This window comes from Siniperca chuatsi, linkage group LG13 (genome assembly GCF_020085105.1).
Source record: "Siniperca chuatsi isolate FFG_IHB_CAS linkage group LG13, ASM2008510v1, whole genome shotgun sequence".
NCBI lineage: Eukaryota > Metazoa > Chordata > Actinopteri > Centrarchiformes > Sinipercidae > Siniperca > Siniperca chuatsi.
In genome coordinates this window covers 9,302,966-9,424,478 of record NC_058054.1, presented here as the reverse complement: position 1 = coordinate 9,424,478, position 121,513 = coordinate 9,302,966, and the positions used below count along the sequence as shown (strand labels likewise).

The following is a 121,513-nucleotide window of genomic DNA, read 5'->3' as shown; positions in this document are numbered from 1 at the left end:
TTAAATGTAGTGCAGTCGAAGTATAAAGGGGTATAAAATGGAAGTACTCAAGTAAAGTACAAGTACCTCAGAATTGTACTTAAGTACAGTACTAAAGTACATTTACTCTAAATGTACTTTCCACCACTAATCAAGACACTGTGTGCTGTATGTAGCATCATCATTTAATACAAAACCCCAGAGAGGGAAACAATCGCCTTCTGCAACAGGTACAGTCAAAAAAAGTTTAAAAAGTACTAATTGTGCTGACGATCTGCGCAAACACAGGACAACTGAGCTCAGATCCGCATGACAGACATATCACCTCTCATCAAGCTGTCATGTCCACCACCACCAGTAAACTCTGTCAGAGCAGAGGTTTGAGGTGTGAGGTTTCCACATCCTGATCCCTGATCTGTGCTGTGTGTTCAGTGGAAAGTGCGTCACACGGCAGTAGTCCAGTAAGGCCGGAGAGGAAGTGTGTTTTTAGTGGCAGCGGAGTGGTCAGCCTGATGTCTGAACTCCTGATCGCTGATTCTGACCTCTGTGCAGCCGTCCAGCTCTGCTCTGCTACTAGTGAAAGTGCTATCATTTCCCCTGTTACTCTGCCAGCTTTAATGCTTTATAATGCTCCAAAGTTTGGATTTAACGAACTTCCCTTTCTTCTGAGTAGTTATAGTCTTGCTTAAAGGAATAGTTCGGCATCTCTTATTTACTTTCTTGCTCAGAGTTAGATGAAAGGGTCGATACCACTCTCATGCCTGTGTTCAATATGAAAATACAGCTGCTGATTTCATGTTTACACTATCTCTTATTCAAGGTTTGTATCAGGACAAAACTTTAGAAAGACAAAAAAGTTAGATTTGTTCCTGTAACCCAAATATCGAAATTACTCCACTTTATTTTTTCATTTACTTAACTTTTACTTAAAATATTACAGACCAAACATTACTGACTCAAACTCACACCTCAATGGAAGCTTGTCATATTTTCAGCCTAGCTTGTTCATCCATTATTTGCACACACTTAATTAAATGTAATGATGCAACCAGACCTGATTAACAGGTGATTTATGACAGAACTCTATAAAGACTTTCAACTCTATACCTGGTGAATTCAAATGTCAGCCAGACAGAACTTAAAAAAATTGCACTTGAGTATCCTGAAATCATGTAAAACTGCACATAGTGTGCTCTGCTCTGTGACATGCAGCAAAGGGATGAGAAAGGCAAAAACAAAAGCTGTAGTTGGCAAGTCTGGTGTTTTCCTGGAGGGAGTGCTCACTAATTCGTATGACGTTTAAGAGACAGGTTTGTATTTCATTCTGATCCGTCACTTCCTGTGGAGAAGTGTACGTAGAGAATTTCTTTTGGGCAAACTGGGGCGAGCGTACTGGGGCGAGCGTACAGGACCTCACATCTGATGGGTGGGACACTCTTTTGACTGCAGCAGCCCACATGAAAACATTTCTCAGTGGTTTCAGTTAAAGAGATTTGTAAGAAGTTCATAAAGAAGTGGTACTTAATTGATCCCTGTAGGGAAATTCTCCTTTTGCTTGCCCTCTCTACAGAGAGGTCAGGGGTCAAAAATAGGACAAACACCTTGGAGCTTGTAGGGATTCAGTGTCCTCCTCAGATTCTTGACCCCGTGTCCTTTTTAGTCAAAGCATCGTCTCCCAGCCTGCAGCCCAATGTGAGCTGCCCATTTGATTTTTCCTGCAGAAGAGGAACCACAGAAACAAGTGTTGAATGTGGATGAGCAACATTTCTACAGAAGCCTCTGAAAATTTCTTTCCCTGAAGTGACATTTTCACAATAGTTTTATCATTGGGCAACCCGTGTGTCATTTCACAATTGTAGTGTGGTTGCTGCAAACTTATCTGTACAGTTAAGTGACAAAGTTATCAGCAAGTTGTCAAGTTGTTAACAAGTCATGAAGTTGTTGACATGTTCTTGCAGGAGTGACAGTAACACTCTTTTAAATATTCTGTTTTGTTAATGCATTTGTTCTTACAAAAACTCTCATGAATAACTTTAACAGTAAGAATTTTAACTTTTTTCTTTGAGATTTTCCTTTTTCTTTTGTCTTGCAATTTTTATTTTGTAATACAACATCAGTTCTGTACATCAGAAAATAAAGATACAGCCTATTTACAAACACAGTTTCCTAATCCCACCACACCCAAACACAGAAACATGAGGGCTCAGCCAAAATACTAAGTGGCTGTCTTAGAAATAAAGAAAAAAAGGGTACAAAAGAGGCAACACAATTCTGATAAACATTGATTTCTTACATGGAAATCAATGTGCCTCCACCTCATCGTTTCACTTAAGCATTTATAAAAGAACTATACACGAAATATACACTTGAGTCCAGTCCTTCAGTGGTTGTGGAAAAGCAGATAACACCTTACAGTCTCCTAAAATATTTAATATTTTATATAAAAAGTTTTGGACAGAATACAAACTGCACACCTATGACGTCAACGGTATGAGAGTGAATCTTCGGATATCTTCTTCATAATTTTATATTTACTTCCAAAAAACAGCACAAAGGGTGTGTTACATGGCTCGTCACATGGATGTATGTCTCATATTCTCCATGATGAAACCTTGTGTTGTCACCCATGGGCTGTTAAAGTCAGTGACATGAATACAAGCACTATGTCTGGGTCAGGTCTGTAAGTGTTCTGTCACTGTGGTGACGATTTGGACACATCGGCTCTGCCTCATGTGGCATACTCTGCTAACTTCCATGGAAAAAAAGTGTGTAAGTGTGAGAGGTACCGCCTGCAAGGGACGTCCTGACTGAGCGAGAGTCAGGGAGAGTTTGAGAGTGAGTGGGATCCTGCTCTGGGCTTATATAGCCCAGTTATTTTTAACCACCCGCCCCTTGCTTATTACAGAGTTTCCCCCCGGACAACTCAGGAAGCACGTTTGGCTCCTTTTCCTGCTCACACGCGGCCAGATTCAAACAGAATCAAAGAATGATAGCATTGAGGCTCGCCAACCCCCCTGTTGGAAAAAAAAGGGGGGGGAGCAAGGGGGGGGAGAAATGCTTAGCTGAAAAGTTTGGCACGTGCCAACAGCATGACATTCAAAGAGCTGGCTCTAGTCCTGCTCCAATTTCAGAAACCCTCAAACATTTATTAAAAAAACAGCACAAGGGACAGGGCAGATAGTCCTGCTAATGGTCAAAAGCAGTATGTTCCAAGATCGTGGCGATTATTAAAGGTGGCAATGTGAAGTGCCGCTATGAGACGGATGGCATCCCCCCTCATATCGCCTACTGGTTGTATTAGACTGCATTAGCTGTAGCTAGGTGTGCTAATAAACTAGCAACTGAGTGTATGTCAGGTATATTGTACAAGAGTGTTAAAATACCTGAGAAAAAACTCCTTTTTTGTATCTATGGAGAAAAGTTTTTAAGGCAAGTGTTGCGAGTCTCTTCAGGTACCAAACTTGTTTATTGTCTCTAAACACATTACTGAGGTGAGACTTTTGAAAACAAAGGGCACATACTGGCCCCTGCTGCGTTCCACAGCACCTCTGCATTAAAACAGCTAGCATCTGGCTTCCACAGAACCCAAACATGTGTCTCAACAACCAACGTAGCTTTCAGCAAGTGTTATGGAAACCCACCTTTTAAAAATATGCAGCTCACTCCAGCTAACATGGCAGGAATAATGGCTACATATGGATATAATTGAGCCAGTAGAGCACCAGGGGGATGGGCCCCAAGTTATTAGCTGTTAACACAAGGAATCATACCGGTCCCACTCGTCGAACCGCACACACATGGCTTCACTGGCTGTGAAAATGTTTTTTTCTCTCCAAAGTGCTAAGAAAGGTGCTTTTTATTTGATAAATGAGAATGGGCAGGCTCTCAGGGACTTGAAGTGGGCCACTCTGAATAGACTGGAACATTTTCAGACCAGCCTTTGGACACATGACATTTGCTACAAGTGCTTGCCAGGCTCAGTGCAACTTATGAGATAGAAGATATTTTACTATTGAAAGTGTTTTTTCTGCTTCTTCTTCACCTTAAAGGAATAGTTTGACATTTTGGGATACTCTCATTTGCTTTCTTAGTGGGAGTTAGATAAAAAGATCAATACCACTTTAATGTTTGTACACTGAATTGAATATGAAGTTATAGCCTGGAAACGATTAGCTTAGCTTAGCAAAAAGACTGGAAACAGGGGGAAACAGCTAGCCTGGCTCTGTCCAAAACAAAATCTGGCTCCCAGCACCTCTAAAACTCACCAATTAATATGCTATATCTTGTTTGTTTAATCCATACAAAAAAGTGTACATATAAACAAGAGCCAGGCTAGCCCCCATTTCCAGTCTTTGTGCCAAGCTAAGCTAACCAGCTGTTGGCTCTAGCTACATATTTACCATAGAAACATGAGAGTTGTATCTCATCTAGCTCCCGGCAAGAAAGCAAATAAGTGTACTTCCCAAAATGTCAAACTACTCCTTTAAAGCTCATGTATTGACAGTGCATAATGTGGAAAGACTCTCACTGATAATTAGATGTGTCCATTTAAGCAGCATTTTGCCTTTTCTGTTCTGTTTGCACTGATTTCTGACCCATCTAAAGTCAGCAGGTCAACTCAACTGTTTCACTTTCAGTATGATGGCACTGTATAAAGTAGAGTCTATCCTGCTGAAAGCTCAGGGAGGCCTGTGTTTTTTTCCCTCTGTGTGGTATGACAGCCTCAGACCTGTGCACATTTGAACATGCCGAACTAAACTGTGCCAGCTGTTCAAATAGCATAACCCTGGCCTCGACACAGGTTCCCCATTGAAGCCATGCTCTGCTTGATGGAGTGATCCAGCCTGCAGTGCACTTTATAGTGTACACACCTCGAAATGGCGACATTTGTAAAAAGGGTAATAAAAACATTCCTCCAGCAAGGAATGCTCCAGGTATTTCCTCCCCTACACCTGGTTGCGATTCCTTGAGTGCACTCGTCTGTTTTCACAGAACCACGCTCTTTCAGAGAGTGGATATTGATCCTGTACTCGTGAATGCCGTTGTGTATTTCTAAATGGATGACATTGAAAACACAGGTCCCTTAAAGGGCCAAAGCTTGACACCATTTCATGAGTATGAGTGACAATGTGATGGTGAAATGAATGGAACTACGTAGTGAATAGGAGTCATCATGTATGAAATCAAGTGGGAGGCAGAGACAGGTTATCAGCAAAAGTGTTAAGTACAAGGGTCAAAACGAGGTCGGGATGTGTCTGTGTCAGTGAGTAGAAGCCTATCGTTGGAAATGACAAAGCTACAGTACGACTGTATGACTAAATGTGTATGAGGAGAGTTCCTCAATTTCAGGGTCAGGGCCTCGGATGATAAAGACTTCAATATTTTCTATAGGGTTACTGATTTTACGCATGAAGTTCAGTTTACACAATCTTAAGAGTACTTCTCAGTCTGTAACAACAGCTGTAAGATGTTTACGGTGGCTCTGGAGAGAGCTTTCCAAAGTTTAAAAAAGTAAGCTTGGGCTTGACACTAAAAGCCTGCGTTACAAACTGGAGGTGTGAGATGGCTTCAAACTACTCCATGTTTGAGTCGACACTACTTAATTTGTAAAAGGACTGTGTTTTTTGTTTTTATATTTAAACCTGTTATTACTAACTTGTTTTGGCCCCTTGGGGGTGGAAAGTTGATATGGCGAACTTGTTAGCAAATAGTTGCTTATTTACACATCCAGCAGATATGGAGCAACATTATTATTCAGTCAGTCAGTTATTATTTAGTTGTGTTTCTGGCCACTGGATGAATGAAAGTCCAATATTCCCTCTCCTTTTAGCTCTGCTTTTGGTCTCTACCAACTCCTCAGGGAAATATCTGGCTCTTTAGCAGCTAAATGCTCCACTATGTTCACCAGCTAGTTGCTAACTGTGTCTGCCGTTTGGTGCTGAGCAGGTAGTGAACAGTGGGTTTTTAGAGTTTTTTCACTGAAAACAGCTGCCTGCTACGGTCGAATACAACGCTATGAGAGCGGTGAGAGTGAACCAAAACAGTAAAGTTGCCAGACAGTAAACTATGAGCTGAAACTCACTGTAAAGCTCTGTAAAGCTGAGCGGAGCTGCAGATTTGGGTGATAATTCTCGGTAGGTTCATTATTACGAGTGACCCCTTTCACATTGTCACATAATGTTTAGATTGTCATTTGATACATTGTTATAATAAAAATATCGATTATAGCTGCTTTAATGCTTTGCAGTTACAGCAATATAGCTTTGAAAGTAGGAAAGTCCAGTAAAAAAGATGCTTCAGCAACTAGCTTAACAGTGGAGGCCATCACCACACTGCTTGAACAGCACAGAGAGACTGAGACTTGTCTTTCTGGACACTAGAATTGAAATTTGATCAAATTGTGAAGACCACAGCCAGCGCAGCTCTTCCCTCAAAGCTGCCTACAACGACAGTAGACAGCATGTGATTGATCTTGATCTTACTTGAAGATAACTCCAAACCAAAAGCCAAGATTATTGTGACCTAGAGAGACAAACTGTGTGGGTTTTGAAAGGAGAGTGCATTTAGAAGCCAGAAAGGGTCTGATGAAAGGCTGCAACATGGGATTGTAGGATCCAGTGTTTTTGGTGCTTGACCCATACTAGAGACTAAAAGTCTGTTGCTTCAATTTTGACCGCTCTTTTTTTAAAAATCTATCACTTGTGAAACCCCCAACTTTGAGGAAGTGCAATATTAAAGTACCCCTTTAATAGAAACTGATGTTAAATATATCATCAGCTGACAAATTGAAAGTTGTCAAAAACTCTCTAATCACTTGAATAATGAGTTTATAAAGTAAAGGCCAAGAAACCCCTGATAAAAATGCTATTTAAAGTGTAAAGTTAGTAATATATTTGTACAGCCTATATTTGAGGTAAGAGTATAATTATTTTCCCAAATATCTAACGTGGCAGATCTTGGTAAGAATAATTACAGAAACTCAAATCCACACAGGTGAAATCTGTTCTCCTCCATGTCTCTCAAGGCCAGGGGGCATCACGAGTTTGCCTGCAAGCTGTCCAGCACTCACTCAGTCAGTAACTCATCAGGCTGTGGCACTGGTGGGGGTTCAGACAGGTTCCTCTGCACATTACAGATGCTATCTCAAAGGAGCATGGGGACATTAACCCAGAGTTAAACTGTCATAAAACACCCCTGTTTTTCAAGCGGGTGAAGGGTGAGAAAGATGCTGACGGATGGTATCTAGTGTAGTATACTTGGTATCACTTATTGTTAGCTCACACATTGTAATATGGAAACTATAGTATTGTTAGATTGATAGAACAATTCTTATTTAATGATGACCACAGTATGAGTTTCATATTGAGAAAAATACAGATGATGAAGTGATTTCTGGGTGTAACAAGTGCTAAATCAATGTATTTTCTACTTTGGACAGTTAGAACAGTTAAAGGGAGTGTTCAGGTGCTGAGGGTGTATCTACAACTGAGTAATTTAGATTTTTGGGTTTGGTTGCAAAAAGGCAGAGGAGATAACAACCTGTGGTTGACAAACAAACGAGATCCGGTGTGTACCGACCATTTGGCACGCGCAGCATTCAGATTTTGATGTGTCCCTCTTTCACTCTTAGCCTGCTGACAGGAATTGGTGTTTGTAGTGTGGTTTTGTCAGCTAACCAGGTGGGTCCACGATGCACAGACAGAATCCAAACCAATGCAAGATATTCAGTTCGTCATGTGTGAAGTGTGCTACCTCAACGGAGAGAGTGGTTTGCTGAGCCGCATGTCGGTTTCCTCTCCAACTTTCAGCAGTTTCTTTTGTGGCTATGTGCAATCCACTGATGAAACCTGATTTAAAATCTGTACAAAGCCGTTTACAGTTGGAGAATTTTCATCTATTTTAAATACCGTAGTGTTTTACTACTGTAGCAGAACTGAAAATGCCCACACAGTGCTCAACATAAAGTCAAAGATAGCTTCAAAAACTCCCCCAAGGAGCAAAGTGAGTCAAACTTTTTCTGAAGCCGCATATCTAATTGATTTATTTACTACACCTGGCTTCAATAAATGGCACCAAAGCGCAGGTTACTGGTCTATTTAACACTTCAACAAAGGTATAATTACCCTGCTGTAACGGCTCAGGGGCCTCACCTGACTGGTTAACTTCAAACTCCCCCTTCTCCCCGCTGCTCTTTAATAACCTGTATCTCCTGTATCATCTGTGCCTCTTTACTCACTTCCTGAATGGGGCCCGCCATTGATCAAGCTGTAATTTATGGGCTTTTTATGGGGTGGAAGTAGACAGGGGCTGTGTCTTATCATATCTGAGAAGCTGAGGAGTGAAGACTAAACTAATAGCATAGTTGACATCATTCTGATGTCAGTCACCATCTGACATCAGAATGATAATGATTACAGAACAATATAATTATCACGCAAGTACATTTCAGGTTCAATGCTTATTTTTCTAATATGTCAAGACAGGGTCAGATCTATTTGTGAATGGCTGAGGTTATTACTACAAGGACGGACTGTTGACGTAACTGCACCACGGTGTTCTATGACTGAGTGTCTTATTCATCAACCAACTGTTCCCAAAATATGTGATCATCTTGTACTGTCACTGTGAATAGTGAGTGTAACACACTGCACGGACACACACACACACACACACACATACACCCACTGCTTAGCAACGGCATGCTCTCTGATAGAGAGGGGAAAGCCGTCACAGAGCAACTCTCTCTCCTCATCATCTGAGCCTGTGACCACGTCTCACAGGCTTCTTTAAGGGTCAAAGGTCTCTGAGGCGTTTCTGAGTCCATGACCTCTGGAGAGCTTGGGTCCCCACCCTCTCAACCTTGACTGACCACTTAAAACTCATCTGAGCTCTCCATTAAGCACTTATCAGGCTCATCTTGTTTGCAGCTCAGCTCAACTGTCAGAACCTGTTCTGACACCGGCTCGTCACAAGACCTGTTGCCTGTGTTGTCCTTTGAGCCGCTGACACTAACCGCTCAGATAATGACTCTTGGCTCAATTAATTCCCTCCTTGTTTTTGTTCCCATCTAAGCCCTCACAATCGCCAGCATGCCTGGGCACTTCTCTGCAGCAGGACAGGTCATGTACTTCAACCTGCGGCAGGCCGAGGGCATAAACACACTTGATCCATAAATGCTTGTGTGCTCATTTGGAAGGAGAGCCCTGCAGTTCTGGGTGACATTCTCAAATGCAGCTGCTCTGTTTAACCTGAGGCACAGACACGGTGCAGGAGAAATAAGCCTTTGCTAATCTACCTGCCTGGCATATTATGCAATTCAGACATTCTTTTGTTAAAGGGATAGAGATGTTCTTTGACAAAGGCCTGCATGCATGTGAGTGAGTACAACTTTCTAATGACAAGGGGCTGCTTCTTTGAGGAACTGCATTCCAGCACAAATTAATAATGTTCTTGTTTGAACACGTGCCTCTTATGCAAATAAAATAAATAAAAATTCAATTTGTGGAGGTGGAACAGTTTTCTCAGTTCTGTTTTAGAGTTTTAAAGTAGTCAGATATTGCAGGTTGTCACTGTATTTTGAGTGTTAGTATTACAGAGGTGTACTCTGGTTTAATGCAGCTGGTAACCACATCCTGTTTTTTGAACAGTGAATCTTCTCACAGTTAGGCCATAATTTCCTGAAGTGTGTTTCGTGTGTGTGAGTGCAAGCCTTTGTGTGTTGTGGGTTAACGCAAACTGAGGTGGCTTGCATTTTTGTAATGAACAATCACAGTTCCTCTCTGCTCAATGTGGTGCACCTTTTGAAGTTGCAAATACAATCTTTCTAAAGTTTCTAGCAAGAATGCACCAATAACATTTTTATCTGTGTGTGTTTTTGCATGTGTGTGCATGTGCAGCTATGCAAATCTGTGTGGCTTCATGTGTGAGTATGGTGGTTGTGTTCATGGAGGGATTGTGTAATGGAACAAAATGAGCGTCCCTTTTTTTCTGAGTGACATGTGTTGAGGCTTCTTTCTCTTTAACGCCATCCGGAAACTGATGCATCATTCACCATTCTGGCAGTACCTTCCTACTCAGCTGAACAGCAACATGTGAGAGCTGCATTCATATTATCTCTTGATCTCTGCATCTCTCTTTTGTGCTTTGTCTACGATCAGCTCAGCAGCGTGGACCTCACACAGGCTCACGACGGAGATACCACATTCTTGCCTGCTTTGAGGCCCATGTTGAATGTTGTCTTTCAAATCAGCGATTAACAGGAACACATGTACACCAGTTGTGTATATAATGTGTGTGTCTCTGAGCCAAGAGGACTGCCGGGCTCTAATTTGTTTTCGCAAACTCTGAGGTCGACCGTGCTAAGATTTATATTCATCTGGCATTTTTCGCCCTCGCCCCATTGCGTTGCACAAGCCTGACTGATATGCTGTCGGCCTGGAAATACAGAGAAAGGACTCACAGCTCGTTCTGTTCTCTGCATTTGATACTCAGATTTTCATGATATCATGTTTCTGATCTTGTGGAAATACTCAGGAGATACTGAAACTCAAGATCTTATTGATTTAACTCAATATAACTAGTTATTGCTAATCAATTTGGTAGTCGTATATATCACACATAAAAAAGACCTAACAAAAGAGAAAGAGAAAACAGATAATCTAGCAACTGCATCACATAGGTGACCACATATGCCACAAGTTAGAGAAGTGGGCCTGACTTGTGGGGGAAGAGGTTCCCCAGTGGATTTACACACAGAGATAAACAGCACATTTTGCTGAAAATAGATTCTCTTCATCTCTACTTGACCTAGAATTTGTGCACCCACATTGAGGGTTTTCCACCCAACCCTGTTGTTACCTGCTACTGAACAATTGAGGAGAAATCTGAGACATTTAGCGGCTAGAAGCTCATCCGTGTGGCCCGTAACCCAAAGCAGCCCCCCCAAAACTGAAGGGTCCTTCACCAAAAACTGGATAAGATATCCTCCTTCATCCTGAAATATCCTCATCAGAGGACAAAATGGGGTTATAATGGAAATGTATGGCAGGGTGTGGCATGTTATGAGAATCCCACAAATTATGGGCTGGTGGGGAATTGTTCTAATCCAGCAAACCAATGCTGCGGAAACAGAGCTGCCATTTTGGAGCCAGTTATTTTCTGAGTCCAGGCTGAGATCTAATGGATCATGGGGAAGCTGTTTTGGGGGGGGCCCTACAGTTTTGAGGGTTTGGGGGTTTTGCATCTGCAAGTGTATGAAACTACCTGTCACTGAGATTGTAAAACAGATTCAAACAGTGTGGAAGTTATAATTTTGATCAGTTCTTAACCAAATATGAGATTCAGATATCATATTCATGTCTTCTTCTGATTTTCCCTCTCTCAGTAGGAAAATGTGATCAAAGATAGCCTCTGATGTATGTGTTTCAGTAATTTAAGATTTCAGCTATTTGCTCCGTCCTTGGCATCGTTCTTTACGAATAATTCATTGCACTTGCTTAGCTAAAGTTTTCATCAGATGTTCAGACGCAGCAATGTCCTGGATCATGTTGTGTTTCTGTGGCGCGCTGCTTTTCTTGGAATGTGCGCAGGCTCTTTGATTGTTCTGTTTCCTGTGATTTCAGAGGCCCTTTGTCTCTGCGTGGTAACTCACTAATCAGGGAACTCCGTCATAGCTCCCCGTCGCTAGGCCGCGCTCCCTTAATGTCACCCTCTGTATAATGATATTTTTGGCTCTGCTCTCATGCCTCTCACAGTACATTGAAGCAAAAAAAAAAAAAAGTCAAAGTTGGCCAGAACAATCACCTTTAGGAATGTGCAGACTAAAAATGAGATTGTGGCATCAGTGGCAGCTGAGGGGGGTAACTGCTCCGTCATGAGGCAGAGCTCCAAAAGTAAAAAAGTAACTGTAAATACCTTTCAAAAGGACCTTCCTCTCACCATCATATGCCTGTGAGCTCCTGTATGATTAATAATTTCATATATTACAGGCCACTGGATACATGGATAATTTTTCTCTGTTCAAGAAATGTGTGAGGAGGAACGCATTTGCCTGGAGAATCATAATGAGGTCAGTTTTTTTGCACTCTGGGTTTCCCCCATATTCTTTTGCTTAGACTGTGGTTTCATGATGTGCTATGGGATCCATGAAACAACAATGAAACCAGATGTGCTTAGTAATGTGTCTATGTACAGTCTTAACAACTTTGCAGAAGTTGAGCTGAGAGCACACCATGTAGTCAGTGTGAGAACTTTGTGCCGTCTAAGCTTTCTGGAAGGACCTCTGTTCCCTTTTATACCTCCTCTTAAAATAATCCCCCTCCCATTGGCTGAGCGCACTCTAGTCATCGAATCACATCAGGCCAATTAGAGAGTAAACTTCCTTTACTGTGAAAGATGTTTCCTGTTGATAGTAAACGTGTGGCCTGCTGAGGAACAGAGGGGGTGGGGGGCTTGTTGAAACGTTGCCACTGTTTCCTTGACCTTTGTGGCCTTCATGGCGGAAAAACTGATGCTGAGGTGTGTGTTTTGACTGTGTGTATGTGTTTGCAGGTGTCCCGTAGTGGTGGAAAGTAACTAAGTACATTTATTTGAGTACAACTGTCAGTATTTCCTCTTTATGCTACTTGAACTCGGTTGTTCACATGAAAAGTGACAGAAATAGTTGATAGAAGAGAGAAGTTCAAACCACACGGCTGGTCAATCACTGTGTGAAGTGGATGTGTATGTTGGATCAGTTTCCGAAAGTTGCAGAAATGGTTGGACACAGCCCCCTCAATTCTGACGTCAGAAAGATGTGGGGGACAGGGGGTTTCTAGAGCTATTCAATTGTCCTACAAGCATGTCTGATGGAGCCTTTAGAAGTTCCACCCTACTAGACTTCTCAAGGCGTGTAATTTAATTTAAATAGTTTTTTGAGGCTCAAAGAGGTAAAATTATCCAATATTTCACAAACAGCAAAGATTAGAGAAAAGTACTAAAAAATACTTTTTTATTCTTCCCTACCCCATTAATCATGAACCCTCATATTTATATTGTGACCCTTTGGAGGGGCCAACCCTTAGGTTAGGAACCACTGCACTAAACTAGCTAACTGTCTATAAATGAGTTAAAACTAGCTCCACTTTGAGCAGCTACAACGGTGATATGTTGCTTATACACTGATGCATCCAGATTAACAATAATGTAATATATAATAATATATCACTGGAGCCATTTTTCTGCAGACTGAGTACTTGATCTGAATACTTCTTCCACTACTGGTGTACAGCAACACACAGGCCTGGCCAGAGGAGCTGCTCGAGTCGGAGCACCCACACACAACATGTATGTACTATGAACTCGACTTATTTCTGCCATGACATGTCTTCCTAGTGTCACTGGCTGGTTGTGACAGCATATCCTGCTGTTTCACATGCCAACCAAGAGATGTGAAGTGGTTCATAGCTTCACTCTGATCAGCTCAGGCAGATCACATTCCAAGCAAACAGATCTGATGTTTAACTCTTTGTGGGGCAGATGTTGTGTTTTCACAGCCATCTAAACAAACAGAAACTTTTTTCTCCTTTTTGTTGTCTGCGAGAAAGAGGTACAGATGTGTAAAAGGTTAAAAGTCCTTGAAGTCTGAATTCTCATGGTGTCTGTCAAAAGTTTTGGTGAAGATTTTCTGTCTGTTGACCTCTAACAAGGTTTTAGTGGCCAGTCTCACCACTCATGCCCACCTGTTTCTGTGGCCTGCATAGACTCAGGGTTGTTTACCTCTAATGGGACTCTGCTGTAGAGTGAAAACCGAGGGGCCTGAATGGTTGCAGCCACAGGTTGGAGGAATGTCTACCGTCTGGACGGGAAAATGTAATCAGCTGAGATCAGCGAATTAGAGGCCGGTTTCTCTTTCTCCCTTCGCGCTCTCACTTTCCCTCCGTGTGCTTCTCACGCATGCAGGCGCTCTCACTTTTTCTCACTCACCCTCTCTGAGTTGTACACTCACACACACACATGCACTCTTTTAGATGAAGAAAAATGACACCTTTTCTTTCAGCTATTTCCTCTGTTTTTACATACTTGGGCCTGGGGTACAAGAGGCAACCTTGTGTTTTCATGTGACAAAACACACAGAGGTCTGTGTGGATTTGGAAGAGGTGAATAGCCTAATTCATCATTCGGGGTTAGGCCTGTCTAAGCCTCATCTGGGAATATCTATCTACACTTAAAAAGTGGGACTGTTGGCGCTGTCTCTAGAGCTTAAAGAAACTACAACTCAGTCCTGTCCTCTGTTTGACTGATGACTTCTCTGGAGAATCAAAATTCCACAGTTAAAATGTGGTTTTACCTAAAAGCTGTAAGCCTGCGTTTGTCCTCATCCATCCTGTTTGACAGAGGAAACAGCATTTTGCCTAATCCTTTAGTTTTTTTGGTTACATTCACAAAAAGCAAACATCAGTGGTGGAAGATGTATCCAGATCCTCAATTCAAGCAAAAACAGAAATACTACCATGTCAAAATACTCCTTTACAAGTAAAAAGTCTGCATTTGAATTTGACAAATACATGTAACTTTTTCTTTATCATCTTGTGAAATTGTGACATTTGTGTTGTGCTGACTGAACGTTAAGGTGGGTGATAAATGTGCTTGTTACAATAATTAAATTTTTTCAATTCAATTTTATTTATATAGCGCCAATTCATAACAGAAGTTCATCTCATTGCACTTTTCCTATAGAGCAGGTCTAGACCGTACTCTTTATAATATTATTTACAGAGTCCCAACAAATCCCACCATAAGCAAGCACTTGGTGACAATGGCAAAGAAATACTTCCTTTAAGAGGCAGAAACCTCGGGCAGAACCAGATTCAGGGTGGGCGGCCATCCGCCACTGCTGGTTGGGTTTGTGAGAGAGACAGATTATTATTATATAATAATAATGTAATGGCAGTGGGATTGTTAATATTAATAAAGTAATAATAACAGGAATGATAGTGATAGGAATAGTAATAAGACTAATAATAACGATTGTAGTAGCAGTTGTCGAGCAAGAACATGGCCCACAACCACAGATCCAGACTGTAGCTCCGGAGGCAGAAATACCTGCAGAAAGAGATGAGACAGCACAAAACTACTGGAGAGTGTTTCCTAATAATATTGCCTAAAGGAAGCATATATAAGGTGAATAGAATTGGTCCAAGCACAGAACCTTGTGGAACTCCGTGACTAACTTTGGCATGCATGGAGGATTTACCGTTAACATGTACAAACTGAGATCGATCTGATAGATAGGATTTATACCAGCTAAGTGCGGTTCCTTTAATGCCAATTAAATGTTCCACTCTCTGTAATAGTATGTGTCCATTGTCCAATGCAATTAAAAGGTCATTTGTAATTTTCACCAGTGCTGTCTCTGTGCTATGATGCACTCTAAATCCTGACTGGAAATAAACTATTGCTATTTAGAAAGTCACACAACTGACTGGTGACTGCTTTCTCAAGGATCTTAGAGAGAAGGGAAGGTTAGATAGAGGTCTAATGTTGGCTAAAACTCCTGGATCAAGAGTGAGCTTTTTAAGAAGAGGTTTAATTGCAGCTATTTTAAAAGACTGTGGGACATAGCCTGTTAATAAAGACAGATTGATCATATCCAGTAAAAAAGTGCTAACTAAGGGTAAAACTTCTTTAAGCAGCCTAGTTGGAATGGAGTCTAAGAGACAGGTTGATGGCTTAGATGAAGAAATCATTGAAGTTAGTTGTTTTAGTTATTTTCCAACCCTGACAAACATGCATGCCTGTCATCAGTACACTGACTCGTGTACTCACACTGTTTATATAAAAGTCTCACCAGAGGCATTATTTCTGATAATTAAGCCTCCGCAGTGGACGTTAAGGTTAACAGGTCAACCACAGGCACGCTCAGGCTGCACTGTAAGTCCTCCACTGCCTGTCACGTACACTCACTCTCACACATTCTCACTCGCTCTCACACATATGTTGATAACCACACTTGTAATGTGAACCTTACTGCTGAGGAGAGCAGGTCTATAATTACAGAGCAATGGTGGGAAAGCCATAATCACAAAGACTCAAATAGAAATCTGAATCAACAGATGATTCCAGATTGACTCGTTCCCTCTGTTTACACAAGGCCGTTTTGATTTACGTTCGGAACTGGAAAACCTATTGTCCCTTGCACAAATGTTAACATTTCTCTGATTGAGCCTTTAAGAAGCCTGTAAGTGGTGATATGTAATTGTGCTTTTGTGTTTTTGCTTTCACTCAGAAGCCACTTCAAAGGTGTTTTTCTGTATCTAGCCAGCCGATAGAAAAGGCAGTTTGATTCTGATCATAAAGAAAACACTGACTTCAATCAGTGGCCAACTGTGAATCGCAGTCCTGTGTTCACCCGCGTACAACAGATACCTCAGTGTGTTTCTGTTACACACACAAACACTGCATTTCTACTATTTCAGCCCTGCTGGTGGAAACCGTTAAATGAGCAGAAACTATGACACCTTTGTGGTATTAAAATTAGATGTAATGCACCTTTTCTTTCTATATAGGTGTATGTTATTTTAACTGCAGGTTTGGTCACCTCTACAGACTTATTGATCATACATGAGCTGTGAACTGACCTGTGTAATGAATAGCTGGCAGGGTTTTCTCTTTATTTGGAGCATTTTGCTTATTAATGATGCATTCTGAAAAAAACCCTCTTATTATCCTTTTTGTAATACAGCTGGTTTAAACGCAATGTAATATTAATATTTGAAAAAAGTAAAACATAAATACTGTGCATGATTCTTTGTGATTTGTCTACATATTTACAGCATTTCCAAAGCATGTGACATATTTCTTTTAGAGGTCAATCAAAGGTCAGAGATGAGTATTTTGTGTCATCTATCTATGTATCTATTTATCAAGAACAACACTTCCTCTGTTTTCCACATCAAAACTCAGCCGTTTGTTACTGTAGCTTAAAAAAAATGCTGTTTAAAACACTGTTGTTGCTCAATGGCAATTGCCTAAGACACCCCATTCCTGGGAAATGAATGCATGCCCTTGTTCCAAATTTAGTTTTTGCCCGCCACCATGGGCTGCTATTTGGTCTGCCATTTCTCAGGGTTGTGGGCTTCTTTAATGAGCACTTTGATCCCACTCAGGTCTGGCGCTGGTGTTTACGCGACCCTGGAGAAAAAAAAAAAAAAGAAAAGAAAAACGCATCCTATTCTCTGCTAGAGACTTCTGAGCTGTGGTGTCCAGTGTAGCTGCCACATCAGGACCCGAGAGACCTCGACTTCATCCTCAGACCCTGAGTGACTGCAGAGAGTTCATGGCTGCACTTTCAAGTCACAGCAGGGTGGATTTTCTGTGGAAAGTACAACAGCAGATGACAAATGTTCACTAGACGAAGGTTATAAGGGACAAAAAAATTAAACTGATCGTGAAACATTTCCAGTCAACCTGTCAGATTCCTTTGGATTACGAGTTCTCATTGCAGTTGTCAGTGGCAGCTGTTTTTTTAGGTTAATTTGTAGTATAACATGTGTTCTTGATTAGGATTTCCCTTTATCAGTCTCATAAAGTTCATAACTAAACAGCTTCTTGGCTCTACACACCAGATACTTTATTTCCAGGATGGCTTTGACATGGAGCAGCTGGCTTGTGAGCGTCAAGGCTCAAGTACTTTTTAACTTGCTGAATCTGTATGCCTTCACTGTAACCTGCATAAACTTGACACTTCAAAATATCCCGACTTTAACACGCAAGTTATCCAGTACAGAATTTTGAAATATCTGCATTGGTCTGGGGTGGAACTCATAAAAAAGATAAATGTGGAGTTTATAAAAATACAATTTAATTGATACATTTACTCTCCAATGACACTTAATGATTAATTTAGCTTAATTTGTTAATGACATGAGAGGTTTTATTACTGTAAAGCAGCTTTGATATTGCAAAAGCAAATCTACCATTTGATTAACCCATTAAAGCTCACTGACATGCCATGGGTCAGTCACTAAACTCATGCTATGCAGCCAAACATTGTTGAAACTTGCAAAAATGCATTTAAAATTTTGTGCAAATCCTGAGGTTTCCAAAGATATCAAATATGTCTGAAATTTGGGTAAATGTGTATAAAATGCTGCCCAAGACAATCAAGAATATTTACATTTAAAGGAAAAGTGCAGCCATAAGTAACATGGACTCTTGGTCTGGTTAGTTTATCGTAGCATAAAAACTTGAAACAGGGGGAAACTGCTAGCCTGGCTCTGTCCGAAGCTAACAAAATCCTCCTACCAACACATCTGAAGCTCACAAATTAAAATGTTATATCTTGTTTATTTAATAAGGACAAAAAACTGAAGTGTAAAAGCGCAAAGTTGTGGTTTTATGGTGGGTTACATGCTAACTTATTTTTTAGCTGGGAGCAGTACTTCCTCGAGTCAGACTCATTACAGAAATAGCTACAGCACGCAACTCCCCATAACTTGTCATTTTTACATTTCTGTGTTAAGCTTTAGAAGTGCTCATAGGCATATTATCAAACTTTGGACAGTCTTCCAGTCTTAATGCTAAGCTAAGCTAATCGACTGTGGGCTCTATCTCTGTACTTAATGCACAGATATGAGAGTGGTATCAATTTTCTCATCTCACTCACTGCAAGACAGCAAACAGGGGTATTGCCCAAAAATGTTGAACTATTCCTTTTAAAGCGAACACAGTAATTATGAACATTGACAGTGCTGCCGGAGCGCACCAGAAGGACGCTTTGCCACACTTTCTCCAAGTGTGGAAATAGAATATTTGTGTTTTTTTTTAAGCACTTGAAAATCCAATCATCACTATGTCATGCAAAAGAGCTAATAAAAACAAATGGAATAGTAAAAGTTGTTGTTTTGACATTGAAGGTGTGTTGATGGATTAATGGCATCAACTTGTGCATAGAGAAACAATCAAGAAGACATTCCACCTTAAAAGTTGCTGGTAGCTGCCGGTAGCCTTTGAGCAGCAGTCTGTAGCTAGCTAATGTTAACTAATAAATAAATAAAAAGGCAGCAAAACATCCTTTAATCATTCACTCTTTTGACGGTTTCTTTATTTGTGATGCATTTGCAAAGGAACATTACAAAGCCCTTTTTAACTGGGTCAGCATGTGCTGCATCCACATTGCCTGCAGGAAATGAATGCTTGCTTAGTGGTAGGTATGTTTTCATAGCCTAAATTTAGCGTATTAGATGAGCTTGACCTCTGCACGCACTGCAACTTTTACTCAGAATGGACGTTTCGAATGTAGCTTCATTTTCTCTTCAAAAGTTAGTAAATTAAATCATTCAAAACACAAACAACTTCATTCACCTGTAAGTTATATTGCTTAATGCTATGCTAATTACAACCTACTACATCCATGGTATCGCTTAATACTACTTAGCTAGATGATTGACTGCACGTAATATTCTCAACATGATGAAACTATTCATGAAGTCAGTCTAACATTTGATCATGTGGTCAGATATTGTTGACTAATGTAAACTCGCCACCATAGGAAAAGTGGATACATAACCTTCGAAACGAGCCACAACTTAACCATGCGCGTGCGTGTGCATCATAGGTGCGCTCCAAACATGAACAAATAGCACTACACCTCTGGCACTGAATGAGAGAGGTCATCCACATTTGTTTTTCTCATCCGTGCTTTTAGTAATAGTCATTGCACTATTATCAAAATGAGTATATTTAAATCAAATCCTAAATTCAAAAGGAATGCACAGGCCAAATTACAGGCTAAAGAATTTGTTTCACATGGAGTAAGTCCAGGGAAACTTCAGCTGCTTTTGAATATGAAAAACCTGAAAACAGAAAAGTAAACATTTCAGTTAGGAGAGAATTATATTAAAAGCTTTACTTAGACGAGGATATTGGTTTAAAATGTTGTCAGGATTTTACCTCGAAGGGTCTTTATCAGGGCAAAAACTTTTTTTTTTTTTAAACTCAGAAGTAGGTATGATGTAGGCCTAAAAGACTTGGATGGTTGGTCAGGTGTTTTCCTTTTATTTCCCTGAAGGCATCAGCAGGAATTGCTACATTCCACCAGATTAATTACCAGCTGCACGGGCACACATAATACAACAAAGAGCTTCAAACAAGAGTACTGAATGTTCAAGAGTCATTCATCGTTTGGCACAAAGTCCCATCTAATGTTAGGTTGAAGGAAGCTTGCCCTGTTTCACTCTATGGGAGCACCCTGAACCAAACAACCAACCAACCAACCCAGCCTTACAGTAACCTTACAAATACCTCATCTGCTAGGAGCCACATGTCACAGCTGTATATACTTTAGTTCCTGAAAAACAGTGAATAAATATACAACATAGTGAGTGTATTGCTTTAGGTTGGTTTATATCAACTTGGAGATGATGCTGGCTGCTTTGTTCACTGTGAAATATCAATCTTTAAATCCTGTTTGAAAAGGAAGACAGGATATGCAAAGCCTGCATAACTGCCAGGGTGACAGGTGTGTGTGTGTGTGTGTGTGTGTGTGTGTGTGTGTGTGTGTGTGTGTGTGTGATTGCTTTTGGAAACTACTTGAAACTGTGAGTCAAAAACAAAACAAACAAAAAACAATCATATACAATTATGTTAACATGTTATACACATATTTTACATAATTTTGTCATATACAGTGTATGCACAAATAACTGTTCCACTCTTTCTAGGGCGGTGAAGAGAGACTTGGACAATGTGATGGGAACTGTTCAGGGCCAAAGACAAGAAGAGAACTTGCTTGTTGACTCAGTGACTCACAGCAGGATTGTTGCTGTTTGCACTGGGCTGTTAATCACAAGACTATACGGCCATGTGAGCGGGTGGAGGAGCAGGATCCTGCTGCAGGTAGACTTAGATGGACCAATCCAGACACACAGCAGAGCAAGACAGCAGAAAAAAAGTACAAAGAAACCAAAACTTATGCATTCACATGCATATACACTCTCACAGTTGGATGTAGAGAATGGTTTGGTGTGAGATAGATCAGAGGATTTATCCAGGTGTAAATGGCTGCCAGGCTGGATGCAGCCCTTTGCCTGGACTTGCCTGTTGTGTGCCCATCCACGTGTTCTGGATACCCATGTGTCAGTGGTTATGAGTCACGCCAGACAACATTGTTTGCCCAAGCTGCCATGACTCATTGCATGCTTGCTGGATGGGACCCGGACTGTCGATCTTTTCTCATGCCTTAAGAAGAGTATCTGTTTGACTTGAGCTTTGTAAGGTATTCCTATCTGCGTTTTTTGCATGCTAACATGGTCACATCCAGCCCAAAGACAACCGAACACCTGTCTCTGTCTTTTTCTTCTCTAAATCTGCATCTCACATGTCACTCATGACTGCTTTGCTTCTTTCTTTGTAATGGAATCTGCTATGTTGCCAAAGCACATGCATGGGGTTGATGCCCCTTTGGTTACCTTCGAAGAATGCCAGAGTAAGGTAGTAAAACACACTACTATAAAAGTGCACACACAGTTTTTGGCTTTGGAAACAGTTTTTGGCGACTGTCAGAGCCGTGTATTGGTGCCCGACCAAGGGTTACAGCCCGATGGAGACAGCGTAAAACCTCAGTCCTGATAGGGAGATATTATAGGTGTCTTATCTCTGCCCCACCCTCCTTAAGTCAGCTATACACCACTTCAGCAACAAAATTTTATAGCAACAGAAAAAAATTGCCATAAACATAAAATGACTGACTGATAGCTGCACTCAGCTGAAGGATGCCCTCTAATTAGTATGTTTTATGAGCCCAGGATCCACAGTGAAAACATGTTCGTGCTGCGCTGGAGCGCAAACACTGCCTGGGAGGTCATAGTGCCCACATGGAGCTCTGGAGTGTCCTCAGACCAAGTTCAGGGCACGCCATAGGAACTCATCGTAGACCTTTGGCACCTACATCATATTTGCTAATTGCATGGTTAATTACTGTACAGTGTGAGTAATGCAAAGTCTTAGTCAGTGACATGCATGCTTCTACAGAATCACACATTGTATGCTTCTGTCCTGATTGGTAAAACAATATCTCTTCTTCACAAGTTAATTTAGCTGCTTGACATGTTGCAGTCATTTACAGCCTCTGATGCCAGTGAACACAACATATTTATGGACTGAAAATCATCTACAATCCCAATGAAAATTAAACATGAAGCAGCAACACACAAAAACAGGGGGGCCAGCATGCTGACATTTATAAATAGATAAGCTAACGTTAACTTCACATTCAGTCGGGGATCTTTCGTGTTGGTAGGAATTAATGCAGATTTAATGTAGGCTGTCAGCCATCAAAAACTTATTTTAGAAATTTGCTGAGGAATATTACTTTGTAATGTTATCAGACATTTTAGCAGCTTGTCTCAAGCTAAATCCATATGAGTGGGTCGGTAATTAACTGAGGATTGGTGTTTCGAAGATGTTCTATGTATCTAAGGGTCCTTGAGCAAAAGTCCAAATAGCTCCTGATGGGAAAAAAATTGCTTTATACAAAAGTAAGTCCAAATAAATATAATGCAAATGCTTTATGTAGCAAATGTGTAAGTGTAAAGTTATGGTCATGAAAGTTACCGGTGCAGAGAGAGAGAAAATATTTTTTTCAAAATGACAAACGTAACATTTGAGAAAGTGATACCTGCTTGTTGTCATAAAATGAAACCAGATTTTTGTAGATATGATCATAAGTAACTCTTGACTAATGACACTTTTAGAGATAATTTTGCTCTTACTTTGGTCATTTTAAATTAGGAACTTGTGGAATGATTTTTTTCAAAACATAACAATTAAGAAAAAAGGCATTCGATCCTCTAGCGTCTCAGGAATGAATCCCTGAAGAATTCCTTCAGAGTCGGCACTCAGACCCCCAACATCTCCTGTTTCACCTGCTCCTGCATGAGTGAACCAATGAGCTCTGGTCCCTGACAACACAGGCCAACCTCTCAGCAAAGAAAAGCTCTTTAAATATTTCAGATGCTCCTCCAGACAAAAGAAGTAAAAACAAGGGAGTTGAGTGAGAGGCAGGAGAGTTTCCCCTGACCCTCTGGTCAACCAGAAAGTGGAAAGGGTTAATCCTGGTTTACACTGACCTCACTCAGCAGCTCCTCAGCACTGGAGTGATAAACATGAGTACGAGGAGGATTCTCCTCTCACCTGGAGACAACTAAGTGCCCCGGGCCTGACCCCAGAGGTGACAACAGACCTGACATGACAACTGTACTGTGAGAGAGAGACAGAGAGAGAGAGAAAGAGACAGAGATGTTAAGACATGGAGAAAAGGGGAAATAGAAGCAGAAAAAGCCATAAAGATAAGCCCCTTTCAGACATAGAATCAGTAAAATTGTTGAGTTTGTTTATCTGTTAAAGTAAGGGCTTTTTGGCTTTTCATCATGGCAAAAGCTCCATTCTCGAGTGATATTTAGCATTCAGGACAAGACAATGCAGGAAATTACATATAATGTACTAGGTGAAAATTAGTTTAATGCAACAGGTGATTGTCTTTTTTTCTCTGAGTAGTTCTCTAATTTCAGCCTCAGACCAATTTACAAAAAAAAAGCAAAAGTCTCTCTTTAGAGTCAATTGCTTAAAATGATTAATTAACTACAACCAAGTTTTACAGAAAATATGCTGTAAATGAGCAAGTATGAATGGGACCTCAATGTTTGATTTTTATTTTACCCAAAATACAAAAATACATCTTATCTGCAATTTGTCCCTTTGATTTTTGACTGAATTGTGGCGTTTCTCCAAATATTAGTCAACTTGGCTGTTTTGCTTTCTTTCCACTGTCGTGTCTCATGCTGCTTCATGCTAATGCTGGCTCAGCAAAGCAAAATAATGCCAAATTCTCAGATGAAAGATTTGCTTTTATTATAGAAACGCTGACAAATTCCCGGTGGCTTGTTTAGTACAAGTTTGGATCCGATTTAGTGTCACAAATCCGACTAGTCTAAACTCGAATTGAAAAGAGGAGTAAAGAAAAGAGAGAGTGAAAGTAAAGAAAGAAGGGGATTAAGAGCAAGAGTTGGAGAGAAAATCAGACATAAAATTCAACCTGTTATTTATCAAGCCCTTGTTTTCTTCTTGTGCATTTCAAGGTTAATCAGCAAGCTTTTCTTCGCTTGTATCTTGCAACTGATAATATCCCTGCTATCGTTCAAGGAAAATGCAGAGTTCAAAGGATGTCAAAACTGTTTGCAAAGAATTGGGCGTTGACATTAGCCTTGCAGCAATTCGTTTTTTCGTTTCAGACTTATCTATATTTCTATTGATAAGGTAAAGTTGATTCATCAGTGTCAAGGGGTTGAACTTGATCACTTCAGTTTTCATTTTTCAGAGTGATAATGTTAAAACTATATGTACATAGCTGTTGGACGATAGCAAGGTTTCTATTTTAGACTTGTGTTGACTAATACCTATAAATCAACCTTGGACATGTTTTTTTAGTCACGTAACACAGTGTAGGTGTGTTTTGTGTTGAGCAGGCGTATAATGCAGAGAAGGCTTCTGACAGGGTTGAATGGATTTTTGTTTCTCTGTTTTACACAGATTTAATGTAGGCTCTAATTTAAAATTTTTAATTGATCAAATCAAAGCAGCAGTTATCACTAATGGTGTTTCCTCTGACTTCTTTTCTTTTTCCACAGGGACAAGACAGGGGTGTCCATTGTCACCTTTACTTTTTGCAGTGGTGATCGAACCATTGGTGTTATGTGTATGAGACAATGCAAACATTAAAGGATTGAAGATTAATAATAACACAAAATATCCCTATATGCAGATGACATAATTCTACATATAACAGATCCAGAAAATGCAATGTCATATTTATATAGTACAATAGAGCAATTTGGGAGATATTCAGGATATAAGATAAATTTATGACACCAACAGAAATAATGTCTTGAACCTTTTCACTGGACACCTGGGTTTTATATAATTGGGAATAAATATTACACTGCATTTAGATAATCTGTTCAAAGAAAACTATACCCCTCTCATAGATAAGACACAGACAAAATGGATATGTGTAAATGGTCCACTCTACCATTATTTCTGAAAGAATAAATGTTAAGTTAAGTAATGTCAAGATTTAATTTAATTTTAAAATGTATTTGGTGCAATAAAAAACAAGGATTATCTTATTGACCCTCATGAAGCCAGAGACAATTGGGGGTCTTGGTCTCCTCAATCTCCAGTATTACTTCTGGTCAGCCTTCTGGTCAGCCCAATTTCGAAATTTAGTGTTGGTCATAGGGGAGATGGGACTCACTGTGGGTCCATATGCAAGCCAACCTTTTTGATCCCTTGCCTTTGGACTCTCTTATATTTATGAATCACTTCAATAAGATAAAAAACATGGATCAATGTTTCACTGTTTTTAACACACTTTTAGCCTGGAAGGATTGTGTTAAGAAACTTGGTAACCACTTGTATTTCCATCTGTTCTCCTATCCATCAGAATCCTGATCTGTATAAACACTTCACTCAACATCAATCAACATGCGCAAATGGCCAAAATCGGGTATAAAACAATTTTGTTTTATACCCGATTTATACCCAATTTTGTTTTACAGATTTGTTTTATAAAAACATGCAATTAAAATCATTCATTGATTTAAGAACAGAATATGGCATTCCTAACAGATTTTTTAAATATCTACAAACTGGGAATGTTGTCGGGTTACTTATTAAAGAAAATAAGTTGAGTTTTGGATTACCTGAAGTAGAGGATATATTAATGTCTTCGATATCTAAAGGAGGTCATTCATCTTTCCTAACTCTATTAAAGATTTGGGAAAAATATCTAGGGATGGTTTTAGATTAAAATACCTGGCTAAACATTTGGGAAAGAATATAATTCCCATTTACAAGTAACAAAATCAAGGAAGCTAATTTTAAGTTTATCCATAAATTCTATCTCACTCCTATAAAGATGCATACATTTCCAAAGATATTTCACCAAACTGTCCTAGATGTAAAACAAAGAAGGAACATTTATGAATCTGTTTTGGCAATGTGATCAGTTGAAAAATGTTTGGAATTTGATTTACTCCTTCACTATATCAGTCTTGAGAGTATAATTTGATTTAGACCCTTGTTTAAATTTATTAAATAATATGCCCAATTTTCAATTAGATAAAAAAAATGCAGAGTATTAATTACTACAACATGTTTTGCTAAGAAATCCATACTTCTATTTTGGAGAAATTAATCTCTTCCAACTTTTAAGCTGTTCATGGACCAAATATCAGAATTTTTACCATTAGAGAGATTAACTCTAGAAAAACATAACCGTAGATGTATTTTTCAAGACCTTTTGTTCCCATTATTTTCTTACTTGGAAAAAAGTGTCCAAGAACACATCAATAGTAGTCCAACAACGTGAGAAAACTCCTGCAAACCATTTAAGAGAGTGTTTTTTCCGGCTTTGTTTACATCTTAGAGCAATAAAACTGTAATAAAATGATCTACAGAGGAGCTCCTTGAGCGTGACCTCCCTGTAAAATGTTACCTGATATTCTGCAAGTATTTTAATGAGCACATCATAAACTAAACATGCACTTCTGTTGACAGAGAGAGAAAAATAAAAGAGCACCAACTGCATTTTGTCTATCCTTTCACAAAGTGCTTTCTGTGCTGCATCTGTCTATTATTTTGTAATTATTTACCATTTATGAGGCACATCAACTCTTGCAGGTTAAGTCCAGTTATGGGTTTGATTTTCTCAGAGGCAAACACATAAAATTCCTTACAGTCTACAAACTCATCAGAGTGCATGTGATTTTTATGTTCAGCTTTTTGCAACCCTGACTCAATCTGTTAGTGGAGAAAACTTAGGATCCTTCAGTTGTTTTTGCAAAGCCATCAAGCTAACAAAGACGCACAGTGAGTTCAACTTATCTCTGAAAACACCTTCATCTTTCACTTTCAATTTATTAATAAAGGATTCTCAAAGTGAGAATGCTTTGAGACCATGCGGCTAATGGGTTGCTGAGAAACTATAGTCTTTGTTTGATTATGCCAAACTTTATTTTTAGATGCAAGAGGAGTGTAAGATTTGATGGAAGAAGGTTACATCAAGTCAAACCATGATTATCAGCAGCAAAATATGCTTCAGTTGGGTGTGCTTCCACACACACCGTGCACCTGTGCAGGATTGTGCTGAAAAGAGCTGATAACAGTGCGAAAGAACTTGACATTTGTTTTTCTAATCACCTCCGACACCTCCTTTCTGTTTGTGCAGAGTGAGAAGTATCACAGAGCTCAACAAAGGCCCCATTTACTCACCATCCTTATTTGTCCAAGTGTGTTTCCCTCCAGCTCCCTGAAACCACAAGCTCATTATTTCATCCTCGGTAATGTTAGCTTTTAAATCCACATCAGCACACTCATTTGGTTAGAGATGGTAAATATTTATGTGGCGTGTCACAAAAACACACACACACGTGTGCACACATAACTGGTAAACAGACACCCACTTACAAGCACACTTTTACCCTCCCATTTGTTCAGATTTCTTTTTTTTTATTTTCAATTTGAGCTGGAAGTGTTTCATTGGTCCTTTTGGCTGGATTCATGAGGTCTTGTTGGATTGTTTAAGGCCACAGAAGTGCTGTGTTGTTTTATCGGATTGTTTCTTTTTGTTGCTTAGTTCTTTGTTTTCACATGAAAAGTGATTCTAAATTGATAATGAATATGTGTATGGATAAGTCTTTGGGTTGAATAATTGTGCTTTGGCTTTTAGAGCTGATCACTGAAATCACTGAATTTGAAGTCACAGACACTCAACTACTGTTTACAAACTTTATTTAGGAGACTGACATTAATTAAGGAGACTAATATCACATTTTGTTTGAATGTAGGAATGCAAGCATAATGGATAAGAGGGAAAGGCCAAAATACAATTTAAACAGTCCATTTATGTCTACTGTGGGGACTATGTCTACTACTCATCTACTGCTGCTTCAGTTTAGCAATGAGTTGTGAGTGTGTTAATGTTCACTTTTTGGCTGCATGCATAAATCGACCAAAGTCCTTCTCTTAAACCACATAATGTCTGTTGTAGTTGTTGGTCTTCATTAAACTACATCTGATTTCTTCAGTGTTTTATTTTTGACTGTTGGTGCAAAAATGGTGAAAGAGGAGCAGCAACAAGTTCTGTTTGCGGGTCAAAGATTTCTGTAATCACTCCCGTCTGCCATTTGTCTGTCTCTCGTTTTCCATTTGATGCTCTGCTCACGCTGGGAGAAAACCACTATCTTTTCTACTTTAAACCAGTTCTTATCATCATAACATGAAGAGGAAGTTTAACAATGTGGTGAATATTGCATGAATATTGCATTTCATTCATATAACGTAATTATTAGACAATAGTCCACTAGTCACAGATATGTAAAAGCCCCCTCATTTGTGGCATCTGATGCCCCCTGTATTTTTATGTAGGCTTACTGCTGATAACATTAAAATACAAGTATGCACTGTGTAGCTGTACTATACATAAAAATACATATCTTAAAGGAATCAGTATTGGAATATAATCAGTATTAAAGGGAATCCATAGTTTTGACTGGAGAAATGTTAATGACAGTCATTTCAAACAGAGGCCCCATGCCCTCAGTTGTGTTACAGGCTCTTACCAAGTGTGGGATGGAGCATTGTCTTGATTTGGGAGTGAGGCTTTGACTTTCACAAAAGGTGCTCCATGGTCCAGGTAAAAATCATACCAATCCACTCCCCCATTCAGCTAGAAATAAGCGTCAAGAATTGGCATTAATCATGACTAAAATATGAGATAATTATGTTTGAGCAGAAATTCAGCAGAAACATGAAAAACACAGCCCGAGCAAATTGTGCCCAGAATTGCAGGAAAAATCACCAATACTTTTTTTCAATTCATTCATCTCTCTACCCCCCGTCTCAGGTTGATGGCCCGAGGCCTCCAGTTAAATCCCCAGCCCAGACGTCTGCACAGCTCTAGTCTGCCTCATCGGGAGTCCTGCATTGATTGCTGCTTTAGTCTCCCCTCATTGTTAGTGGGAGCCCTGCATTGTGAGGGGCCACCAGTATTGTGAGGAGCCTCTTGTAATATTGTTTTGCTGAGTGCTGGAGAATAGGCTGTGTGGGCACTGGGCTGCCAGCGGCTCCTGTGAGGTCTTGTTGACCTGCTGAATGGAGCCACCTGAGAATCCATCAGCGCACCAAAATACCCCAACAGGACAGAAGAATGTGGATGAACTGCTGCGGCCTGGATTAACAACAGTCTCAAATAGTGACCAAACTGGTGCTAAAACTGGTTTTGTTGTATTGTTGTTAAATTTCTTTAAATGTGTGGAAAACAGGTATAATCCCTACGAAAGAGTGATTCTGAGGTAATCACTGTGTCACAGTATATTATTGGGTCATAAAAACCTTAGTTTCTTAAAACATGTGAAAAATGTCAGTGCAGTGAGAATTTGTAGTGAGTGAGTATTTCAGCCTTTTTCCTATAGAAATCATCTTGTTTAAAGACATTTCCAGAAATGATTGTATTAGAAAATACTTGAAACAAGCATATATTTTAAACTTGTTTTAAGACTCTAAGGACTCAATTACAGACAAAACTGGCTTGAAAAGAAGGACTAAAGAAGGTTACTATAGTAACCTATTGAATTGCTCTTTAGCAACATTTGAAGCTGTTGTCAGTAACAACATCGTCTAAAAGTGGGTGAAATGTATTAATTCTGCAGGTTACTGTAAACACAAAAACAATTTTTAGCTTTTCATCTTTAAAATCCTTAAGTGGATAGTTAGCTGGCTGATGTACATTTTTTGTACATCTGGATAAATAATAACAAAATGTCTGAAAATATGGTGCACAAACATACTACGTAGCCTTATCTTATACTAGATACTATTGACAATAGATACCCCAATTTAGCATTTGCACACTATATAAACATTTGATAAATGGTTTATAACACACTATATTGTAGTTGTAAGCAGATATAAGAATATTCTTAAATGTTTACAAAGGTACAGAATTTGTAAACAATTAACTTCAAATAAACTTCTGCTATGAAGACATACTGTATTCTGTATTATTACAACTTTGTGGGGTTAAAGTGTCACTGATATTCACATAAACACACACTGTAAACACACTGTATCGAAACATACCGAAACAGTAATTCCACAAATGCACTCAGCTCCATATTAAGGATAAAGGAATGTACCGTATTTGTGTTTGGACTCCACGTTGTTCCTGCAGGATGCTGTAATTAAACCTTCATATCAATGTCTGCTCTATTTCTCTCTGTGGCTCTGTGTTGTGATTTTTCCTCTTTGCAAAGCCATTGTTTCATTTAACTAATCAAAGACTCAGCTGCTATCAGATCGGGGAACGTTTTAACGTCTGTCAGCAGCCTGAACCAGCCGAACTCCCGCTAACAGCCTGTCTCAGCATGCAAAGATGATGCTAAAAGAACAACTTCGAGAAGGAGGAGAAGAAACTGTGAAGTCTAATTTTGGAAATGTGTTTGATTCTTTTGATGGAAAAGTCAGAGAGATATTTACAGTTTACATTTACAGATATACTTATATCCACGGCTATTGGTGCTACTGATCTGAGTGGTAGAACTGTGTTGATATGTGAAAATCACTCATTTATTTAGTTAAAAAGGGCTCCACTATCTCTAAGGCCAGCTGAGAAATACAAGCTTGGTTAAAAAAGTACAATCTCAGCATATGAAAATGTGGAAAATGAATTGGCATGCCATTTTAGCAAGTGCGCTATCAGCCTGGAATATGGTAAATCCTCAAAGTAATCTGGGCTTTTTCAAATATTGGCTGTTATATCTCATGTTCAACATGGCGAATTGTATTCCCAAATGTAGAAAAAAAACATACATACAGTAGCATTTGGAAACACAACCCTTCATATGCAACCTTATACTGACAGTTATGCAGATAAACCCGAGGTTACCTCTTCAGTGGAGTCACTGGGGGGATGTGTGCTGGGCTCATGTAACTGAAGCTCACAGTGAATGTCGTGGATAATGACGGTGACTGAGCCTGCTTCTATTGTTCACATGCATTGTGTTACATGGGAATGAGGACGGCAGGAAACCTACCTTTTGTTGATGTCTTATATTTTGTATTATTACACCAGGGCTGGTGCCTTCACGTGCATCAACACCGGAGCACACACACACACACTAACACACACATTTACATTATATGCAAGAGAGCTTCACCACTTCAAAGGCCTCAATCTGTGCACAAAGCAAATGGCAGGAGGTGGCAAATTAGAAGGGGAACACGGGTGCTTCTTCAGAAGGAGAGGAAGCACATCGGAAGAACCTTTAATCTCCCACAACCCTGCCAAATTGAACACCCGGCGGAAATGACATCACATGGCTTGCTGTGGCGATATCACATTGCAAAATACAACATTCATTGCTGTCCCAGATATTTTTGTCCCCAGCATGACAGAGGTCAGGTTTCTTGATATTATAAGCTTCTCAATGAGCAGCTTCTTGGAGGTATTATGTTGCTAATCCAAGCTGACAATGGAAAAAAGTAGTCCAATAATAATATTGAAAAATATATGTCAAAAAAATGTTGTCCAACAAATGCATAACAAGGTCCCATGCCTTTTCTCTAAGGATAAGGATAAAGTAGTTATTGTTTGGAAGTTTGAAAAGTAATTTGGAAATGAGTTTACCTAAATACAGTTGTTAACGCTTAACTTTTGTGTCTGGGGGGAGTGGGGGGAGTGGGTAACAACTGTAACCATTACAAACAAACAAAAAGTAACCATTACAAACGTTTATGGTTACTGATAAAGGCCCCAACATGTATTTGGGCATTTGAATGAAGATTCAGAGTGAAGTACCCCAAAACTGCAAAGGCAAGGGTACAATAATATTTTGTTCCAAACTGAAATCAAGTTTTTGAAGTTAAATTTAAGATGGGGCTACCAGGGCTCACACACACACACACACACACACATATATATATATATATATATATATATATATATATTTGTTTGCTTGTTTGTTTGTTTTTAACGTTATGTGTACGCTACATTTTATTCTGTGTGCTTTGTGTGAGGCCTTTCTGTTAACAACATACAGTAGAAGCTTAATCCTAAAGCCCTATTGTTCTGCACCACTAACATGCACTAAATTTTCTATCAAACCAAAACATGATTCTTAAGTTATGGACTGAAAGGGATGAAGCACTAGAACAATGTTTGAAGTAAATTGTAACCATAGATTGTAACCTTTAAAATAAGCCCAGCCCATCTTAACTCATCATCTCTTTCTTTGTGACAACCTATAATTGCAGACCTTTAAAGCAGCCCTGGAGATGTGTTGTAGATAAGCTGTCCAGCTTAACACAGTCAAGGCTTCTCAGTGGTTTCCTTTAGGCACAGAGTTCTGCAGATTTTTTGCAGTGGTGTCATATTTCAAAGATGCAATGTTATTTAAAACATATTAGAGTAAGACGATTCATCTTGTAATTAGCAGTAGAGAAATTATCTGAAATGAAAGTTTCATATTCAAAAGACTGTGTCAAAGTTACTCTGCATTTTTTTCTAAGCTAAAGGAGATCCACGAGACCATGAAAGGCCACTGGAGGACAACAGTTGTTGAAGTGATTAGTGGTCACAGCATTTAGTAAAGGCAAACTCTTTAATTACAGAAAACACCAATGGAGGTAAATACTCTGTCATCTGATAGCATCTCGGGTAAAGTTACCCCCCCCCCAACATCAACACCAAACACTAAGTGCAGGTAACGAAGCTGTAGCCCTGAGGTCCCTCTGCCTCCAAACTAATCAAGAATGACAACAGAAGTAACTCTTATTTGTATTGTTAGAAAAACATTTAGGCAATCTGAAACATAAGTGTTTTTCAGGTAGGAATTTTGATTTAACTAATGCCAGCGATCAGAATGAATCTGTGTTAACCAGCATAATGTGTGACTTTCTTCTTCCTCTGGATTTTTTTATGGTGATTTCTTATCTGGGGGTGAATAACATCCTGTTATACTCAAAATGTGGAAGAGCATGCTTTAACTTGATTCATTCAGCAGCAGCTTCCTTTGATTAGCTGTAATTAAATTTAACGTTCAAGCTGGTTTACTGTAATTAACCTGCAATGTTGAACAGGATGTAAAGAACTCCTACAAACAGGTAAAGACAAAGAGAGTTAAAGCCAAAGTTTCTTAGAAAAGCTTTATGATACTGTATGAGTAAGATTAGTGTTCTCCAGCTGGAGCTCCTCAGGCAGGTCTTTCCAGAGCCAAAAGACAGGTCACCTTTAGTCTTTAACCTTGAAAGAGATAAAGTCAGGACATTTCTGCCTAAAGATCTCAGGTTGCGTGAAGGAAGCAACAGTCCAGAAAGAAAACTGCCGTCGAATGAAGCAGCAAGGACACAATCATAATCAATAAAACCTGCTAATCACATTTAAAACCAATGAAGAGATGTTAAAGGGTCATTTCTCACAGATGTTTTCTAACGTACCCCTTTTGGTATTAGTTTTGGTTTTCACGTGCCAACCCTGTCAAGAATTTACGTTCATATTTTGCCAAATTTTGCCAATTAGATTTTGGTTGGAAACATACAAACTGCAGGACTGTGACACCAGAGAGTTCACATCCTAAATCAAGCGTGTGATTAAGATTAGGCAACAAAAGCACTTGGTTAAAGCTAGGGTAAGTAAAACTAGCAAGAGACAGACAGATTTTGAAAGTATCCAACCAAAAAATCCCACCCGAATACAATGGAGGTGTATTTGTTTGTGCTGCTTTAATTATTGAATAAAAAAATTACACACAAAAAAATGCAACAGCAACACACCTTCCCTTCCCACACCTTATTTATCGGTTACTCCGGAAAAAACACAGACGTCAAGAGTTTTTGTTAATTTATTCAGAAGAAAGGCCAAACCAAAAAAAAAAAAAAAAAAAACTACAAAAAACACATGGCTGATACCTCATTAAAAGGTAAGTGAGAAAATGTATTTTTTTATGATAAAGGTGAACTGACTGTTAAAGTAGAAGCAATCTATTTAGTCTGTTAGGTAAAAAAATGTTGCAAACATATGGAGGTTTTCTGCCACTTTATGGTAAAATGCAGACAAACATGGTATTGGAGTTGTTAAGACAATAGGCAGTAAATCATTTAGAAAGTGTTTTGTAGCACTTGAATATTCTGGATGCTTGGACGTAATTACCTGCATGAGAAGATATGAGTGTGAACATGCCGTGCTGTAGTGCTGGCAGCTTGATTTTTGAGCAAGAGTCACCATAACTGCAACCATGGGTGTGCCAGTTATTGCCCCCCCATCAAACTCCATTCACCCAAGATAACAGAATTTGGCCAATATGGGATTTTGGATCTTCAAGCTTGTTTCTTTCTCTTTTCCATTTTGTATTTTTTAATAGGTCACTTATGTCCCTGGCTGACAGAATAATATTACTTTTGACTCTCTATTACTTTAGCTCTTTTAAAAACATTAAGCAACCAACCCCTGGATTTTAAAATGAGTATAAATAATATCAGAACAGAAAAAAAAACTTGTCCAATCAGTCAACAGTATATACTAAAATTTAATTTGGTGGAGATAAAACTTGGAAAACACAACTTGGATCTGTTCCAGTAATTTTCTCTGACAATCGGATACCTATAAGCACTGTTAGATAAGATAAACCACACAAGGAGACCTGCAGATAATTTCTCCGCTGCGTTATAAAACTCCTTGGCATTGATTCAAACTCCTCCTGCTATAGATTAGATTAAAAACTGGCACATCACCAGATTCAATAACTTCTATAGCAAATGTTGTATTTATTCTAAACCTGAAATAAGGCCTCGACTTTTGCAAACAGTTCGCTTTGGGTGATCGTGCGGCTTGCAAAACAAAAGCGAGGTGTAGAGCGACTGCAGCCCTGCAGGTCACATGAACTTCACAGATGAAACGTGCTAATAACCTAACAGTGGCTTTGTGGTCATCATGCCTGATCCTACCTCGAACAATGAGTCGTAAGTGAGCAGAGCCGCAAATACATGTCTGCCCTCAGAAGATGTGATGGACAACAAGACGTTAGACAGACAAGTTACAGCATATAGCAGCCGCAATTATCCCTTCCTATCTTTTGTCCTGTTTCATATTAAAATACCTCTTTGATTAACTTATGATGAGTAATAACTAAGACTGCACGAACCATGTGCAGTCTTGTTCTTCTGGCTACCAGCGATACTGATGAGCAGAATGACTCTCACTGTCTCTGAGTTACTATGATGCACTAGTCATATACTGTATTTTGTAAATACAGCATAGAAAGTTCTGCAACAAGCATTTGCTGCAGACTTGCAGTATATGTAATATCTGATGAATTCTCTGAATCACGATCACAGTCACAAAGCAGAAGTGGAAATCTTGACAAGCCCAAATACGACATACCCAAACTAAAATGGTTACTATTCTTGAGCCTTTTATCTCTTCTGTTAGGTAACTCTTTAGAGTTTACTCTCAAAACACAAACATGGTAATGTAATCTTATTTTTTGTTTTACTGTTCTGTTTTGTTTGCAAAATAAGCAACTATTGTTGCATTGATTTTGGTATGTTAAAAACAGTTTACACAAATAGAATGGTTTGGTGTTGTGCTTTTAAATGATATATATGTTGTCAACTTTGATTGACAATTCAACTAGGTGTGCTGCTTGTTAAAGAATACAGTAAGTTTGGCGTTATTCTATATTTTTTAAGTCAACAAATTCCATGAAAAGACCAAAACCAAAAATGTGTTATTCCGTCTCTCAAACAGGTCATAAATATATAGTATGAAAAAATGCTAATTAATTTCCTATAATTGCTGGGCACTGTAGTTTTTAGCAAATGCTACTCAAATATGAGTAAATGATGCGTTTATTGGGGACTATTTTCAGTTGCGGATTAATACACATTTGGTAGACAAATGAGAATTTTCGGCAGCAGGAAAGTTTATGTGGGATTGACTCAAAATAAATTACAGAGGCAGTGTTCAATGAAGGAACATGTCACGCAGTGCAGCAGTGTGGCTCATTGATGTGTTTTTAATAGTCTTTGGACAACAATGGAGCTCTATGGCACAGAGGAATAAACTATATCAGGCTTTAGCTACACAGACAATACTTGTTGGTAGGATGAATTTATTGTTGGTTTTAGTCCTTTCATTTGTTGACAATAAGGAAAATATAGAATATCACCACACTTATCCTTTAAAAGGGTTAAAGCACAGGAAGAAGCTGCTGCTTGTGTTTTTACTTTTAGTCACGGAAAAAAAGAGGAAAAAGTGACTTGCGCTCGTTCTGTTGTCTTTACTTTCTAAACTAACAATGACCTTGCCTTCCTTCATTGTTGTAGTGCTGATCAGAACATGAACAGTATCTGTTATAGGAGGGACAACCCAAAATATTTTTATTATTCTCACCACACTCATGTCCAAAACATTCGAGGATTACTCACACGGAGGTTAAGGATCCTATGACTAAGACTTTACTTTCCTTAAAGGACAAAATGGCCATGATTTATTATATATATTTAAGGCTTTGATAGTGTTGTCAACCAATCCCAATGACTCACAGATTAATTTGCCAGCCTCAGAGAGTTCTGGCTTTCAAAACTCACTTTCTGGCCAGTATTCCATTAAAATGGAAGAGAAATGCTCCCTGACAATAAGCATTTCAAGAAATTGCAATTTAAAAAAATAAAGTGAAAATAAAAAATAATGGTAGTGCTGTTCTGGGTCATTATTTATTATTTCATGACACAATCAAACACTTGGAACTGTTTGCATTTTTTTCTTCAGTCCAACAGTAGAAGACAGTTGTGAGCAAGCAACTGATGTTGCAACACATTTCTGACTCAAAAAAGTAAAAGCTGAAGAAATCTGACTTGGCATCATGATATATTATTGCTTCAGTTGTTGTTTCTTTTGTGAAACTCTGACTTTCATGTTCATGTATACTGCAGGCCACTATAATCTAACACTTATTATGCTGTATATTGTTGACATTACTCTACAGAGCAGTAAAACTTGCATTAGAAGTTGCATTATGTCCCTTTAATTGCTAAACATAATTTCAGCAGTGTTACCTTGAAAATCCACCCATTGTACAATAACCAAAGTAGCTTTAACGAGTTACACCTGTTATACTGAGAACATTGTGTGCCCCGAGTCTTTTCTTGGATGATGCTGGAACTAGAAACGCTTTCAACTCAAGTAAACTGCCTACAGATCATAAAATCCTCAAACTGGACAATGAAGCTTGAGTTGTTAAAAATTTTATAGTGAAATACCCCTGCCTGTTCTCTCTGCCTTGTACACACAAGCAGAAGTCAAACATTTACTGACCCTAAAAATAAATGTTTTCTGCCGATTGTATAATTACATGGCGCGGGGAGCGGGGAAGTTAGTGTGTAATGTGATGCCGTTTTGTGTGTGTTTGTGAAGGGAAGGGGTTGCGGAAAGGGGAGGGAGATGGGGCGGGGAGCTTTTGTACAATATAATTAAAATATTATGGCCTTCGCAGAGCTCAACTTGTTATTGTCTTTTCAACCTCAAAAAGACGGCATGTAAAAATAGACATGTGGCAGAAGTTTTTCTTCCTCTTCCTCTATATATTTTACAAAGATTCGATGAATGAATTCTGACTTTGAGGTGGTTACACTGATCAACATTTGAGTGAAATGACAGCCTCAGCAATCCCTCAGTCAAGTTTTTGTACCTGCACATACCAGTTGCAAGTATGTCTACTGTAAACCTGTCAACACAATAAATCCCCTCTCTTTAAATAGTCCTTAAAAATTTCAGGTAAACCATCAACCGTTGGTGTTCCCTGATTTCCACCCTGGTCTGGCCAGCGCTTGGTTTTCTGACTTATGCAATTCCATCCAAGAGGTATTTTTTTGAAGTGGTTGCCTATTTGCCCTCACATTAAACGCCTGAGGAATGCGTCCCTGGGTTTGCTGAGGTTGTTTTGATGTGCATTCAAAAAGCCTGTGTGTGCAGAAGGAGCTCATTCACAGCTCACAGGGACTCAATGGCTTCATTTGTCCTTGAAGGTAAACACTCACAGAGGAGGCCCTCAAATATGGCCTTTTCGAATGCCAAGGCCCCCTCGGCTCTCCATCTTATGTGACAATGAACAAATTCCTATTCAAAAGCACTTACTGTGCGATAGCATTGTGGTGCCTTCAACACACCTGAGTAAATGAATGAATCACATCAAGCTTGAACAAAGCACATTTACAGTTTACTTGAGTTGAAAACGTGACATCCGTGTATGATGCACTTACGCTGGATAAATGCCTAGTTTCATTACTCTAAAACCTGTTGACACATTGAAATCAGTCCAAAATAAAGACATTTCACTGGGGATTAAACTCATGAAGTCCTGTCTGGGTCGGTGGTTCCCAACCCTTTTTGTACCCCCACAGCCCAGATGAGCTAAGTACCCCTTCATCAACACCACACCCATCATGTTCCAAATGTGTTTTGGAATATGGATGGATCATTAACTGGATGTTATTGTACTGTACTGTACTGGATTCTATTAATGGTAAAAGCAAAAAAGGATATTGTTACAAGAAATTTTTCACACAAAAAGGTTTAGGTTGCTTTAGTCAAGTTTGATTTGTACTATGACTGGGATTGGCTTTTATGTCCAGATACATTTGGAATCACTGGTCTGGGTTATTATCTTAAATATCTTTGTTTCCTTGGTGACCAGAAGTTAAATACGCCCATGCATCGAACACATGCCAACTGCGTGCGCACAATCACTGGCATCTTTGTTCATGTGAAAAGCGAAGGTAAAAACATTATGTTGTAATCCACTCGTGGAATCTGCTTCTCAGAATTAAACTCTTAAAAACAAGTGAACAGCACAACAGACAAGCCTTATAAAAATAAAGTCAAATGCCAGTGACAATGTCTGCATCTGATAGGCAAAATACCAACACATTTCACCCTGCAGGTTCCTAGCGTGCCGCAATGACTCATCACTGCCACTATCCCAGGATGCACCACGCACTGCAGCGGTGTGTGTTTTTCGAGGCATTCCCAGGTGAGGTGTGTGCATGTGTGTATGTGATTGTCTGACATGTCTTTCATTGCACCTATTTCACACAGACAGCCCTTGTAAGACGGTTTTCTCTGTCAACGCCTCAGAGGGCGATATACCGAATAACTTCAGGTCCAACTACAAAAGTTTGAGACTGTATAGGTGTGAAAATGGGTTTTCTTTTGTAGCGAGGAGCCTCACATTCATGTACACCTGTAAAATTCCACTCTAGATTGTAGTGTTGATGCAGCCAAGCGACATCCCACACAAGCCTATAGATAAAAGAGGTGTACTCTTGCATGACCAAAACCCATAACAAGCAACAGTTTAAACGTCTGACAGACAGTTTGTTCCACTAGCAGATATTCAGACATGTTGGATGTGTTGTGTTTAAACTTTACTCATGCTGACAAGAGAACTTCTCAATTAGAACAAAAACATCGCTAGAGTTTGACATGCATTTATTGACTCATGAATGGTCAAAACCCCTTTTCTCTCAAAATCAGACTTCAAATTCTTCTGTCCATTTTTTGCTATTTGAGGATTGTTTCACTTTAGTTAGTTACTTAGTAGTAATGTTCACTATCCTTTTAGCTCTGTTTTGGTTTGCACCACCTCCTGAGAGAAATATCTGACTCTCACAGTGTACACTAACTAGCTGCTTTGTAAAACCAAAACAATTAACTGAAAGATGCTAAAACGCTCCGTGTACTGCAGAGTGATAATTATTTATTATTATTTTAGGATGAATCTTCACAGACTATCATTATGAGATTGAAGAGTTCCAAAAACTCAAAAACTAAAAGAAGAAGAAGAAATGACACTTGATTTTGCAGTAAGTGTCAAACTCATTACTTTTGTTTTTGTTGCACATCTGGATAGAATACGTTTTTGTAGCACAAACGGTGTGAGTTTTGGCAAAAATCTCTCACTGCTTGTTGCTCGTTCAGAAAACAGTTTGGCAGCCAATCTTATGTGCCACCTGACAAGGGCAAATGAATTCAGTGAATGAGTGACTTTTGTTAAGTGATTTATTACTGTGTGACAGCGTTGCCATCTTATCACTGAATGAATCTCAAATGGTAATTCCTGATTAAACTTCCTGATGAAACTTTTGTTTAGATGTACATACTGTCTTTTGGTTTTCTGTGAACTTGATAAGCTTGTCTCTGAGCTTTTGATTACTCTAGTAACCCGCACAAAACAAAAGAAAAAGAAACTTAGTATCTACTGCATCCGCATTGTCTACGTTCACCCCATCAGCGTGCAAATCATGTAAATTGCAGGGAAGGGTGTATGCTGTAATTTCAATGGAATATGTGTGCTTAAATTAGAGCGTGGCGTGGTTAGGGGGGGCAAATGTACCGAGGCGCTGGGGCCTCTGGCTGGTGATTGGCTGTGTGTTGTGCTAACAGACAGGGCCTTTCCACTGGTCGTGACGGGCGGTTCTGATGTGGCCGACCACGCGGCCCTGATGACGGGGTTGCATGTGTTCCTTGACCCTGACCATAATGGACAACTTTTACCCGCCGGAAGAAAATTACAGCCCCTCAGGAATGTTGCTGTTATTATTTTTCCTTCTTCCTATAAAATAGAAGAAGACATTTCAACGTGTATTATAAAACCATTGCAGCTAACCATCCGCAGAGGGAAATGGGCTTTTTTGTTGTTGTTGTCCATGTAGGAGGGTAATAGATGATTAAGAGGGAGCGCAGATGAGTTTATGGGGATGTTCTGCTAAATTAGACAAGGACAATCAACACATTTGACTAATTTCTTCCTCTGTAACCCGCCTACTACTCCACTAATTCTCTACCATGGCTGAAATGTATCTGTCACTCAATTTCTGTCAGATGCAGAGGGAGTGGATGTTGTACATTGTATGGCAGTGTGAGTCAACAAACGGCATACACAGTTTTCATTCTGAGGGAACACATGTTTGAAGACTTTCCCACACAAGCTTCTAACAATATAACTCAAACACTTTAACACATCTCCTGTGGGAGTAGAGCAAGTTCAACTCCCCTGAGTTTTAAATCATACTCAAAATATATCTCCTGGAGGATTCCTTTAAACCAACCTGTGCACGCTGGTAAAACTAAAAGTGACTCACTAAAGTCGACTGCATATAAACTGAAATTGCTTGATATATTTGGCTCGAGTCATTTGGGTAAATTTAATGGGGTCTGTAAGAAGCTAAATAGAATTACCACATGGGTCAACACTAAAAGTGAGGCTGGTTTGGCTACAGCGAGGCCAGCATCTGTTTAAAAACTATGAGCTTGACACAAATGGGGAACTCTGGCTCACTCTCAGCCTCCTTTGGAAAGCGGAGCACACAAACAGGTGGCAGAGCTGAGCTGTTTCATCCCTTGGTAGTGAAACTCCTCATTAGGATTTAGGTGAAGAGATTCTGTTGAACTTTGAGACACAACCTTTTTTTAAGTGTGGAGATAAAGATCACTGAGATTAGCACAGCTTGAATTCAGAGAGATGACTCTGAAGGTCTTTGGGGGTAGTGAGGTACTGTCAATGATCATATCTGCTGTGGAGGATCAAAGGAGAGGAGCTTCAGCCCCGAGGGATGCTATTGCCTCTTTTTGCTCCTCACCTCGCTTCACCTGTCCTGTCAGGTGTGTATGTGGAGGACAGGGGCGAAAAGAAAGCATGAGAAAGAGGTGGTGATATTCAAGTTATTATGTGACAGATGAAGAGAGAAAGGAAAAAGGAGGCAGGCGAAGAATTCCCTTCAATCTTCAAACCTTTTACACATTGTTAAGGTAATGAAAGGTGTCCCACAGGCATCACCTAAATTAAGTGGCTTTTTCTCAAACAACTCCATTGCCTGTGTGGTATTTCTGGAAATGCCATGAATTTTACATGCCATTTATAGATTCTGATTCCCCACTTCCACCTACAAATACGCACCTTAAAAGACATACCTGTGGTTTAGGTTAAGTTAGGTTACACACGGCTATTTTACAAATGACAACCTACATTTTTAGACTGATTTCTTACCTTCTAGAGTACCATTTTTTGGTCAAAGTTACATGCAATTACAAGTTACAATGCAGCTGTAAGAGTTTTGTTGCTGGCGTATTCAAGGATGCTCCGATAAACTCCAAAACTACTTGGTAACCAAACAACAGTCCTTAATTGTAAGAAAGGACTAAATCCAACTTATCCTTTTCAAAACATCCATGTTTGCCTACTGTTCTACACCAGCAAAGACCATTTTCTACATGGTCCCCTTTGACATCTTTCTCTCTCCCCTTATTTTATGTCGCATCTCTCACTGACTACTAATAAAGGCGAAAGTGCCCCAAAATACTTGTTTACTTAATGAAGTCACATTATCATGCATGGTGCAGCTGTGAGCAAGGACTATTTTGGAAACTCTTGTTGGTGCATTCAGCAAACTTTTTACGCAAGAAAGGACTAAATTCAAATGATCCTTTTTCACAATATGTTTGCCCATTGTTCTTGGAGCTTTCTTGAGTTCATTAGCAAGAAAAGTTTTCAAAATGGTCACTGTTCACAGCTATATTTATTGCCAAAGATAAGTTTTCCAAGTGGATTTTCATACCTTAGTATAATAAGAAGAAACCAGTTCCTGAAAGTTAGAAAATCCATCTTGGAAAATGGTTGCTAGTAATGTAAAGTATATGTGATTTGCTATTAATAGGTGCAAAACCACAGACATTGGCCTTTATTATATTCACACTAAAACTTCCTTTTACTCTGCAACGAAAAGCTACACACATATTTAAAGTCAGAGCTCATGTAGTTTTATGAAACTGAAGTAGGATTTCCTGTGTAGCTGACAGAAAACATTGGTATGCTGACCCAAACTGTGACTCAACATCCTTTTAGGTAGATCAGTAGCAGCCAGGTGATTTGCATAACTTTTTGTAATTACTTCCTGTATATTTATGCATATTTATGAAAATACAGATACCAGTGCTGATAGAGGTAAAAGATCCCTTGTGTATTCTTATTAAAGCAAGAAGTTAAGCTTGAAGTTATGAGGAAGCGCATCCTATTGTGACAGTGACACATGAAACAGGAAAAATGTCCATTCTGCTGAAAGGTTAGCAGGGACACATTTGCAAATATTTCCTGTTCACACATGTAGAGCCACAGTCTTTGATTCAAACTTATAAATTATCGCTTGTGTGCCTTATGATCTCCTGTGGGCATAAGAGTAAATTGTCCCACTGCGTAGATGTTGAGATAGTGATCACAGCACTACAACCTCAGCTTTGGTGTTCTGACAGATGGCAGCTGGCAGACACTTGTGAGTGCTGAGAGTAGAGAAGTCAATTAATCTGGAGTGAGAAGGTCAGTCTTTTCACTGACAAATAGGTCAGGTCTCTCAGATACATAGTACAATGAGTTTCCCATTCTTTACCACTTTTTTGAAATTTTATTCAGAGAATAATCTTTTGTCAAGTGAAAGCCCTTTACTTCCAGTTTTGGTGATTTTCTTGCTTTTGAAATGAAGGATTACAGATGTCCTCATTATGATGAAACAAGACTAAGAGCTCTATGAGGCTGTACTTGTGAGGCACAGAAGCACTTTGAGCTAAATGCTATTGCTAGCATGTCAACATGCTCACAATGACAATGCTAACATGCTGATGTTCAGCAGGTATAATGTTTACTGTGTTCTCTATCTTAGTTTAGCGTGTTAGCATGCTAACATTTGTCAATTAGTTTTTAACACAAAGTATAGCTAAGGCTGATGGGAATGTTATTAGTTTTGCAGGTATTTGGTCATAAACCAAAGTATTAAAATTTATCCTGAAGGCATCATGAATGTCTGTACAAAATTTCATGGCAATCCATCCAATAGTTGTTGAGACATTTCACTCAAAACCACAAATGTGAGTCTCATGCTGGTGCTGGAGGAAAAGTCAACATAGTCAACATAATCAGTAGGATTCATCATCTGGGCACCATGAATGTTTGTACAAAATGTTATGGCAATCCATCCAATAGTTGAGATATTTCAGTCTGGACCAAAGTGGTGGACAGACCAAACGACCAACTGTCTTAAAACCTACATTGGGATTTATCTCACTGAGAAGCCACTGTAGCAATTCTAAAAAAAATATTTGTTCATTTAGAAATAAGATTTATTCCTGCGAAGTCCTCAGGGTTTAAAGATCTTAAGTAAAAAAAAGCATTTGAGCTGTTAATGAACATATGTACCAACAGTGTTTTTCCATTGTGAAATACTGTTACAGTACCTTGTAGGCCATAAATCAGGCACAATAATTATAGAGATAATTATCTCTGTAATTGCTCTGAGGTGGGCGAAGGTTGTGTCTCCATGTCTCACACCTCATACCACATTTACAGGTTAATCAACGTGGGAGGCAGCAAACAGTGACCACACCTCCTAATGTACAGTAGTTACTACATCAGACTGCAATATGAAGACATGCTGTGTTTGCTGAAAGGCATCAGTCAATCTCATTAATCTTGTCTAAGATTAACAAGAAGTGGCATTCTCAACACGTGGGTTTATTTTGGGAGAGCAGATGTGTGTAATTTATATTTAAAGACGTTTTTTTTTATCTAAATGCTGCAGGATGTTTGAGTTCTTAAACTTTCTGTGTCTTATGCAGAAGCACACAGTAAGCTAACCACGTGTGCAACCACCCTACCCCAAATCATAAATGGGGGGTGCTTTTAAAGCTCTCTGGAGAGACCCCATCATTGCACCACTGAAATATATACCCATCAAACAAGCTATTTCTGGTCTGAACTTCTTCATGTGGTTGAATTTCTATTTTTGCCTCACCCTTGAATTTTAACTGAATGATATTGTATACCCTGACCGTACTCCCATTGGAAATTATATGAGGGGGGAAATCATCTGCAGATAGGATGAATCACAGTAGGTTATCGTAACCAGCACAAAGTCAAGCACAAGTTGTACTGAATGCGTCTTCAAACCCCTGTCCCAAGGATGCATCCCAAAGGTTTATTTTTACTCAGCTGTGAATGGTTATGGCAGCAAACCGCCATATGGCTATAAGATTGAGTAGTCTTGGTGGAAAATGGGGACGGAAATTATAGAGGGAGAGAGCTGCTGTCACACAAGCTTCTCATTCCTCCTCTTCTCCACGAGCTGATTGGGTAAATACACAAGGTTTCTCGGGGACTGGGAAACAGCGACTGGTTGGGTTCATGAGGATACTGATCAAAAGCATCACCTGCCTTTACAACAATTTTTATTCAAACATTTCATTCAGAGAGTTGCGATGTAGGCCTACTCTTTTTCAGCAGTAATCCTACTTCACATTGACTTTCAACTCCGAGTCACAAAACTGTATGAAAACCCCAAAAAGCAGATTTCGTGTTGTGGACATGAATAACGTGAAGATTATGCTCCTTTACCACAAAAGGATTGTGTGACAGGCAGCACCACAAATGTCCATGTGCATGTCATGTGAAAGGGTTTCTTTTTAAAGTCAAACAAGTACAACAAGTTTAAATAACGGTGGATGTTAGTGTTTTATATATAGGTAACTCAAAGTAAGAAACATTTTAATGAGGTTTGGTTAGAATGAAGTTTGGGGTTAGAATTACATAAGACAAACTGAAAATGAAAACTTCACTTGCAGAAAAAAGTCACAATCTGACAGATCTGATGGCAAATCCTCCTGAACTCCTCTGTTTTGATTTGTCCTTTTTATGTCTCCTTCATGTAATCCTTTTAAGTTGGGAAAAGTATCTCTCAGACTTTTCCTACATGGACTGAATTTTCATTCTCATTCCAAAAAATTTCATAAGACAAAGTTTTGTGTGATTATTTATTAGCTGAAACACACATTTTAGCTGGTACATATCCACACCTGGGAGCCACTAAGCATTTTTTTTCCAACTGGATTGTCAGTAGCACAGCTGGAGCAATTTGCCTGTTGAGTGTTTTGATTATGAGCTCCTCAACAGTAGTTGTTATGACAGGACGGAGCTGCTCGTTTACTTTCGCCTGCCCAAACTGTCACTACGCATCAGGTTTCTGAGTAATTCAGTGATTTAAAGTTGCTCGTGGCCGGGCCCTTTGATTTTGAGCATGTTGTACATGGCTTGATAGTCTTGGAGAGTTTGTTGTAGCGCGGGACACGCTGTACTTTGTGCGTGTGTTTACTTTGCTGCTGTCTGTCCAGAGCCCTTCTCAAAGAGCTAGTATAAACAGCAGCCCAAACAGATTCAAAATGAGACACAATGAAGGATCCAAAAACCATTTAACCTCAGTAAGCAGGGCTATCCTCAAACATGAGCTCATTGATTGGACTGTAATGACCGGTACTCTTTGAAATCAGCCATTGTCACCCATTAATTTAAGTGGAGTTGCTGTAAGGGACAATGAAGCCCCACTGCAAAACTTCTAGCGAGTGACACTGATGTCAAACACATGTTTCCCCCCGCAGCCCAACAGAAATAGACAAGCCTATTTAGAGGACTGGTTTGCATGCAGGCTCCAAGGACTGATGTTTGCAATCTGGGAGCCACAGTGGGTTTTTACATGATCAGTAATTCAAAAAGTGGTCGGCCAAAGAATTCATCTTGTGCCTCTTTGTTTTGCTGTTGCCATGCACTTGTGCTAAAATATCATTTGGTGCAACGGGCCGGCATTAAGACAGCAGAAAGTATGTCGGACACCGTCCAAGGACTATCAAATGTCCAGAGGAGCGAGAGAGGGGAAAACGCAAATATTTTCAGTAGCAGGGAGCGAAACCAAAAGGCGCTCTGGTGGACAATCAAAGTGAATTAGGGGGTTTCTGATGAGCGCGTCAATGTTCATTTCAGCTGTTAGTGTCCAGATAATATCCAGATGTAGATTTTGTAGATTTGTAGCTGGTTGAAAAAGCTATTTGAAGGACAGGGAGTAGAGGTTCGTCCTCTGTGGTACTGCTGAGAATCTGCTATTGTCATTAACCAGAGTGCAAGGTGTCTGTTCGCTGTGCACTTGTCTTTCTTTATCCAAATATAAAACAAGAACAGAAGGTTACTGAAAGCTCCTACAAGCCTTTGAACTGACATCTATCAGCCAGGTGTCCCGCGCTTTCTCAAAGAGGACAGACAAGGATTTTACCCTCTATTGTGCTGCAAGAAAAGACTTCTCAATTAGCACGCTGCCTCAAGCAATATTTATTTTGACGGTTTTGTTCAGTGACAGAGAAAAGTGAAAGACTGTGTTATGAGAACAGGGTACTTTTTCGCTTTTTGTGTATTTGATAAAGGAAGACATCTTTTTTTCACAACTTCCTTCTCAAAGAAGCCGGACACATCTATATTTGTTTAGTGGAGGGTTGCTTACTTTTCAAGACCAGTGCCATCACAGACAGTTGTCAAAGGAAAACATTATTCAAACTGCCCTGTAGACTTTGCCTCAGATTGTACAAAACCGTCATTATAGATATGTCGTTTTCACATAATCCCTCAGCAGTGCAGGGCATGTCGTGGCACTGTAACTCCACAGCACAGAGGAAAGACAAACATAAATATAGAGAGCTAAAGAACTATCCGGGGGCATATTTAGAAAGCTATACCTCTTGTTTTGACTTTCGGTTTGGATAAGTGTAAAAAGAGGACACATTTACTAACTGACAAAACAAACAACAGTAAGCAGTGAGAGCCTTTTTTATTTTGGATGCCATGACAGTATCCAGGGTAGTTTTCCAGGAATACAAGCAGCAGAACTCTGAAAGCTAGGCTTAAAAAATAATGAAGTCAGACTTCCACTTATTGTCAGTGAACCAACCCTGTAATACATTCTGTATATTAGTAATGTCTGAGGTTACAGTCTCTGTTTCTAAACACATCTATGAGTGATTTATGAAATAGTGTGTTTGATAAAAGATTTTCCCACCAGGTAGCAAAGGATAAAATACTGTATGTGTGTGACAATGGGCCCTGTAGTACAGTGGCTCCCAACCTTTTTGGTTTGTGACCCCTTCAAATAAAGTAGAGCTGAAATGATTAGTTGATTAATCAATAACTAAATCAAGATTAAACTAGTAATTTTTCAAGCAAAAATGCCATATATTCCCTAGCTTCTCAATTGTAAGGATTTTCTGCATTGCTCTGTCTTATGTGATGGCAAACTGCCGACGAAAATACTGTAGACTTTCTGAAAACCACTACATCTCTCTAACCCTCTGTTTGTTTGTGTCCCACAAGCACATGAGCGTCCAAGCTGTGTGCCTATCTCTCTCTCTCTCTCTCTCTCTAGTTTCTCCTCCTTGTCCTCTCTTTCACTCAGGCTTCTCTGTGCTGGACCGTCGGCTGTTCTGGGGCCTGTCTCTCTCTCTCCCCTGGCTGTCGAGGCCTCTTTCGAGGTCTGTTTGGCGACAGCTGAAGTTGCTCAATAATTATGATAATTATGAATTATAATCATGATTGTCCATACTGAAATTTTATTATGTTGGTCTATACTGTACACACAACATCTATTGCATATCTGTCCGTCCTGGGAGAGGTATCCCTCCTCTGTTGCTCTTCCTGAGGTTTTCTTTCCATTTTTTCCCGTTAAAGGGTTTTTTAGGGAGTTTTTCCTTATCCGAATCAAGGATGTAAGGACAGAGGTATCGTATGCTGTACAGATTGTAAAGCCCCTTGACGCAAATTTCTGATTTGTGATATTGGGCTATATAAATAAAATTGACTTCACTTGAAAATCTTTGGGTTTTGGACCGTTGGTCGGACAAAACAAGCAATTTCATGCATTTTTCTGACATTTTATTGACCAAACAATTAATTGAGACTAATCGATAATTAAAATAATTTTTAGTTGCAGCCTTAAAATGTCTGCTTGTGACCCCTCATCATAGCTTATGGCCTTAGTGTTGCCCATGAGCAGTTCAAAAACAGTGATTTTTCTGATTGGTCTTATTTGAAGGATTTTTAGAGGCCTGAAGAAGTACAATTTTCCAGTCACAAGAAAAAAGCTAAAATGTGAGGAAAGTAAGTAAAAATAAACAATTTTGAGTAACAATTTTTTTTCTTTCTTGTACCTTTTAAGGAATAGTTTGACATTTTGGGAAACATGCCTATTCGCTAACTTGCCCAGAGTTACAATAGATGACAGAATGGATACCATTTTCATGTCTGCTTGGAAATATGTAGCTGGAGACATCAAAGACTGGGACGGGGAGAGTAGAGAATCCTGGAAGTATTGTGGCTCTGGCCGAGAAATAGGACATAACCCCATAACATAATTATTTTTACATTTCAGTATTTGTTTCGGATTAAATAAACAAGATAGATGGTAGGCGGATTTTGTTACCTTTGGACAGAGCCAGGCTAGCTGCTTCCCCCTGTTTTCAGTCTTTATGCTGAGCTACACTAACTGGTTGTAACACCACAAGACATGAGAGTGATATTGATCCTAATCTTACTCACTAAGGAAGCGAATGAGCTTATTTCTCAAAATGTCTAGCCATTCCTTTAATCATCTGCTGACTCCTCTGATTCATCTTGGGACCTCTTGGGGGGTCCGACCCACAGGTTGGGATCCCCTGCTCTAGTAGTCCATAATAATATGCTCTGTGTATTATGAAATGGGGTTGATAATATGGTTGTATGTACTGTACTGTACTTGCTGATCTTTCAGACTTTGGGCTCCACTGCTGATGAGTCAGTTTCCAAGGCAAAGACATAACAAAACACTTGTTACATGAGATCTCTTAATGGGAAGTAAATATAGCAACGATGCCAAATGTTTAACCTGATGTGCACTTTCACCATGTGACACTACAAATAACTGACCCAGTGTGATGGCTCCGATGAGGCTGTATGACCTACGGTCACGTACTGCACTTGGCTGTGTCAGCACACTATCTCGCAGCAATGTGTGGGCTGGAGACTGTCAGATTACAACATTGTCTCAAGGCCAGCTAGGTTGAACACTCAGCTATATGCTCTTTAAACCAATATTGTTCTAAAGTCTACACAGGAGGATGGAAATTTCTCTACACTTGAGGAATACCCTGCTGTAAAGCCAGCACGGACCACACACTGAGCTCCCGGTGTTTTTCAACCAGTGTAACAACTATTTCAGGTTTCTGTCCCTCACATTCTGCGGCTTCACCTATAGTGAAATACCTTTTCTCCAGTTACTATCTCATCAACTATTTGCATTTCACAACTGAGGGGGAGAGACTTCACACACAGACGATTATAGGGGCACTTTGCATGCCTGAGACGGGAACGACCTGTCTTGGCGTCACGCAGGGATCAGAGTCCTGATGCGACACAAGAGGATTTCCCTTGGTTGCTAGGCACCGGGGTTCCGTGTGTGGATAAACACGTGGTTCCTCGTGGCACACCTGTGTTTGAAGTCGACATTGCTACGCTCGTCAGACCTTTCGTGCTTCATCACACTGTTGAGTAACCATAGTTATTTTCCATTGACGATAACTACAGTGAGGCATCTGCTATAAAATCAATGACAATAGTGTAACATTGGCATGGCAACAAAATAACTCCCTGAGGTGAAAGGAAGCTTTTATTTCATTCACCTTTTAACCTAGTTACAGCACGAGAAGGTTAATTTCTTTTGTTTGTCTAGTACCACATCAAAGCTAAAATGATGCACTTATTTAAAATCACTGGCTTACATTTATTTACTTGAAGTTGCTGTGATACTTTTACAGTATTTCCATTTTCTGCTAGAGAGAAATATTGTTCTTTTTACTCCACTACTGACAGCTATAGTTACTTACTTTGCAGATTACAATTTTAAATACAAAGCATATGATGAGTTTATTAAATACAGTATGTCGCATATATATAGGTTAAACTACTTTATATAAAGTAAAAAACTGCTTACACATTAGGGAATTAGTAATGTTATTTTGCTGATAAAACGTCTGTACTTTTACTTGTAATGGTGTATATTTCTATGGCAGTACTGCTACTTTTACTTGAGTAAAGAATCTCAATACTCAATTAGCTTTTTCACAATTCTTTAATTCTTTATTTGACACATTTTGAAGATAAATGAAGAAACTGTCTTTGAGAAACATGTTATGATAACCCTGCGGTTAATCTTAGATAAGAAGTTATATGTTTATGTTAAATATTTGTGAACATAAGAGATGGTACTCATGTTTTGCTGCAACCAAGCCTTCTGTAAGCAATCTTGCAACATGAGGTATATGTCCAGTCTCCCCTCTGACTCCTCAGAGGTTGAATATGCTTCATGAATGCAACCTTCTCATCATGTGCCAAATACTATATTCACATGCTCTGCCAAATATCACAGAGTCTGATTCCCAGTGAGGGAGAGTACATGTCGACCAGTAAGTGCGTTCTACCAACGTCTGTGCTGTGGGAATGTTATGACTGAGTTAGAGCTGCTTAAATTAATATGTTAGTAACAGCTGTAAAAGTGCCTGTATGACTAGACAATCCTGTTAAAATGACTGTCGTCCTAACACCAGACTGTCAAACAGGTTGATGTAGACGAGGTAAATTTAATCTGGTCTGAGTAGGTGTTATTACCAGTCTCATACCTGACAGTCGGATCACTGCTGGATAAGGCAAGTATTCACATGCAAAACTGCACTCTAATACGGGCACTCACTCAGAGATTAGGTCTGCAAATCAGCACAAAAATAAAGTCATAAAACAGAGGAAAAAAAACCTGTCTTATATGACATTATCTATAAATCACTTTTCTCCAAATGCAGCAGATTTAACTGATTTGTTTTCTCAGTCACACTGCAGAAGGAAAATGCTGCTTGAAATCATACATCATTGTAATATTTAATATGTTATCTCAGAATGTTTGTGTGCAGCAAAACAAAATGTATGGGGGCAAAGACTATGTAGCTGAAGATAAGAACGTAACTTTAGCAACTTGCATGTTTTGGTTAACACTTAACTTGATCTTGATCATTATCATGAACATTGAAAGCTGAATACCATTGCATTCTCTCTTTCGGAAGTGAATCATATTTTGTTCCCAGACTCGGCACACCTGATGTGTAGGTGCTTGCAAGAAAAATTTGAACACTGGAACACCAATAATAGAATCGAGTCCATCATGTGATGAGTAATAAGAACAAATCTGGCATTTCAGGTTATGGTAACATGGACTCAACCTTCAGCACCTGCTTTGAGTGACTCACATGAATTAAGATGATCACAGTCCCCTTACATGACAAACTTAAGGAATGACCTCATGCAGGACCACTGCAGTCTGGCTTGGCATGAACAATAGTTAGTCTGTGCTGGTCCATCCTACGTTTCTCTCTAGCATGTCTGCGAGAGTTGACCACAGCTTGAGTCACATCCTTCCCAGCTCTCCTGCATGTTTACGGAGTGTTGGCGCTCAATTGCCTATGATATCACGGGCCCTGGGTATTAAGAGTTGCACTGTTTGAAAACACCTCCAGGACGGGGTGGAAAGAACCGTCCAGGGTTTGCTACAACCACAAGCCTGATACAGGAAACCCCCTCCTCTGTGTCTTTCTGCAGAGTTTTCCCATCTATTCAGCATTCCTCATTGGTCTGTGGGACAGGTGCCTGCAGATGACACTATGACAGCTCACTGTGATGACTGCAGTGACATCACACATGAAATGACAAGGAGACGATGGAACAGTTTTCTCTAAATAGACATTTAATGATTTAAAATAATATGGTTACAGACAGGGGAAAGGTAAACAGGTGTCGTGGTGGAAAAGAGGAATTTTCAAATGGTAATCTGTTTACCGTGCAACTTAAACTGACCGCATTTCATATTTTCTGCGAAGCTGAATGTCAAAGGAGCCAAACTGACGAATAAACAACAGCCATGCAGGAAGGCATCGCTCTGGCATGTATCAATGGCATCACATGGAGGTGATAATACAAAGAAAGAGAGAACGTTGCTTTTTAATTTACAGCTATCAAACAAATAACACTGAATTGAAGTTCATTAACATGTAACAAATATATACAGATAATCAACAAATAGGAATTGTGGCAGAACAAAGCAGCTTCATATAAAATATATCATACTCAGACTGACCGCGGAGTGTGTTATTAACCTGTGTGGATGTGATTACAGTAACTTTAAGTGAGAATTGTAACATACTCTTTTAAACCACTTGACCCATTGTGATAGATTGTGTACATCTCTGCAATGTATGGGTTGGATGTAAACAATACTCCTGCTTTCCTTGGCCTCGCTCACACTAGGAGCCACACAGTAGTAAAACAATAATTACTTCATTTTTTGTTTTTTTAAACCTTGCCTAACTGAAGGCTCCATCTAATATTTGCATTGATCAGAAATTAATATAACTTCAAAAAAACAAAAAAAAAACAAAAAGTAGATACTGACTGACACCTGCCATTGATAGCACATTAGCGGCTCGACTCCGCCCCCTCTGATTTCCACCTGCCTACTGCCGGCTGAGGCGCTGCCTACTGGGTCCGGAGCTGGTAATCTGAGGAGGAAATGGACAAGATTTAATCAAATGGACAAAGAAAAAAGGGAATCGGAGAGAAATCAAGTGGAGGCAGCTGATGCTATCCACCCAGAATGAATGGAATACAAAGGAAATGAGAGGAGGATGTTTGGCAATTAGTGGCAACATTAGGAAAAACACCAACATGTGCAACCTTGGTTATCTCAGTATAAAGATCAGGGAAGCGCAACAAAAATAAGTTCACTTTCTCATATTTCGCAGGACATTGCCACATTGCCTCATGTTCTACAGTATATCCCCTTTTCATAGAACTGCATCAGTTCAAGGTTAGTTCCCACCGCATTGCACTGCATTGCCCAACTATTGCCTAATAATTGCACATATGGACACCCTGTTGAAGTATTACTGAACTCTTAACCTACCTCCATTTTGGGTGATGTAGCGCACCCATGGCAGGGCCTGATATCCACTCTTCTCAATGATCTTCAGGTAACGCACCTGTCAAGGGAAAACAAAGCTAAATGACTGGTATGAACATGACAAATAAAAAAAAAGAATTTGCTAGCAATTTTTCCAACACTGAATTCTTTGATGTTAACCATTTTTAAGTTTGCACATCATTGCAGACAATGATGTTAGTGGCTGGGTTCTAGTGTAACAAATAACATATGCCAAAAGTCATCTGTTGATATGAAGTTAATTTTTTAGAGGCTAATACTACCTAATCCTAAAGATTTTCCATCCATAGTCTAAACAAAGGGGGGGCTCGAGCCCATCCAAGCATGCACTGAGAGAGAGCCAGGATACACCCTGGACAGGTTTCCAGTCTATCACTGGGTTAACACATACAGACATACCAAAATATAAATACATTCCCACCTATGGGAAATTTAGAGCTGACAATTCACCTCCTGTAACCTGCATGTCTTTGGACTGTGGAAAGTATGGAATTGAGTATTGGAGCACCCAAGGGAAACCCACATAGACACAAGGAGAAAATGCAAATAGTACCCATAAAAAGGCCCCAGCCGACAGGTTTGAACCCAGGACTTCCAAACAAGCATTCAATAGCAGTGTCCTACTTCCATACTATACACGAATTCTTAGCAGGTTTCGAGTATGTAGTGTGTTAAAACTAGAAAAGTCACAATATTAAAGTATACTAACAATTGTCAGTATGCACACAAAAAACCCTTGATTTTTGAGTGTCCTGTTGATGTACACTATTCTCCCACAAAGCAATGCACAAATGACATGGAGGTGGCACTCACAGCTGCAGAAAATGTAAATAAATTGCAGATGGTGGTGAGACAGCTCCAAAAATCTCAGAAAATATTTCAAAAACCATTTTGCTTTTGTTTGTGAAGCTTATTTGTCTGCAGTGTTGTAAAGCTGCAGTTTTCATTTACATCCGACAGCATGTATTGTATAGTTTCCCATTAGTATAACAAGGTATGTTGAATATCTTCTTGAATAATGACCATAAAAAAGTATACTGTAATGCACGTAGCATATAGTGTATACACTTATGTACTGTAATATGCAATTGGGACACAGCATTTTTTCTGATCATAGCCAACTACAAACTTTTCAGAGGCACCTTTAAAGCCTACAGGCAGTATGTATTCGATTTTCAAAAGATAGATTTTCAGTAGAGTACTCCTTTTTAGCATGCTGCAAGTTGTAGTGAGAGTAGTGTTGCTGATGAGGAAGCAGTAGTATGAGTCACACTGAGAAGGGGGAAGCTGGTACAAAACAGCTTTCAAGGGACAAATTTAATTTACATAACTGTAAAATACTGTTTTTCAGCGCCTGGGAGGAAGAAAAAAAAAATGCACATCAGCATAATCAAGATACAACTTTCACAAGCCATTAACCAATATTTCACCAGACCAGTGTTACCACAGCGCTGAATTACGAGAAAAACACTCTAAAAATACCCTGCCATCCTGACCATCACTGAACATGATTGCACACGCACAGGTGGGGGAAAACACTGTTAAAACTTATGTCACTGTAACAATCTGTCCATGTTAGTTAGATTTATAGTGACTTGTTTATACAAGAATAAATGTTACTTTATGTGAATAATCATTTCTACCACAATTCAAACACAATGACATCGAGAACTTACTCTGTGGTATGCCATTTCATCTTGTGGTAGCAATAAGTATTCAGTCACTGTGAGCTACAAAAATAATTACAGGCATATCTTTCATGCTTCAGTGTGCAGTTGCAGTTACACAAACCTTTCTGTTAAAAAAAAAAATCAGATCTGTGCTCTCACAATTAGCAGGGATAGAGCGCGGCCATTTTAAGGCTGACATGACCTCTCTCTGGGTGATGCCGCCGTGCCGTGTCTCGATTACGCCGGTTCCCAGCTGAAAGCGTGACAGACAGGACAGGAATTTGTGGGTCGAGTGGCGGCGGGCCTCTGGTAAGGCCTCGGTAGTGGCCGCCTTGTTATTACCTTCCACTACATAGTGAGGTCAGAGAGAGAGAGAGAGAGAGCCGTGGCCACCAGACACATGACGACAAACACATAGGCGCGGGATCACCAAGTTTGCCGGCACAGCACTTCTCCCTGAACCCAGCAGCCAAACATGTAGTCGGCCTGACCGTGGGTACGCAGTCAGCAAAATGGCATCAAAAGCCATCCTCTGCAAAATATCATTATGGCTTGTAAGATGAGAAGGGGAAAGAAGGATGTTTGTTGTATCGTGTTTGGTAAGTACAGACTACATGTGTGGTCTGGATTTATCAGGCTTTTGGTAGATGCTACGAACCAAAAAGTATCTACTGACTTGTTTGGGGTCCTTCAACATCACCTAAAGATGGGCGATTTGAAAATGTAACTACAGTTCTGCTCTTATTGCCACTCGGCCAAAGTGTGGGGTTACTCCATTTCTAGTTAAATTTATAAGGTGCAGTTACGTGCATCATACACACTTCACATGTGCTCTCCCCTACACTTAGTGGCAGAGTTAAGAGGAACTTTCTCATGCTTTGATATTTACATGTGTCTAATTAAACTTCACAACCTCTTCTCACACGTAGAGAGTGGTGTTACTGGCTGCATTAGAGCCTGAGACCCAGTCTGCTGTTGCCCTGTAATAAGGGAAAGGTTACTGGCCTGACACAAGAGTTCGATGGGAATATGGCTCTTAATAGGTTGCCTCTGAGATGGTGGGTGCACCACAGTGTGATTGCAAACACTGAGCAAAGAGTTTTTTGGCTTGACAGACAGTGGAGGTACTGTTGAAGCCTACAGCAACTTGGGAACTGGTGAACTGCTACAACTAAAGTACTAATCCTAATATTTTAGGTCCATACTTGTAGAAACTTAATGCAAGTGGAAAACATTATTTCCAATATCACTCTTAACTTCTCAAACTAGGCTATAAGTTATTTTCCTTTAAATAGTAAGAGTTAAAACTATAAATCAAAATTTGTTGTTACTTAATTCAACCTGACTGAGCCATCTCTAGCACTCAGTTGAAGTATGTTAGCCCCCCTCCAAAAAAGTCCCCAGGGTGCAGTGCGGTTTTCAGAACCAGACCTTTACAGGTGGCTACAAATTTAACAGAAGAAAAATCCTTATTGACATTTGGCCTGTTTATGGTGGAGTTTCATAGGTTTCTTTAATGTAACCTTCATGCACAATAACAGTTGTAGACATTGACCACCTCACTCTGATGACTGGGGACAGTGACACTTTTGCCGAAAGGGTGTGACCATATTGAAGTGAAGTGAAAGTTTTTTTGTGTTTGAATACAAGTCAGCAATGGTTTATAGAAAACCACAAAAAGAGGATCCATCAACCAAACTGATCTTTGTAAAACTAGATCATACTTGCTCGTGCCTTATATGACTTTTTGTTGTTGCTTTAATTTTTTTTTATTTATTCATCTTGTTTCATGTTTATGTTGTATGTAAAATGTTGTATTTCTCAGGTGACTATTGCTATTAAAAGTTAAAGCCATTTTTAAAAAGGATTTTAGCTTGTTAACGTAACATACAACATGGCTTTAACTCATGGATATGCAAAGTGACTCCACACCTGCCTTTGTTGCTGCACTATGACTTTATGCACTTTTATTTGAGCATCTGTTCATTTATGGACTGGCAAAGATTTGAAAGGAAGGAAGGAAAAAGGGATTATTTCTTTCAGCTGCCAAATTACCTTGGAAAATGTCAAGCATTCTTACACTGCCAAAACCGCCCCAATTAAAAGTACTATATATTTCAATTAACTGGGGTTTGAGCTTCTTGTTTCCGAGTGGGCTGCATAATGTCCATACAACTTAATAACGTTTTATTGACTATCATAGGAAATGTGGAGAAGCTAGAAAATACGACTCTTTGCAGCTCTTTTGATGAGAGTTATACAATATGCAATATTAAAAGTTAAAAAGTAAATAAAAGTGTGTTAGAAGGAGAGATTCAGGCTCCCATCAGTTGAGAAGAATAAAGTTGATCAAGGAGCTTATTGTTAAAAATACGCTGGTTGTTATTAAAGTATGTTTTGAAATAAGAAGTTTATATACAATTGTATTTATTTATATATTGCCAATTCATATCAAATAAAGTTATCTCATTGCACATTTCCTATAGAGCAGGTCTAGACCGTACTCTTTATAATATTAATTACAGAAACCCAACAAATCCCACCATGAGCAAGCATTTGGCGACAGTGGCAAGGAAAAACTAACTTTTAGAGGCAGAAACCTTGGACAGAACCAGACTCAATGCGGCCATCCGCCACTGCGTGTTGGGTTCTGAGTGCTTATACTGTTATTAAAATTCATTAATGCTCAATAACTAAGCTTGGCTGCTCTACAAATCTACTGCCTGCACTTCCTGGATTTTTCTTTTACAAACACACTTACAAACAGGATTAATTATGTACCAGTACTTGGGTAATATTATTTCATTATCCATGCTGAATGTTTGGTTTTAGGAATTAATGATTATTTACGAAAGTCTATGACAAAGATGTACGTAGCTGCTTCTTAAGCACATTTTGTAATTACAGTGTGATTACAGTTCAACACATATTCATAGGAACTGACTATTTGCAAAAACAGTATTGAAAATCTGAGGGAACTGTTGGTGGAGAGCTTGACCGTATCTACAGATGTGCAAGATGATAATCAAAAATGCTTTCAGAGTGAGTTGTTTGAAATCTACAGAGAATGAATAAAAAAATACAGAGATCTTTTTCTGGGATTTTTATTATTATCTGTTCTATGTGATGAGCTATATTAACCATCATCAAGTCTTTTCGTTTAAAGAAACTGCCTTCTTGTTATGTAAGGCAGTGGCATTGATAACTTATCCTATGTTCCTAGAAAACTAGCATTTAAATGAATGCACCAGTATTTTACAACTTCTGGTTTAAACATCACTTGAGAATATTTCAGTTTAAGAGCTCTTGCTTTAGATAAGAAAGCACGGTATCAAATGATCTCTGGTTAATGTAAAACTGAGGTGTAATTATGTAAATGTACCTGTGGAAAATGCAGTTTTTTCTTTTCAGGGCAATAATATGATATTTTCAAATGGAGTTTGCCAAGCTGCCATTGTTTCCACACATCAAGAAATGGGAAAACTTAATTTTGTGTTACTGTGGTGCTACATATATAATCACAGGACAACTGTGATTATACAGTAAGTGCAGCACATCTGTGTAAGTCTGTGGTCAGCAAGAGCTTTTATTCAGATATGAAGGAAAAACATTAGCGTCTCTCTCAGTTTCATGGGTTTCACAATCAAAATCCAACGAATCTACTTACCTGTAACTAAGAATGACATTTTCTATCACTGTGATTAACATAAAAGGTATACGGCCAGGTCCAAGTTAATGAGCAGTTGCTTTTCTGGTTTGTTCCAACAGTAGAAATGTTTTCTACCACAAAAAGGAGTCTCACAGTTTAACAGTGCTCCCTCACTGCCCCCTCTGGCCAAAAACAGGACAAACACAAATTGTTTGAATTCCTGCTCTAGAGAGAGAGTACATATGAGACACTGCGACGTGCCATAAATTCTAAATCTAGGATGACAGGGAAACAACAGAGAACCACAACATCAGCAGAGTTACAATAAGTTTCAGCTTAATTTTACCTTAATTTTACCTCTACCCATGTGCTGTTGCAAGTAGGTTAAACTAATTACTCCTGGAATTATCTGCACACTGTTTAACAGACGTCATATGTGCCGGGACATACCTGGATGCCAGAGGTGGTGAAGTATGGGATCTCAAACTTGACACTGATTGGTGGCTTCCCCTCCTTGTCTTCAGCCTCTACACTCGGCAGACCGAAGTGGGCTCGCATCAAATATTCTTTTCCACCCTGTGACAAGTCACAACACAAACTCTATAATACAAAACCAAAATTCTGGAAACTTGTGTGTTAACACGTGTTAAACCCTAAAAGGGCAGATGAGCCCCCTTACAAGTTTTTATAAACATTAACTATAGGACAAATGCAGAAACTGACATTTTCCCCATCAAGACTAGAGACAGGTGAAAAACACAAGCAAACTGCAACCCAAAATCTTTAGGTAGGACATGATTTCTGCTCACAGGGAAGGACTTGATTGACCAGACGATTTCGCTGTTCTCAGGCACCCACTTCACGCTGCCTACTGTGGTCTTGAATTTGGGTGAGTCGGCATCTGTTGGCACAGGAATGTGGATCTCCACATTGTTGGCTGTAGAACGCCTTTTGAACTGACTCTTTGCCTTAAATGAGAAACAAGTAGGTCAAGTTCAACACGAAGTCCCGCCTAAACAGGGTATTAAATAGGGTTTGTCACGCATGAAAACAAGAGACACAAAGTCTCTGAAAAGCATTACAATATATTGGTACTATGCTGTGATGGAGCCAGTTTGAACTGCATTACAGCCTAATCATATGCTTCTTTACTTTTCTTTTACGAATAACTATGGGACCCAGTTTGCTGCTATAATGCTGCTAAAATATACATGGAAACTAATGTACTAACTGAAAAAGTGACCTACCTTGATCATGTATTCGATCCGACTGTGGGAGTGCTTCTCAATAACAGATTCAATCCAGATCAAGGGCTTCACCTAAGATATAAACGACACACATATTTCACACACAATCAAATTCATTTTAAACATGCTCCATTACATTCAACATACATGTCAGTTTAAATAACATATGACACAGTCACCACCCAGTGGACAGCAGCTATTACTACAACAAGAACCAACATCAAACATGTAAGAATAGCTCAGAAATTTGCTGGGTTTCCACTACTACCAACAAAAACAACAAACAGTCATATGCTCAAATTTGCGTTGAGTGGAATCGGTGTTGTGTGCTCTCAATGTTGTTGTTGAGGAAATCTAGGGAAAAACACAAACTATGCAAATCTTGGTGGGAAACTTAACACGCTGTGTAATTCCATAACATGTTTCTTAGTGCATCCACCTAAAACATATATACAGTATACCGCCTGACCAATACTGATATATCAGGAAGTTTTAAAAATCTGATAACAATAGATCAGCCGATCAGGCTGCACTAAATGTTTTCTTTAACATAAACGACAATCATGATCCCTTAAATTTGTGTGTGTTTTTTTAAAATTGTGATCAAGATACATATTGAGTGGGACATTTTACATTTGAAAATCACCTATCTAGTCACCTATGACTTTTTATGTCCACAATTTGGCTCACTTGCTAGGTTGGTAAGGTATGAATGAAATAACCTGCCAAATAGATTTTATCCTGGCTGAAAAATAATTTTAATGAAGAAATATGTAACTTTTTTGTTGTTGATGTGTTGGATGCTACTATATTTTGTTGAATTAAAATGTTTTCAACACCACTCACCCACAAATTGGGGTCGGTTTGGGAAAGAACGAGGTATGACAGTTTGTTCTTTTGAAATATGAAAATATAAAGAAAAATGCAACTCTTGAAGTTTCAAGTCTTCAAGTTTTTTATTTTATCTAGGGTAGTTTTCTTGGGTAGTCAGTTTCAAATTTGTTTGTGGAGGCTGCTAGTAGCTACAACTGGACCTCTGGCTCCACTGTAATACTTCCCTTCCCACAAGCTTACTGGCAACCCTATTGTGAAACATTGAGAACTTTCTGAAAGTGAAGTGCTTGCCTAAAGCCTCCTCCATTACTCATTAGATATGATTTTTCACTTCCTATCATGACTACACTTTGGTATTTGAAATGCTTTTGCCCTGGTTGATGATGAAGCAACTTTGTCCGAGATCCCATCTCTTTTGTTTTTTCCAGGTTAGGAGCTGTGTGCATAAATATTTACCTAGCGTACTGACTGTGCCTTCCAAAAATGTTTTTGTAAAAACATCTTTGCTCGATATAAGCCTTCAAAACGGGCAATCTCTAGGATTTCCAGATTTGTAAATACTAACCAGAAATCAGGTGGAAACTGGCTGTCAGGGTTACCAGGAGTTATTCTGGTGGGCTGCTTTACATATTGGACCAGTGAAGAGAAAAACAACATGGAACACCACATATCCATGAGTCACAATCATAGTTTGTATACTGCAGTGTACGGTCATGATTCACCTGCTTTTACCACAGTTAATTTAACACAATGTTGAGTTGATGGTGTAGAGGTTAAAGGAAAATTCTGGTATATTTCAACCTGGCGTATTTCCCATCAATGTGGGTCGTGCTAACTCTGCACTCACCACCGCTTTATTATTATTTTTCCTTCCCATTCTGTTCCTGCCAGATTTATTTTATTTATTTGGATCCCCATTAGACATTACCAGCTCAACAGCTATTCTTCCTGGGATCCATAGGAATAAAGATACCCAACTGAAGTGCCATTAAGATATTTATGGGAGAGTTACTAGAATATGGCATTAAGAAGGGCTAATTAGAGTGTACTCTTCTGTGGTGAATTCTGGGCACAACCTCATCCAATTTAAAGTAGTGAACAAGGTTCAGATTATGATCTCGACTGGGGAAATGTGCCCTGTACTCTGATTTTGATTCCAAAAACATTAACTGCCTGCATTTCCTACATCTGATTTATTGGCTGATATGGTGGCCTGTAAGGACACTCTTTGAGAACATGCACGATTAAAGGCTATAAGAACCCAAGGAACTAAACTGGTATCATCTCAGAAAATTACCAGCAAGTTTGGTGGGATTTGATGCTCGGCAGGTGTTAATTTCACACCCTTCCTCTTGTTAGGGGTCAGTCTATCGAACCACCAGACCCTGTTGGTAGAATACACAGGGGGCTGGAAGGTGTCTGATCCACAGTACTCACATGAGTGTTGAGGCGGTAGGACATGAGCTCAAACTCTCCATCAGGAGGAATGAAGGAGATGGTGCGGTCGTTCTCAAAGCGAGACAGGCGGACACACTGGTGAAACTTGACATCTTCCAGCTCTACTGATTTACTCTTCCCTCCTACATGAAAAAAAAGGATACATTTTAAAAAGGAGAAAAACACCAGAAGTGTGTACCTGCATTGCATGAACTGGTGTAAATCAGGCCTAAGTCAAATTGCATTTGCAAATACCTTTTAAGGTTTTTCTGATCAGCATGAGGTAACAGATGGAGATGGTGTATGACACAGGACAACACAATGAGTGCCAGGAAGAATCGTCTGATTGTCACTCTTGTATATTTGAAAGGCTAATTAATTATCATCAAAACTTCCATCAGGCAGCATCTCACCCAGCTCAATGCATTTGTTAACATAATATGACCAAAGTATGTTATGAGAGAGAACTCACGTCCAGTGTTTTCAAACAGAACCTTGTCGTTAAGGCCCAGCCGCAACTCAGGCATGCCAGACAGGAAGACGCGCATCTTAATGGAACCAACGATCTCACTACGTAGAACATTACCATTGGCGCTAACCTGAAAAAAAGTGTCAGTGGGTCACAGAGGGACAGAGAAACCCATCAGAGAAAGCGTTAGCCACTCACAGCACTCACGTCAGCCCGCAGAAAATACAGCAAGATCAGCTAGCTGATGTTGTGACGCACACAGGAAGGAAGCTTACAAACACTGGCATTCCTTAAGCAAAACAGCGCTTCTAAATCAAGGAGTTCCTACCAGGAGGTTGACTGACTCAATGACGTCCAGGAAGACCTCATTCTTCCTGTACTTGATGCCCTCTGACCTCCAGGAGACGGCATTGGTGACCGTGGCGGGGGGTCGTGGGGCGCCAGTGTCTAGCTTGTGCCCCTCTTGGGTTATGTATCTGAGAGACAAAAAATTTAAACAGTGAGGCAATACAGAGAAAATGAGAAATCAAATGTCTGCGGTGGCGAGTTCCCAGTAAGCATCAAAGAATAACAGAGACTCTCATGGTTACTAAGGGAGGATTGTCTGACTTATGGCTGAACTCAGAAAGCTGGGGGAAATCCAGAGTTAGCTTGCTACATGTCTGCATCAACCACAGTCTGGTAAGTTTAAATAGTAATTTATGGTGAGGACAGTAAGCCCATTTGACTTGCAAGATATATAGAAATGACAGGACAATACCACAAAGCTGAAAAAAGCAATCTGTAAGAACTGATTTAATGGCTACATAATAATCAATGTATAAAAACTTTACACCAAAAAGTTGGTTGGTAAAACACAAGTAAATGTCATCATGAAAATTAGCGCTTAAAGAAATAGTTGCTCAGCAGATAATTAACTATGACAATTTTGATTACTGACTAAGTTGATTATCAGGTAAAATGATCAAACATGTGTTCAAGCTTCTCAACTTTTACGATTTGCAGATTTATTTTGTTTCATATAATTGAGAATAAATTTGGGTTTTTTGACTGCTCATCAGGCATCAATTTGGACTGTGGGAAAGACTGTTGAGCATTTTTTTGCATTTTATAGACTAAAACTAAATCCAAAGATTAATCAATAATGGCAGTATTTATTAGTTGCATCTCTAATGAATGTACATAAAGTTAATTGCGGTGAAACTGCGGCTAAGAGGGTACTCACTCTTGCAGAATCTTGCTGTCTGTGGTCTGAGGATAACCAAAGTCCATCAGCTCATCCATCAGCTCGTATATGATGACAAAGTTATCTCTTATGCTCTCTTCCTCCAATTCTTTGAAATACTCTGAAAAAACCTGAAGAACACAAATGCTGTTTTATGATCCTGTTTGACCGTCACTGTAAATATAGAGTATGTGGCTTTGTTAGTGTTGTTTATAATCTAAATCTGCTGTAGACAAAAGCTGGTAAAAGCACGCAATCCTACCTGGACAATTTTGTACAAGAAGGAAAAGACCAGCGAGACGCTAGCATTTTTCTTGGATGTTGCAACCACTGATGTGATGTGTGTTAAGAATTTTAGCTACAAGATTTAAAAAAGCAGCACAAAAGAATTTAATACCAAGTAGTGACAAGTTGCTTGGGTACAAATCCCATGCAGTAAACAATAAGGATACAGTAGAGGTTATTGTGTTTGATCCACATGAAACGGACTCCTCCATGGGCCAGGATTGGAGAGAGCGTCCCCTCCTCCTCTTTGTCCATCAGAAGTGTCATGAAGTGCTCGATCTCTGACATGTCCACATCGCCCCGGTAATTTCGGCACACCAGGACCTGAAAGGCAGATAGTATTTGTGCAGCTTGCAATATCAAAATGTTACGGTATGTTACAGACGGCTGCAGTACTGCTGGTAGGGCTGTAAACCTGAGGACTATCATGGTTATATAGTAATGAAAGAGTTATTAAAATGCTGGCGGTCAGTTACCAAGAGATGTGGTTACCAAAATAACCAAAATCTATTTTATTTTCATATGTGTTCATTCATTTATACTTTCCTTAACCTTTAAACATCCACCATGAGATAAGTTTTGCCCTGATATATTTTGAGTACGTTACAAACAAAATTCTGAGTAAAGGCAAACACCTTTACAACATTACTTGAAAGGTATTATAGTCCACTCTTCAATTCGGCATACAATTAGCTGCCCTGCCTATGATGCACGTATTACTTAAACTGTTTTATTCCAACAAACAAATGTTAAACTTGATGCTTCTTAAATTGTATGCATCTCGATGAATAACTTTTACGCCGAATTTACCAGAAGACGCTCATGGTTGAAAATAGATTGTAGGTATATAATAACGTTACAATGTAATGCTTTGCATAGAAGCAAGGTGTGAAACTAACGGATTTTGAAGGGAGTTGTAACAACCTCTTTACGCTCCCTGCTGTCTGCAGCTGGTCACCTGTTTGTTTAGTCTGCGTTTCTGTCGTTATTTTCCGTTACGTGGCCTAGTGTTTTTCAGTTTTACCCATCACAAGAAACCGACCACTTTGTTTAGGTGCAACATACAATCTTAAAAGTACAAGCCAATATCTTAACACAGCATCAACCCATCCCGATACGTTAACTATCCTGCTGCAGATTGAGCCACATCATAATCTGTCAATGAAGAATGTGTTAGCTAGACTAACGTTAGCTTAGCATAGCAGCAGCAGTCCAGTTATCTTACCTTTCCTTTTAAATCCAAGACATACACTGCACTCGCAGACATCTTGAACTAATTTATACGAGCTTAGTTCAGCTCTTTAGCAGCACCTTATTGATAATGTTTGATAATAACTAGTTCGGGGATAAAATCAAAGAAAAGACTTTCATTCATAATACCGAAAAGAGGAAAGCGACCCTTCCCTTTTTGTCACACCATCCATGCATCTAACGAGCGCCCCCTAGGGAGCGGGAGAGTGTAGTACTCCAGAGGGAAGCATGACAGATAGGCGTGTTTTCCCATAGAAATTGATTTAATAGTAATTTCTTTGTGAGTGGATGTGGTAAATGAAAGGCAAAAAAATAAAAAAGTGCTGGAGTATTGTCTTTTTGACTGTGTATCAGATTCAATCTTGTCAAAGTTAAAATAATCTTTGCACTGTGGTAATGTTTTTCAGCTTATAGCCACCATGTGCCCTGAAGCACTTTCTTGACCTGAAATAATACATTCATTCTATGTATTCATATGTTAAATGGTATGAAATATCATCAGATATTAATGTTGTTCACGTTGCTGCCTTACAGTACGTTCATTAGTGCACGGCTGAGTGCAAACCTGAGCAACATGGTGATTGATGGATGCAACATGTCACCTGTTATCAGGTGCCCAGACAGAAGCTACTCACTCGTTCCCATGTTTTAGTCTCATCCCATTACTGTAGACATTCATTCAGTCCGTTAGATGATAAACTGCAATGTACATTTATTGACAGTTTTAGAACACACCACACAGATCAGAAATAGATTCAATTTGACCAAGACTATAAATCCAGAGTTTGCATTTCTTCCGTGCACACAAGCTCTTGCAAAATTTCAAACAATCTTAAAAGCTTCCATGGTCTCTGAGTTGTGTCACAGTAACCTGCTTCTTTCGGTCATCTACCTTGTCTTCATCGTGTAGCTCCCCCTACTGGATGAATGGTTGATCCGCAACTTATACAGTTATTCAGTAAAACTGCTCAACTGTTTAGATTGAACTGAAATGCAACCTCCTATGGTTCTGGTGTATGGAATATCATGTGGACAAAAATAATTATGCAATTAAATGATCATATAAACAAACACATATACTAATTAAAACCCAAGTCAAGATGAAATGCTATTTCATCACTCTTTTATTGGAGTTCTATTATGAGCGTTTTTATATCAGAACCCCTCTTTTTAAAGGTCATTTTCTTCCTGTGACCCTGTTATTACTTAATGTCACTTTTGTTGCTACCAATGTCAGTCTTCCTGCCCTTCAGCCAATCACATACTCACAGCAGGCTCAGCAGCTATTGAATGAAGCTACACTAAACAAAAAAAAGTAAATGAACAAACTAACATTACATACTTTATTTTGTAAACATCTCATTCCAAAATCTTGGGCTTTCTACAAGATTTTGGAACCTGGGTGCAGGAATTTGCTCCTACTGATGTTGTTGGTTTTATGGGGTTGAGTTCAGGGATCTGTGCAGGACAGTCAAGTTCCTCCACACCAAATTCGGAAAACATTTCTTTATGGATTTCACTTTGTGCATAGGGGCATTGTCATGTTAACGGGTAAGGGCCCTCCACAAACTGTTGCCACATCTTTGCATCTTGGGTCTCTTTCATGATGATATAAAATTATCAATGTAAGGTGAAACTGGTCAGTCTTTGTATCCTACTGGCAAAACATTGTGTTGCAAACATCTGAAGCACCAACTGTTAATCAATGGCTCAATAGCCTCTCAAGCTACCTGGCCATGGAAAAACTGATGTATGTTACTAAAGACCAAAAACAGACATTCCAAATAATATGGCGCCGCTTTACGCACTACCTGGAAAATAAGATACCGAACCAGCTCTGTATTTTCTAATGAAAAAAAATGCTTTTGCATGAAAGAATGATGAACTAATACACTATATACATACAGTTCTGGAAGAAATTAAGAAACCACTGCAAAATTATCAGTTTCTCTGGTTTTACTATTTATAGGTATGTGTTTGGGTAACATTTTTGTTTTATTCTATAAACTACTGACAACATTTTTCCCAAATTCCAAATAAAAATATTGTAATTTAGAGCATTTATTTGCCGAAAGCAACAACTGGTCAAAATAACAAAAAAGATGCAGTGTTGTCAGACCTCGAATAATGGAAAGAAAATAAGTTCATATTCAATTTTAAACAACACAATACTAATGTTTTAACTTAGGAAGAGTTCAGAAATCAATATTTGGTGGAATAACCCTGATTTTGAATCACAGCTTTCATGCGTCTTGGCATGCTCTCCACCAGTCTTTCACATTGATGTTGGGTGACTTTATGCCACTCCTGACCATCCATCTTCCTCTTGATCACATTCCAGAGGTTTTCAATGGGGTTCAGGTCTGGAGATTGGGCTGGCCATGACAGGGTCTTAATCTGGTGGTCCTCCATCCACACCTTGATTGACGTGGCTGTGTGGCATGGAGCATTGTCCTGCTGGAAAAAACAGTCCTCAGAGTTGGGGAACATTGTCAGAGCAGAAGGAAACAAGTTTTCTTCCAGGACAACCTTGTATGAGGTTTGATTCATGCGACCTTCACAAAGACAAATCTGCCCGATTCAGCTGCCTTTTGCCATTCTTTTTGGAGGTCACTTGATGTCATCTTACGGTTGTTGAGGGACATTCGAATGAGTTGGCGGTCATTCCGGTCACTGGAGAGTCGTTTTCGCCCTCTGCCGGTCTGTAGCTTTGTTGTCCCCAATGTCTGCTGCTTAACCTTGTTCTTATGAACCTCCATCTTTGAAATTTTAAGGATGGAAGCAACCCGACGCTAACTGTATCCCTCTGCCAGTAAAGCCAGAATTGAACCCTTCTTTTCCTCACTCAAAACTTTCCTTTTCAACTTTTTTGGCATGGTCAATATTTATTTTTTGATTCCAATTACTTTTGAGGTACTACTAGCACCTAGCACTGTTTTTGCCATCCAGCTGGTCCCACTGCAAGAGGATAGTGATGACCACAAAAGTGTTTTTTTATACTTTTCCTTATTAAATAAGATTTGGTTCAGGTGATCACCTAATCAGCACCTCATTCAGTAGAATGAGGTGTGCCTGTGTTGGAATTCAACAGACATTGGAATGGAATGGCTTCCATACTTGTAGAGATGCTGATTTAAGAAAAAATTGCAGTGGTCTCTTAATTTTTTCCAGAGCTGTAGTGTGTTTTTTGTTGTTGTTGTTTGTTTTTGTTTTTTCCTTAATGATTTCTGTGTGTGTGTGTGTGTTTTGTAGCTTTTTGTGCCTTTATTTATTGTGGAATATATGAAAACCAATAATTACATTCAACAAGAACACAAAAGTACATCGACAAGCATATCCACATACTTTTGACCATCTAGTGTAGCCAGTTAGCAGGCTTTAATATCTGTGAATCTTACATAATCAGCCACTCATTATGCATTTCCATTGTAATGGTGCAAATACTGTGTATGTCTAACTTCACTAAAGTTGAACTCAGATTTTCATTCAACTGCACCGAATTTGTGTAAATCTTGACTGTCCTAAGTTCTGATGTGACCTCTGTCCTAACTTTATACTGAACCTTAACAAACTTGATCATCTCACTGAATATAACTGCTGATGTGCAAACCTTAAATGGCAGCCAAGCAACAAATACTGACTTCATTAGAGGTGAAAAGACTCCTGAAACATAAGTAGAAGTATTGCTGCTTCATATATCTAAAAATACACCTCTTATTAATATGTCAGTGTATTATAATACACAAAGCTACCCGAGTAATTATTGAAGTAGTACAGGCTTACCATTAAAATAACTTACGTCTAAAAGCCTGCTACACTACACTACAGTACACTAACCCTAACAGCTGGTGCTTTTCACCTCTGTGTCTTGTGAACACAGACTGGGATGTGAAGTGGTGAAGGATAGCAAAGATATACAAGAGAACATGTGATGTGTGAATGAACAGCTGGGTAGTTTTGGGAAAAATACAGTGTGGAAACTCTGCATTGACATTACTTGAAGCAGGGACAGAAAAAAAGTGTTTTATGAGTGAAAACTGACAACCATCTGAGTTTTCTTTCTTTAAGAAGACCACCCCTTTTTGGTGTGAACATCCTTTCAGCACCGGGACTTGTGCAAGACAACTGTGTCTCATCAAAGTGACAGACCTCTGATCCCTTGGCTGGTAAGATGGAGTCTAGACATTGTCAGAAGTCATAGATACAACTGGACTGAGTTACAGAGCCAAATATAACAGACTGCCACTTCCTTCAGCCACTTCCATACACTATACACAGTGTTTGTGTGTGCGGCTGTAGTTAGGGATCACTAGATGTGGTTGCATAGTTAATGGACATGTTTGTACAGAAACCTCGGCGCTGAACAGGGCCGTGTGTTTACTTTTGCTGCCGAATGGGCTTGTTTGAGTACACTGTGAGTCAGTGCATCACATAGGTGTTACATACTTGATTAGTCAGATGTGCAGGTGTGACCGCAGCAAACTTTTGGAATATTATATGTTCATTATTGTCTCCTTCACATGACATAGCTTAAGGCTACTAAAAGTGAACAAGTTTGTATTTTTCATGGTAGCGTTCATATACACTCTAATTTGTTCCACCATTCCCATGGCTTTGTGATTTATACTTAGCAGGACTTTGACTCTACTCCCAAGGCGATCCTGTGGCTTTTGGGGGAGTTTTTACCATACAAGGAGAAGAGGAGTTTAGCTTGGTTTCCTGTGGGAGGGTTCTGATTTCTCTCACTCCGCATCTGATTCACTCTGTCTCTATTTCTCTCTCCCTTACCTCCTCTCCTGGTTCTGCTCCAAGCCTCCTTTCTGCTCACTATACAAACTAAAGAACAAATATTTGTAATAATCACCAAAACATTTCCAAAATCAATATCTGTTACATTAAATCATCAGAATTGTATCTGAGCAAACTATTATCATAACATTGTGTGCAGCCAGCATCCTGACAGACCAAATAAGGCACATAGTCACCACTCTTTATCACTGCAGGACATGATGTAAGCTTGTGTTAACCCCAGGATTTTAAAGCTATCAAACTGCCACCACTTTCATAAACCTCCCCAGCTAAAACGAATTCTATTAGTCCACTTACAGTACTATTGGTGTCTAACTCTCAAAGAGAAGAGTAAAGATTTGTGGATCCATGTATTTGCTGGCTTTTTGGCAGATTTCCTCAGGGTGATCCGACTTCTGAAAATCCTACAAGTTACACACTTCTTATGTTCTTTACATACCTATGGATGTGATATGAAGCATAACTGGCCCTAACTTCGCACCATATGATCTCAGCCAATCTGACATGTAATCACTATCCTACAATACACTAAAGTAGGAGAATTTTCTCAACACAGAAAGGACATCCTTCAGTTTACCTGGAAAAAGTCAAATTTGGAGATAAGTGGTTTTCAATGGACAGCGACAATATGCTCCTCAAACTCAAAGTACCTGCAGAAAACACAGATTTTCAGGTTCTTAGTTTCAATTCATGCTTCCTGGACAAGGTCCTCTATGCCAAAGCACAACCAGGAAAGTGTCTATATAAGGAATAACATTAAATTAGGGGATACACACTGCAACAGTGGCAATGCAACATGAAAAACAAGAGATGCATGTGTCCAAGTTCATCTTCAGATTAAATGGCCACTGTACACCTCACTGTTCTTGTTTCCTTGTAATCTTTATTTTTAGCCTTGAGCAGCTGGCACAGAAGAGTTGAAAGCAAGCAGACGGGTCCATTAGTGCTGATGTCATCAGCACACACACAGACATATGCACCTCCCACTCGCTACGACAATTTCAAATTGACCACTGTTTGCACCAAGATAAATAATTACAAAAATAATAACATAAATATCAATATCTATTGTATTTTGTTTTAAAAAAAATACATTTGCTTTTCTTGTCATTTGATTTCTGATATAAACTTTAATCTGCAAATAAAGAGCATGAAGTGAATACCATGCATGACCCATTTTGCAAATAGCTCATTGGTGCATAAAAACATATTCTTGGAAAGCATCTCCTTTTATATTGTGCGCCTGACGAATGACAGAAAACAGATCTAAATAAAGGTCTGTCAGACCAATAGTAATTAAGAGGATCTTAATTGCAGTAGACCTATGGTTTATGTCTGTGTAGCTCGACTGTAAAGCTCCGACTGCCTGGTGTAGATCACATGCAGACAGCTCTTTCCCCAAATTTTCTTTGGCTGGATAATTTTCCATACAGCCTTTTTTCATTCTGCGGTAGAATGAAAACTATGTCCTTTTCTAACCAACTCTGGTATTAACATCAATTTGAACATTCCTAAGTAAGAACACAGGCATATAGATATGCAGCCCAAAGGGGGAAAAAAATGAACCTTCAGTAACTCATATTAATAATGTGAACAATGTCCTTTTGATGTCTGAGTTACAGATCATTCTCCTTCTTCATCTGCTATCCGTCTCCTGATCTGACCAAAACAAAAAGACCATGATCTAAATAAAGAGATAGGCTGGATATTGCCAACACATCTACACCATTTTGTTCCTCCAAAGAGCCCTCAAGAGGTGAAGTTTAGATTAGGGAGGGGGGCAGAGTAACTTCTAGAGTAGCCAAGGCGGGGAGTGGCAGAAGGGATAAACGGTAGGAAAGGGCTGTCACTAGAGACTGGGGCTGTCTCCAAACCTTCAGTCAAGTTTAAATCACATAGAGCTCCACCGACTCTCAGTTTGCATCCTCCTCTCCTCTCCACTGCTCACTTGCTCTGAGCTACCTCTGTCTCTCTTCTCCTCTCTGCATCTGCTGGTTGCTCTCCCCGTCAACCTTGTGAGGCGTCTTCCTATGAACATCTGCAACAGCTTTTGACTAAAAGAAATAAAAACTTTTTTCCCCCCGAAGCCTGCGAGACCCTGAGACACAACTGTCACCATGGAGGCCATCAAGAAGAAGATGCAGATGCTGAAGTTGGACAAGGAGAACGCCATCGACAGGGCAGAACAGGCTGAGTCTGACAAGAAGGCAGCGGAGGACAAATGCAAGCTGGTGAGACTGTTTTAATGGGAACACAGGATAGATGTGATGAACTGACTTGTATGACACTAATTTTACTGAATCTAGAGTTAGCTGGGCAATAATTCAATATTATCATATATTAACTTTTTATAACATTTATATAGGATAAGAAAAACTTTATTAATCCCAATTGAAGTGTCACAGCAGCAAAAAGAAGTACAAGAACAGATGCATAGTATAGATAAGTAATCTTAAAAAAGATTTGAGCATCTACAGTATACAAAATTACATTTTAAATTAATTGCTAAGCAAACTGTAAAGTAAAAATGAGTTATAGAAGTTTTTGTGTGACAAACTGCATAAAAATGAAACATCAATTGGGCAATTTTATATGTGATTTTGTGTACATTTTTCATATCATGATATATATCAGCATCAAAAGTATTCTTAATAATGTTGTGATATTGATTTCAACCATATCGAACAGCCCTCTAAAGCGGAAAAAAATATCAAGATTATTGTGACATCTAGTTGCTTCCTTCAGAACAAATTTTTGAGTCTCTTTCATCCACTGATGAGCCAAATTTAATTTAGGTAGATTATTTTGTGCTATTCACATATAAGATAACATATTGGTGTTTTTTTTTAAAATTACAATGATAATTTGGTCTACAACAAACAAACAAATAAATAAATAAATACCAAACCACTTGTGCAGACTGCAGAGGGACTCAACATAAAAAGTATTTCCCAAAGCACCAAATGCTGAATTAAAGAGAGCAGCTGATACTGGGCCTTGTCTTCTGGTGGGCAGGAGAAGGTGGAGCATGTCCACAGGGATGCACATGCAGAATGGCAGAGTGACGTCTGCTGGACATACTATCCACAGTGAACCAGAGGGATTACTTGAAGTTACTAGAAGTGGTGCTACAGAAGTTAAAACAACCCATCTATAGCAGCTGTTGCTCTGACTCAAGCAGGAGAGTACTGCATTACCCAGCATCCTTATCTGAAATGAAGTCTGTAACATATCAAAGAAAACCTCACAAATTCCAAATATCTGCACATCCATATTTGGTGCTGCAGTGCGAGAGCCTTAGACAGCTTGATGTTTCAGGGGCTAACTTAATGATAGCATACTTGTACCACTTGATACAAGCAAAGTAGAATCTGGAGATGTAATATGATATTTGAGGTTTCTAAATAGAGGCAATTATTACACAGTGGGAGGTAGTGTCATCATCATGGCAGTATGAGAGGAATGCTAGAGAGCAGGGAGTTGCAGGGGCATGGACAAAGCCAGGAGCTACAGTAAAGCAAGTGGAAAGAATCCTCTCGCTGGCTTATGCACTAATCATACCCTCAGAGAGCACAAGGAGTGACAGTTGTCACTGGCACTGCACATATGGACCCCCGGCATGTCTTCCACATCAAGGAGCAGTCAGCATGAAATCCTAGAAGATTATGCAGAGCTCTTTAGTTTGTTTAAATGGCAGGAATACAAGCAGCGCTAAGAGATCCCTTCTTTGCTATTCTTGGCACAATGGGATGAACATCAGCGTGCAGTTAAGCTGACGGAAAGCACTGAAAATACACAAAACTAATACTCACTATCAACATACATTACAGACAACAGACTCCAGCAGCAATTAAAGGATCAGTTCACCCAAATTACAAAAGAATTTGAAAAATTCAGCAGCAATTTGTCTTTTCAGGAACAATGTCCTGGTTACTCTTGATAATTCACAGACTTCATCATGAAGGGTTTACATTGGAACTACTTTCTACCGAAGAAATAGTCCTGATCAAGACCTTTGACAGCAAGTACTGTAGATTATCAAGAGTAATGGAAACACTTCTTGAATTTTTAGCCATGCTAGCAGAGAGGCTCAAGGGATGGCAATGTTAGTCGTTCCACCACTTTAGTCCAGAGTGAAATATTGTGTTCAGACATTCATGGTTCCCAGAGGATGAACCCTAATGACTTTGGTGGTCCCCTAGTCTTTCCTCTAGCGCCACCATGAGGTTGATATTTGTGTTTTTAAGTGAAATGTCTTGACAACAATTGGATGGATTGCCATGACATTTGGTACAGACATTCATGTCCCCCTCAGGATGAATTGTAATAACTTTGGTGATCTTCTAATGTTTCATCTAGGGCCGTCATCAAGTCAAAATTTCAGTTTATCGAATACTTTGGCTTATGACCAAATACCTTTAAAACTGATATTCCCGTCAGCCTCAGCTGTATTTGGTGTTTAGTGCAAATTAGCAAATGTTAACATGCTACCACACTAAACTAAGATGGTGAACACGGTAAACATTATACCTGCTAGACACCAGCATGTTAACGTCATCCTTGTGAGTATGTTAGCATGCTGATGTGAGCATTTAGCTCAAAGCACCACTATACCTAAAGTACAGCCCCACAGAGCCACTGGCATGGTTGTAGACTTTTAGTTTTGTTTTTGAGACATCGAACTTAGGTTGGAACTAGTCATGCTCCAAATCGTAATGCTTCTGGGTGTTGACTAAGTCTGCCTAAGTGATTTAAATCTAAAAATGTTAACGAATGAGCATTTCCTCTGTCCTCCAAATTACTCTTCACCTGTATAATATATCAAGAATATTTACAAAAATCAAATTCACCATTTCAAAACTATAGATATACCATTGTATCGAAACAATGCTGGTGTTTCCATGCGGTGTTTCATTCATACTTAAAGAGCAAAAACTTCCTGACTCTCTGTCATGTGTGGTTTCTTTCAGCTGGAGGATGAGCTGCTCGCTTTGCAGAAGAAACTGAAGGGAACAGAGGATGAGCTGGACAAGTACTCGGAGGCCCTGAAGGATGCTCAGGAGAAACTGGAACTGTCGGAGAAGAAGGCCACAGATGTGAGTTAACCACAAAGACGCCATCTGAAACACATTATCCACATTACAGTGGAGCATCACAACTTCTAAGATTCGGTCTCATGAAGTAAATATCACTGCATGACTGAAAAATCAGTGATAGAGACACATTCAGGTTTTGCAAACAGAATATCTTTGCTATCAAAATTAGTTTAGAAAATCACTGAATTATGTGCTTATTTCACTCAGTCTGAGCCTTAATAGTTTACTGTAGTTTGGTTGTTTCCACAATGATGAAGCACTCTAGAAGCAGAGTAATTAAAACACTGACATTCAGAATATATAATAATTAAAAACTATTTTGAAAGTTATTTGTCTAGTCATAGTCATAGAAACGGGCACAAGCTTTAAAAGTGCCTTGGTTTCTCTGATTTCAACAAAACAAAGGAATAAAGAAGGCAGTCAAGAGGACATTCATGCCAAAGGTTTGCCATGAGACTGAATTTGAAAATCCCTTTTTGTGTATTAAACACAAACATCTACTGTACAGTATATATGTCGGACACAATTTACACTAAACTCCTACTTTCAATCTGCTACACAGCACCTACTGATCAAACACAACGTAGAAGGCAACTAACAACCCTGAAATGAATCCTGAAATGACTACTTTGTATCTTCTAACGCAGATAGTGTCGAGAATCACAGAGTTCATGGTGTTGTATTGAGGTCTGTAACAGAGCTATTTCTCAAGCAAAGACAAAACTTGGCCAGCCTGTAGCCGACCAGGAATCCCAGGAATGCAGCTTAAGCAAACAGAGAACCCCATACTGCAGTGTCTAATGAAATCAATGCTCTGGCTTTTTTTGGGGGGGGGGGTTATAACACTCTGCTCTGTCTGGCCTTACAGTACATACCTTATCTGTAGCAATGGTGAATGACCGTTAACCTTTAAAGAACATCTATTTCATTGATGATCTTTCTTTTACAGTAATATCTCAGTTACCTGAAAAAGACAAGATCTGATTAAATGTTATCTTTTATCTAAAACAAAAAAAATATGGAGACAGACAGACTGGACTTAGTTTGCATTTTTGGGCAGTCATGACCAATATTATTGATATGACACCAGAAATACTTTTCTAATGTGGTTTTACAGTGACGCATGATGATTTTCTTCTTTCACCGTCTTGTTTTTCTAATTTTTAAGAGGATGCATTATCTAGGAGTAACAAGACCATGTTTTATTGTCTAAACGTAGAATTACTAGGGCTATAATTGCTAAAAAGACTTGTTGAGGTTTTTTTTTTACAATTAACACTTGATGAAGGCACTGGAAAATGACATGGTAGACCAGAATGGAAACCATACTTTGGTGTTTCATTTTTACCTCTTTACTTAAGATTTCATTAAAGTCTTCTATTTTTCTTTTATAAAATTAACCAAAAAAGGGGAAGATCTTGGGTATTACAATTATTTTTATTATCTATTAATCTGCTCATTATTTTCTTGATGAATTATTATCTCGATTATGCCTAATTGCTTGGTCCATAAAATGTCAATAAATAATGAAAAGCAATTTCTCATAATCCCAGTTTCCTGAATCCCAACGTGATGTCTCAAAGATATTCAGTTTACTACTCAATACCATAAGATTAAAAAGCACCAAATTCTCACAGTACAGTCAAAATAGTTGTTCATTTTCTAATGATCGATTAATGTTTCAGCTGTATATAAAGATGAATATATAACATCAAGTGAAAGTAGTCCCCACAGCATATGTCAGAAACTAGCTGTGAAAGCAGGTGAGATAAGACCCCAAAGGTTAAAGGTCAGATTACAAATGATTTCTGTCTCAGATGACCTATCAGATGCCCACTAATCTGCTTTTTGAAGGTCTGTCCAACACTGCTTCTTCTTCTAAAGTGTTTCACACTGCTTATGAGGGATGCATATGATACAAATGTGATACAAGGACAGAAAGAGAAAATAAATCCTGGCTTTGCTCTGAAAAGTGAGGAGGAGGAGGAGGAGGAGGAGACAGAAGGGGGCGCTGAAGGAATGTGTCGCCACCCGATGGCTGCGGGTCATGTCTGCAACCAAATCAATTTACATTCCAGGCCGCTGCAGGTCAACAACCCCTGTTGAAGAGGATTATAACCGCCCTCTTCCTCTCACTAGAAGTTAATCTTTGGACCTTTGATTCCTATTCAGTTTACAACATCCCTCTCTCTTCTTCACACACGTTTAAAGTTCTTCTCTTTTCTGCCAAGCACAACCATAACCAATCATATCTAATGATTCACATTAGATATGATTCATATGTCTGAATCAGACTAGTGAATCAGATGAGGCAACTGTGCTCTTCCTCTCGTGATCTCTGCCCTCCTCCTTCTAATCAAATGCAGCCTAAGCAACACCTTATATTTGCCATATAAGTCCACAATAGAAAATCTAGACTCTCTCTCTCACTCTCACACACACACACACACACAAACTGACTTCACATACCTCTTTTGTGGAGGAAAAGAGTGCCTTCCCACCTAAATCCTGTGATGTCATCTGAGACCAGGCTTCTTCACAGGATTGGTGGATCTCGCCATAAATTTCCTGAAAACTCCCAGCCCTTTTTTTCTCCCCATCCTAACACTGCACGTCCCTGACTTCCTGCCCGAGAAAAAAGTTTTTCCTCGGAGTCTGCAACTTTGACGCAAATCAGTAACTTTGTTTTAGGGATACAGCTAGTCAATCTAGACTGCTAAATTTTGGGGCTCTTTCTTTGCTTTTGAGAAAACAAAGTAATCGAGATTATGGAGGTGGTGAAGAAGAAAATCCAAAGCCTCCAGCTACAAGTTGATGAGGCAGAAGATCGTGCACTGGCCGTACAAAGGGAGTTGGACACTGAACGGGAACTGCGCGAAAAAGTGAGATAACTTATCATTTATCCAATTTCGGTCGCATTTTTTATTTATCTTTAAAGCTCACATACCTGTGGAGCTGAGGACTGTAGCCTGTTGTAGCAAACAGTTAGTGTTGGACGGTAGGTAGCGATAATGATACTCACATAACGCTCTAATAAGAATTTCAAACTTTGCCTGCGTATCCCAATAGTAGATTTGTTATTTTTAACTTTTAATGTTTCAGTATGGTCGTTTTAGAGGTTTATTGGAAGGTGGGGCATCGTTGTAGCGACATTCCTTCGCAGACTTTTGTTCGGCTGCGTTATCTAACTGAAACCCGCCCTATATCTTCTCAAACACCTAGAAATGCAACGAACGCCCTCATTACATTAACTGAGCGCATGGTTGTTTAAATATTAAGGGTGGCAGGGTTATAACCTTTTAAAAGCTTGGAATTTCCCAATTTATGACACTTGGAAAATGGTTTGTTCCTGTTTTGTCAAGTATCCAGTAGTCTTTGTTCTAGCTGTAGCACTTCAGATATGTCAGGGTTAAAACGGTCACTGTTGTTCTGCATCAGCAGTTCTCAAAGTATCTGGTCAAGCTGCAAAGTCCAGAACTCATCATGGTTGTTGAGAGTGAAACTGATTACACATAAAAAATCTTATTGGACAGGAGGAAAAAATAAAACAGGAATATATGCATGCCCAGTGAGCAGTGCAGTAGGGTACAGAGAATAAATAGGCATAATTAAATAACTATGGATAAACAGCTTCAGACCATTTGACTGCAAGAAATGAGTATACATAAACTGATTACAACTAACCTAACTGCAATATTAAAGAGACCTTACATTCAAGAGCCAAACACTTAAAATCAGTGATTTGATTTTATATAGCCAGTTTCCAATGGGCAGCTTTGGCCATCCTAAACAGTATCCTTCCTCTTGTGGCACCAGCATGTTTCCTGGCTGACCTCTGACCTCTCTCTCTTCCTCTCTGTGTTGCTACAGGCGGAGGGCGATGTGGCATCTTTGAACCGCAGGATCCAGCTGGTGGAGGAGGAGTTGGACCGTGCTCAGGAGAGACTGGCCACAGCCCTGCAGAAACTGGAGGAGGCTGAGAAGGCTGCAGATGAGAGTGAGAGGTGAGAATCAACACAGACCTCAGTCATAATGCATTAACCACAAATTATAGACACACCATCAGCTACAAGGTTGGAAAATAATGATCTTATGGCTTTGAGATAATGTGATTTACTGTATGTGTACAACATGACCCTTGATCTTAAAGCAAGTTCCACCAATTAGAGACATTGAGAAATTAGGTGTTAGCTGTGCAATAAACAGACCAGATAAAGATATGAAGAAGATATATACAGATACAGTACTGGATCGTACAAGATATTTTTTCCATAAGAAATTCCAAATTCAAAGTTTAATTTTAACAGTAACCAGAATTACCTGGATAATTAAACAATACTGTAAGGTTATATAATGACAATGAGTTATATATGGTTAAACCTTTTTTGGAGAATAATTTATTTTTAATAAAGACTTTTTTTTGTCAGTTTGGTATGTCCAGTTTCACTAATACCTATGAGCTCATTTGTAGATTTCATGGAGAGCATGCCAGCAAAATGTGCAAAACAGAGTCCAAGCATCTGCATAATGTTGGGACTGAAATCACAAAAAATATGCCTATAGCCATAAGCAGTCATACTTGAATCATTGAAATGAAAATGTCGCCTGACGCAAGTGGCTGAGACGCCTTACTGCTTCAGCAATATCAATAAATTTGTGGTGTGTTTGTGGCTGTCTGTCTTTCTGATCATCAGAGGCATGAAGGTGATTGAGAACAGAGCCATGAAAGATGAGGAAAAGATGGAGATCCAGGAGATGCAACTCAAAGAAGCCAAACATATCGCTGAGGAGGCAGACCGCAAATACGAGGAGGTGCGGGCACAGGGATCACATTTCAGCTGACTTTTAGTTTTCAGATGAATCTAAAGTGTTATTTCTGTTTTTGCTCAACTGTGATTTTATGTCTTTTTAATGTCAGGTTGCCCGTAAACTGGTAATCCTTGAGGGTGAGCTGGAGCGAGCAGAAGAGAGGGCAGAGATCGCAGAGCTGTAAGCACAAATGCATTGAAGAAGTCACATGCATATTTGCATCATTCAGTTGTTACCCAGATTACAGGTCAATGTCAAAATGTCAAAATTTTGATATATTTCTCTACTCATACAGTAAGTGTGGTGACCTGGAAGAAGAGCTGAAGAACGTCACCAACAACCTGAAGTCACTAGAGGCTCAGTCTGATAAGGTAAGTGGTGTTCATCTATCCTGGAGATTTGATAAAGTAGAGGAAGTGTTACCCATTCAATTCACCTGCCTATATGATCTAACTTTCTCAAAAAGAGAAAAATGTCATTCCACCTTTTCATGTTCAATATCTATGTTGTAAACTCTACTGATATGCATGTTACATAACTCATTTTCACAAATAAAAACATTGTGATATTTATTGTTTTGGCAATGAAATGATTTTCTTCAACTATGCCTCTGTCTCTATAGTACTCTGAGAAAGAGGACAAATATGAAGAGGAGATTAAAGTCCTGAATGACAGACTTAAGGAGGTAATTTCATGTCTGCTCAAGCTATATTCTCTGAGGGAAGCTGTGGCTGCATGATTTAATGTGTTTATTGTCTTTTCAAAGGCGGAGACCCGTGCAGAATTCGCAGAAAGGACAGTGGCTAAGCTGGAAAAGACCATAGATGACTTAGAAGGTAAACTTCATTTTAATCCCTCTTTTCAATCCTTCAGTGTTCTACACTGTTTCTTTACTTTGTTCAACTCTTTATCATTCTTGATTTTCTTATTCTTAATCTTTGATCTGATTTCTCTCTTTTCCCTCCATGGTCTGCACAATTCTGCATTTTCCTCTGAACCTGCGCTCTCTCGCTCTCTCTCTGCCCTTTGACCTGCAGACGAACTGTACACTCAGAAGCTGAAATACAAGGCTATCAGTGAGGAGCTGGATCATGCCCTCAATGATATGAACACCTTGTAAATGTTGCATTTAGCTCATGATGTTTTCACCTTCTCTTTGTCTCTCATTGCCTGATTGGAAGCACTTCTTTTCTCCCTTTTCTCTCACTGCTCCTTGCTCCTTTTGCAATAAACTAAAGCTCAATAAAGATATTTTTCTCTTTTACCCTGTCTTCTGTCATTTCAGTTAAGCCTGCTTTTCACCACTCAGCTGTAACAGTCAAATTTGTAGCTTTCCAAATTGTACACAAGTGTGTTTAATTTGCTATGTCTGCTCTAAAATGAACCATATATTATTAGCTTACCCATTGCACTCATGTGATCAATTAATCGTTTCACTGACATAGCCACTGCATTTTATATCTGCTGCTACTTTTTATTACAGAGGGCCTATCACACGCTAAAGAGGAAAACATAGGAATGCACCAAGTCCTGGACCAAACACTGCAGGAGCTGAGTAGCTTGTAGAATGCCAAGAAGAACATCAAACAATTAAAATTAAAACATTTGTTTTGTAAAAGATATTTTCTACATACCATCCATTCTCTGTAATTTCACTCTTATTCCAGGTTGTTAAAACACATGTACCCCTTTTATATATTTATGGTTATTTTGTTTCTTTTCCCTTTTTTTAAATGGTTTTGGGTCCATATGATATTCAGTTTCAGTGCTGGAAATTGTGTTGTAGACCAGACTCTGAGCACAAATAAAACTGATGATGATGAAGTGAGTTTTATGTGTTATGTTGACTGTGTTGCATCCTCTGTGTAAGTATGCACAGTTCTGCAGATGTGTTTGTGTGTCTTCTTCAGGCAATTTAAACACAAACTGTAATATCAGAAAGAGCTCACCCCTTATTGTACATGTGCTAACATGCACAGTGTTTTCTGTGTGCTCTGCTAAGATGAAGTGAACTCCTCAAACTGAAAAATTGATTTATTGCTTAGCTGTAAGCCCTTCGGACCAACGGTAACATCACTGAGTACTAATTAGTTTTTTCCAGTTCAGATATATGTAAGTGACAGTTCAATCTCCATATTAACCACAGCAATCAAATGACATATCACCACATACTGTAAGGTTAATGTTAAAAAAAAGTAGTAAGTTGGCCATCAGTTAAGACGTTTTGTGGACTATTAGTGTAAGTTAGCTAAATGAGACATTAGTATTATGATGACAACAACATTCATCAACACGAAGGAGAATGTAGGAGTAATAAACCATAGTAGCTTAATAATAACTAAATCATCTCCATGACAACTGCGCAACTCCATCTGTAAATCTCCATTTATTTAATTTTTGTCAAAAGGGAGAAAACTGGAAAACAACAGCTCCTTGCGATACAACAATGTAAAGTTCTGCATTCAAAATTCTACTTAAGTACAAGTAAAAAAGTATATTCAGGAAAATATACACAAAGTATCAGAAGTAGAAGTAATGTACTTGCAAATAACAATACTTAGTAATAATAATGGCCACTTTCTGAGTGTTAGTGTATATAGTATATAATTGGATTAGTATTATGTATGCATTATCATGTAAGCAGCATTTAAATGTTGCGGTGCATCATATTTTATAAACTGAACATATGTTTCGCAAGTAAAATCTTAATCTGCACAGCAACTACAAGGGCCTAGCTGTATAATAAATGGAGTAGAGTAAAAAGTGCAATATATGACTCTGGAAAGTGCAAGTGTAAAGTAAAGTAAAGGAAAATATCCAAGTACAAGTACCTCGAAATTGTATTTAAGTGGACTAGGCCACTTGAGTAAATGCAATTAGTTACTGCAGACCACAGTTAGGAAAGTGCGTAAACGCCCACTGGTCCCAGTCACATATAAACAGCTGGTGAATTCCGAGCCAGCAGGGGGCGTCGTTTCTGTACATTCAGATCGCTGCTTCGCCGGGCGGGATTTCCGCAATAATATCAAGTATGGCGAAGACATACGACTATTTGTTTAAATTACTGTTAATCGGCGACTCTGGTGTCGGGAAGACCTGTGTTCTGTTCAGGTTTTCAGAAGACGCCTTCAACTCGACGTTTATCTCAACAATAGGTACGTCTTTGGTGATGTAACTGTATCTTACCGTCTGTTTACAATACGCCAACGGGCTGTTTCCGAGGCTCTGTCTACTTGCTGGAATGCTGGTTATGATACGTTGACGACAGGAAGTTGTTTCTTTGTCATTAATAAAGAATCTGTTATTCTTTGAGATGTCATTAATATAATTAAGTCGTTAATAAGAGACGGCGTGTGGAAACAATGTTACCGATGTGCCTTGCATGAGGCTAATGGAAGAGTAGAAATGTTTGTGTTGTGTGTTAAAGTCATGCCGGGTGGCTCTCTAACGTTAGCGGTTAGCGAAATAGCTCTAATGCTAGCCAGTGGGCCCCGTCTACATCCTGGTAAGACACCGGAAAGCCTGATATGTAGCACGCTATAGCTGATTAATTTAAGCATTTTAAAAGCTGTTATTCTTTAATGTACACATCCATGTTTCTTCCGTGACAACAAGCCGAGTCGCCGTTCATTCCCAGTCCATAAGTGTTATTTTTTGTGTCACAGCAGTGTCAGCCAATGTTTGACAGGTATGCTAAGCTAGCAAGCTAACGTTATGATTGACATGCATGATCCGTCTTTATCCCTCCAGGCATTGATTTCAAGATTAGGACAATAGAGCTTGACGGCAAGAAGATAAAGTTACAGATATGGTAAGTTTATCGTAATTTAATGCAGGTCATGATCAATATTTGGCTAATAAAGTATGGATGGCACACACTTTACTCAAGCTAAGGTTCCTTACAGATGTAGGGTACCCACAGGTCCTTAACACTCTTGAAATATGAATTGTCGTCTTTAAAAGTAGTTTGTTTTAAAATTCAATGTACAAGTTCTTAATTGTTTTTATCTGATTTTAGCAGAATTTGTTTCACTCTCTTAAGTTTCTGTCTTCAGTGACAAAATCACGGGATGTATAGCCTGTACAATTTATCAGTCTAATGCCTACCTCTAGTTTGACTTCTAATATACCAAAGCTTCATACCTTCCTGCTATAAGATCATGTAGGAAAAAGTCCATGTAAGATAAACCAGCCTCCCCAACCTCCTTAATAGATACCTGTCATACTAAACTACAGTGAGAAATTGATGGAAACTTTCCCAGATGATTTATCCAAATATTGATCTTAAAAGCATTTCATATTTATTCTTAAACTTTCTGATATGATACTTTGAGATGACACTAATCTGGTGTCTTTCAGGGATACGGCTGGCCAGGAGCGCTTCCGAACAATCACAACAGCCTACTACAGAGGAGCAATGGTGGGTGTCTTCACGTGTTGACAGAATTATTATTATTATTTTTTTAACATAAATCCACTTTCTCAGAAAGCCACAGCTCTTGAGCTCTGTTAATCTCAAGACATTTTATTTACTGTTTTTTACAGGGCATCATGCTTGTCTACGACATCACCAACGAGAAGTCTTTTGAAAATATCAAGAACTGGATAAGGAACATAGAGGAGGTATTTACTGGCCCAAAATAGACTCTCCTTTACATGCTTGCTACCTCTTAAAATATCCAAATGGCGCCATTTAACACATTGTTTTTATGAAATTTCTCTTCTCTTGATCCAGCATGCATCATCTGATGTTGAGAAGATGGTCCTTGGCAACAAGTGTGACATCAACGACAAGCGGCAGGTGTCCAAAGACAGGGGGGAGAAGGTGAGAAACTTTGTTGAAATTACAATAATACGTTGTCATTGGGTTATATTTGATAATGGTAAGTAATTATGAAATAATACCATCGGTGCACTATTATACTGGTATAACATGAAAAGTTGATGTAATTTTCTCCCATTTGTCAGCTTGCGTTAGAGTATGGAATAAAGTTCATGGAGACCAGTGCAAAGGCCAACATCAACGTGGAAAATGTAGGTAGCAATTCGTCGTTCAGTTATAGTATGCTTAACAGATCATATGTCATCAACGTGACAACATGTGTGTTTGTTCTGGTTCACAGGCATTTTTGACACTTGCCAGAGACATCAAATCAAAAATGGACACAAAATTGGTAAGAACTCTTTGATGATACAGCTTAGTATTTCGCCTTGTGAGAAATTGATATATGTAATAATAATTACTTTTCAGCAGCTCTTAAATATTTCATTATTTGAAACATGTTTTCCAAATTTCAAACTTCTCACAATCAACAGTAGTGTGCCTCTGGTTGTTGAAAAGTACACAAGGATTTCTGTAAAGAAAGTTGCTGAACCAGAGCAGCCATTGAGTGTAGAACAGTTCTACATGACAGAGCAGTGACCTGTTTATTTGTCACATTTGCAGGAGGGCAATACACCGCAGGGGAGCAGTCATGGAGTCAAGATATCAGAGCCTCAGAAAAAGACCAGCTTCTTCCGCTGTAGCCTACTCTGAGGACCGAGGCCTTCGATGCTGGCAGGACACAAATGGACTGTGCTTGCTCTTAGCACTTCCTTCCCCTTTGATATTTCTGTCCTACCAGACCACACAAACCATTATATTCCAAGTAAGAGGAGGACTTCCCCTCCTCTCTTCCTCTTCTGAAAGCTTCCAGTGGTGCACCTCTTCCATTTTAAGGAGGTCTGTTGTCTTCATGGGTCAGAGTGCTTGACTGGTCGAGGACTCAACCAGGTGCATTGTCCAGATGTTCCTTATCACACAAAAGACAGGCTCTTACTTCTGATGGTAGTCTCTCTGTACTGCGCATTCATATTTCACACAGCCAGTAGCACAACCAAGGAAAAGAAATCATTTGATTAATGTCAAGGTTTTGGGATTGCAAATACAAATGTGATATTTAGATCTATTTTTATTAGTGCTCTTTCCCTTTCATGTTATAAATGTCAACCAGAGACTGAAAGGCTTGAACTCTAGTGAAACAGAGTTGCACATGCTTTCATTTTCATTTCAGCAGGTCAGAATCAAATCACACATAAGGCAGTCAAGGATCAGAGAGGAGCTGGATTGAAAGGTTTTCCATTTGAGTTCTGCTCTTTGGTTTGCGTGTAGTCCTTGACAATCATTTGATGTGACAAAAAATGTGTGTTTCATCTTGCCCCGATCATTACACACTGCCTCCAACTCCAACTTTTTTTTTTTAAACCTTACTGCAATAGCTTTCAAGTGCTGGAAGACAGTTTGGCAACAGAAAACCTAAAAATATAATCCAGATTCAAGTTCTGCTGTCGAATTATCAGCAGAGTATTGGTTTCTCCTTAGGCTTTCTCTGGTGTAGTAACCTGCAAGAAAGTATTGTACATACAAAATTTTTGAGCACATTGTGAAAGTGATAATGTGCTGACACTGCATTATTACCCATTTGTAAGAACACTTTTAAGGAAAATATCAAGATGTGCACAATGTATAATTTAAATGATCCTCCACAAATACATACAGTGTCATAAGATTAGGGCTGCAAGTAATGATTATTTTATCAATTATCCTTTCATTTTTTTTCTTGATTCCTCTATTAATTGGTCTATAAAACATCAGAAAACATGGGAAAATGCTTGTTAAAGTTTCTTAAAGTCCAAGGTGACGTTTTCAAAATGTCTTGTTTTGTCTGATCAACAGTCCAAAACCACAAAACATTGAGTGTACTATCACATAAGACATAGAAAAGCAGCAAAACCTCACATTTGAGAAGCTGGAACTAGCTAATGTTTTGGTATTGGTATATGGTAATGGTATTTTTGCTTGAAAACTGATTTAAAACGATTTAATGAAAACGGTTTGCAATTTATTTTCGCACTTGACTAATTGTTTCAGCTCTAAATAAGATTACTTTAAAGTTCTGCCTTTTAATTTGACTTGAAGGTTTTGTAGCAGCTCTGATTCACACTCAAGCTAAATGATGTCTCTGGTTGTCTGATCAGCAATTAAAATCCCTTTTGAAGTTTTGCGCTGTAAGCCCCTTCTCCTGCTATCCACTCAGCTCTCCTTGCACTTTACCAGTAACTTGTGTTTTGTGTGTAGTCTGTGCCAAGTGATAGTTTTGCAATACAACAATACAATTACTTAGTTAAAAACATTTTGATCCATTGAGTCCTGGTAGTATAATGGGCATAGTTCCTAAATTTTACTGCACCTACTTATAAATGACTTGATCTCCTTTGCTATTTCACTGCTAGTGATCCACTGTCCTGGTATAGTTCACTGAAAAACATTGCCCTAATGTATTTCAACAGCTTTATATATTTTATAAAAAAGGAAAAAGAATTTGCAAGCCTCTGTTTCTGTGCTATAGCCATGGCTACTTCCCTGCCAAATTGTAGTTTAAAAGTGATGTTTTCTTAGCTTATTACATGAACACTGGCTTGACCTAAGCTGAAAGGTGGTCCTATTTGTATTCTTGCTCTTGTGTTTGATTGTGGTCCTTTAGTTTGACAGCTAGGTGGCATCACTGACACAGTATACATTATAGGTGACCACCTGAACTCAAATTTTAATCAGTATTTTATTAAGACCACGAACCACAGTTAACTATACTTGTGCGATCCAAACGTAACCACTATTTAACATTGATGTTGAGTCTCAATCTTTTTCCATTGTTCCTCACGGTTCCTACCTACATTTGTTATTAGTCTGAAAATCAAACTCCTATATGCACAATATTGAGGGAGGATTTATTTTGCTTGCCTGCACTTTTTTTAGTTTTATTTTTTTATATCAAGTAATTCGGGACCTCATGATTATCATGGCCATTTGTCTTAACCGCTAATACTCAGTTCTGTCATAGGTGAGCTATGCATTGTGAATCTTGGACCTGTGCATATTTGTGTAATGTAATTTTCAGACATACTTGTAGACCTGTACAGTTGAATGTATGGGCTTTTGTTATTTTTGTTTTGTGTCGTTCACTGAGCCAAAAACAGCACAGAAATGGCATTGCTACATCAATGCGAGTGAAAATTAGCATGATGGAAGATTAAGTGGGAAGAGTCTGGACGTTGAAATGGGGAGATGGTGCTGATGTCTCATTCGAGTGATACTGTAGCTTTAAGTCATAAATAGAAACAGAGAGCAGATTTTTGTGGGACACAAGTTGTCATTTTCAGCTGAAATGATACTCCTTCTTTGATTTTGTTTTTTAATCATATCCTTTTCTTAAGACTCACATGTCATAATATACTGTACATCCCTTTTTACAGCCATATTGTCATTCTATCAATTGTGAAGTACACAGGGAGAATAATAAAATACAACTTGGGAGAGAAAAAAAGACACAAACATTGTAAATATCACATTGAAATAAGAGATCTACTTAAGTTTTACTGTACTTTCTAAAACTCATGAAAATGTATCTACAATTTGTAGATATGTGTACTTTTGATTTAATAAAATAAGATTATAAAACATCACATTCAATGTCTTTATTGGCTGGCAGTCAGAGGAAACTAAACTGTCAGTTGACCCTACACTCCCACAATGGAACTTGACTGCTTTCATGACAAATGGCTCTCCTTTTATTGGCCTGCTATGACCTACTGGAATATTCTGGCATGTGTTTCTTTTATAGTCTGGTGTAACTGAACCCCTTTATATACAAAACACAAATCTACTGATGATGGTCATAAGTAATGAGCCTTGTCTTGATGGATTGGTAGATGCCACCACCTGATGACAGACCTGCAGTCACGCCATGACTGGTGTCATTTCTGCATTTGCAATAATACAATAAAAATTGGATGAGGACTCAGTATGTTAGTACAGCAAATCTACGATGTTCACAGTGATGCTCCCATTAAAGACAAGACAGTTCATAGCTACTCATAGTATTTACTCTGGATGCTAAAGTCTGATGATCTCTGATGAAGATCAGAATGTTTTTGGTTACAGTTTTTTTTTACAAAATAAAAAGCAAAAATCTAGGCATTCACAAGATGATTTGTGGTTTTTGGTCGAGATGTCCAGACATTCTGCAGCGTTATAAGTCTGTCCTTGGGTGCTATTCAAATAAAAAAATGCACGTAATTGCTTCATTTCTTTATATCCTTATGTGGAAGGTGCTGTGAACAGAAATTACAATAGTTCTGGTTTGATTTCCTCATTAGAAGGCAGGGTTAAAAACAAATGTAAGTAAATTCATATTGGATTACAATCATTGATACAAAGCAAAATATAAAATAAAATAAACGTGTTCTTATGTACTGTGTGTAGGTGGGTTTACCCTTCATTACATCTTAAGGTAAATGGTCCCCATTGGCCTACCTGAGGAAATCTGGAGCTCGAACAATCATATGCTGGAAATCCTCCAGTGACAGACGTCCATCGTTATCCAGGTCAGCCTCATCTATCACCTTTTCACACACCATCCTCACCTCGTCTTCTGTCAGCTCATTACGGGTCAGTTTGTTCAGTGTCTTCTCCAGGTCTGACTTGCAGATGAAGTCATCATTGTTGAAATCTTGCAGAAAATGGAAAAGAAGGAGATATCTAGAGGTGAAATGATTGGTTGATTAATCCAGCAACTATTTTGATAATCATTCAAGTCATTCTACAAGCAAAAATACCTATAATCCATTGCTTCCTGCTTCTCCAATGTGAGTATTTGGTTTTCTATTGCATTTTCTAAATATCTTTAGGTTTTGGATTAATGTGGTCGGACAAACCAAGCTGTTTGAATATGTCGACTTGGGTTTTAGGAGATTGTGGACATTTTTCACTATTTTCTGACATTTTATGGGCCAAACAATTTAATAAACAGGTAGAGCTGTAGAGATATCCTCATATATTCTGAAGTAATTCCCACTGAGGGATACCTATTTTGGCAGCTGCTATTTTGTGACAATATTCAGTGTATTCAATTCGAACCTCTTGCCAAATAAAATTGCATAAATTCTTTGTTTTCCCCACAACTTGATTGTCAAGGTGGAAACTGCATTGTTAGCATCATGTTAATATATTGATGTATACTTAAGGCATTGATTAAACATATATGTCCAGCCTTACATAGTCACCCAACACACCCAGCCCTTCATTAGAAAGGTCACTTCAGGTATCTGAGCCCATGCATCCTCATCAGTCTAGTTCATCATAACATTATTTTATTATTAAAAAGTTTACTTGACCCATGACCATGGCGATGTGTATGTAACTTCTTCATCTGTCAGTGTTATTAGGGGGGGCCTAGTGCTGAGCACAAACTGTGCTTTGACAAGCTCTTTGCCTCTATAATGGGCCGGTTAATCATTTATTACATTTCGTGCACCATCTGTCGTGCTTACAGCGCCAAAGGCCTTCACGATGCTCCCTTTTCATATTCTTGTACCATGTTTACATTAAAAAGATGTTTCATCTACTGTTATTGAACTTACTTATATATTAGTTCATAGTTAAAATTTTGGGATTTAACTGTTTTGTTGCAAAAAAGTGGGGCCTATTTTGGTATCAGAGGGCTTCTTAACACTCTGTAGTTGCATGAGAACCCTAATCTTCTGTTTGGGGTCCTGGAGACCCCAGGCACTTTCCCATTCTTAACATTGTTTTATCACCATGATACTTATTGACTTCTCCAAATTTTAGGAGATTTACTTATAAACATAATTCTGAACTGATTCCTTTATAGAAAATCATGCTTTATTTCTTAACCCTATCTGGTTAAGTACAATGGAAATTCATATGTTCTATATCTGTGATTGGCGTTGACACTACTTTTTTCACAGCACTACCCCTGCCCACATTCTAAATAAGTCTGTTTGGATTTCTGTTATTATTATTTTACTATTATTTTAAAGCATAACTCTTTGTTGGAAAGAGGTCTAACTGACCTCAAATATATGTAAAGTCACTATGTAGGATTACATACTGTACATTTCATGGTCTGTGAATGACTTCTTGGCAAAAAAAAGGAATATATATTTTTCATACATAGCGCTTTTATTTATATATAAAATACGTACGATGTTTCCTTATTTGGTGTAGCAACAATGCTTTATGGTCATTTCAGTATTTTGAAATGACCATAAAGTATTTAATTTCAATTATTATTATTTTTACAGCAGTAGAATCTGTGGGACCCCAAATAATAAGGACATGAAGCCAATTTCAACAAAACATAATGTCAATCAGAACTCCTTGACATGATTAATTTTTAAATTGTACCACTTCTTCGGATATTTTACCATAAATTTTGAAAGCGTAGTAAGCCTTGAGGTCACGAGGAGCCATCTCACTCATGACTGAAAACATGTCCAAGAAGTCGTCCAGTGTCATGTTTCCCTCTCCGTCCTCAGAGAAAACCTCAGCAATCCTCTGACGAAATGGGTTGTCCTGGACAGAAAGGACACCAGTACCTCTGTAACAGTCTGATAAAACCACTGTAAACAATTCAGTGCAGTTAATCATACAGAACTATGATCTGGTGCTTGTTTGATTTGATGGCTTTCCTGTGCTCCATGATTGTCTTTTTGTTCGGTTTATATCTCATGTATGTTTGTTTTTACAATGAGAATTCAAGAAAGCTATTAAATTGTCACGATTTGGAATAATGAAAGACTATGAGGGAAACTATAATCTTCACAATCTAACTTTCTCTTTCTCAGGCTATGTTAGTTACCAGCATGTTAACGCACCTGTTTACCTTGCTGTCATTGTGTAAAGAGGCATATAATTGACCCATTTCCAACAAGTGTGCCCTGAGGGACTCACCAGCATTCTTCAAGTTTAAAGGAGTCGGGTAACATATAACCTTTCAAAGAATTCTGTCGATTAGTTGGCCATTAATTATGGATTGGGAACACAGGGAGAGAGCGGGTCTGTAGGGTGTGTGTGGGTCTACCTTCAGCTCTGGCATGCTGCCAATCAGCTCATATGGTAACTTCACATCTGGTTGGTTGGTGTAGTCAAGGGGAACGAGCTGCGGTGCCAAATCCCGATAGCGGTCAAACAGTCTAGGAAAGGTTTAAAAATTTACTTACATATCTTCTGTGTTATGTAGTTGTGTATTATATGGGGCAATTGGCAATTAAGAAAAGTTAAGTTAGAAAGCTCCTATTATTCACCTGCAGTCTAGTTTTCTCTTTTGTGGTCAACTCAAATACTTTCAGTACAGTAAAGTTCTGAAGCAAGATTTTAAATACCATGTGATCTCAATGGTAGCCTGCCCCACGGTAGCACAGGTCTCCTGATACTGTAGTTTAGAGTTACAGTGTAGTATTGTGCAGAACAGTACAAAATAACAGCTGTGTCAGCAGTGTTACACCAGCAATGACTCAGATATATTAAGATTTAGAACCATTTTGATATCAGTGAAATAATTTGCTCACCTGAGAATTTCTTTTCTTGTAAAATATGTACAGTCCTGTAAATACAATCAGATCATGGCAGGAAAGTAAAATTATTGCAAAGAACATTATGATGCAGCTGTTCTTATACAGTCTGGTGCTAAATTTCTTGTTTTACACAGTGGTGGAAGAAGTATTTATATATTTACTCAAGTAATAGTAGCAATGCCACACTATAAAAATACTAAAAAATGTTAAGTATCAAAAGTAATAGTACTCAATATGCAGAATGGCCCAGGTCAGTGTTGTGTTTTTATATTATTGGTCCGTAGTTATTGATGCATTAACATATAAACATTTATTTAACCACTTTATATACTTTTGGATAGTTTCATCTATAACAATACTTCATATATTCTAAGATAATCATGTGTTTTTTGTGTAAGTTTAAAAAAAGTACATTTCCCTCTGAAATGTAGTGGAGTAGAAGTATAAAGTCACATCAACTGGAAATACTCAATGAAAGTACAAGTACCTCAAAATAATACTTAAGTACAGTACTACAGTGAGGTAACTAAGTAGAGAAAATGTTCTCAGTTACCCTCCACCACTGGTTCATATGCAAACAGATAGCACAATTCAAAATTGTTAACACTTGATTAAAAATATTCCATTAACTCTAAGCATCCTGTCACTAACTTTAGACCTCAAATTGCCTCTGAAGTGTTGACTGTCTAAAGACAGTAAGGTTGGAGGTTGTGGCAAACAAAATATTAAATCCACAAACACCATCAGGAAAGCTTTGACTTAGTTCAACACTACCCTGAAGGGGTGCGCCACATGACCCTGGATCTTCTTCTTTTTGTTAATAAAAAGTAAAATAATTACAAAAAAGTCTGGTAAGTGTATCAACCTTGTTAACAGATGCCTGTAGGTAATACTGATAAGAGAAGCACCGTTAGAGTGAGTGAGGCTAATCGTCTCATTCAGAAAGAAATAGGATTGACACCAACCTGATAGGCATCTAGCTGCTGTGCTGTAAAGATGGTCTGTTTATTCCCCATGTCTGAGCACACTAACACCAAGCCTCAGGTCCATCGCTGCTCCAACATCAAGTGTTTTTTAGGGTGTGTGGATATGTCAGATATGAAATACTGGGACAGAAGGAAGCCAGAGCCAAAGAGAATATCAGGTGTCGGGCAGTTACAGGGCCCTTTGGTCCCCATTATAATGGCAGCATTTCATCGTTTTCTCCATTGTGAATAGCAGCCCCTTTGACAATGAACAAGGGCTGTCGTCCAGCATCATGCCAAGTGGTATCAACCCCCTTTAGTGCCACTCTATGGCCAACGCCTCAGTCTCTGCTCAGGTTACACTCTTTAGAGACAGGGTTTTGTAGTGGGCAAATAGACTTTTTGATGGGAGACCAGTTTTGTTTCAGCTAAGAACTTGATTATTTGATATTTATCCAATTACTGAGTACATTTTCACTTTCAATTTTAGGTCAGGTATTATATGTATCTATTTGACCTAAAACTTGCACAAAAATTATGAGTGGCAAGCATGACTTGAGGCACTGAAATCAAACTTTGCCTTTTATCCTGCCATCATAATTTAGAATAGCAGATGTACACCAGTACTCTATGACTGATGCATGTATTCCACTTTCACCTCACTTTATTGTACTTGGCATGAGCAATGAGGAAGACATTCGGTAGAACAATGATGGTTTAAGTGACACAAACAAAGGTTTTATGTAAATTGTGTGCGCAGTAGGCTGTTCAGTGCTATTTTTGTGGCGTTTCAGTCAGAATCATCGGACTTATAGCAAACACTGTCACTACTGCTCGCTACAGAAGCTAAAGGAAGCTCATTGTCTCATAATAGGAAAGTGTCAAGTTTAGCGAAACCTTAAATTAACTTAAATTATGAATCATTTTTCATTGGTTAATATATCCATATCAATTATCTGCTGCTTATCAGGAATTATTGTTAGTATGATCATGAAACAGGTATTAAATGAAATTCAATGTGGTTTTAGTAAGGTTTTAAAAAGTCTTAAATTTAACAATCATAAAGAGAAACCAAAATGACACCTCTTTCCACAAATTACTTTATGTGTAAATGTCTTAAGATGAGTTCTAACTTTAGTACTAACGCATAGTATTCTTAGTCTTTCAGTGACTTTAAGAGATTTCATACATTGTGCACATGTATATTTGGAACAAAACGTTTCAGGTGTTTACTGCTCACATAAATCCATCTGGACAAATGTATATGCTGTATATCGTTCTGTTTACAGTATATACTGTATGGGTGAATGGTTTCCCAGAATGCTGCACAGAAATTTCACTGCCTAAACATCATGAGGCATTATTTTTTTTAAAACATTGGTTATTCTGCCCTTAAAAATGAAATGTTATAGCATTTAACGATGGCTCTTAACTTAAATACTAACTCATGTTGTTAACTTTGACGCCATGCCTGCAGTAATTATGACAGACTAAATGTTATTTTGTTTGTCATATCTCTTTCTGAATTCACATAATTACTCTATGTGGCTACTGTATTACACTGAAGGAGTTATTCGGCAGTGCTTTTTTTAAATTTTACTGCATTTGGTATTTTCTCTAGATGAACCAGTCATGTGATAGACACACTGACATGTTGACCTTTGTTTATATTTCTCTCAGGGATTAGCCTGGGCTTTGCTCTGCAATCTAGTAACATGACAGCCAGAGATATAAAATACTTCACCTTTCCTGGAGAGCTGTTGATGCAAATGCTACAAATGTTGATGCTTCCTCTCATCACCTCCAGTCTGATTACAGGTTAGATCCCCAGATGTTACATTCACATGGCTCCACACATGCAACTGGGTAGCTATGTTTATTTATTGTAATATTTCTTACAACAAGCATGAGTGCATTCTCAGCATGGTTTGCTGTGTTGGGAAGGAGGCCGCAAACCATGGTAGTTTTATCCTTATTTTTAGTATTTTTCTAGTATTTTTCCAATCACACTATATATACACAGTAAATTAAAATGGTGATCTCACTCACATTCTCAGTCAAACCTACCTTGCCAAGAAAATGTTTGATCCAGTGATGAACATACATGATTTTTGAGTAACATGCTCAATTTAACAACATTTTCTGCCTTTTTTCACCCCATTTGCTGAGGGAAACAGAATATTAGAAACATCCTCAAAATAATGCAATCCTACAGCCTAAAACGTAACGTCATAAGCTTCAGGTGGAATTTATTGGTATTGGATTTCATTAAATCGGTAAATCAACATATGTCTCAGTTTGAGTTTACTATTTTAAATGATAACACAGTACACTGTACAATATGTTCATGTATGCTCAAGTACAGCATGTAAGAGTGTGTTTAAATTTATAAGTTGTGAAAATGTTTCCCTTGAATTGGCATGATGCAACAGTATATGTCCAACATACTGAAAAGCTGGTTCCTTTTTTGTGGTATATATTTTTGACATTTGCTATCTTGACAATATGTCAGCTATCAACCTAAAACATGGAGTTACATTCATATGTTGCAACTTCTTTTCATTTCAGGCATGTCGTCTGTGGACTTACTGGAAAATGGGGCTCCAGGCTGTTTGCTATTACACAATGACTACCCACATAGCTGTGATCACTGGTATTGTCCTAGTTGTTCTTATCCAGCCAGGGAAATCATCCAGGAACACCTCAGCGTCCTCTGGTGGTGAAAAGGAGGTTCCTCAAATCTGGTGGCCCCTTGTTTCAGAAAGGTAAGATCTGCAGCGGTCATGGTTGTCTTTTTCATTATGGTACTTGTCAACAATGATGATCTTTTATTCAGTATAAAACAGTTTATTTCAAAAGCAAAAGTCTTAGAGTTGCCAATCTGACTCAAACAGGTGAGATCAGTAAGACAGTATGTATTTTTTTCCCTTCTTGGTAACTGTGACCAATTATTTCTATTCATTTGATTCAATATGAATGGTTATTATCATGACATTACTAGAACGGGGTCAATATTTTGGGTTTCTGCATCACCTTTGGCCTCATCCTGGGCAATATGGAGACTGACGGAAAACCTCTGAGGGATTTCTTTGACTGCCTGAATAAAGCCACCATGCGTCTAATCAGCATAGTCATCTGGTAAGAATGAGAAGATGCTAGCATGAAGATGTGGAACATAACAATTATGCCATTTTAAAGTTTGAAATGTTAACCCTTAATTGTGACCAAGCCATCTAGTCAATCATTGAAGTTTGTAAAATGCTACAACGCAGTATCAAAATGCATCATCCTTTGAAACATATGCTGGCTTTTGCCCCCTGCAGCGAATTTTTCTCACTACAGCATCTCTGCTGTATCTCACCTTTCTCCCACAAGTATTCCCCAGTGGGAATTCTCTTCTTGCATGGAAGACAGATTTTGAAGATGTAAGACATTGGAGATATAGGTCGCCAGCTTACCATGTATAAAGTACATGCAAGCAACAGCTTCTTCACCCTTCCACTCATCTATGTCATTGCCACACGTAAGAATCCCTTCAGGTTTATGGGTGGTCTACTCCAGGTTCTCACCACTGCCTTTGGGACTTCATCCAGGTGAGTTACGACTTCCCGTCTTCATTGTTGTTTACAGGCTACAGTACATACATTTAAGTGAAGATGGATCTGGCTTCAGAAAAATACAGAATATAAGAAAATAAAAACAAATACTGAATTTTGAATAATTGATTTTATTACCTTTGAAAATGTACTGTATATTTTGTAAATGGGACAGTTCTGTGACCTTACCCATCACCATTCACTCTCTGGAGAACAATCTCAACATGGACAAACGGGTGACATGCTTGATGCTGCCTATAGGGGCCACAATGACGATGAATGGCACAGCGCGTTATGAGGCAGTAGCTTCCATATCCATCGACATGTTCTGTCACTTCACCAAACTGTATAAACTTTAGAAATCAAAGTTTGAGGAATTTAACAACTGGAAAATGAATTACTGACTGGCTTTTTATCTGCACTTCATTTGTATCTGTAAACTATGCAATAAAGTTTTTTTTTTTTAATTGGGGGGGGAAAGTGAGAAACACCTCTATACATCCATGCATCTTCTATACTTGCATATCCCATTTAGATTTTGGAGCGAAAAGGGATGGAGGCCGGAGCCCATCCCAGTGTGCTTTGGTTGAGAGGCAGGGACACGCCCTGAACTGGTTTCCAGTCTGTCACAGACCAGAGGAAACCACATGAACATGCTAACCTCCCCAAACCATAAGGCTTCTTGTTGAGAATCAGAGAGTCAGTTCTAACCACGGAAAATAATAATAATAAAATTAAATAAATTAAAATGTATTTTCTTAATGTTTATATAAAGTTAATTACTATTACTTGTTCATAATTAAAAAATTGTGTAATTCCAGTGTCACTGCCACAGTTGCAGCTATTGGGGCAACAAGTATCCCACAGGGTGGCATGGTATCCATGGCGATAGTGGTGACATCAGTTGGACTGCCCCTTGAAGGCATTTCATGTGTCATCACAGTTGACAGGATGCTGTAATTGTGTCTGTTTGTTCGTGTGAATGTGTGTGACCAGCATTTGAGGATCAACCAGTCACGTTTATGTGTCTATGGCAAACTGATTTAAAAGATTAGTCTGAAAATGTACTTCCAATATTACGCTATTTATTGCAGATATATTTACATATTATTTCGTGGTAGACTACTTGTTGTTAAGACGATAACTCTAACACAAAGTTACACATATTCTGAAGCACACTAGACTTCCTAAACATGTGTGTGGTTGTGGTCAAGTCAAACTCACAAGTTCCTAACCTCAGAACTTCCTGTATGTTTGTTGATAAAGATCGTTTGAGGACGACCACCAACGTGATGGATGATTGTATCGGTGTGGGTGTAGTGCAGCATCTCTGCAGACATGAGCTGCAGAGCTCCAGTCCTGCAGACGAATGCTTAGTGGAAGAAAACAGAGTGAAACCCTCTAACTGAGGGGCAATGCCACAGTGCATGCTTGTTTACTATTCTTTCAGCAACAAGTCATTGTAGAATTTTTTTTGAGTCAAGCAAAATCAATGTTTAGGAAAATACATGAAGGCACCGGTGCAGACATATCATATATTACTGTTGATATACAAGGACAAATAACTTTCTGAAGCTACTTTTTAAAATCCCCCCTTGGATGAGGTATTATAGATTATGGATTATAGATTCTGTGTTATTGAAAAGATTTACACTTTAATTGCATGAAAACTTTATAAAGCTAGTTACTGTACTTCAAATGATTTAGCTAGCTTCCTCATCAGAGAAGTTAGAAAGCATATGTCATATATATATCCAATCAATTTCAGGAACATTTTCAAAATACAACAGGTATGTTTTGTGTGAATAATTCTGGCCTGTTTAAGAAAATAAAAACTATGTTAGAGTTAAAAAAAAATAGTCCTAAAAACTCAGCATGATTTGATCTAATGTAATGTGACAATGTTGCACTATACACGGTCATTAACTTTTGCCTATGTAGTCTGAGCAGGATCTCAAGTTTTTTGTGATCATTTCTATCACAAATATGCAGCATTTTGTGAGAAATTGCTGCAATATTTAAAAATAACAAGGTACCTGTGTACCACCATGTCAACATGAAGTTGTATCTTGAAAGACAAAAGTCTGTTTTATGCAATAACATAACAGCGAGGTAGATGGATTTTTGAGATTGAGGGTTAATTTTGTTTGAAATGGGCTGGTAACATTTCTTCTGAATCAAATTACTGTAGATAGAAAACTGTGGTCAATGGAGAAGATTGCAAGCATTCTTCCAATTTGATCATTTTTTGTGGAAATACCGCAGGGATTGGGCAAAATTGTTCCAGCAAGAATTGGGAAGTTTGGTTAATTCCTGTAATTGCAGGATTACATATTGATGGAAGGACCATTTTGACCAAATGTTGACCATTTTGATAGCTCAATATTTTGTTCTGTCATAATCAATAACACTTCACTTTAGATCTTCTTGAAATAATGTCACATTTTTGAGTGCATAGTATTTTGCAAACAAATCCACTCTGTAATCTTTTGTTTGCACCATTTATTCTATGTAATAATTCACAACAGAAAACATAAAATATACACATTTACATCTGTCACAGGATATCACTTCTATCACTGCTATATATTATAATTTATGGATATTTACATATTTTACAATGCCACATATAGGACTCTGCACATTACTCATTAGTTGCAATTGTGTTTTAAAGGGCAGCTGGCTATCTATATACCAAAACCCTGATTTATATTGTATTTTTTATGAATATCTGTGCAGCCCAACACTAGTGACTAGTTGATGTCAGTGGCAGCCACAGCTTCCAGCCACCATGTCATTATACTGTTTCAGCACCACATTCTCATCATCATCGAAGTAGAGCAAGTTGATGGAGAAGAGCTTGTCGGGCACGCAGCACGGCATCTCAATGCCTTTGATCAGCTTCAGGGCGTTGATGATGGACTGGACGGTGGCATGGTTGGTCGGCCTCATGTTCTGACCCAGAGGGAAGGGGCAGGAGCCTTTGCAGTGGTAAGCGTTGTAGCCCCGGGGAGACACAATCCAGCCCGACCAGCCGATCTCCTCGAAGTCGACGTAGAGGGGCTGACGCTGGCAGGGCAAAGACATACCTTCTTCCTCGCTGTAGTCCAGAGAGCGGGCGCTGCGGGAGGATGGACCTAACATGGGGGTCTGTGGCAGGCTGGATGTGGCTGTGGTATCGTTTGGGTCTGGTGAAGGAAAGGAGAGCGTTTTCTTAGAAAACACAGTATTTTATACATTATCGTCTATGAGTCATAGCAGGTCCCAAAAATGCAAAGTTGAGCTATGTTGTGGGTGAACTGGGTTACAGCAGGCCCTCTAAAGTGAAAGTACCATTTGGGGTCCTAAATTTTTCTATTTTGCCTTTCTTCCCGCATTGCTCTTATTCTGAGTGTTTGGTTGTAAAATACAAAACTGAAATCAACTAAAACTTTCTCAAGAATATGACACAGCAAATGTTTTTGCTGGCAAACTGGAACAATTAGGATTACTGTTTGGCTTAGACTTAAACACATTAACTCCCTCACCAGACAGATTTTTAATAGCAGACAACTAATCAAAGTATGGTTTTGGTCGCCAATTAGCATTGGACATCAGATTTTCCTTTAGAAATGTGTCTGATGACTGACTGTGTTTGTAAAGTATAAAATATACAGAGATTTGTTCGAGTTGTTGATGGCCACACAGAAATTCTTGTCATAGATCGAATAACAGTGATGAGAAGAGAATGGGGGGTTTGGGGGCCCAGGGATTCCTCTAGGCACCATACAGTTCGTATCTACACCCCTGCTCATCAGGAGTAAGACGACAAAAATACCTGAACTGTGCATTTTACTATCACTGGACATAACCTGATCAATCAAACGACATTAAAGCTGCCACAAGGCTCACCTGTGCTTTCAAGAGTAGTAGAGCGACGGCCATCGTCAGTGAAGAGGACCAACATGGGCTGTTTGCTCTGGTGGTGGTTGCGTCCTGAAGCAAAGCGGATCAGTTTCATATCCATCTGGCTTCCTCCCAGGGTCCGAACCACCACATGGAGCCCCAGGTTGCTGCCTTCATCTACCATCCAGGAGCGGACCTTCATGAAGAAGTCATTTAAAACACAGAATTCAGGCAGTTATATTTAGAATATAATTCTATAATTAGAATATATTATTCACCTACAGAAGTTAATGCAGGCCTTTAAGAGAAGTGTATACTTACTGCTTGTGTAATGGTGAACACTTCCCAACCAGTGGAGTGGACTGGGATTAGCCGAGAAGACAGCAACTTCTTCTCCTGTGTGTTGTTGGTTTTGCTGGTGTCAAGCAGCTGATAAACACTAACCTGAATGAAACAGAAGAGATGGGGGGGTTACAGTAAGTAAGTAGTCCAAGGGAGAGATGCGTTTGGGTGGATGTATTTCTGTATTCTGTATTTCATTAAATTGTTCAGCTAACCATCATTTTATTTAATGGTAATACCTGGCAGAAATGATGTCTGTGGAATGTCAGTGTTGCCTGAGGTCTCAGCTTGAAAAGATGGAGCTCGGCAGTGAGAATCTTCTCAGTTCTGGCAACCGTGGACAAGTTGAATCTGAACTCCACCTGTTCACTGCGCACTGCAATGGAAATGATATCATTAGAGACCAGAACAAACGCGACTATATTTCATTGTCTGCAGTAGCCAGTAGCAAACGTATGCACGCACTAATCTGATCTTACATTTGTCAAAGAAGCTGCGCACAGTATTCCCCTCCAGAAGATACGGGTCCTTGGTCACACCGTCCACATCAGCAACCGTGTTGTACAGATCAAGCATGTACTGTGGTGGCTGCTTGTGTCCATGGATAGCAGGCGGGTCCTCCATCCCAAAAACTTCCAAAAGTCTCTTGATGGCAGCTGAACGGACTTCCTCTGACTCGTTCTCGGCGGTGAAATTCTCCAGATAGTTGAGTGAAGGCCGTGCAGCGGCGGTGCACACTAAAGTGGCAAAGCTGATCACAAACAGAAACATCTCCGAAGCTTGAGTAGATTCCTGGTGCATCGGTGTCCTCGAGCCACACAACCGGCCAGCAACTCGGAGTTGGAGTGAATGCAGGGTCCTGGAAGCTCGACTTTTTATATCAAATGCTCCCGTTCCCTCCTCAATGCCCCCAAAGCCTTGGTAAACAGCAGTAAAGATGCTATTTGGTCGCAAATGTAAATCACCAATCAGCGAATGTAAAGGGAGACTAATGGCGGTGTTAACAAGGTGTGAACCCGATTGTAGATTTTATTCAAGCCCATTGTACCCACGTCTGGCAATAAAGGCTCAAATAAACTAAATCCAGCCTTTGGAAAATCTTGATGCTTATCGACGAGTAACAATGTTGTTGTGGGATATATTTTTTCTCTGTTGTATTATTTTATATTGGAGGAATGTAAAGAACACGAACAGAATAAACTTGGAGCTGATCTCTTGAGGAAGTGCACTCACCATGGGAGGTTAACTGCGCCTAAATGAATCCATTAATTTAGAATAATGGGCACAGTGTCTCAGGTGGAAACCAATTACTTCGATAAAGAGACTGGTGTCGCTGGCTACACGTCGCTAGATTTACATAACTGCTTATCCAGTTACAGCTGGATAATCACCAAATTTGTAGTTTTATTTGATAAAAGAACTCCAACTGGACTGATCTCCCGCAATGGAATAAGCTCATGTGGTGCTAAAAAGACTCCCAGCCAGTGATCGTTCATTTTTCCTCATAAAACACATTTTCTTTATACAGTTTACAGCAGTTTGATATAAGTCGCTCTGAATATAGCTTACAGTGTGAATTCCTTACAAAAATAGGCACAGTGTATTTTACTGCCTAATGGTTTGCACAGTGGATATTTTGAGTTTATGTACAGGGTTTACCCTTCACCACTTTAGCTACAGAAATATATATAAATTAGTTTAATTATTACTAACCCTGCGCAAGTTATTCTTGAAACTTGGTTATTTTTTATTTATTTTTCAAAGCCAACCCAATTCTTTCCAAGGAAACTCAGAAATGGCTCACTGTGCCATTTGGTTACTTTGATCTTTACGCACAATTACGCACGAGCAAAAAAAAGTTTGTTCCCCCAGCTGTAATAAACATTTAAGAGATCAAGGTTTTTTTCTGCATGACACCTTGTAAGCAAGTCGTAAAAGCTCTTCTCTTAGGATGACAAAAAAAAAAACACAAAAGTGTTGTTTCACACGTTGATATCAAAATAAGGAGCTATTAAGTACTTGCACGTGTGTTTCAAAGGGACATTTGCAAAATTGGCTTCTTTCCAGTGCTTCTTCAAAGCTTCATATGAAACTGATACTGATTCAAATTTATTTCAGATTTCATTGATCCGTAGATCGTTTTAAAGTCTAAAAGACAGTCAGGCCTGCCAATACTTGCTCTTGTTAACTTGTTTTCTGAACTCAAACCTAAAGTTTATGTACTTATTAGACTAATTATATTTATAAAATGATTTAAAAGAGGGCTGCACACTTTATTTGTTCTGTGGTAGAATGTCTTAAGTGTCATTTTATTATATTCAAGTTTATTGTCTCAGTAATGTACGTGGGATACCTTCCCAAAATGTTTTATTTGCAGATTGTTAAAAATGTCTTGTACAGTGGTCAAATGTCAAATCCTCACATATTTTTGTATTCAATTTATTTACAAAATTATCATTTTTACATATATTACATATAATACAATAATACTTTAGGGTAGCAAATGCTTAAACAAATGTTATAGTATTTGTTGGGATCATCAATTGGCTGCAGCTATTGTGAATTAAAGCTTTTCAACTCCTGAGAAGAGATTGGAGGTTGTTTTCCAGTAGGGGGCGCAGTGTTCAGTTTTGGCAAAGGCAGGAAGTGATGGAGAGGACTGTGCGTATCTGCCCATGCTGGTTAAGGAAGCTGTGGCTCTCGTAACCCTGAGGAACACAGGAGCTGGACTGTCCTTCAGCCCATAAGTGGCAGATTTGTGGATCAGATGGACTCCTGCAGCAGAAAATTGAAAGAACATCACTTTGAAGCATACATCTTTCACAGAAAAACATCAATTAAATACCTAAATAACAGTATCTACATATAGCCTATACTGTACTGTGACAATCAACTTGAGTATCTGAGCTTCTTTTGTGTTGTGTGCACATTTTACTGTTCAATGTGGATGCTTCCCGTGTAAACCTTTCATAACGGTGATCAAGAATCTGCTGATATAAATGTATCTCAACTGTGCAATACATCGGAGATTTGTATTATAGATAGATTATGACTAAGATTAAGTAAAATGACTCCCATGCATTAACAAACTCATGCTGTGCAGCCAAAAATAAATAAATAAATGTACAAAGCCACAAGGACTTGATTTTAAATTCTAGTTAAGAGTCCAAAGTTTCCAAAGATAACACATGTGTCTAAAATATGGCACAATACAATACACAGAATATTTGCAAAAACATGGAGTCTTGAGTTTGAATGTTTCACTCAGTGTTAACACCATATAGCTTCAATCACATGCTGGAACAGGCGGATACAGAATATTTATGTGATACTGCCATACAGTGTGGAAAAAATGATTTTAACAACCTTAAATCTACTTAAGGGGAAATAAAAAAGGAAAACTGTATGATAAGGGGTTGATTAAATTCAAAGATAGACTTTTTGTATTTGTTTGTGGAGCATTTTCCCCCTCAAGCCATAAAATCAAAGTCCAGTGACATGATAAGGAAACTATAAGGTACATTTGGAATTTGAACCTCTTATTCTTGTCATATACTTAAGATAAACTGAAATTACACTGTTGGACGTCTGCCACAAAATAAAGCAGAAGGTATAAGAGGGACATTTGGTGTAGGAATTAAACTAAAGAGGCCAACATGCTGAGTGCAGAAAGTGTCAGAGCTCACAGGCAATTGTAATGAGAGGGGCAGAGGAGGTGTGTGTGTGTGTGTGTGTGTGTGTGTGTGTGTGTAGCAGCTGTGTTCATACTTACCTGAGAAGGCATCGGTTTCCTGTAGTGCAGCCTCCCAAACATCTGCCCACATCTATTTCCTGTGGAAAATTAGCAAAACAGAGAGAGGGCAATCAGCTCACAGCTGGTCACAAATATTGACCCAGTTGAGTTGGGGGGCCAGCTGCTGTTTAGCATGTTAACTGCTTTGATTTGACACCTGCAGGGGCCATTTGTGTTTGTGCTGCGCTCACACCTTTGGTGCTGAGGAACAACTGTGTCCAAGGATTCAACTTAAATCTTATTTTAAAAACTTAAATCTAATAAGTTATTTATTACATAAAGTCTGATGTTAAAATCACAAATAATTATTTTGATCTTTGTGGTATTGAGAGTGGATGAACTTTGTAGTAAGTGCTTCAAAGTGGGACTTTTGTGAATGATGATGAACAGTTTAAGAGAGAATAATTAGTCTTAATCCTCATTTTCTACATAGCCAACAAAACAGTTTGAATTGGGTTTTAATTTTATTTTGCTGAATAAGGATGAGCTGGGACTCCACTCAAATCTGCCAGTCTATCATGTGTATTGTTGCAGGTTGTGTATGAATCAGCATGCAACGCATCCTGAGGTCCTTCACACCAGGATGTGCGGTGCCAGCCACTGGCCAGTGGATTAGCTTGATTAAGTGCTGTCCTCTGCACATGTGTCTGATGAATAAAGATACTTCATTACTGTCTGGCACCCAGCTAGACCCCCGTTTCCTCTCAACTTGATTACAAAAGAGAGTGTGAAACCGGCATCACAAATGAATCACTCTTCTAGTGTTAAGTATGCCATGCTAAAAAAGAAATGAAGCTTATTTTGAAAAGCTGGATTCAAACATGAAGTTGGATTTACAAATATTTTTGTTGTGGATGAACAAGACTTGTTATTTATGAGACTAGAAATAAAGAGTCCATGTTTTAGTGATAGTTTAGAGTTTACACCTACTTTGAGCCTCTCCTCTTTGACTCCATCTGCATGGTGGTCTATTTCATAGTAATACTCCACATATGGGACCCTGTAGCAGCTTTCCTTCAGCTCACAGGCCGCCACTGTCTGGATGAGGTCCACTTTGTTGGGGGTTTCCACCAAGGCTGAGTCAAACTTAGTGGGGACACAGGAGAATCCCTCTGTGAAAGATTGGTAAAGGAAAAGTTAGAGGGCAGGAAGAGCAGCTCAATTATAATCTGTGATCCAAATGTAAACAAACAGATAGCCCCACCAGACAAATTTAAAACACTTTGGCTTTGAGATCTCTCCAAAACTGATGGATGGGTCTTTTAATGCACTACACAACAACATTTTTTCTGATGCTGTCAAAGAATTGTGTATATCAGTATAAGTTGGAAAAGATTACTATATTTTCAGTATTTGGTTATTATTTGGTTATAATCAAAAACACACAATTTTGCATTACTAAACTCTTCAATTATCTATGTGCATTTAGCTAAAATGTTGAAATTGTCAAAAAGTAAGGACTGGGGCTTTAACTTTATCATTATTGTGAATGGTGGTGAATTCAATGCTAGCAGTGCATGGCTGCTTTGACTATGGGTCTCCAGTGACTATAAATATAACTCAATACAGGCTGTTATAATGTTATACTTGGACCACGATCATACTGTAGTTCAGTGTGTATCAATACATTACACAGTGCCACTGTACCCTGTACACATACCGGTTTATGTGTGAAGGACACACAAAAAAACTTTTTCCAGTGAAACTTGGTTTACATTTTTCTTGCAAACTGTCCCAATACTACTGGAAGTCGACTAACCCCTTTAATTCATACCCCCTTTTGTTTTAAATAGGCTAATTGACCGACCTTCCTGTTTTGGTTTTTATTATTTGACAGGTTTGCTACACACACACACACACACACACACACCTGGTGAGCCCTTGGACCGGGGGCATCCTCCCACGTCGATGACTGTCTCATATGGTGTTTCGGAGTAATACGTCCTTAGTGCGGGGACTCGGATGCACTGGGTCAGCTTGATCTCACAGTGGCACTCCTCGATGACCTCCACCTCCCGGGGTCCCTCGAACAGAAGCACCCGGTCCACGCGCATCCCGGTCGGCTCACACACCTGGTTCATCCCGCAGGAGTGCAGCTGGTTCGGCGGCTCCGAGCTCTCTGGAGCTGCGGGTCCGCGCGTCCTCATCTTTTGTAAGGCGAGAGAAATTATTGTTTGGTTCAGACATGTCAAAACATATGTCTATGTGCTTTACTGTAAGTGGTGCAAATTATTTGGAGACGTGTTTTTACACTTGTAGTTTATTGTTTTATTGTTGGTTTATGCAGAGTTGCCCACCAAAACTCGTTTATCTTAAAAAATAAAAATTAAAAAAAATTAAAAAAAATATATATATAATATAATGAGTTTAGTACTAAAATAAATGCTTCGTGACGCTTCAGTTCATTATCAAGTACCTATTGGAGATTCGTCATACCAACCTCGGCACACGATCCCAAAGTTACAGCGCGCCCTTGTGGCCATGCGGGGAAACATCACTTACTTTTTTGCTCCTGAGAAATTCCAGCATTGAGGAATGTTTTGAGTATTCCTGCTGTCCTGCTTCATGTGACGTTCTGGATGCTCCCCCACAGTGCGACCTGCACATTCCCACGTCAACACTGACAGGACTCCCAGAGATGTCTGTGGAGAGAGACACACACACACAAGATCGATTTGATGTCAGACAGCAGGGGGCTTATTATTACAATGATTATTAGTTAAGTTTTTAGTATAAGTTTTTATTAATCTTAGTCAAATTCCTCAATCTGTTTAACAAATCATACTTTGGCTTCTGTTGCAGGATTACAAACATGCATTTAATGACAAATGAATACTCAGTACTTAACATGGTTACCCTGAACATGTGGTGGAATGTGGTGCTTTACCTTGTCCAATGTAGACTAAGTGGCTCTGTCTTTTGCAGCATACTCTCTGTGTGAACAGGTTTCTGTGATCCATGTGTTTGCTCAACACTCCGGTCACTAGAAAGCATAACACAAACATCAGTCAGTTAACACTGTTATCCTTTTACTTGATATAGAGTAAGCAGAGTTTTTCTTTATGAATGATTAAGAATTGAAACATGTTTTCCAAGATGAGCAGATTCAGATGCATGAGATCACAATATTTTACATGCAAGGGACACAATAATGCAGGAATCCATTTTCTTCATAGCCATTTGTTAGTGAAACGTATTAATTAGCAGTTATTTAGGCCCAGACAAGTATATGAATATTTAGAACAATAGCTTTCCAAGAAAAAAAAGTCAATTATTTCATTTTAAAAGAATATTTATATCATGCATGATATTCATCTGGAAATGTTCATTTTGGATTTGCATGGTGAAAAAAATAGTTAAATGGAATTGACCCCACCTTGTTGTGCCATTAAAATAATACATGTGAACACATCACACACAGTTCCCAGCATCACATCCTCCTCTACGACTTATGTTTCCAGTCACATCACAAGGGATAAGCAAGTATATTTTAGCAGATTGGTGTCAGTCCAGATAGTGAATGGCTGCTTCTGTACAGGCCACAGCAGCGGAAGAGTAGAAGAGAGCAAACAGTACTTACAGGTCAGGTGGAGGGCACACAGGAGGACAAGCAATGGTCGGGGTACATCCATGGCTTTAGTCTGAATCTGCTCTTCAGCTGCCAGATCCCGAGTGTCCCTCTGCTCACTGGTGCCTCTGATATTTATATGGGATCAAGCTTCAGCCCCAAATGTCACCTGAAAACAAGGTCTCAAAGTGGTGTGGAGTCAAAAAAGTGAGAGCTAATCAAATTTCCATGCTGAATGCTATGTGGGATGGAGTTCTTACAAGCAGGGGCCACTTCAAAGGAAATCTCTACAGCTTTTCTGTTTCTGCTGCGAGGGACCCAGTGGCTCGAGTGTGTCGACCGGCCGAGCTCACCCTAATGAAGTGCTTAAGTAGCCTTGAGCCATTAAAGCGTCGCTCATTCAAAGGCATTAATCATCTTTTATCTCAGGGGGAAGGTGTTTGGCACCTCTGACTTAAAACAAAACCTGGCCCAAACACATAAACAGGATCAGCGTGGGGGCCTGAGCCTCCCCTTCAGAAAACTCCAGCACCTTTGTGTTTATTCAACATGACACCAAATGGCCAGACCCCTCAGAGTGGCCCTTCAAATCTCAGCTTCTTTTTCTCTTCATAGGGAAGAGGCAAGATTAAGAATTAACATACTCTATATGTAACATGTTTTCAGACATGTCAAGCTCTGTTTATATGTAACATTTCTGAGATTAAATGAAAACTTAACTAAGAATGCAGTATACTAGCAGTATACCTCATGTTTCGTCAACTATACACCTAAATACACTGTTTTGTTCCTTTTTCAGACTCAAAAGTTGTTTTAATCACAAGAAAGAAGTTTAGATATGTTTTATCTTAATAAGGTGTTAGTCCTTCTTTGAAGTGCTGATATGATCCCCTCATTTTCACCGGGATCAACGGATCATCGTTCAGAGAGCCATCAGCACTCAGACACCTTGATTAAGGTGACGCCTACAACAGTTTCAATTGTTGATTGCTTTCATGAAGTTTCAACAAATCTTATTGAAATTCAATCATAATCCTGGTAAAACCCAGATCCAGTTTTAGTAATTACTTGATTTAATTATGTAGATCATGTGATATGTTGTCAAAAAACACAGTTGGTTTTCAAACTCTTCAGGCCCTTAAGGGGGTTATTTATATTATTTATAACTGTGTTGTATTTTGTTTTGTAAAAGGTGAAATAGACTCACTTTTTAATAAGAATGTACTAATATTATTAGGGTTCAAAGGTTATCAAGTTTGAGACTCAAAACCAAAAATAAACTTTGTCAGTTTGATCAAAAATTCAAAATTGTCAAATTGGTGTCACATACTGTCCATAGAATGGTTTTGCTTGTAAATCTCCAAGGCATTCAACTGTCTTAGCTGTCTTAGAATATAAGCCTGTTATATTTTACCTTTAGAGGTAAAGAAATTATGAAAGTACCCACTCTTTTAACAAACACACCTGTTTGAATGCAGCCTCTCCTCCCTCTCCAGTGAACCTTTCCTTAGTGGATTCCCAACATTAATTCAGCATTGCACGTGTTGAGATGATCACTGAGGTGGGGATTGGATTATAGTGAGTCACTCGCGACATAACCATGCAGCTTATGCACGATGGCTGTTAGACACTCCCTGTGTTCAGCCGCAGAGGTTGATGGGAGTGAACAGACAGTCCATCTGTATGTCTGTGCAGACAGTCTAGCCTTGTGTCTGTCTGGTGTCATGGTCAATGTCTGGGTTGCTGTGTAACTGTGGAGCCCAGCCAGACTTCCTTTAGCTTTTGGTTGAGGTTGTGAGGGAAGCTTTTAGTTTTGATTTAGTGGAAAATTTGAAGAATTTGAAGAGTTATTTGTTACCAGTGCAGCCTTCAACAACACAGTACCTCTGACAAAGTATAAAAATTAATGAGATGATAAAGTTTGAATTATAATGTAAAAAGTCATTTACACTTAGTCTTCTTCAGGAAAGTGAACCACTTAACTGCAGTTATAACCTTTCCTCAGTCCCTTGACCCCTAACAGTGATGATGGTTATATGCAGTACATTGTAGAGATAATCTCATCAATGTCCTGTTCAAGCACCTGCATCAAGCGATATGTTCATGTCTAGGGGTTAGGTCTGTAAAGCCTGTCTATTGTCTGTCTGCATGGGAGGAGTCCAACATTGGGATTACAGGGCTTCATGCAGTAGTTCTGGATTAAACACCAGGAGACAATACTGCAGCATAGGGAGACAGCAGGTGAAATGAACAGTGGTACTATAACAGCATCTGGACAGGCAGTTGGTTATTTGAGAAACATCATCTTAGAGCATTTTTCCTGATGCATGCAGATGGTTTTGATGGTCTTCAATTTTTGGTCTGTGGGAATTAGTTTTCTTGGTAATTTACCACCTTCTTGTTTTCTAAAATCTTCAAGAAGTCAGATTACAAAGGAAAGCAGAGTACCTTCTGGTGTCTATGACAGAAATCATGTATTTGAACAGCAGAAATAATGCCATCAACACAGAGAGGAGTAAGAAGAACATAAAAGGGAAAACACGTGAGTACAGACACACCACTACATATAAATTACAGGATTTTATGATTTAGATAGACTTATTTATATTGAAGGCAATAAGATGCAGTCAATAATCATTTCAAGCATCTTTAAACAAATTATGATCATCAACTTGATTATTTTCTCCTTCTCAGGGGCTCACTTGAAGTCAACTCCACATCAGGAAGAGATCTTCACCCTGACATCCCCAAAGATGGGGAAAAAGGTGGGGAACAGGGACACAAAGGAGAACATGACAGAGGAGCAGGAAATCATGCAGCGCACTGCATTTGGGAAGGCCCTTTATGATCTGACCCATTCAGAGAGGGTGATGAATGATGTGACATTTGGACGGCGGGTGGGGCTTTACGAGCTGAGAGGAGAGATCGGCTCGGGAAACTTCTCCCAGGTTAGACTGGGGATACATGATCTGACTAAAGGTGAGATGATGGGTACTTTGCCTTTTTTTTACCCCCATTTTCACAGCTTCAGCCTTAACTGTTGTAAAGATTTAATCATGATGTGTTTTTTTGCCACAAGGACAATGTTCAAGCTTCTCACATTGTTGTATTTTATGCTGACAAAGTATATATGTATATTGATGTCAACAAACATGAGTATACTATATGAGTTTAACTGGTTTAAAGGCCTCTATCTGCTGCTGGTGTACCAGAGTTACTGCAATAAATCTGTCAAAGTAATGATAAGATTGTCAGAAAAGGCCACCCATCTCATATCTCTCCCAGGTAAAACATTAAAAGCACCACTGCAAACACTGCTAATGAAAGAGAGTCATGTTAGCCTGTCTATACTGAATATAACAGTTCCAGATTGGTACTCCTCTAATCTGTCACAGGTTTAAATACATTTTCAACAAGTGTTTATGTTCTATTGTGAGACATTTATATTTATACAAAATCACATTTTCCATTTAAGTATCATGAAAGTGAATTAATATGCTATAAAAATGTAATAAATTTGAAACAACACTTTGATTAAGCAATGGAGGCATAAAAGGATATGATGATGTATAAGGAGAGAGAATACAGGATTGCTGATTTGCAGTGGTGTAAAAGCAAAGAGGATTTTTGTATGCAATCCTGACAGTAGATGCTTCTCTTTATTTACATTTGAATTTTTAAATATCTCTAATTTGTTTTACAACAGAAACATAATGTTGTTCTGAGGGTTTCTTCTACATGGTTTATACAAGGAAGCTTTTATTATATCTCCCTGTAGATCATACTGTAGTAGATTCAGAGGCTTTTCTTTGAGAGCAAATTACTTGTTACCTGATTTAAATGAATGTACAGACATCCAGATTCATTTCATGGAACTTCAGTCAGCTCAGCTCAACATATTACACAGGGTAAATCCAATCTAGGTCATTCGAGGTGTCAGAAGACAAAGCTAATCTCATCAACCAGCCATCCACTAATCCATACTGTGCTGGATCCTGTGCAACGGCTGATAATACTGATAAACAGACGTTCTTGGAATTAATAAAAGGCCTAGATCAAAACATAAAGGAAGGAAGGAAAAGCAATACTCAGCAACATAAGGAATATTAAATAATAGAAAAGGGAGAGAAAAAAAGGTAAAGTGTGTTTATTCCTTATGTCCTCACTGCCTTTGCCCATATCTGTCTTCATCTGATAGAAAGAGTGGCAGTAAAAATCCTGGATAAAGTGCGTCTGGACAAGCGATCGCAAGCACTTTTCGCCTCTGAAATCTCTTGCATGGAGAAGCTGACTCACCCCAACATAGTGCGCCTGTATGAGGTGGTGGAGACGTTCAAGCGGCTCTACCTGGTGATGGAGTATGCCAGCGGAGGAGAGTTGTTCTCCCGAATCAGCACCAGGGGACGCCTGTCAGACCTGGAGAGCAAGCTTGTATTTTCCCAGGTCCTGTCTGCAGTCAAACACATGGTAAGTCAGCAGCAGCCTTTGGGTAAACATTGTGAGCAGTACATTTTGTTGTAAAATGAAAGAAGAGATACCCAGAGCAGAATATTAAAACAACAGAATGCTTACTAAAGGCTAGCACATCATTTTAAAATACCTTTATATAGAAGATACCTAATATTTTAGAGCTGATGAGTAATGAATCCAGGCAATGATAACGCTCAAGAAAACAACTTTTCATGTGACTTTGCATTTAAAGGTTTTCATACCTTAAACCAACTGTGCAGGAGAGCTGTTTAACTTTGTAATGCTAAGTACAACAATCTCACACATTTTTCTCTTTTCTCTTTTCCCAGCATGATAATAATATTGTGCACAGAGATCTGAAGGCTGAAAACATATTCTACACTAGCACCTACTGCATTAAAGTGGGTGACTTTGGTTTCAGCTCGTCCTGCTGCCCCAGTGATGTCCTTCACACGTTCTGTGGCTCTCCACCTTATGCAGCCCCTGAACTGTTCAAAGAGAGAAGTTACATTGGTCAGTATGCAGATATCTGGGCACTGGGTATCTTGCTTTACTTCATGGTGACTGCCACTATGCCATTCAAAGCTACTAACACAGGCAGGCTTAGGTGTTGTATCCTGCAGGGCTCCTATGCCATTCCCCCGTATGTATCCAGACCATGCCAGGAGATCATTAAGGGCCTACTAAAGCCGGTTCCTGTGGATCGCCTCACTATAACACAGATCATGTACAGCGACTGGATGAGAGGTATTAAATTCCCCCAGGCCTACCCAGCGTGTGGCCCTACACCCTACCACCTGCTCGAGCCTTCCCACATCCTCAGCTCAGATGAACTGAATGTGAAGGCAGCGCTGGAGGATCTTGGCATCACCAAGGCCAGTCTCCTCAACAACAGTCTAGACTTGAGAAGCCCCATTACTGGGGCTTACAGGATTTTGTTACACCGCATCCAAAAGAGGAGGTCTGTGGAAGCTGTGGGTTACAGCCAGATGTGCACCAAAGAATCCAAGAACAGACTCAGATGGAGAGCAGGCTCAGATGGCATGCTAAACAAACGCCTCTCTGTGGTCTGTGTCATCATGTAGTTTATTTTCTTAAAGGAATAGTTAATGTTTTGGGAAATGCACTTCTTTGCCTTCTTTCCAAGAGTTTAATGTGAAGATCGATACCACTGTGTGTATTTGTGTGTATGTGTGTGTGTGTGCGTGTGTGTGTGTACACTATGCGTTAAGTATGAAGTGAGAGCCAGGGAGCAGTTGGCCTAGCTGGCCATTATTTATTTTATTTAATAATTGATTTTATTGTATTTATGTTTTAAAATTTTCTATTCCCTCATCAATTTTATTTGCCATTTTCTTGTATCTATTTGATCTAGTTTTAATTTAATTTAATTAATTTATTTTATTTTTCAAATCTATTTGATAGGTTTTATGATTACATTTTCATAATTTTTATTTCTTGTGGGCATTAGTCTCAAATTGTTTTACTGTTTCAACTTGCACTGCCTTGAAGCACTTTGAATTATGCTGAATTGTACAAAAGGTGCTATACAAATAAAGTTTCATTGAAGTTTGATTGATAGCTAAGCACAAAGACTGGAAGAACAGCTGGTCAGCTTTCACCAAAGTAAAAAATATACATATCCCAGCATCTCTAAGGCTCACTAATGAACATGTTGCATCCTGTTTAATCCATACACAAACAGTAATATCAAAACAAAATGGTTTTAGGGGGAAGTTATGTTCTCTAACAATTTTTGTGTAATGACTTGTCTTGTAATGAAAAGTCTTGTTGTCACAGGCAACCAGCGCTGCATGGAAGTAAAGGTCGGATGCATAAGCTGTTTAACTATTACTTAATGAGCTGTAACAGTCTTCCAGTCTTTATGCTAAGCTAGGCTAATCGCCTACTGGCTCCAGCTTCATACTTAACACACAGACATGAGATTGATACTGTTTTTTAAATCTAACTCTTGGAAAGAGTGCGAATAAGCATATTTCCCAAAATGTTGAACTATGTCTATTAATAACTTTCCTCTGGTTTTAGCAAAACTAAAAGGGCAGAAAGTGGTTTCAGATTTGAATCTGATTTTCAAGAGAGGTTATCATGCTGTGGAAGTATATGGTGGTATATGGTAACTCACTGTGAATGAAAGTGCAGACCCAGTGGCATACTCTGTGACCAAACACTCTTTTGTCTGCTAAGATAATGGGAGAAATAGTTTTTACAGTGAGAGCGGTGTTTAAACCAACTGAGCATGAAAGAAATTGGGCCAACAATGACCCAGAGATCCCTCTTCCAGTACGGCAACAGCAATGTGGAAATATCAAAACCAAATGAAGTTCTTTTTTAAATAAATGAGTGAAAAAGAAACAGAAAACAGAAAATCCAAAAAAGGGAAACGATAATATTGACTAATCTGCCAATTTTTAAATACATTTTAGTGTAAACATGGACAAAATTTTAATTAGGTAGTTAAATTAGGTTCTTTTTGTTGCTGGAAAATTGTGAATTTTCTACTGTTGTATGATTATATTTCATATGTACAGTATTTTTCAGTTTATTAAAATGGTAATATATGTAAATATGTAATTATAAATATTTTAATCTTATGATCTCAAGACATTTCCTGAAACTAACTGCACTCAACATTGACTTTTACTGACCTTTAAGAATGACAGACAACTACTCACTACATTCATGGTGCTACAAAGTATTTCTGTCACATATTAGCATAATACAGTCGAGCAAACACTTATTTATGATCCTGCAAATACAGTTCACTGCTCATGGTGAAAGAAAGTAGCTGTTATGTGTTTGGGGTTAAATTATTATAGCAATAAATATATCATTTCCAAATAACTTTGTGGTGTGCAATGTTTTACGACTTTCATCTTTCTTTTTTTGTTGCCCTTTTTTTACCTTTCTGAGTCATGATTTATAATTCCAACATATGTGTCAATCTTTCGCAAAAAAAACTTGCACGGACTTCTGTTAACATGAATTTCAAAGTTTTTAAGAATGTGGCAGAAATACAACAACTGGAAAATTGAACAAGTCTGTGCTGCAACTTTTAATGTTTTAATTTCTGTTTTTTTAAAGCCTCCTGCAACCCTTTAGAACCTAATTTTCTCAGCTTTCTGGTCTATATGAGCTCAACCATCCTAATTCCTGTAATTGATCACATTTGTTTCAGTTTAAAGGGATTTTTCCACATATTGTTTTCCCCGTCTCACACTTTCCTTTCATGGTTTTTCCCCTTTGCTAAAAGAAGGTTAAAATTTCTGCTCACGATGCCAACCAACCATTTCTTTCTGCCCCAGCATGCAAAAGCAAAGAGCGCAGCACGTTTGTTAGCACTGTTGTGATATAAACAACAAGAAACAAAGCCTCAGTTCCAAAATCCTTTTCAACCCAATTCTTTGATAGCTGAAAATGGTGTATCTATTAGTCATACCTATGCAATTTTGGATGTCCGTCAATATTGTATATGCCATTAATGTCTCATTAATTATCATGTATTTGTCAAGTTATCTATCACTTTGCCTGTGGGCAATGTTGGCAGCCTATTCAAACAAATACTTCACCTGCGTGCATGGAGGATTCTCTGCTTTTTAATGTTCATTGCCCTATTTTTTTAAAGAACAATCATATCACTCTCACCTCCCAGTCACATGTACATTAGTTGAGAAGATGTGTTCACAGCTTTCCTTTAATCAACATCAGCTAATTAATACACTGTAGTGCACATGCCTGTAATGTCTGATAATGTTGCTACTGAGGCATATTTTAACACACAGTTTGCAAGACAAAGCCTCTGCAAGGCACCAATGTGTGGAAGTCATTAATCTCCAGAGACAGCGCAGTCAAACATACTGCATTACTCACAGCAAGATTTTATCAACTGCATGTCCCAGCAGTTCTTGTGAATGCCCATGGAAATGAGAGTATTGCACATAGATCAGTCACATTCACAGATACTCTCATTTAAGATTTACGTGTGTCTGCTTTCTTTCTGCAGACATTTTGCACTGCAGTTGCATTTAGAATATTTAAATCTTGGGATTACATTGTCTTAATTTGTCTATTGTTAGATCTAATTAGCTCTGCATCCTATGCAAAGGAAATCAGCTGCAGTCAAAGTCCTAATTAAAAAAAGTTTAATGGCAAGATAGGAAAAGAAAAACAGGAATATAGCAATAAAGAGAAATGTTCACCCATCAATTTTCCATATCCGCATACTCTGTTCAGGGTCACAGGGAGGGATGGATCTTATCCCAGCATGCATTGGTCGAGAAGCAAGGAAACGCAAGAAAACCCTCAATTTCAGTGCAGGAGCATGGAAATGTAAGATTGTATGCATCTTAAAGGGAAACAGTGTGTGAAATTATTATAACATCTGTACAACATGTGAAAAGCAGCCCACATTCACATTAATGGTTTTATAGAGCCATTTACATACAGCAAGTAGAAACATTACAGTGTATAAAATGGTGAATGTGTCACTTCAGCACTTATTTTACTATAAATTCCTGCTGGTCTCTTTTTATTGCAGTGATCTGTAATAGAAACTGTGGTAGTCAAAGGTTGTTTAAGGTGAGAGTACACAACGGTGTCGTATTTAAGTTGTATTTCAAACTTTTATAAAGTAAAATACTGCCAGCATAAACTATATTTAATGATGATCAGGTGATGATGGAGAACTATATTAATAGCAGCCTCATAAAGAAACCTGGAAATAGATCATGTGCAGTCAAGAATGGGGTGTCCCCTTTTCTCTTCTTTTACATAATGTCCCTTGTTTCAAGAAAGTGTGCGTAAAAATGTGTTTAAATTCAAATAACATAAAAGGATAAACTATCAAGAGGAAAATTCTGTATAACACATAATGTATGTGAACACAATCCTAAACTTTTAAACAACATTGAGTGGGAGGTGATAAGCAAGTTTATTGCAATAATGCTTTTATGGGAACCCATATACTGTAATAAAACCTATACACAACATGTTTAAAAAGACATACATTTAAACCATTTAGAAGAAATTAAGACTCCTTTTCTATGACACACAATTCAGAAAGACATTCAAATTTGACAGTTTGTGTGCGCACATAAACAAGCATAGACATCTGAACACATCATGCAAGAAATACTCTAATATTACATATATACTGTATATTATTATCATTTACACTCCATCACCATTAATTAAACAGCTTATTTAATATCTGATGTCTCAAAAGGCAAGAAAACGGTCACAAATATTCTCATTGAAGCAGCATGCTATTGAAGGCATTTATATGTGGTGTGTGGTGGCCAGTCAGCATCAGCAGTCCAACTCTGAACAACAAAGTGCTGCTGCAATTCTACCCAAGCTTCTGACCTTTATTTTAGTGCAGAGTGAAAGCAAAAGTAATGCTACAAGATTTCCTTGGCTAGCTTCCTCTACTGCCTTCCGGTAAGACACCATAAAACCACTTGTTGCTTAATGATAAGATTTGGCAGACGGAGGAAAGATGATCAAAGGCCATTATAGCAGCCAGTCATCCTCAGCCTCGCTACGGACGTCTTGGATGGTGCTGTGAAGAGCAAAGACATCCATTTGAACATTACTTCACAGATATTTCAAATTATTTTAAGTATTTTAAAAAATCATGTGTCATTTTTCTTGATTCTAGAGCAGCAACATGCCCTATTCTTTCTTACATAAAGATACAAACACTCATTTCTGGAAAGTATATTAAACACAATGATTTCTATTGGAAACTGGTTGAAATATCCTGACTGCACTGGCAGGGTTTTTCAATCGTTTTAAGAAAACAAGGTTGTTAGGACTCAAATATAGGTAGACATGACTTGATAAGATGGACAGTTTTGGAGTGCAAAAACTTCCGTAATCACCCACCTTCCTGAAGGTGTTCTTTCTGTCTTTTTTGGCTTTCCTGTTGTCAATCTTCGTCATCAGTTCTATGACCCATTTCTGTTCGGGGTCTGTGCAAAACACACGCCCCTTCCTCATGGTGAAGCTAGAGGAAAATTGATGCAAACAGATGTTTATTTTGAGTAGCAATGAAAATAAACTTCTGTTAAAATAAGAAACATTAAGAGTTTAGGAAGTCAGTTCCGTTTTGAAGTGGATCTTCTTATTGTCTGTGCATGTTTACTTACATTATAGCAGGGATGTTGCAGCCTCCATCTGTCACCTGGCGTCTATACGACATTGCATATCTCTGAGTGCTGTGGCTCATTTTTTTCACATATTTCAAACAGCAGTCGTCATAGGTCACTGAAGGATCAGAAATGCAGTACAGTAAAGTCAGAAATTCAGTGCACTCCAGTGCCACCACAGTATGTACAGAATGATATAATTTATAAAACATTATTTTTTACAACATAGACAAATTCCGTTAAATCAAGACAATCAATCAAAAGGCATTTGACAAAATTGGGGAATGCTAAAGGTGCTGAACAAAGCAATAAGTACTCAGTGAGGCCACATCTGCCTACACTTCAGCAATAAACCAGCCTCATTGACCCTCATTTTATCTTTGCTGTGTGTTTACAGCTCTGTATTACATGCTGCCTATGTGACTCTACAGCCAGATACCAGCTGTTCTTTTACAGTGTTTTACCTTGTGCCAATGCAAGACAGAGACAAGATGTGATCAGCAGGAAGAACAGCGTGTTGACCTGCATGGTGCAGCCTGTAGATGCAGTTCTGAAAAAAGCCAGATGGATGCAAAGAATTACGATGTTTACCTGCAATCAGCTTTATCACTCCCACACCTTCCCTATTCACATTTGAAACCTTGAACCTTGAACAAGTATTTCATATCAGCTCTCTTTGTGGCTATGTACATGTGTATTCCATACGTAACTAACAACTTTAACCTTTTTAACTCTACTACTCTTGGTTGTTAAACAAATCTCAGTCTCTTTGAATGTCATTACAAGATATTTTGGCACCTGTTGAACAAAGCAATCATAGTTATAAAACATCAGCCAATTTGTTTTTGATGTCCATAAATGTTTCCATTATTTCTCCAAATTAAAACAGTGCAGAGTGCAGGGTCTCCCTTCATATTAGTATTACAGGTAACTCACCTCTAATGCTCCAGATGTAGTTCGCAGCTCTCTTCTTGTCTGTGCAGGTGAGGCAGGGCACTCTTATAAAGCACTGAGGGGAATTTTGCCAGGGATCATATTTCCATAAACGCAATTCACCTTTGTACCTTGGCTCGTCTTCCTTTTACTGCTTCTTGTTCCTTTTTTTTCCAACCCAACATTGACCCATTGAACATTCCACGAAACATTTTAAGATTTTTCCCCAAAGAGTTCATGATAGACACATGAAGATGTTTGTATGTTGCTGAATCCAAATATTCTAACCATGTGCCTCCCACCTAATGTAAGGGTTTCATAGAAGGAGCGTTAAAGAGGAGAGTAAAAGAAGAGTAATAAGAGCCGTAAATTTCGTGAACGACATATGCTGAATTCTCAGGAAGTTGGAAATTCTCATCAAATAAGCAGCGTACAGGTATGTGGGGGTGGGAGGTCGCTGTTCTTACACATTACATATGTTTTTCTTAGTCTACATTTAGATTTAGAAATAGGAAACAGACCTCACCATAGAATTGACCCCCATGTTGCCTGGTTGTTGTAATTGGAGTCTGGCCTATTAAACTCTTAAAGGTTTTAACAACCCCTCA

At 38.8% G+C, this 121,513-nt stretch overlaps 8 protein-coding genes and 1 pseudogene across 13 annotated transcripts; 4 read left to right on the top strand and 5 right to left on the bottom strand.

Annotated features, from left to right (window-relative positions):
• Positions 1 to 52,719: 52,719 nt before the first annotated feature.
• ap1m1 (adaptor related protein complex 1 subunit mu 1) lies at positions 52,720 to 66,248 on the bottom strand. 2 transcript variants are annotated; one of them, XM_044219809.1, is made up of 12 exons: positions 66,033 to 66,248; positions 64,975 to 65,131; positions 64,785 to 64,852; positions 64,523 to 64,653; positions 63,626 to 63,773; positions 63,301 to 63,427; positions 62,829 to 62,971; positions 60,558 to 60,629; positions 60,120 to 60,278; positions 59,761 to 59,886; positions 53,956 to 54,031; positions 52,720 to 53,551 (listed from the first exon to the last, which is right to left on the bottom strand). In XM_044219809.1, exons 1-12 carry the CDS (start codon positions 66,072 to 66,074, stop codon positions 53,529 to 53,531), a joined length of 1,272 nt encoding a protein of 423 aa, XP_044075744.1. In that variant the 5' UTR covers positions 66,075 to 66,248; the 3' UTR covers positions 52,720 to 53,528. The 2 variants fall into 2 exon arrangements, with proteins under 2 accessions (XP_044075744.1, XP_044075745.1); XM_044219810.1 differs by lacking the exon at positions 66,033 to 66,248 and having other exon boundaries at positions 64,523 to 64,652; positions 64,783 to 64,852; positions 64,975 to 65,021.
• Positions 66,249 to 72,734: 6,486 nt separating this feature from the next.
• Positions 72,735 to 82,600, top strand: tpm4b (tropomyosin 4b). 4 transcript variants are annotated; one of them, XM_044220691.1, is made up of 9 exons: positions 72,735 to 73,098; positions 75,838 to 75,963; positions 79,834 to 79,967; positions 80,658 to 80,775; positions 80,882 to 80,952; positions 81,068 to 81,143; positions 81,395 to 81,457; positions 81,539 to 81,608; positions 81,810 to 82,036. In XM_044220691.1, the coding sequence occupies exons 1-9, from the start codon at positions 72,985 to 72,987 to the stop codon at positions 81,890 to 81,892; spliced, it is 855 nt and encodes a 284-aa protein (XP_044076626.1). In that variant the 5' UTR covers positions 72,735 to 72,984; the 3' UTR covers positions 81,893 to 82,036. The 4 variants fall into 4 exon arrangements, with proteins under 4 accessions (XP_044076626.1, XP_044076625.1, XP_044076628.1 ...); XM_044220690.1 differs by lacking the exon at positions 81,810 to 82,036 and adding an exon at positions 82,256 to 82,600 and having other exon boundaries at positions 72,739 to 73,098; XM_044220693.1 differs by lacking the exons at positions 72,735 to 73,098; positions 75,838 to 75,963; positions 81,810 to 82,036 and adding exons at positions 78,198 to 78,845; positions 82,256 to 82,600.
• Positions 82,601 to 83,724: 1,124 nt separating this feature from the next.
• Positions 83,725 to 89,274, top strand: LOC122887447 (ras-related protein Rab-8A-like). Its single transcript, XM_044220688.1, has 8 exons — positions 83,725 to 83,927; positions 84,523 to 84,583; positions 85,132 to 85,192; positions 85,318 to 85,395; positions 85,508 to 85,597; positions 85,741 to 85,806; positions 85,896 to 85,946; positions 86,219 to 89,274. Exons 1-8 carry the CDS (start codon positions 83,804 to 83,806, stop codon positions 86,306 to 86,308), a joined length of 621 nt encoding a protein of 206 aa, XP_044076623.1. The 5' UTR covers positions 83,725 to 83,803; the 3' UTR covers positions 86,309 to 89,274.
• A 402-nt stretch (positions 89,275 to 89,676) lies between these two features.
• Positions 89,677 to 94,430, bottom strand: cib3 (calcium and integrin binding family member 3). Its single transcript, XM_044220689.1, has 6 exons — positions 94,152 to 94,430; positions 93,181 to 93,215; positions 92,694 to 92,805; positions 92,038 to 92,185; positions 90,125 to 90,320; positions 89,677 to 89,922 (listed from the first exon to the last, which is right to left on the bottom strand). The coding sequence occupies exons 1-6, from the start codon at positions 94,200 to 94,202 to the stop codon at positions 89,901 to 89,903; spliced, it is 564 nt and encodes a 187-aa protein (XP_044076624.1). The 5' UTR covers positions 94,203 to 94,430; the 3' UTR covers positions 89,677 to 89,900.
• A 2,504-nt stretch (positions 94,431 to 96,934) lies between these two features.
• On the top strand, positions 96,935 to 98,707 carry LOC122886677 (annotated as a pseudogene).
• A 1,517-nt stretch (positions 98,708 to 100,224) lies between these two features.
• Positions 100,225 to 102,845, bottom strand: LOC122887446 (anti-dorsalizing morphogenic protein). Its single transcript, XM_044220687.1, has 5 exons — positions 102,454 to 102,845; positions 102,214 to 102,350; positions 101,954 to 102,076; positions 101,639 to 101,828; positions 100,225 to 100,935 (listed from the first exon to the last, which is right to left on the bottom strand). Exons 1-5 carry the CDS (start codon positions 102,773 to 102,775, stop codon positions 100,511 to 100,513), a joined length of 1,197 nt encoding a protein of 398 aa, XP_044076622.1. The 5' UTR covers positions 102,776 to 102,845; the 3' UTR covers positions 100,225 to 100,510.
• A 1,438-nt stretch (positions 102,846 to 104,283) lies between these two features.
• Positions 104,284 to 109,709, bottom strand: pnhd (pinhead). 2 transcript variants are annotated; one of them, XM_044220685.1, is made up of 8 exons: positions 109,596 to 109,610; positions 109,348 to 109,504; positions 108,655 to 108,750; positions 108,270 to 108,409; positions 107,638 to 107,914; positions 106,698 to 106,879; positions 105,747 to 105,805; positions 104,284 to 104,749 (listed from the first exon to the last, which is right to left on the bottom strand). In XM_044220685.1, exons 2-8 carry the CDS (start codon positions 109,397 to 109,399, stop codon positions 104,599 to 104,601), a joined length of 957 nt encoding a protein of 318 aa, XP_044076620.1. In that variant the 5' UTR covers positions 109,400 to 109,504; positions 109,596 to 109,610; the 3' UTR covers positions 104,284 to 104,598. The 2 variants fall into 2 exon arrangements, with proteins under 2 accessions (XP_044076620.1, XP_044076619.1); XM_044220684.1 differs by having other exon boundaries at positions 109,348 to 109,709.
• A 1,104-nt stretch (positions 109,710 to 110,813) lies between these two features.
• Positions 110,814 to 116,664, top strand: LOC122887443 (serine/threonine-protein kinase NIM1-like). Its single transcript, XM_044220683.1, has 4 exons — positions 110,814 to 111,877; positions 112,030 to 112,314; positions 113,534 to 113,802; positions 114,135 to 116,664. The coding sequence occupies exons 1-4, from the start codon at positions 111,796 to 111,798 to the stop codon at positions 114,888 to 114,890; spliced, it is 1,392 nt and encodes a 463-aa protein (XP_044076618.1). The 5' UTR covers positions 110,814 to 111,795; the 3' UTR covers positions 114,891 to 116,664.
• A 2,070-nt stretch (positions 116,665 to 118,734) lies between these two features.
• On the bottom strand, positions 118,735 to 121,044 carry ccl25a (chemokine (C-C motif) ligand 25a). The gene is made up of 5 exons (XM_044220686.1): positions 120,909 to 121,044; positions 120,437 to 120,522; positions 119,973 to 120,090; positions 119,710 to 119,830; positions 118,735 to 119,383 (listed from the first exon to the last, which is right to left on the bottom strand). Exons 2-5 carry the CDS (start codon positions 120,498 to 120,500, stop codon positions 119,363 to 119,365), a joined length of 324 nt encoding a protein of 107 aa, XP_044076621.1. The 5' UTR covers positions 120,501 to 120,522; positions 120,909 to 121,044; the 3' UTR covers positions 118,735 to 119,362.
• Between the last annotated feature and the right edge of the window lie 469 nt (positions 121,045 to 121,513).

Coding starts and splice junctions, on each gene's coding strand:
- ap1m1 (XM_044219809.1), bottom strand. CDS start 66,074: ATGTCTGCGAGTGCAGTGTATGTCTTGGATTTAAAAGGAAAG. Junction 63,774..64,522: donor GACAGCAAGATTCTGCAAGA/GTGAGTACCCTC, acceptor TTTGTCTCTCAG/ATACATAACCCAAGAGGGGC. Junction 60,630..62,828: donor CCTACCGCCTCAACACTCAT/GTGAGTACTGTG, acceptor TTTATATCTTAG/GTGAAGCCCTTGATCTGGAT.
- tpm4b (XM_044220690.1), top strand. CDS start 72,985: ATGGAGGCCATCAAGAAGAAGATGCAGATGCTGAAGTTGGACAAGGAG. Junction 75,964..79,833: donor CGGAGAAGAAGGCCACAGAT/GTGAGTTAACCA, acceptor GTGTTGCTACAG/GCGGAGGGCGATGTGGCATC. Junction 81,144..81,394: donor TAGAGGCTCAGTCTGATAAG/GTAAGTGGTGTT, acceptor CTGTCTCTATAG/TACTCTGAGAAAGAGGACAA.
- LOC122887447 (XM_044220688.1), top strand. CDS start 83,804: ATGGCGAAGACATACGACTATTTGTTTAAATTACTGTTAATCGGCGAC. Junction 85,193..85,317: donor CCTACTACAGAGGAGCAATG/GTGGGTGTCTTC, acceptor TGTTTTTTACAG/GGCATCATGCTTGTCTACGA. Junction 85,947..86,218: donor CAAAAATGGACACAAAATTG/GTAAGAACTCTT, acceptor TCACATTTGCAG/GAGGGCAATACACCGCAGGG.
- cib3 (XM_044220689.1), bottom strand. CDS start 94,202: ATGGGGAATAAACAGACCATCTTTACAGCACAGCAGCTAGATGCCTAT. Junction 92,186..92,693: donor GCAGCATGCCAGAGCTGAAG/GTAGACCCACAC, acceptor CTTTCTGTCCAG/GACAACCCATTTCGTCAGAG. Junction 89,923..90,124: donor CGAGCTCCAGATTTCCTCAG/GTAGGCCAATGG, acceptor TTCTGTTCACAG/CACCTTCCACATAAGGATAT.
- LOC122887446 (XM_044220687.1), bottom strand. CDS start 102,775: ATGCACCAGGAATCTACTCAAGCTTCGGAGATGTTTCTGTTTGTGATC. Junction 102,077..102,213: donor ACAGACATCATTTCTGCCAG/GTATTACCATTA, acceptor TGTTTCATTCAG/GTTAGTGTTTATCAGCTGCT. Junction 101,829..101,953: donor TGTTCACCATTACACAAGCA/GTAAGTATACAC, acceptor TTCTTCATGAAG/GTCCGCTCCTGGATGGTAGA.
- pnhd (XM_044220684.1), bottom strand. CDS start 109,399: ATGGATGTACCCCGACCATTGCTTGTCCTCCTGTGTGCCCTCCACCTG. Junction 108,410..108,654: donor CTTAGTCTACATTGGACAAG/GTAAAGCACCAC, acceptor CTCTCTCCACAG/ACATCTCTGGGAGTCCTGTC. Junction 107,915..108,269: donor AATTTCTCAGGAGCAAAAAA/GTAAGTGATGTT, acceptor GCCTTACAAAAG/ATGAGGACGCGCGGACCCGC.
- LOC122887443 (XM_044220683.1), top strand. CDS start 111,796: ATGACAGAAATCATGTATTTGAACAGCAGAAATAATGCCATCAACACA. Junction 111,878..112,029: donor GAACATAAAAGGGAAAACAC/GTGAGTACAGAC, acceptor TCTCCTTCTCAG/GGGCTCACTTGAAGTCAACT. Junction 112,315..113,533: donor GATACATGATCTGACTAAAG/GTGAGATGATGG, acceptor TTCATCTGATAG/AAAGAGTGGCAGTAAAAATC.
- ccl25a (XM_044220686.1), bottom strand. CDS start 120,500: ATGCAGGTCAACACGCTGTTCTTCCTGCTGATCACATCTTGTCTCTGT. Junction 119,831..119,972: donor TGCAACATCCCTGCTATAAT/GTAAGTAAACAT, acceptor ATTTTCCTCTAG/CTTCACCATGAGGAAGGGGC. Junction 119,384..119,709: donor GAAAGAACACCTTCAGGAAG/GTGGGTGATTAC, acceptor TGCTCTTCACAG/CACCATCCAAGACGTCCGTA.